Source organism: Melopsittacus undulatus, chromosome 3 (genome assembly GCF_012275295.1).
Source record: "Melopsittacus undulatus isolate bMelUnd1 chromosome 3, bMelUnd1.mat.Z, whole genome shotgun sequence".
Classification (NCBI taxonomy): Eukaryota; Metazoa; Chordata; class Aves; order Psittaciformes; family Psittaculidae; genus Melopsittacus; species Melopsittacus undulatus.
This window is the reverse complement of record NC_047529.1, coordinates 36,917,518-37,061,696: the sequence shown is the minus strand read 5'-3', so window position 1 is coordinate 37,061,696 and position 144,179 is coordinate 36,917,518. Positions and strand designations below refer to the sequence as shown.

At 36.7% G+C, this 144,179-nt stretch overlaps 2 protein-coding genes across 4 annotated transcripts; one reads left to right on the top strand and one right to left on the bottom strand.

Annotated features, from left to right (window-relative positions):
* The first annotated feature begins 44,564 nt into the window (after nucleotides 1-44,564).
* On the top strand, nucleotides 44,565-82,916 carry ANGPT2 (angiopoietin 2). Of its 3 annotated transcripts, XM_031052656.2 has the most exons (10): nucleotides 44,565-44,597; nucleotides 45,496-45,590; nucleotides 64,565-64,720; nucleotides 66,571-66,692; nucleotides 68,292-68,524; nucleotides 70,885-71,012; nucleotides 77,258-77,359; nucleotides 77,862-78,028; nucleotides 80,970-81,100; nucleotides 82,487-82,916. In XM_031052656.2, the coding sequence occupies exons 2-10, from the start codon at nucleotides 45,561-45,563 to the stop codon at nucleotides 82,645-82,647; spliced, it is 1,230 nt and encodes a 409-aa protein (XP_030908516.2). In that variant the 5' UTR covers nucleotides 44,565-44,597; nucleotides 45,496-45,560; the 3' UTR covers nucleotides 82,648-82,916. The 3 variants fall into 3 exon arrangements, with proteins under 3 accessions (XP_030908516.2, XP_005153265.2, XP_012985509.2); XM_005153208.3 differs by lacking the exon at nucleotides 44,565-44,597 and having other exon boundaries at nucleotides 44,915-45,590; XM_013130055.3 differs by lacking the exons at nucleotides 44,565-44,597; nucleotides 64,565-64,720 and having other exon boundaries at nucleotides 44,915-45,590.
* A 2,894-nt stretch (nucleotides 82,917-85,810) lies between these two features.
* MCPH1 (microcephalin 1) lies at nucleotides 85,811-140,055 on the bottom strand. Its single transcript, XM_034060429.1, has 13 exons — nucleotides 139,977-140,055; nucleotides 137,723-137,814; nucleotides 135,688-135,806; nucleotides 130,395-130,479; nucleotides 129,618-129,738; nucleotides 129,158-129,298; nucleotides 127,858-127,953; nucleotides 121,185-122,219; nucleotides 114,592-114,704; nucleotides 99,581-99,618; nucleotides 96,427-96,589; nucleotides 87,416-87,493; nucleotides 85,811-85,852 (listed from the first exon to the last, which is right to left on the bottom strand). The coding sequence occupies exons 1-13, from the start codon at nucleotides 139,993-139,995 to the stop codon at nucleotides 85,811-85,813; spliced, it is 2,142 nt and encodes a 713-aa protein (XP_033916320.1). The 5' UTR covers nucleotides 139,996-140,055.
* Nucleotides 140,056-144,179: the final 4,124 nt, after the last annotated feature.

Here is a 144,179-nt window from a genome sequence, read left to right as displayed (position 1 = left end):
AAGACAGAGAAATGTTTTATAGCAACATATTTAAAAAAAACTAGGATGGAAAATAAATAGCATCATTTGTCCACAAACCAGACCACCAGATTGTTTTACAGGAGCAGTGGACAGTCAGAACCTGTGCTGATCCAGTTGGTCTTTTCCCTTATTAAGGAGATCACAGGCAATGGTCAAGGATGCAGCACCTCTGACCCTCTGTGCAGCAGAAATAAAGTATCAAGGGAAGTCACCTCAGTAGTTTCTAGTGGAATTTTCTAACTTGTCAAATTTAGCCATCAATGTTTAGGTATTAAGTTACTTAATCATGGGCAGTGATAATGGGATATAAAACACTTGTGAAGAGGCAGATATTAGTACTTCCCTTACACAGGTCATACAAAGAAGCATAACCCTGCTAGTTAAAAAGAAACATTGCTTCTAGGTACCCATATTTATATTCTGAAGAATGAGTTCATTAAGTCTGTAAATATAGCTGTATTCAGTAGCTCATTGTACAAATTATCTCAATATCAAACACACAGCAAAGCAGTGTTTTACGTCACTGGCTACCAGTAATAGCAATGCAGAAGCAGAGGTGTTGAGTTTAAATGTCAGCCATGACCTGAAGCTCTTAGCATTTTCCCACACTCGATTTGCACTATCCAGTTTTCCTGAGAGACCCATGTATTTTTACTTTCCTTGTATAACTCAGGATCATACTTTTGTACACATTTTTCTCTGCATTGGAAGTTGAAAATCTGCTTTTGGAAGGTAGCTTAAGAATATTTGTTCTGTCCTACTGGAGAATGAAGTAGTAATCATCTTAGTGAATAGCTGGTTTTACAGAGTCCAGCTACTAAGATAGAACTGGAAAAAAGATAAGGCCACTGACGTGAGTAAAATATATTAGTTACAATAGAGCAGATTCCTGACTTGCAAAAAGCAAGGATTTTCTTACCTCAGTAACTGAAGCTAATTCTGTCAAAAATACAAAAGCAAAAAGTTATCAAGTTGAGATCAAGTGTGGCTTCACTTATTTATTGATAAATTCAAACACTTCTGCTGCCTAAAGATACCGGGAATATTATTCTTTGATTACTTGGAAAGGATACTGATGTTATTTTAGATATAAGAAGTAGTATTAATCAGTAGCTACCATTAGCTACTAAGAAAATGGCTCCAGGGAGAAAAAAAAGGTATAATTACTTCATGTACTGAATGATTCCTAACCAATACTAGGAATGTGTAAATAACCAACAAGCAATGTGGGCAGGAAGACTATTCTTTCCAAAGCTGATTCATCAGGGGTGCAGTACCATGATTTGTAGCACCGAATCTGAGCACTCAGCAGGAGAGGCTCAGCTACAAGGAAAAAACAGTTCCAGTCAACAGCAACAAGTTAAAAAAACACCCAATAGTGATTTCTCAGCCAGATGCTTCTTGGTTGTACTGCAGGACTGCACTGTGTCCGTTCTAATTGCTCCTTGAGCCAGTGTGCTATGGACTGGCTAACCCTATGGGTAACTTCAGGTAGCTCCTGTGAAAAGCTGTTTCTCAAACTAGCCACCACAAGGAACAGTATTTCAGAAGGTTCCATGGCACATCACTGCTAAGCCAGTCTGCTGTCTGCATCTCATCATGGTGAGAGCAGTATGTAAGTTTCAGGTTTCGCTGGAACAGCTGTAGCTAGCTGCAGCAGCAGCACAGATCCCTTTCTGACTACAGACACAGAGGTGGTTGGCAACTGTAGTGGGAGTCCTATAAGTGAGCAAGCTTTCTTACTCACTGCATGCCACAAGGAACAGCTCATGGTGTGTGTGCCAGGAGAGTTAAAATAGGCAGAGCTGACTACTTTGCTAGTCGTTTCCTGTGGTTATATACCACAGGAAACTAGTTCCTAGTCTCTGGTTCATGAAGGGTGTCAGGTTTGTGCTGCTGATATGGGAAGGCATGGTTTTCAGCAGTGTAGGAAGGACTCTAGAAAAAGGAAAGGCACCTCTTTCTTGGTGCAGTAATGATGGAACCACAAATGCAGATTGCAAGGATTATTTGGATGCTGACTTTCCCCTCCAGGGTTGGAAAGACAATGGTTAGATAGTATGGTATTCATAAGATTCAATCCACACCATATCGGAGTGACAGTCACAGTTTAGAAATTGCACACTTAGCTGTTATTAGCTTCCTTGAACTGTGCCCTTGCCACTGATGCATCTTATCTGCTGCCTTGACCAGATGTAATGGTTCATCAGGAAGGATGCTGTCTCTTTGCAGTATTGCAGACCATGGTAGATCATTGTATCCATCACTTCCAACTAGTTTTGCAAGATACATAATATCTTGTTTAACTGCTGTCTGGCAGCAAAAAGGCCAGAAAGCACCTGGAACTGGTCCCATCAAGATTGAAGGAGTCATCCTGTCATTCAGCAGAGTTGTCCAGCCTCCAACAGTTCCTAGCTCAGGAACTTCTTGAGCCAGGTTATTTTGTTTTGAATGTGATCAGTTGTTTCTAAATCCATATAAACTTTTAATACCCACTAAGTTCCATAGCTTGATTATATTTTGTGTGAAGAGCAACATCACCCTCACAGCCACCTCTTTTCCATTCAGGAGAATCCCAGAGACCACTCTGTAGGTTTGACTTTGTTGCCCTTCTCTAAGCCTTTTCAATATGTACTGTATATGTTTAGATACAGGGACATCAGAACTGCACACCTGCATGCTTGGAAATGCAAAGGAAGATGTTGCTAGTCTAGCAGGAAGTAAAGAACTTTTCTTGAATTCAATGGGCAGACACCTTTTGGGTTACTTGTACCTTTAGCTCTCTAACTTAGGCATGAGAGAAAGCTTTCAGAGATACACACCTCTCTTCATTAATGATATAATCTCCTGCAAAACTTTAGGTGGATGTTCAAACAACCTTTATTAGGAGTCTTCTTGCTTCTGCTGTCTTCATGCTTACCTAGACTTCTAACTTAAATGCTCTATATTGCAGGTTATATATCAAACTAGATGGTATGAGTAGCCCTCATAAAGACACCTAGAGAACTGAAGACTTGAGTACAAAGCCCCTGTTAGCCTGGACAGCTCCAAGCTCATTTCTCCCATGAGATTTCTGTAGCTTCATACTCTGCGTGTGGCTAATCACTGCTGTTCTACGTATACAAAAGATTTCAAATGGGAAGGCAGAAGAGATGTGATTTTGTGGCTAAGCGGCTGTGATACTGTTTAGGAGCGCGCTGTTTAGAGACTATGGGTCATACAACACTTTAAAAAATATAACAGACATGAAATACAACTACTAGCAATAGGGTTGAGGCAGGGAGAGAAGAAAATACAGAAAGAGAAAAGGCTGGATAAAGTCAGGGAAAAGTGAATCTCAAGTTGGATCACTCTACAATTCCATATTCTTTTATTTGCATCTTCTTGCCCTCTAATATCTTTTATATGGGTCATCAAAATATGCTCAACATCCCTGCACTTATGAAGGACATTCTTCTCTTCATCAAGTAGGATACTGAATGAAGCTGGGAATAAAATAACAGCGTTGATTCCCAGACTAGAGAACTCTGCTTTTAGCGTCAATTTTTTATTCAAGCTTGTGTTGCCTGGGCAATGTCAGGGAAAATATAAATTCTCTTCTGTAGGAGGAAATGCTCTGCTCCAAACTTCTAAAATGCTTATCTCTGTGTACAGCTGAAAAATGATGAAGCATGTGTCCAAAAAAGTGTATTCCCAAGTCAGCTTTTCAAGTGGGTGTGAATTTCAACTTATTCAGAAATACTCAGCTGGGGGGAGAAGGAGCACCAGATTTCCTTAAGTGCACATCAAATGTGGCACAGGGACCAGTTAGGCTCTTCACAGAGGTCAAGTATCTACAGGCTTGTAGTATTTTTCCAAGTGCCTTGATTTTCATATGAATTGACACATTAGGCACATCAGGACAGATCCGTATTTGTTCATTTCTTGAGCTAAAAACTTTACCCTCTCCACAGCTGTTAAAATCAACCCCCACGAGTTTGCTCAACTTAACATTTAAATAGTATAATGCAGAATTTTGGATGTTGATTTAGTTTAACCCACACATGTTGCACAGAATATTGAAGTCATGCTATCTTCTGTTCTTGGCTTTAGGCTTATCTCCAGATCCCAGGAACTACTTAGCAAAACTTCCCCTGACTGAACTTCTGGTTTGTGAGTGAATGAGCTGGAATGTTTCACTCTGGAGCAGAAAATCTGGAAAGTGCTTTTCCTTTACCTGTGCCTATACTTGCAGGCAAGTCAACAACTAAAAATGGTCTAAATTAAAAACAGTCTTACCTGAGTTGAAAGAAAGCCTGAAAAGTAATTTAAGGCTCAAGCATGTCATGTGCATTGCATACAGTTTGATTCTACACAGTCTTTCCAGGGTAACATGTTATAGTATTTACTGTCTATTTACTGCCTGTTGAAATAGGCATGGGGCTGTGCAAAGTACATATCCTGTGTCTTACTTTAATACAATTGGAATTTCTTCTGTTATGACTCTTCTTCCATTTCTATGGCAAGGTAGAGTCTGATTGCTCCAGGCACTTGTCCACTCACAAACATATCAATGTGTTGGAGAGCTTCCTTTGGGAACATGTAGAGGAGCCAGATGAACCAGAGGGCTGGAATGGATGGAACAGAATAATGTCATCTAAATACAACAGTAAATATATAGTTCTTTGCCCATCAGGAGCTCAGAGTATAACTTTCTACCAGCCTACCCTTAACCAGGTAGCTGAAGTGCACTACAGTGGTAAAGAAGTGGAGAGCTTTGAAGTAGGAAATAGGCTGAAGGACTGCACAATGGATTTGTCCAATAAATTGTAAAAGGGAAGCCTGAAAAAACAATATTGAAAAGGGTTATTAACCATCCCATCCCACTCTCTCCTCCCAAGATTTAATGCTTAATGAAACAAAAGTGAGAATCAAAAGTATGTACATGTCAGATCTGATAGGGAAGGTGGGACTACAGTGATGAGAGCTCAGAAGAGAAAAAAAGGTTTTGTTTGATGAACTGGAGGAATGAAACAAGTAGTGGCTAAAACAGGGAAGATGTCAAAGAACTGTACAAATAATCTTAGGAACAGGAGTTTAGTGGAGGAGAGGAACTGATATTACAAGTTTTGACTGAGGGAAAGATAACAGCAGTCAAGACAAAAACTGTAATTCTGGGTTTGGACAGCAGTTTTGGCAGAGAGAGAAAAATACATCTTGAAGTACTATGCCACAAATCAGCCTCTGAAGGATGCTGACTCCAGCAGTTCAATTAAACTTGCAGTGGTACATTACAGCTGGCTTCTACCTATCAACACCTCAGCCCTATGCAGGAGTATGAGCTGCTCCTGAGTGCTAAGAAGGTTGTTTCACGTTGGTATCAGCAGAAGAAAACCTCAGCTTTACTGGTTCCCAGCAAAAACTCTTAGCAGACACCTGTTCTGATAACCTCAGCACCAGCTGTTAGTTATTTATTACTGGCAATTTTAAGCCACCTTAGTGTCAGCTGCTGCATGATGCTGTAGTTAATAAAGGTGATGCTCTTTGAGAGCTCACTATATGGTCATATGCAAAGAGCGCATTCTGAAATACAGCAATAAAAAGAGATCAGAAATAAAACTCTATTTAATACAACAGGATTACAGCCATTTGGTTTTCTCTTATTAGATCTATCATTAAAGAAGACTCTTGGCACAGACTTTTTCATGCTTTTTCTGTTTTCAGTCTGAGCAAATATTCCATTTTTTCCATGGTTGTGTGTTGCTGTCGAGGGAAAAATAGTTTAATCAGCTTTCTAGACATTGTTCCTGACATACTTCCACTTTATGCTCTAGAAATGTTAGAAACACAGCTCCACGCAGCCACTCTTCCTGCTCAGAAATACTAATTTAAAGCACCTTTGCCTTATACTCCCTAAGCTGGTCATAGGTTTCACCAAAAAATGAAAGTGTGTGAGCAGGTTCCTAGTGTTGAATATGCTGATAATACCTTACCAGATAATGCAGTCATGCCTAAATTACATTCTATACAGATCAATTAAGATCACACAAGTTTAGTGTAGTGGAACTCTATACAGAAAATGAAGTGATGCAATAGTTTGTATTAGTTATTTTGATTAAAAAAGTAACAATCTGCACAAAGTTGCCTGTAGTTGAGTCAGGAAAATATCCATAAAGACAGCCCAATAAATCTGTAGTTTAGTAGTTCAATACCAGATGGCTCGTGTACTAGGATCACTGTGAATATTTAGAGGCTTTTACTCGCTATATACACACCCCCCCAATGCAGTTGCAATCTAAAACTGATTACAGAAGGAGAAAGGAGAAAGAAGCGATACATAATCCACCCCCCTTATGAGTTTCTGGCAGTCTTGCTTTCAAACATATCTTTAGCCAATCTGATATTATTAGTCACTATAAAGAAATTGCTTTAGATCCTAATTTAAGGATATACTGTTTGAAGAGGACACCAATTCTGCTGCCCTTCTGACACAGATTAAGCAGCACAATCTTCAAGGTTATGCCCATTTTTGTCCTCAATATTTCTGCATTTGTCAGTGTGACTCTCTAGTAAATTAATCAGTGTGGTAAAACCTCTTTTTGTCTCTGGAAGAGGAAGGAGGGGAAGGACATTGGCAGTCTGTGCATCCCAGTGGTATTTTACCACTAGGTAAAATGAGTTAAAGTAGGACCTGTTCTGGGAGTTAAAATACTTTTAAAAAAATAGCTCAGCTAATGTAAATCTCAGGAAGGAATAATATTTATTTTGGCTTTTTGATTTATTTTGGGTTAAACAGATTCCTAATAAAATTAGGCTAACTTAGAAAGATCCTTAAAGTTTCTAATGTGATTTGTTATACAGCCTCTAGCAGGGCTGCAGGAGCTTACTGAGAAGGATAGATGGCAGTTAAGCTGTCATTTTTACAAATGAACAGCAATAATCTTAATGCAGGAAAACAAAGGTAAGGTTAGGACAACCTTTCCTCCACAAAAAAAGATTCAAATAATAAAAATAAAACCCCTAGGTTCTTGTCCAGGTGAGCATGATACCATTATGTAGAAGTAAGAGTGAGTGTCTGTGCTGTCCTGAGGCAAAATATCCATTAAACACTCTACATTGCAAGGCTCTTAGCACTGATCAACTTGAAATTACCCATGAATCACTGATACTTCATGTTGCTGGGTGTTCTGCTGTATCTCTGTTACTGTCCTTAGGACCTCAGTATCAAGTACAAGTGTTGTTTCAGTTGGTGGATTTCTTCCAGCACATCAGTTGTTTGACAAGTTTTCAATGTAGGTTTATTGAGGGGATGACCAGAGCTGGCAACTTTTCCTGTTGAGGTCTTGGGTAGAAATGCACATTCCTTCCAGTGTTGGGGTGGCTGAGGACCCACACATGGGTACATAGGTCAGAAGTTGTTTGTGTGAAGGACTCCAGGATATAAACATGAAATAGTATTTCTTTTTTTATTGCCTGTACAACATGCTTGTCCTTGGATTTAATTCTAACCTCTCCCGTATTTGCTATGGACTACTATGAAGCAACAGGCAGTACAGATGGACAGCACTCCTATTGCCCATAATGCGAGACCAAAATGAGGTATTTAATTTCCTGCTGTCTATATTTACCTGTGTACTGCAGATTTTGCAAGAACAGCCGATAGACAGGGATTTCTATCAAACCATGTAAGTTAAGATGAAATTGTCTACATTGACAGATTTTTTTAATCTGAAATATTCTGATTTAGAAAAAAGTATTTCAGACTTTTAATTGTCACACATGTGACCAATAGAAAACAACAGCTGATCAAAGAATTTACAACTTAAATAGAATCATAGAATTGTAGAATGGTTTGGGTTGGAAGGGACCTTAAAGATCATCTAGTTCTAACCCATTTGCCATGGACAGGGACACCAAATAGCTGAGATTTATCTTAAGAGGATTTATGAGAAAGCTGAATTGGAATGTTATGTTACATAAATTAATAGTGACAGATTTTTATGGGTAGTACACTTAGGAAATGACTATAAAACACACTAGGAGGTCGTAATATTCAAAGTGATGCAATATAATTCAAACAAATTATACTGTTATTTACTGGAAACCATATGTTCACATGTCACAACCTATTTCAGTATTTATATTTTAGTCTATAGTACTTGGCAACCAGTTTCTTAATAATGGGGTTATAAGGCCAGTTGTGAAGAGTGATACCCTGATACCAGTGCTTTGCAGTAAATAGGTAAATAGTTTTGATTATAAGCAGTACAATTTGTAGATATGTAGGTTTCCAATTTTTGTATCAACCATATTTTCCCTAGATTCTGTAGAAAATGTGCGTATCAGAAAAGTAAGCAAGGAAAAGACCCCAGTAAATTACTTTTTCTAGTTCATATACTACACCCAGTTTTATAGCACTGAGATACTTGAAAACAGAATCTTAACCTTTTGAGCTACAGGTGCTCAATATTTCTGAAAATAAAGCCAGTTCAATTTTCCAAAGCCTAATAATGACTTGGAGATTTTCCATTAAGAAGGATGTTTAACATTTTACAGAGCAACGACACAAATGCGATTTGTACCGAAACCAGCCTTCCACACCGATACTGCTGAACTTGTTTTGAAAATAATAATTGTATAATCCTCAAGTTAACAGAACTTTTACATCCAAATCCCTTAAAAAGCCCAGGAAGTTACAACAATGCAGCAGAATGGCAACATTTATAAACCACTGTATCTTGATTGTTCCATAATATTAACTTGAAATCATAGAATCATAGAATCAACTAGGTTGGAAAAGACCTTTAAGATCATCAAGTCCAACTGTTACCTCAGGACTGCCAAGACCACCACTAAAGCACATCACTGAGGGCCTCATTTTTGAACACTTCCAGGGATGGTGATTCCACCACTTCCCTGGGAAACCTGTTCCAATGCCTGAGCACCTTCCCAGTGAAGAGATTTTTCCTAATATCCAATGTAAACCTCCCTTGGCACAGCTTGAGGCCGTTACCTCTTGTCCTATTGCTTGTTACTTGGGAGAAGACACCAACCCCCACCTCACTACAATCTCCTTTCAGGAAGCTGTAGAGAGGTCCCTCCTGAGCCTTCTCTTCTCCAGACTGAATGACTCCCTCAGCCGTTCCTCATCACACTTGTGCTCCAGACCCTTCATCAACTTTGTTGCCCTTCTCTGGACCTGCTCCAGCACCTCAATGTCTGTCTTGTAGAGAGGGGCCCAGAATCGGACAAAGGATTTGAGGTGTGTCCTCACCAGTGCCCAGTACCCGGGAATGATCACTGCCATGGCCCTGCTGGCCATGCTATTGCTGATACAGGCCAGGATGCCGCTGGCCTTCTTGGTTGCCTGGGCACAAGCTGGCTCATATTCAGTGGCCATCAGTCAGCACCTCCAGGTCCCTTTCTGCCAAGCAGCTTTCCAGCCACTCTTTCCCAAGCCTGTAGCACTGCATGGGGTTGTGGTGGCCCAAATGCAGGACCTGGAACTTCTCCTTGTTGAACCTCATACCCTTGGCCAGAGCCCATTGATCCAGCCTGTCCAGCTCCCTCTGCAGAGGTTTCCTATCCTTCAGTTGATCAGCTCTTCCACCCAGCTTGGTGTCGTCTGCAAATTTACTGAGGCATTTGGACCAGAGGAGCCTATAGGATCCATGCATCTGCACTGGTAGCACAGCTCCTGCTGACTACACCAGATCTAGTTCAGGCACACTCACCCACACTGAACACACATCTTTTAATTGCACTGTAACATGATCAACTTCACTGAGAGATTAGAAAATGTCTTTCCATGTCCTCCCAGTGAATTCAACTTTTAGGTCCCAGGATCTTCAACAAATAAATAAAAGCAAGGTCAATATAATTTTTATTAGTGAACAACTTTATTATGAAACTCCACAGATTTCACAAGATGAACACTCAGACACACACAAGTATTAAAAATGTAGAAAACATTTCCTTGTATTTATAAATACGTAATTTGCATTTTCTTAGAAATTTTATTCACAGCTGATTTTTTTGTTGTTGAATCCAAACTAGGCTTGTTTTCCTACAACCATATGGAAGCTCTTGAGTTAGCTCACAGCTGAAAAATGTAGTTTTCCATGGGACATATTGTATGCTGAGTGATTGAATCTAAAAGAAATAAAAAAGTGGGATTATTTAAGACAAAATACAAGATAAAGAGATTATAAAGAACAATGCACTTTAGAGCAACTTTTGGTATAAAACAGTCTGTGGAGCTGAGAACCCAGACAGAAAATAAATGCAGACAGTCAAATGATAATACTGAAAGCACTTACCATTTACTTTAGTTTAAAAAAGGTGCTGCATTATCCACCTATATGCTTTTTACTGTGGTCCACCTTGTCTGAATTAATTGGCAGCTGGTATTAAGAGCAGAAAGCAGATAGCCACAAACCAACTGGGTTGTACTGGTGAAGTGTCAAAGATTAGAAAGCACTTCAGATCTGATTTAGTTTATCAAGATGGCAGTTTAGAGGTGACATACTATCATGTAAACAGTTGCTGAGAAATGGACTGAGCTTCAGAGGCCTGTATCCTTCCTTTAAAGTATCATGTAGGAATCCCTTTTTTCTGAGTTTTGATATTTCACCATTTAAAATCCATTAGCTGGAGCTTGCACAACTGTGCCTCATGAACAGGACATAACGATTAGAAAAGGTACCATCAGAATGCAAGAAAGAACTGAGAAATTTGTAAAGCGCACAAAGCATTCAGAGGTCTTTTTTATTAGCAGCCAGATATGCAATTTCTTCTGATGGGCATGTCCAGGTGCAGATAGCTCATGAGATACTGGACCTGGGATGAGGCATAGCTCCATGGGACCACTAAAACAGTGGATGTGCCATGTGAACTGCAAGCCACTTTAGATCATTACTTTTGTCCATTTGGAATTTATGACTGGAGTACTACTATGTGAAACTTTTGTGTTTAATTTACTACATCATATTATTAGTCTTGCACAAATCTCTGGTTTCACTTGTTTTTTGGCCACACTTGCTCTCCAAGTCATCTTTGAAGCCAGAGAATGGCACAATAAACAATGACTTCTTCTTATGCCTCTCTCAAATTTTCACAATTTTATCTTATACTTTCTCATAGTATCAACATTCGCATTTAGATGAGTATTTTCCCCTTATGGTTCACCTTTCCTTTCCTATGTAGTGGTATTGTCTTTCAGGTTTTAAGTCATTATGATCTAATTGCATTAACAGTCAAGAGATTAGGACTTGCTTGGCTAGTCTCATATAGTGTCAATTCATGTTGTACAGTTATTGCTGGAGTCTGAGTGAGGCACTACTTATGGGAGTTTAACATAGTGCATGATGAAAATTTATTTGTTTATTTATTTATGTAACATGCAAAAGGTCCCTTTTTGGAAAATACCCTTTCCTTGCCTGAAAAAGTGTTGGACTGGAAGCTGTGAATCCTACCTAGATCATCAAAAGCTTTTACGTGAGGGTGAGGATATTGCAATTTTATATCTGATTTCCTGCAAACAGATAGCTTAGAACCGTGGTATCTCTACAGTAAAGTGATGGACTAACAACTCTTAGAAACTTAACAGCAGATCTTAAAAAGAAACTTTTTGCAAGTGAGAGACTGTAGAAAAATCGTCTTTCAGCAGATAATTCAGGATAAATTATCTAAGAGTGCCAATTCACATATTTCAGGAGTGCTGTGCCAGTTGATACCAGTTAAAAATCTTTCTTACTGCATCTAACATTGAAATACATGCCATTTAAAAAGCAGTTATCCTGGGGGGTTCTCCCCATAGTTTAGTTTGCCCTATATAAAACAATCATGCAAAAAGGAAGTCTGAAAATCTCTGGATGAAATTAGTTCTTGGTAAAATTACAACAGTGAGTACCAGGACCATCATAAACCCGTCTTAGTAGTAAGAGAAAGTCCTCACTGTGGAGACAGCCTCCCTAAAAACCTGACTGTAGCAGTCTGTTCCATTTTCTTCCCCCATAACCTCAGTTTAGTGAACTATTTGCAGTAAATTTTTGAATACATATTGCATAATATTTGATGAGAATAGAAATCCAATGGCTTACCTAATACCCATTTTTCTGATAAACATTTTATTTCCTGGTACTTCTTTCCTGTTTTTTTTCCTATACAGATTTTTGCCTGACGTAGGGTGTTACACACTTTCCCTCCTGACAGCTGTATAAGTTCAATTAGCTTTTCACAGGGTGGCTGACTGGTAGGAGATACAAACATGATGGGCTGGTTTGAAAAGAGATTCTGCTGGTATTTTCCTGTGGATAGGTGACGCTGAAGTCTGCAGACCTGGATTTGAGGAAACAAGGCAGTTAATTAACCAATGGATTGCATTTCCAGTCAAAGTAGAACTACTCCTTGTCTTCAGAAATAAACCCAGAATTATAGTATATGAGTATGACTTTTTCAGGTGTATCAGAAACTGCTGGGTAAAATATACAATGAATTTTCTGTACTTGATCAATTCTCAAAACAGAGTTTAGACTATTTTGTTACAGGTCAGACAGTTTACCATAAAACTTTTTAAAGCACTTAACGATATTATTTTTCACCCTAATCTTACATTCTTACATTTATAACACTAGCCATCAGACACAAATTTTAAAGGATATTATAAATCATTACAGTCTTGCAGCACAAATACCCACACTGACAGCCTTTGTGATATATAGTTCTCATCAGTTTGTATCACAGAGCTTCACAAACTTATCCAATTCAGAGTTTAAACTACTTTTTAGGACCCCTTTTCCTCTCCTGTGCTCCACAGATACCAACTGCCTTTTCTCCCAGATGTATGAAAGTGACACAAATGTATCAGAACTCAGAGTGAACTGTTTCATGTGAACTTTTTTGTCTCCACAAAACCAAGTAAAGAAGTCCTCCATGAATGCTGTGCAGTCTGTAACACTTGATCATTATAATAAACCATGTGAAACAAATTTCCTTCTCGGTATATACTGGGAAGGACAGCAGCTCAGCAATTAAAGTCATCTTTAGCTGTAATGTGCATAAAGGCAGTGCATACAACATGTATACACACCATGGCATGCAACATAAAGTTTTCACACTAAAATTAAAAAAACGCAAGCTTATATTTCTTAGAGGAGCGAGATTGCCTTTGAGCTGCCAAGTTATTGCATATAACGCATCTGTATCTCTTGTCAAAGTCTGGAAAATTTATAATGAGACTGGTGTTAAGGGTGAGATGAGAACAAAAATGCATGTTTCATATTATGCTATGCTTGGAATTTTTAATACAGATGATCATTACACAGAGGAAAGGTTGCTGTGTATGTCTGGTTTATATGGGATGTCTGAATGTGAAACTGTAGGCAGTGAGGAAGTTAACTGGAACAGCAGAAGAAATTACTTGAGTGGATTCCATCCTCCAGTCCTGCAGAAACCTGCTGTGAAATTATTAAAAATTAAACTGCAATTTTAATTCTTAATAATTAAGAATTAAACTTGAGAATTAAATGCAATAACATATGTGCTTGGCAGATGTGCAGCCAAAGTAAGAGTCTTCACCTGATTTACAAGGGTTTATAAAGCCAACTTAATGGTGTATTCACAGATCACTACATAAAAATCAGAGTGAATTGCCTTAGCACCTCTGATCGATAAGCTAGATGAAGCACTTAAAAAGCATGAAGCCCATGCTAACGTGAGATGTCATAGCTCAGTGGTTCTGTGCCACTGTCCTCTGCTATTCTTGGACAAGTCATTCCCAATCTGCATTTTGAGATCTCCATCAATAAATATTTCAACTTTTTCTGATTATTAATTCCTTGGCTGCTTTCCTGAATTCAGCAAGTTGTAAAGACAGTGACTGCCATGGATGAAGCAGGCCAAACAGACTCAAGCACAACCCAAAAAATACCCTTTATTTTCTATTCTCCTGTGAATTTAGGTTTATGAATGACACAACACATAATAATGAAAGTCAAACAGCTAATAATATTGTTGATCACAGTATCAAAGCAGAGTTATATTACACATTGTGGAGGAACCAACTCATGGAATATATCTGATGGCCCTTCCTGTACATAAGTTGGCACCTGATACTTAGCACTTCCATCTGGGAAGAATGGATTTCTATGAGGATCTGTCTGCTAGGCATCTTGATGTCATGTGAAACAGAAAACCAAATCATTGTACAGTTTTATTATACAGTGTCAGATTTGGCATTCACTAAAAGTACCACTTGCTTAGAGGCCACAATCAGTGTCTTAAAATGGGACCAGCTCAAGAACACAGAACACCTTGCAGTCACTGATGTACAGAGCAGTGCTGTGATCTGGGTATTACTAGGACTGCAGACATTTACTTTAATGAATTAAAAACCTGCATAACTGTGAAACTACAAAAGTGCTTGCAAGGTTAGCACATGAAAGGTTAGCAAATCAACAAATGCACTATAATGAAAAATAACAATCTCTTCAGATCAAGCTGATATTACCCTCACATCTTAGCTGATCTGACATGAACTCTCTGGAACTGGCACACATCACGGGCAACCAATAGAATAAAGAAAATTACCAATAGACTTTACTGCTGGTTTATCTAAAATAAATCAGATGTAACTGAAAAATTCAGAGGTTACACTCGAAGATTTTAAAGATGAAAACTAATAGTACTGAGAAGCCTTTATCTTCAAAATGCAATAAGACTTGTGTTAGATAGAAGACACCAAATATAAATCATTGCAATCTATTTCACATATTTTAGGTCACATTATTTACAAGGGCTAATTGTATACCCACTTCCTCAAATATCTCCCCTGAAAGGATTTATTTGCTGCAACTGTAATAAAAAACATTTCATATAGCCTTTTAATATGTACATCTTGCTATAGAAAGAACTTGTTTGATCAAATTACTATTAAAAGCAAATTTGTACACAGCTGATTATCAAATCAGGGAATCCAAATTTCAAGGACCCAACAGCACTCAGCTGATATCCACAAATACCATGCCTTATTCTTTACATTTATTATATATTAAGAGAACCCAGGAAAGTGAAATGCTGAGGATTTTATTGAACTGCCTTTAAAATTTCAGCTGTGTACATTATCAGTGCACTTGAGTGGATGGCAGGGTAAGAACACAGTACATCTTGGTGGTGTTGTCAAAGGAAAGATTCAGCATGAAATGTCAACTTTACATTTCCTTCATCTGATCACCACCACCAAGGCTTTTCTTACAGGCTGGCTTGGATTTGTTCAAGCATACTGGGTCCATGCACAGGTCTCAGAAATAGTGAACAATCACAGCATTTATGCTCAGAGAGTAGTCTGAAAGGTTAACTTTGCTTTCTGGCCCACTAACCTGAAAGAAATACCACTGGCCAGTTGCTGAAAAGGCAGCTAGCTGACCACACAGAGTTTTGGGGTGGGATGAGAGGGCACAGTCTAGCTCTTACCCCTGAATTGACTCAGCTGCCTTTGTAACATCAAAGCCTTTGCAGCACTCCAGGGGTGCTCCCAGTTCTTTGAAACCATACACATCTCACATACACTTTTACAAATAAATAAATAATTCCTCAGTAGAGACCAAGCCTGGGAAAAATATCAGACCCCAAAAGTGACTATTTCCACAAATTGTGTATGTGTCAGTCAGTAGTTACGGTTACAATTGTGTATTTGTATAACATTACATTACAACATTACAACGGACAGCACCGATTTTCCTTTCTCATTATATTCATTAGCAGATGGACAGAAAACCAAAATGTTATAAAAGCATCTATTTACTGTTTCTTGTAAGATCCTAAGTGTTAACTTCATTCTTTCACTAGCTGGATGAACAGCAGGAAGATGCCTCTTATATTTATGCATTCCTCATAATTTAGATGTTTGTTTGAACCTAAGTTTTGAAAGGGAAAAAAAAATCACTCTTACAAGAAGTAAACCTTAAGGGGAATGTATGATAAATAAATAGAGCCTCTCCTCATTAAAAAAAACCCCACAACCAAAACCAAACAATACAAAAACCACTTCACCAGCTATTGTCCCTCCTATGACTTATTTTCAATCCCCACAAGCCAAAAAAGTATATATTATAAAAAACCCCAAACTTTGCATTTTTTGCCTCGATCTTTATAAAAATAGCTCCTGCTGGGTGAGGTGTGGGAACAAACACAAACCTCCATAAAATTCAAATGGTGTGATCTTTTAACGAGACTCAGAAGATAGCCATCAAGTCCCACAAAGGTACTCTTATCTGAATGCATACCTGAATTCATGCAATAGAAAATGTTAGAAAACAATTATTCTGGATGTACTTGGAATTTTTTAAGCATTGAAACTGCTAATGTACTATATACAGCACACAGCTTTCAGTGCACTTCCAGGAAACAGGACATGAAGAAATCTCCCATCTGAAGTGCTATTAGAATAATAACACTTCACGAAAACTAAATGGACAATATAGTTATGATTTACTACAATTAATAGAAATTATATCTGTAGGCTAGAATAAAAAATGTGAAGTCCTAGCTTCAAAAATATATACAATGCAGCCATCCATAATAATTCTACATGTCTGAAAATTTGTGCATGCATTACACAACCAATGTATGCATTATGGTAAATATTTATCCTTAATTTCTATTATTCATCAGAGATGAATAAATCTACAAAAATAAACTTCAGATTTATTTTATCATTACTATTTGAGCATTTAATATAGAATTGGGAAACTCTATATGAACAGGCTATTTTTAATAAAGGATTTACTGAACTTATGGAAAGCTGTAATGCCTTCATTACTGTTACTTGCAAAAATAGTAAACACATTTTAGTAAATGCAGACAGCAGAAGATAAAATTGCAGGCATAAGTTTGAAGAGAAGAATGTATGTTTTATGGCTTATATCTATCCAAAGACCAAGTATTGCTTCATTTGAAGTTGCTCACTTTCACTGAAAAGGATCTGACTGTTGAGGTCTTACAGATTGGTTCACCCCTGTGCAACTACTAAATGACAGAAAGCCTTGGAGTTGCTAAACCAAAAAAATCAGACTTTATGGTTTGCTAATGTACAAATTTAGCAAAAAGAGACACATAAAATAGCCCATTAATTTAATATGTTGGGTGATGTTGCTGGCAAAATATTAAGCTCTAAGATATGAATATTCATACGATTTCAGTACGGACAAATATACTGGCCAAATAATGTTTATATTTTCATATATTGTAATTCTGCACAAAGACCATGTGAAGAACACACTCAAACCTACAACACTGTTAGGCAGTGTTACACTTGCATGGGTATCTGTGTTTTCAGACAGTCCGTCATTTAGGAAAAATTTAAAAGAAAAAGACGTATGTGGAACATCATGTACATGTGAAGATCAAGGGCTCAAACACATCCACACAAGTGGACCATCAGCCTGCTTCTGATAAAGAGGAGCACATTGCAGCATGCCAGCTTCTGAATGTACAGTTACCCTGCAGTGAGGAATTTGCAGAATCTGCAGGACCCTGCAGGGATCAAGGAAGTTTGTGTTAACAGTGCAGTACTCCTGCAGGACAAAGAAGAAATGCTCTCTTATTCATCTTTCTAAATATCAGGTTTAATAGAAGCAACAAACCAAACAGCAACTCTGTTTTTGTAGGAACAATGTGTGACATGTTTTCTACTTAAATGAGAAGGTAATAATTTTAGTTTGATTTCTCATAACTTATTTTAGCAGTTTGCTGATTTTTTTTAATACGTTAAGAATACTAAAATTGAAACAGTAATCTTTAAAAGGTTTAGAAATTACACTGAAATGCTGTAGTAGCTAAATAAATCGGTGCTCTCCAGTATAAACCAACATGCTAAGAGCTGGAAACAACTTCCTTCAGCAAGCTGTTTCACAAAGAAATAGATCCTCAGCTTTGAGCAATCTAACCTAAGTTAATGGAACATCCCACAGATAGGGGAGCCCAACTGGTTCAAGCCATACTACCATATAACAGCACCCAGAACATTATTCCACTTTTTGGCATGAAATGCATCTGTTATTGCTAGCAATGTTTTTCACTCTCAGAGCAAAAAATCAATCTGCAGCATTCATATACATTATTTACAAATATTGCATCCTTATTTCTGAATATTTATTGAAACAGTGCTTTTTCATAGGTTATCAATATCATTTGGCTAACATAAAAGCTACCTTTCTGTCAAATTAGAGAAGTATAACACTTCAGTCAGAAGTGAAAATGTACTTTTTGAATTCCTAATAAGGCTACATCAGTATCCCGGCACATGCACAGAAACAGAGATTACATACAGGAAAACTGGGTACACGTTTGTGTGGTAGATGATGACTGGTGCGATGAGCCAGGAGCCAGAAGCGGAGGGAGATAGAGTGGAAAATTTGGTCCAGAAAAAAAGAAACCTTCACTGCCTGGTCTTGAAAAGTAAAAAGGAAAGTAAAAAGAAGATATGGCATACAGTCAAGACTATATTAACTGGAAAATTCTTCAAAACACAGTTTCTTCCCCTCCTCTATACAGTCCTTCATGTAAGTGGTTCCTGGCCAAGATGAGGGCAAAGGGAAGAATGCCTGAATCCAGACAATTTAGCTGATATTGTTTCCACTGTGTGTTGGCAGACAACCTTTCTTCTCTCAAACCCCATAGACTGATAAGAAAAGTTAATTTCACCAATTTATTCTCTGAAAGACTGTGTCCCAGTGGGAATTTTGTATGAATTTTTTTGGCAAATAAATCTACTGGTTGGCGTATATTCAAAATTATACTGGAAGATGTTTGAACCATTTTTTCCGGCATAGCAAATTTTTGCAGGAAAAAAGATAACAAATTCACTTATTTTTAGTTTAATTTCCTTGTTTTCCAGAGGTAGAACTATTTTTAAATACTATGTAATATCAACACTATCAACTATAGATTAATGCTTAATAAAAAACAAATTAGGGTAAAACAATGTCTTTCCCCTTTTGAGGACAAATATGACTTCTAAATGAAGCAGCTGTATTTCCAATATACATTGCTCAAAACCACTCTGCTAAGGTTGTAATACATGTCCACTTTACTACAATTTTTTTGTTTATTTTTAAAAAGATTCTGAATTAAATATATTTGCATTTGGTTTCAACACAAACTAATTCTTTTTGAAATAAAAAAAAAAGAAAATCCTTTTGTATCAATTTAGCTGTAAAGGAAGGATCTTCCCGGATTAGAAATTTAAACCTTGTTTCAGAAATAGCTCAAGAACTTGTCCCTCCTTTCTTTCATCTTATTTCAAGAGAATTAAGTCACTACCAGGAAGTTCTAAGACTGCAAATTGCAATTACAAATTTATGTCAAAATTCTGGAAATAATTACCAATTATAACTGGGAGGTGTTTTCCTCTCCTGAATATCAACAAAGCAGCACCAAAGCAGTCTACAAGTGTGGCACATGCAACTGAGTCCCACATCACTGGCATACCATAAGGCTTACATATACTTTATGTGACAAGCTCACAAGAATCACAGTAAAATTCAAAGACAGAAATTCTTCACCTCCATGCACAGTCCAGTGTTTATCTTCTCTTGCAGTTAGAAAGCTTTGCTTAATAATATAACCTAAATTGCTTCTGCTGCATTTTCAGCCCATTATTTCTTGTCCTAGTGCCAAGGGACATGGAGAACAATTTCTTCTCTTCCTATTTGCAACAACCTTTTAAATATTTGAAGACAGTTATCATGTCTCCCCTCAGTCTTCCCTTCTCTAGACTAAACAAACAGTTCGTTCAGTCTTCGCTCATGGGTTATATTTTGTAGACCTCTAACAATTTTGTTATTCCTCCTGGATTCTCTCCAGTGGATCCACATCTTTCCTGAAGTGCAGTGCCCAAAGCTAGATCCAGTGTTGAAGCTCAGGCCCCACCATTGCTCTGCACAGTGCAAACAATTCATGTATCTTATGCATGGCATTCCTGTTAACACATCTTAGTATGTCTGCTTCTTTTATCGGGGTATGACATAGGTGACATATTGGTTTGGATCCTCTAAAATATTCAGTAGCTCTTCTGGACTGCATTGTCCATCTGCAGGTGATTATTTCTCCCTCCTTTACACTTGTTCTCAATGAACTCTCATCATACTTATTTCTGATCATTCCTTATATATCTTAAGGTCATTTTAGTTCCAATCTGTTGTGATTTAGCCCTGGTAAGCAGTTAAGCACCACACAGCCACTTGCTCCCCACTTCAGTGAGATGTGGAGGAAACTCAGAAGGGTGAAAGTGAGAAAACTCATGGGTTGAGAGATAAAACTGTTTGTTTAGTAATTAAAAAAACTACTGCTTAGGCCATGATTAATCAGATTTTCCAGCCTGGTAGCTTAGCAAAATCCTTGACAACAAATGCAGTATAAGGGTGGGATAGCTGTACATGTTATGCCAATAATTCCTACATATGCTGGTATGGTGGCCTTATTACATGTATGACAAAAGAGCTTATATGAGCATGTATAGATCCTCTGTGCAGCCAATCTAAGTAAGCCATGTTGAATCCACTATTTTCTGTCTGGCATTACTGGTAGGACTTTCCATCTAGCTCAGTTTTTAAATGCATACAAGTTTGTATGTCTAAAAAATGCAAAGGAAGTAAAGTAAAATCAGAAAGTCTTTTCCCATAACTCAGCTAGCTGACAGCTGAACAAATGAAGTTGAGCCAATGTACAAACCCAAAAAATCTGAGCCTCCAAATAATTAGGTTTAGACAACCAGCCATGACTTTAAAAGGTATGTAATAAATACATGGACATGTTTTTCCTCACAGCTGACAATTCTGGATATATCCTCACAAGACCTTCAGCATAAAATATACTTATATTCTTACTGGTTCAGTTCAGTGCACTTTTGAAACTAATCTCTTGGTTATTCCTACTGACTGTACTTTTGGTTCCCTCTGTGGAGCAGCCATCAGGGGCACAGACTGTAGTCCATTTGGATGAAATAAAGTCAGATGTGTTCAGTTGTGTTCAGTTCAGGGGAGTGGACTTGAATGAGCCCAGAGCCCTGAAGCATGTGTTGTTCACCAGGTGTCTTGGCTCTAGCTCATTCACTATGCAGATGCTTTTCAATTAATCTGTATTACTGGTTTATAGAGGGAGGCACAAGTGAGCATAGAGTCATAGAGTCTCTTCTGACAGATGTAATGAGGTAGTGAGGTAGGTATGCGATGCTTCTCTCAAACTGAATTATTACCTGCAGAAAAATAATGACTTCAACTGACTTTAGCCTAGTTTTTATAACAGTTGCAACTTGCCTTTATTGTTAACTCACAGTTCATTCTCTCATGGCATCAGGGAGGAGGAACATTAGTTGCATCTTGGCATTTATCCCCTCATATAGCAACTGCTCATCCATGTTATATATACTATCCTTTAGGATTACTGAACTCTCGCAAGCCACATAAGGCCAATTGTTTGGGCTTTTTTGTGTGTGTGTTTTTTTTTTTTATTTTTTTTTTAAACAGTCCAGTATTTATTTCATGAGACTCGTATGTAATCTATGAATAGGTCATGAATTTCAACAGAGTAGCTTAGGGAAAGAAGTATTAATGAAGTAAATGACAATGTTTAATCGTATGGGAGTAACATCTGGGGGGTTGGAACTAGATGTTCTTAAGGTCCTTTCCAACCGTAACAATTCTGTGATTCTATGATTTACACAGACTGAAATAATACACTTCCAGAAGGTATATTTCACCAATGAAAGGCTGCACTGAAACATAAATTCCATGAGCTAACAATGTGCTGCAGTTCATAGAAAACAACTTGATATTCCCTGTGGTTAAATACCACTTATAATGAGGATACAAGGCATGGAAGCCTAGTATTTGCATAAAATACATTAAAAATAATAAGCTCATTTCAACTACCTTAAGTTTGGGTGTTTTTTTTTTCAGATACTGAATCATTTTGGACAGTCCAACTTTCTTTTTAAAATCAACACAGGATATTGTGCAGTGAGCTTCAAGAACGACATTTGTTTTGCCGGCTGAGGGATGTGGGGAATCCTTCCATTTGCCTTTAACAGTAAATGATAAATCCAGTGCTGTCAACAGATTTGCTATACCTGGCAAAGTGCAGTTAAATAATGCTCTGATAAATAAAAAAGTTTTCTCTTCCAGTAATAACAAAGTGAATGATCTTGTTGAAAGGAAAAGCCTGGCAGAAGTGAAGGGTTACACAGATGCTCCCAAAAGGCTCGTTCCACAGAGTTGTACTAACTCACAATTAAAGTAATCTTAACATTATAAAATAATTCCTAGTTTTATCTTTAAAATGTGAATATGTGAGTCTTTTTGCTGTACCTCAACAGTCTGAAATGATTTAAGTGAAGGCAGAGTACATTCTTTTCTCTACTCTTCAGTTTTAGTTGAATGCCATTGCAACGCCCAGCAGTTACTCAGTGTGTGCCAAACATGAATATTTTTGAGCGTCATTTGAGTTTGAAAGGCTACAGTAAGTGATGGGAACACAATCGTCTTGGGAATCTACAAATAACTTTCAAAAAGCTCATAAATCTGGCTTTCATGGTTTGGTTTTCAACAGCTTTATGAAATATGTCAAAGCTTGAACACAGAGAGTTCATTTTCCTTCGAATTTCTTAGGATTGACTTTTCTCAATCTTTTTTCTGCTATGCTGTAGCGAGACAAATAAAATGGACTTGGCTTTAAAAACCAGGCATCAGCAAATTACTTTTTAAAAAAGTTGCTTTGTTCTTTAAATTTTCTTTCTTTCTTTATTTTTTGTATCAACAGAGGAAAAATGTTCCCTTTAAATAGGGCAGCCTAAAGTATTCCCTCATCAACAAAAAGATAAAATGGTTCTGTTCAGCACCCAATGTATAACAATGTATATGACAGACGACATATTAATGAAAAAGCGATGTATAATTGAAAGCTCTTTTTTTTCTGAAATTGTTTAAAAGAAGATGCATGGTAATGACTGAGCACAGCAGCAACTCAGAAGACAGTTGCATTCAGAAGTCACATGCAAACCTCTGAAATTACAGTGAAACACGTGTATTACAGTGATAATTAGCAGGCAATGCTTGTTTATTAAAGATGAACTAAAGAGTCAGTTCAAATTACACTAATGTTAACAGAGAAAAGTCTTTAAAACTCTCTGAAAATTACTGAAATAAACCCACTCAAAGAGATTACCTGGGCACCATTGCTGTGGACCGCTGCCAACTGCAATATTAGACCAGGTTCAGATTTGCTTCTGGTAGAGCTACTATCACCATCACCTGTGGTCTACAATTTTCCTGATTAGTATGCCTTGGCAGCCTCACTTCTTTATGTATAATGACTTCACTTCTTCACTTAATTTATGTTACAGAGTGGAAGAAAAGATCCCACAGGAAGTAAGGAAAACAAAGACATTTAATCCTCAGCACTAAGAGTAGTCAGTGGAGCTGCCAGCACACACAGCAAAAAACCTCTCAGGTGTTTAAATATTTGACCAGGTGCCTTTAACAATGTCATTTTTAACTTACAGTTGCTCATGAAAAGTTTATTTGAGAGCACGCCTTTCTTCACAGGTGCTGAACAAAGGACTTGATTAACATTTTCTATTTGAAGATTCTTCTCATGAACTCTTGTACTTTTCAGCATGACAATGGTATTAGAAAACAGAATAAAGAACTTTGACTATATTGTGACAGCAAGCTGGGATGGTCTTCTATATAGCTGAGGGAGAATGATTTATGTTGTGAATACCTAGTAATTTTAAAGCTATGGAAGCTGGTAGGGTAAAGGCAGAGTATCTGACACTAAATTTATTTTCTTTGCTCTTCTTGTTCTATTTTTTTTTTAAACCAGAGCATTTTTGAAGTTAATGGTAAGTATCTGAAAAGTATTTCTTTTAATAAAGTGAAAAACAGAATTCACAAACCACGGTGATAAGTTGTGCATGGTACCAAATGATGCCCTTCTAAAAATAGCTGATTCCAGTCTCTGTTTTGAAGAGTTGACACTTTTCAGCTTTTGAGCTAATACACCAGACACATTTGTAGCATAGTATCTCACTGTCACAGGAGGCAAAATAGGCGTGTGTCAGTAACCTTATCAAATGCTGGAGGGATAAAAGTCTAGCATTGGATTTCAATTGTTGCTGTGAATAAGAAGCCAGTTTAGAACATCAGTCTTACTTAGAATATAATCTTACTTCTGATTAAGATTCCAAATGCATTCGGGATTTCAACACGTGATAACTTTTCCACTTTTTTCTTTTCCAGCACTTATTTCTAATTTATTTTTTTTTGTGACAAAGATAACGGAACAATATTCATTTGGCTTATCTGATATTTTTATTTGGTCTTGCAGGATCAATCTTAATGGAGATAAAGTAAAAGTGTGACTCTACACAAGTGGAAATCTAAAGTGGCAGGGAGATTCACTGAAAAGTGAATCACTAATACACAGAAAAATCCATTTCTGTTTACTGCAAATAGTGTTCCTTTTAAAAACTTTTTAAATAAGAAATATTGCTATAAATTCCATATGGAATTTGGTTTTGTTTTGAATTTGAGCTCACCAGCTATGACATGGTTAAATAGGAAGAACTAGGCAGACTTATGGTAGTGGACTTTCAGTGACTTCTCATGCTAGCTGGACAAAGTTTGTAAGGTCAAACTGCTAACCCTGTCATCCTTACTGAGTTTCTTTCCTATATTCCTACCTCTCTTCATCTTTAGAATGATGCAAGACAGAGAGATGCTACTTTTTAGTCTATCTGGATTTTAACTGAAGAGCTTTAGTGAAAACAGAAAGCCTTTGCAAGAGGCTATCGCTGCATAAGCAAGCAGTTGCAGTTTGAAAACCAAAGGATACTCAGCAAGTACTGTATATAAAAGATGATCAACTGGGTATTTGAGCTTAGATACAGGATAAATACTCTGAAGCACAGAAACAGTTGTAGTCTTCAAGCAACACTACCAGTTATTTTCTAGTCAAACAACTGGTTAGCTTAGATAAATTACAAGTGCTCAGTAACTTCTCTCCTGCATACTAATTTTTTAGTAAAAGTCTGTAAAAAAATATTTACCATCTCTGGCTCTGACCCAACCCAGAATTCCCATTAAAATCAGCAGGAATAAGGTACATGTATCAGGAGTACAGCTTTAGCCCTGTAACAACCCAAACTACCATGATGTAATGGGAGGTACTGTTTGTATGCATATGTACTATTCCACAGTATATACACTATGAGGATGATGAGGAAAAGGAATCTAAACTAGCAAGCCCTGCATAAGGGCAAAGATTTAAAAATGTCCTGTACACTCACTGCATCATGTGTCTAATTTTTTTTTTAAAATTATATTAACTTTAAAATTTAGGATCTGAGATGATCGTTGTAATGCTACCCATGGAATTTTTCCTTAAAATGGCATTACTGATGAAAGTGTTACTGCATTTATTCTTTGGACCAGTACTGAGAGAGCTACAAAGCCATCATTGCTCAGAGTGTTGGTGGAAGAAAGGAGAACTGACTGCACAACACTGGAGTACTCCTGGGGTTAAATGGAGGAACAGTAATGATGGGATTTGGAGGGAGTTCAATAAAATCATTCTCATTCAAATAAGGCCAGTGTCACACAGACCTTGAAGGAAAAGCTGTCTTCTACAGAGAAGATAAACACCTAAAGTCTGAAGTGTCTTTTAAAGATTTCACAGCTAAACAAAACTATATGGTATTGTCACATTCATCTCTGCTGTATAACAGGCCTCTTATTACAAACACACACAACAATTAAAAAATACATAATCCTATACTAAACATAAACCAGTAGATTTATCAGTATCACCTTCTGCAGTTTGCGGTAATGCTGTGATCAGGTATGAGATGACTAGAAGGAAAAATCAGAATTATTTTGATTAAGAAAGTTTTACATTATTTCCTAAATGAAATAAATACATTGTTTTGGTTTTTTTTATGCTCATTAAATGCTGAATATATTTACTCAGACACAGTCCAGTTGCACCAGCGTGATATAGTCACAAAGAATGCACATGAGGCTGACAGCTAAAAAGCAACAGAGAGCTTTGCACATAATCTAAAACTAAATCTGTATGTAATTTCCTTCCCTTTGTTAATTGAAGATTAAAACTAAATCAAGGGGAAGCCTTCTATGAGACTACTTCCAACAACAGATGACTCAACTAGCACCTGAGAATTTGTTGTGCTTGTGTGTACTGAGGTTCTGAACTTCCTGTTTCAATAAAATACCAAACAAGTTGTGTTTCCTTTACAAATAAGCTATTACATCAAGCCCTGTTCCTATAATTTCAGTTTTTGTCTGCATTCCAACATTTTCTTTGGCAAATGTAGAAACATTCTAATTAAAGAGAAGCGAAAAACAAGCATCATTCATCATGGTAAGAATGAATGCTCAAGAGAACATCCTTACGGGTTACTTCGTTCATTCAGTTTAATTTGGCTTTTGAAGTGCACTTAATTATGGCACGCTGTTCTCTGAGGTGAAACACAAGTAAGAGGGTTTTCACTAATGGTGTCTCATGAAAGCTATTAAAGGTTATAATCAATTCCACTAATGCCATACAAACGTAATACCATCTGTGGGAAGTGATTCAAAACCAGTTTTAGAACACCAGAATACTTCTGCAGAGCAAAATCCACCTATTATTATAACTTGCTAAATCCTTTGACATATTACATTATTTTTTTTTAATGGAAATGATCCTGAGTTTTCCTCAGCATGATGAGATACCAGAATAATAAGAATCCTTTAAAATGCCCTCTTTCCTTAATTCCCACAGTTTTTGTCAATATTTAGATTCCAGATGAAAGACCTCTGTCTACTTCATTTGCAATTAGCATGAGAAAGACAACTTCCCATGAAAAGCTAAACACCAGACCTGTAAAAACAATATAATGTAATTGTCTGGTTAAGCCTATATATTACAACATTATGTGGTTTCTTTCCTAAAATTATTTAACCACAGAACTGGAAGTGCTGATTCACCAAGGCAGAATTTCAGACTGAAAAAGGCACTGTAACAGGAGTTATAATTAATCAGAAAAATGCTATTTTGGATAATTAAAGTAACTATTGCTAAATAGTTATAATAGTTATTGCTCTCTCTTTGTGGAGAGCACTGCTACTTTTGCTTACCAACCAAAGGTAATTTTTCAGGAAAATACAGTTAAAACCCCGTTTGCTGCTCAGGGTTGTGTTCTAGACAAATCTGGAATGCAGTAGAAGAAATATTCACTGAAGATGGTTGAAGCCAGTAGAGGATGCTGATGACTTCTGATAATAAAAATAGCTACTACTGTGTCTGCAATATCCTCCAAAGACAGCATGAAAATAGAAATAGTCCAGTTAATCCTGAAAAAATCCTTAATTTGGGGAATTATCCAACCTCCAGAAAAAAAGACAGAAAAACCTCAAGAAAAAACATTGTTAATTGCATGTCAGATGAACTAGTGTATCGCCTTCAGGCATCCCCTATGTAAGTAAGCAGCAACCAGCCCAAGCCACACAGCACAGGGCATGACAGGATCACACTATGCTACAGTTTCAGGAAGGCACATCTTCTGTTTCATAAGCATGTGCTGAGCCATACAAAACCTCAATGGGATGGGACAAACTGAGCTTTCAATTATTTATGCTGTTCCTATATTACAGTTTTCTAAGTCACAATGAACTCAGCTAGGTAACTTCACATGACAAAGGTTTGTGCAAAGCTTCTTAATCAACATCATCGCTTACACCTTTAATGTTAGACTAACCCCAGAATTTCCGTGACACTCAATAAAATCTGACTCAATAAGTCTGACCTTGCTTTATGCTGAAACTGCAGCTCTTCCAAACTTACTTGTCCTACTAAGTCCAAACTTACCTTGATTCAGGCAGGAATCTCTGAAGCTAGGCAAGACCTAGCAAGGAACCTTTTAAGCTAATTCTTAAATGTTTATTTCCTTTGAATCTAGGGAGCTAGTATTAAACAGATTTTTTACACTGTTTTATCCAAAATGTATTAGTTTAAAACACACTACTTAACACTTGCTATTAAAACAGCCAAGAGACACCCGTAAAACTCCCCTACCTTACGTGAACATAAATCCTGTTAAACTTCCTTCTCTACAATAGCTTTAAAAATAGTTATGTCATGCAGCAAAGATCAGCGGAATCAGGCTTCCTAGAATCAGCTCCACAGGTAAAAGTCCCTCATGTCAACTATTGCAAGAGTCTTCTGCTTGAAATGAAGGTGATAAAGGCATCTGGGCCACAAGTAAACCTGATAAAACAGAATCTGAGTAAAGTGTGACCTTTCAGCCAGATCAGGAAAAAAAGGATGGAAATATTTTTTCTGGAGATCAAAAGGCCCCTGAGCAGATACTATCTTTTGTTTTGGATTTGTACAATGTGTTAAGATGCGAAGTCCGGTTTTGTCTTCAGAGGAAAATAACGAAGAAATGCTACCTTTATAATAGTAATAAACTGACTAGTGAAGTTAGGCCCTCTTTTGATTGCAGCCCCTGGGACCAGCTTTAGGCAAATATTAAATGGCAGTGTTTAAAAAATATCAATTTAGATGATATTTTAAATAGTTCTGATAAATAACTTCCACACACAAGACATAAATCATTGTAAGATAAACATGACAATGGAAGTTCTTGTCTTTGAAAAAGCCCCCAAGGTCTACAACAGAATCTCATCAACACGTAATAAATCACGAAGTAGTAAGAACAAGAACAGAAGTATGTCTATATAGAACTACATACACTCACAAGCAGAATAAATCAAAAACAATGCAAAATAAATCAGCTGAAGTTGGAATTTGGTTCTACAACTACCTCAAGAATAAAATTTAAAATTGATGTTTTTGTGTGAGTGGTTGGAGCAAAGGTATGGCAGTTAGGAATCAAAGGAGCCTATTACAACTTCTATGTCAGTGAAACTAAGAGAAAGAGGACAGAATCTGGCACAGGTTCATGGAGTATTTTCTTTGTATTAGCTGTGACTTAGTTCAGCCTTGATTTTGGAGTATTGAATGCAGCAGTTAAGACCATACCTTATATGTACTTATGAAAGAGTCTGAGAAGAGGAACTGTATCAGCTGAAATGTATATTCTAATGCTCTCAGGAGATGAGTTAAACTCTGTAACTGAGAATTACATTCAGAAAAATATGCCTGTAGACCATGATCTTGCCCTGTGATGCAGTCCTTGTGATGGACTTCAGTGTCATGTGCTCTTGCAAGAACATGATTTGAGTTGCAATACAACCTTTTGCTTATGACTAAATGAAGAAGCAGAGCAAGGAATTTGTTAAAAATAAGGGAACTTCAATTAAATGACCAAGATACATTTTTTTCTGGAACCATTGCATGACACTGTGTTTTGAGGGAGTCAGATTCATAAGTAATTTTATTGCCTGGATATAGTGTACTTACAGTCATGATAAACAAGAGTGTCTCAACAGCTGTCTCCACTAAAACTGCTAGACTAGAAATTTTCCTTTTCCAACGTAAAGTGTCCCCACAAAGTTCCACCATATTGTGGCTTCTTCAGCTATTACATCTAGAACTACTGTTAAATATATTTTAGCCTTGGTACTAGAAACCCCATGAAATGTATCTGTGTTATATTATAATGATAAGAGCATGTAATTCAACACATTTTTCCTCTTATAAAATGATGTTACTTGATAAACACATTTTACTTCACTACATAGAAGTAGTTCTTTACAATTTCACCATCTAAATAAATGGAATGTATTTTGGACTGACAGCATTTTACCCATTACAGACAAACACTGCATATAAGCTTGATTTACTGTTATGCAATAAAATGTACATAAACAATTTCCTGCTACAAGTGTGGGGATCAAGTGAGACAAAGCAGGATTTCTGAAGCTTTAGCTATATAGTCCATGAGGGGCTCTAATAGCTTAACCAACAAGAAATCATTCATATGCAGGAGCCACAAGGTTTCCTAGCATATACTGGTCTCAGGAAACACTTATTCTTCCCCTTTGTTCCTATAAGGAAGATGGACAACTAATTCTTCTGTTACAATCATCCATACACGCAATCTAACTTTCACTCATGAAATGCTGAACATGTACAGAGAAACCTTTTTACTGAAGGATAAAAGTATTTAGATGGGAGTGACTGAAAACAACCACGATTTTCTAGGCATTAGGATAACATACATTGCTTACCCTAGAAAAAAAAAATAAAAGCTAAAAGCTGATTATTATTAGCATCAAGCACTCTTGCAAAGTGTACGTGACCATCTGCCAGCAAGCTTGTAATGAATCATACAGGCAAACACAATCACAGTGTAACATCACCAGAAGAGAAAAAAAAAAAAAAACAAAAAGACAAAAAGCACAGAACTTAACTTAGGCTTTTGCTACTGTGGAAAAAGGACCAGAATAAAGCTTTGATTGTGTTTTTATATGATAAAACAGCTTCCCCAAATGCTGGTTTTCTAGAAGTGTGGAGTTACAGTTCAGACAGTAATATAAGAGTAGAATGTGTTACAGCTGCAGCAAGCCAGAAATCTACCAATGCTACATCAAAAGAACAATATAGGCCTCTATTTCTTCCTAGCAATTAGTACTGGCTGCAAAGATGGCTGGGCCTTCTCTGTTTTTCTTAATATCTATACAGTAATTTCAGCTTCCATACTACAGGTTTTGCTTGCTCTTCTGGTGTTTTGTTATCACAGTATTTCCCATATAAGTTTCTGGAAATATATCCTAGTGTTTCTTCTCATATAAAGATTATCTCTTCTCAAGAAACTTGGACCAAAACCCAAAAGCAAACAAACAAAAACTGCAGTTTTGGTTTATGAAATGTATTCTATGTTTATATGCAGAGAGAATTCTGGGCTGGAATCAGCCATCCTGTCAACACTTAGCGCGTTCGTTTAGCAAAAAATTTACATTCACTCATTTTTCATTTCCATATTTGTCCAAACCAGTTGAATGCAAAGAAGAAACTGGTGGCATACATTAAAATTACGAGCAAAGTAACCAATTAGAAGTTTTTATGAATGAAGTGTAGCAAGGCATCAGTATCTTATTAGTGAAATCTATGAGTCTACCATGCTGTAAGCAAGGACTACAAAGTCATAAAAAGGAATTTCAGACACTGACTCTTATTCTGGAAAATTAGCTATTGTAGCTAAACCAGAGCTTTTGTACTGCGCCTAGTTGGGGTATCACAAACCATTTGCAAATCATTACAGGACATGATCATGTGCTCATGTGCATAAATCATGTACATCAGCTAGAAAAGCCACACACGCAGGTGGGCATCCTTCCCAGAATGGGCTTTTGAGCAATAATCATATGCATCCATAAACTCCAACAGGTTTCTGCAACTGTTTCATCTTGGCTGTTTTGTCTGAATATGCTACGTATAACTTAAAAAACATCTTTTGGATAAAATTGGCCTTTTGACTCAGAATGCCTTTGTAAACTAACATTTAAAGGACAGAGTCCACAAAAAACTACGCTGTCTTCCTCCTTCCAGTCTGAGCCAATTTCCCTGGTATGGAAGCAGGATGTACTTCAAGTTCTCATGTCTTCATTGGTAATAAAGGATAAAATTAGTGCCAGGCTCAACAATCTGTCTTTATTAAATAAAAATAGTCATTTGCATTCTCATCCTGAATATGTAAAAGTTCCTTTCTTGTCTATAGCAATGTATCAAATTAACATAGGGATTATTCCAAGTTTCACAGATGTAAACCAGACAAACTAATACCAGTAGAGTATTGGACAGAGAAGCAGCATATGACCTGCAAAAAGCAATGGCCTGGTAGGTGGTTTCTGCCATCATGAAAACATGATAAATGAAGGTAGATATTCTCAGGATTCCTCCTGATAGACTGAGAGTTGAAGTGCATTAGCCTGTACATTATAAAATTTCCACCTGCAGCCATTACAGCAAGTTTTAGTAAGTGAAAACTGTATGCAACCGTGGATTGCATTGTGCTCCTGCAGGCAGGACACTCAGTTCCAGTTTAATTTGATGGTTCAATAGTATCAAAGGCACTGAGAGGATTGCTTCTCACTAGGTATAATAAATACACACATGCCAATAAAGAGAGGCTGAACAGTATTAGATGTATAAATAGATCAAGGAAAAAGTCTCAAAAGCAGTGTCAAATCTGTAGAATTCTATCAGTTTTAACTCTCACATTTTTGAAATGGGAAAAAAGGCCTTATAAGACTTTCAGTGGAATTTACATGTCCAAGACTGTTAACTGAACTATCCAAAAGTCTGGTTTCCAAAATCATGCTCAGAACAAAATTATGTTTATTTATTTGCTATCTCCCATTGCCTTTTGCAGAATAACATTTTCAGGCTTCTGCAAACATTTCCCCTAAATTTAACTTTACATTCTTTCTTAATCTAATTAGTTCAGTTGAGTATGTAACAGACCAAAAAGGCTGAGTAACATAAGCACTGGCAACACAACAAGGTAACATGCCCCAAAACAAGGTAACATTTGCTTTTTGCCCCAAAACTGTTGAGAAAATTTGTAACAGCTGCACTTCAGCTTTCTAATGTAACCTAAAGTATTCACAGAATCACAGAATCCCAAGGGTTGGAAGGGACCTCGAAAGATCATCTAGTCCAACCCCCCTGCAAGAGCAGGGAAACCTAGAGTACATCACACAGGAATAACATTAACAGGCTCTTATAATTTTCCATGTTTACGGATCAGAGACACATGGTTACCTAAAGATGCAAAGGTACTAGGATTTTTGAAGCCTCAAAGCCTGTATTGAGCATTACTTTTGAAAATATCATTCACTTGTGAACATTAAACTTTTCAAAGTTTTAAACATGAGGTATTAGTCTAGAAAGTACACAGTACATGACTGTTGCATCTCAGATATTGTTAAAAGTGGACTATAACAGCTGAGACCAGAGCAGAATACAGATATTAAAAACAGAATAAAGATTTAGTAATCATTTATTCCTCTGGTTTTGTTCTCTTGCCTGTATCTTTTCTTTCTGCTGGACTTGGCAGACATCCCACATAACAGGGGATGTCCTGTATTACACAGTCAAGTGTTGTGTCTCATATGAAAAGCATATGGGACATGGCTTTCCACATATTTTCGTAGAAACCTGGCTGTTTTCAGATGCCTAGTAAACTGGAAAAATGACAGTGTGTACATGGGCAAAACCTGCACAGACAGTCAGCGTCCTATCAACTACAGTGTATCTGATGTCGATGTGCAGAGCTGTTAGACAGTCCCAAACTGTCCTGAATTTCAGCATTTACACAACTCTACTTTTATAAAAGAAGATTAACTAAAGGAAGAAAAACAAAAACCAAATCAACAAAGAAAACCACTCAAAAGACAAGATCCTTTCTCCCTTATTTCTAATGCTGAATACCTTAATTTCTGTCTTTGGTTTATTATTTTATTCCTGCAGCTGTAATATGGGGCAATACTTAACAACCCATCTTCCACTTCATTCTTTGGAAATAGATGCCTTATTCTGACATGGAAGAGCCAGCAAAGATATGGAATTCAATGAATGAGTATTTAATGAATTTACAAACATTGAGAAACCAATGAGGGGAATCCAGGTTTCACTTACTGTAAACCCTGATTCTTATTTGGACTGGCTGCAAAAGTCAATATTTCAGCTAGTGGTGACACCTCTTGGAAAAACTTCCAGTTGTTTAACTTGTCCAGTGAATGTTTGGTGAGAAATCTGTATCTTTAGAAAAAATCCTCGCTGTGTAAAGTTAATACAAATGGCAACTGGTTGAGGATTCACACGTTCTGGCTTACTTTTAAAATACACTTGTATTTCAAATAAAGACGATTCTTGGCCACTGTTCATGTCATTAACAGCTTTAAAAGCCTTGGGCCACCATCCTCTGTGAGCAGACACAGGGTATCTGCAAATTAAAATAATGGAGAACAGACCCACATTTTGTTTACTTCAGCAGCTTCTGACCACTGTGCATGCTTAGACATGGCAGAAAAAGCTTCTGATTGATACTTGAAAAGCCTTCTAAGTGAGAGGCCCACAGTTTACCCTTAAAGCATCACTTTTTTTCTTAGTCCTCCAGGCTATCAGTTTACTGAAATTGCTGTCCTAAAAGTGTCTGTTATTTTTCTTTATTAGGTGTACTGTAATCTAAAATTGTGGGCCAGCAGTTAGGTTAGACATAGGTAAGTACAGATTTTCTCCACCCTATTGCAGAACCAGCAAGTTACAATACATGAATACAAAGGAGCCTGCTTCAGATAGAATAAATGAGCCAAAATAGAGGTTTTAAGAGTCAGAAACAAATCTGTCTCAGGTTAATAAAAACAAAGAGCAGCCTGATTTTGATGTAGATTTTAGAGCTTGTTATGTTCGTGGTGTATACGGAATGTGTTTTAAAAGTTATTAATTTTAAGTGTTTCAATAAGTATTATTTTAAAAAAAATAGGAAAACAAAAGTAGCAATTAAGCAACTGATATTTGAGGATAATTTGTCTGGTTGCAAACATCTGTTAGCCAAGCAGTTTTCCATGTGGGCAATAACAGTCTATGAAGCACAGTCTCTGATGCTTTTAGTAAATCGATTAACTGTATTCTTTTGCATGTTACTAGTAGAATTAATAATATAAAATTAAGTTGTTCCAATACTGCAATGTAATCTTAGCCCATAATAATTTTGAATATTATAGCCTCTGCTTCATCATATTGCAATGATTGTATTTAGCAGTTTGCAGGCATTAACATTAGCTTGTGGCTGACAAGTTTAATTTCATGGCTATGAGAAAATACAAGAATTATTTCAAATATATGAATTGCATTTTTCATAATCTGAAGAGAGATATTTTTTCTATAAGTACTTTTCACATGAGATCCAACATAAACATTTTTCTTTCTTTCAGCAAGTGATGAGTTTTAAAGAGAGAAATCAAGAGATGAAAAAGCTTACTAGGTCTCTTAATTCTTACTGCTGCCAGTACAGGATTTTCCTTTACATATTTCTATGTTTTGCCCATCTATATTGAATTACTCATGCAACAGGGATTCCACTGCTTCTCATGAGAGGCTTTTCCACAGCCTCATAGATCTTAGCCTCAGAAAATATTTTTTTTAGATTTGGTATGAAATGAAAACAGACTCCTAACCATCTCCCTGCCTGCTGTACTCTTGCCTGGAGTACTTCACAGCTGGCTAAAAACCCAGTCCATTGCTAGCCCATATTTCCTTACCATGAGCTGCAATGGAGTTCTTCAAACAAGCACTGCTTCAGCATTTCAACTAAGATTCACCAGAGGTTTAGTGCTTTTAACATTGAAAAATGTGCCTACAGCATAAAATAACTATCTTTCCAGAGTGAATAATATTTTGTGATACAATTTCTTGGTGGACTGTTTTTTAATCAATTCAAGTAAATCCATTACTGAAAGAGGTAAGAGTCGAAACAGTAAAGTTTGGATGTAAGAATATAGAAATTGCAATTAAATGAAATGATACTGGTAATATACTAACAACAGCACTTTGAGGCAATGAAACACGCCTGAAATGTGGGGCAGCTATCACTTCTTTCCATAAGTCAAACAAGAATTTTTATCAAAAGACAAGAAATCGTGTGGTTTTATCCTTAGTCATCACCTTTTGCAGAAAAGTGGTTTGGAAAAGGCTCCTGGCTTTCCCATGCAGTTTACAGCAGTAAGGTTTTTATAACAAGAATAGAGACAGCATTTGTACTGTCTAGTGAACTTCATGACATTCATTTTGCCAGCCTTCAGGTGCTTTCATCTGAGCTTGTTACTCAACAGTCCCATTCTGATCAACAGGGAGAAATCTCTCTGACTCTCCAAGGAAACCTTGGGTGACCTGATCTTTCTATTTCATTAAAGGCCACCTGGACACTCTATGCAAGGATTCAATCTTCAGTAATGGAAAAGGAAAATATTCTAGGCTGGCCAAGTTAGGACATATTCTTCCAACTGTCATGGCATCTTCTAGTAAATATTTTGACTTTAACGTATGTAGGTTTGTTCTTAAAATTGATACTTGTGTGGAAAAACAGGCAAAGAAAGGCAGAAATTAGTAGAATAACATTAGCTGATCATTAATTTGGTGAATTAGATATAAAATTATTTATGTTCAAGAAAAATGTCATTCATTGGGCATTGCTGTTGATAACACCACACAGGCTGCAGATGAAGCAGTAACAACTGATAATATATAATTTAACTCTAAAAGTGAAGTCTTATTAGATACTCAAAATAGAGTTCAATCACAGATTTGTCTGAAGATACTAGCGTAAAAACCAAGTGAGAGCATACAACTACAAGCAAGACCTTCTACAATCAAGTTTAAACTGAAGCTAGTAAGATATGCTTGAACTCTTTGACAGGATTTGTAAGTATAGGTCAGTTTGGATGTGGATAGCCTGAATGGGGATTAACATTCAAACAATATGGAAAATAACAGTTCCCAGATTTCCTGTACATGTATTTACAGTGGGGCAAAATAAAGATTTTCAAAGACTTCAATTTCCTCTGTGTAGTGAAACTACACAAGGAATAATTCAGATTTAGATAAAGCGAAAGACCAACAAGAGAGATTTCAAATTGTTTTGTGTTGGGAAAAAAATATACTATTTTAATGATACGATACTCATAAGAGATTTGATCTTCTGTACACATTCTGCTGGAGATGGAGGATTATCTTTCCAGCAAATGATTTATTTGGAGAGATAAAGAACAGACTGTTATGCAGCCAATGAGGTACTTATGTTAATATTTACACAGCAGTAGGAGTTTTGCTAGATGGTCGTGTGGAGGCAAGGAGTCCAAACTCAAAGGAGCCGTACCCTTAGTATCAGTGTGCAGGTCATCTTTCTCCTGTCCCATCACAGGTCCTGATGCTTCGCTAACCAGGAAAAAAATACTTCAGTTCCTTCCTTTGCTCGTACAGCAGTAAGACCAACAATAAAAAGAATGCTCCGTTTTTGTGGCAGAATCAGCAAGAGGGCAGGAACTGTTTTTGAGAACAATTACTGAACTATGCATATTAGTACTGAAAAAAGTAAAGATTTATCTTTATGGAGTACAGAAATAGTTTACAGTTGCTCTGTCCTCTTCAAATTACACACCCATATTCAACAAATATGAACATATGAAAATATGCTGCGAATATTTTTCTTGCACTCTCCATAAAAAGGTTAGCGTATGCACTGTATTTTTTTCTTGAGGGAAACAGATGTCAGGAACTAGGTACCTTACTGTTGCCATAAATGTCCGCTCTCTCTCTGAAAGCCTTGTTTATTCCTCTTACACAGTTTCTCACTTCCTTTTCATTCTCTCTTTGACATCAGTTTATCTTTGAATTCAGATTCTTAACTTGAACATGCTCTTCGGAAGTATGACATGCTGTTATTATCAAGTAAGTGCGCTATTACCAGATGAGAGAACCTTCCGCTAACCTGAATGACTGCTTACAAGAGGAAGGGTTTAAATCACAGGGACTGGAGTGATTTGTAAGGCTAGATTACCATCAACTGCTTAAAAATACATTCCTTTAAACAAACGGCATATGCATTTTTCTTTAAGATGTCAGTAAGGCAGATTTCTCATTTTCCAAAAGCCTTCTGGATTCTTTCAGTCTGCTGCCTTTTCGCATCAACATAATATAACATTCACATAACACTACAGAAGTCAATACCTTAAGTAAAGATTTTGGGTTTAAGTTGTCCAAGTGCACAGAGCTAATTAAAAAGACATTTTTCAAAGAGCACATAAGCAGCATATGAGCATGTAGAGTAAGAATGCATATTAATGTTTTCAACTATAATTTGATAATGAAGAGTAAATATGCATATACTATGGAAACAATTTTTTAAAATGGGTTTTAAAGGCCTCACTAGAGCTAGTTGCTACACATTAGCACACAAGTTATTTCATTCTGTTTCAAAGCAATGATAACCTGTTTTAACAAGTGCTGTATTATGTTTTCCCCAGTATGGGAGAGAGACAGGGCACAGCACTTGACACTAACAAAGATACTCAGCAGTCCAATTGTAAGATCCTTAACATTAGCTGTAATTTCCATGTTAATTTTTAACTCATGCTATTTGAGTTTAAGATGTAATTGCACTTGTTACCGGCTGAAGTTAGCTGTCATCATGTAACTCTGAAGAGAATGAGCATAGCCTTTGGGCACTTTAGACAAACAATATAAAAATGTTAAGGAGGAAGGACACACAGCAACTATTCTTCATAATCCTGGAACTCACTTCCTACTTCTTACGTAGATGATTGCTAAGATTAAAGTAATAGTCATTATTAAAAAATGCTCACAGTGAAAGAAACTTTGACCTTGACAGGCTTGAGAGACATGCCAGTGCAAACCTCATAAAGTTCAACACAGTCAAGTGCAAGGTCCTATATCTGTGTTGGGGCAATTCCAGCACAGGCTGGTCAGAGAAGTTATTCAGAGCAGCCCTGTGGAGAAGGACTTAGGTGATTCTATGAAATGCCTGCAAAAGTGTAATCTATACAAATAATTTATGTGGATATCTAAGAAGCTTCTCACAGTGGGTGAATGAAGCTCTTATTTGTAGGACAGATGGTAGTTTAGAATCATAGAATCATGAATGGTTAGGTTTGGAAAGGACCTTATGATCATTTAGTTCTAATCCCGTTGCCATGGGCAGGGATGCCTCCCACTAGACCAGATTGCTCAAAACCCCGTTCAGCTGTATTCTACTTTAGATGTCCCTTGAAACTTTGAATTGATAAAGGAAATCACTATAAAGTAACAAAACAGTAAAAAACTAAGGCACATTTTAATTTAAGAAGCTTATGAAATATAGAAGGGATAATGACTGGAGTTTCAAAAGACATTCATTCATGTTATCCTTACTGCTCAAGATGTGATATCTTAAACTTCCAATCTAAATTAACATTATATTTTATGTACAGTGGCATCTACAACATACTAAGCACATATATACATATAAAGACGTATATATATACATATATATAAAATATGTATATAAAAATAATATATAACTTCTTTTACTGTTAGTATAACCTCCGTGAAAAAGCATTGAGTAGATAACAAAATTAGGATTCAAAATAAGCATGTAAGTGGAAAATATGGTCATGTTGTCAGACTAACTGAGAAAAGGCATCCCAAGTTTAACTAAAATAGTCCAAGAAAGCAAATCCAGTCAGTGCCTACAAAGTAAGCAATGAAACTGACATATTTGGTAGGAGAGTTTCCAAAAATGAAAACAGATTAGAAACAAGTAAATAGTCTACTTGTCTTAGGCAGAGCTAATATAATAAGCTTCATAAGCAAGTAACATTTCAGATGTTATGGAGGAGCCTGACAGAACACGTTACAAACTTCAATGTGTTGATGATGAGGATCAACGGAGGAATTCTAGAGATGTTACTGAAAGTATTGCATCAATATAAACCACCAAAGAAATAAAGGGATTAAACATAATCTGCAGATTATAGATTTAAATGCATTGAAGGATGGTGGCAGTATCAACTGTGAAAGACAGAAAGGGGCTAGCATGCAAGCATTTCCATGGAATATAAGTAATCTGGTTTTGGCTGCATTATGCTCCCACTAATGGCCTGACATCTAGGAAAAATACCGTGTACTGAAATGATGGATTGGATGTTACAAGGCAAGATGGGAACAAACAGACTGAGTCACCAAGACAGAGTGGTAACTGAAATTTTCAGTGAATCAGATTATTGACCTCTTGTCCCTTCAGCAGAAGTACAATATGAGAATTACTGGGTAAATGCCCTCCCTGGAAAGGAAGGGCACTGAAAGGAGACGTGAAGGAATGTCAGAGATCGAACATACAGATGACTATGAATTCACAAGATGTTACACCAGATGTTTTGAGCTATTAGAAATAAGCAGCAACTGAGAAAGTGAGCGGAATCCTGATGTTTTGTTAAAGAAGTCATGAGAGACTGGTTGGAGAAGTTTAGAATGAATAAAAAGGATAATAGGCAAATGGTGGGGAAAGGAGGAACAATTGGTAATATATTACCACTAATTTTAGAAGTGCTAAAGAACTGAACTATGGGTCTTGATGAAAAAACATGTTTTGTCTTATTGGAAAACATAATAATCTGGCACTCCTCTCTTTCAAAGAGAGTGTAAGATCACAAAACTGGTAAGATTTTCAGCAGACTAGAAATCTAGTAGGTTCCAAAATACTGTTCCCTGCTTTTATGAGTTCATGAGTCTTGTCCTTGTTGACATTTGTTCCTCAGAAACAGGCTAAAATAGTCTCAGTGAAAGAAAATATTTTGAAGCCAGAAAATGAAACTAATATTAAAGTACCAGGAACCAAAGGTGGGGACTTAACACTGAAAATGTGACGAATGTAAATAGCAGAATATATTAAATATTTCATTAATTCTGTTTCAGCTAAATTTTCATCTCAGCTTTGATTTTGAAGTTCCATATTCTCATATGGAATTTTCATTTATATATGTAGATCAAATATCCCTATAAGAATGCAGCACCAAAACCTACTTGTTTACATTGTTCTGCCTTTATTTTGCACATATTTTATTACATATTTTCCCCTTGCTAAAACAAGAAAACTGCTGAAACAAGAACTTGCTTATCTACTAAATCAACATCTTGAAAGTTTTAGGTGGCAAGGTCTGCGGATAGCAGACTGAAGCCAAGACAACATTTTCTTACATTACCTCAAAACTTTTATACTTCCTTTTCTATCAGAGATCTTACAAGATCTCTGTATTTTCCTGTCAAACAGAAGCTATGCAGCTGTAAGTAAAATGATAATTGGAAAGATAATGTTAGTAGTATTCAGGCATCTCTCTCAAAGCAGTTTAGTCATATGCTGTATGGAATAAAACAGGATTGGCTGAGTAAGGGAATTTACTGTTTCCCAGGAAAGGAAATTGCCTGCAACACATCTGGCAAAACGTTCTCAATGTTTAGTTTTGACAAAATATATATTTCAGCTCTTCTTATAAGGTGAGTGCTGTACAGTGGGTATCTTCTTTCTGAAAAGGGAAAGATCCAATTTGTACTTTAAATATACCAAGCCACTATTTGCTGTTTTATGTCAAATACTATATACTAAGCTAAGAAGCAAGCAGGAGACCACAGGCTAAGCAGTGATATTTGAGTTTGCAGAATGAATGTATCATGAATGCAAACATAACACTCCATATAGACAGCAGAAATAAAAGATGAAGAGAACCAAGAACATGAAAAAAAACACCGAAAGGAAGCAAGTGGGCTGAATTGTAAGTTTTTACTCAATTTCGTACTGGCATGTATAAGATTCCATGCCAAATTATTTAAATTCCTTCCTATTTCAACACATCTAACAATGAGATGTTCCTTCTCATAACTGATGTGAGACACATCTCTGTCATTCAGCTTTTCTACAATAAGCCCTGCCCTGCAAGCAGACTTATTATGCCTCTGAGGCTCAGTAAAAAGATTGTATTCAGGCATCTTCCTTCCTCCTCCTCAGTTTTCAAGGACAAAAAAGTATTTAACTTGCCTTACTTTTCACACCAGATTTCTAAATTTAGACATTACTACTTTCTTTCCCCCTGAACTCTGACTGGCTTTGACTCCCTGGGGAGGCAGAGAAGACCACTTCCTCCTCCACAGCTGGGAAAGCTGCTCCCAGAGGGATAGAAAGGGTGAAGGATCTCAATCAAATGCTCAAAAAGATGCACCAAATACAGCACTGTCCTGTAGTGAAGGGTTAAAGAGATGTGTATTTATTTTGTTGGCAAGGTGAACATTTACTGTCTTTCCTGGGCAGTGGGAAAGAGCACTTCACTAAGGCAATATGAATCCATTGGACCCAGATGGGGAAACAGCATAACCCTCTCTCAGTTACGTGTATGTGTGTGTGTTGGAGGTTGATTTCCAGTTATTGCCCTTACCGCCTGGAACTATTGAGGAAAAGCTGGGGAAAACATTACCATGGTGCACCTCGAGGTGTTACTACAAGGGCTAGATGAGAAGTATGGCTGTGCAGCTAACCTGTGGTGCCTGCTGTGCTGGTGAAGGTCTTAGGTTAGTTATTTGTTGTCACTTCTCAGAATTATACCTGCATTTTCCATACCTTTTACCCGAAGAGTGGACAGCTGCCACAGCAACTGGCCGTTCATTCATTCATTCATTCAAAGAGAAAAAAACAACACAAAACAACAAAACAAACCCAACACAAAAAACCAAACCCAGCCAAAAAAACAGTAAAAGGTGAACTAGTTTCTCTTTCCAGTATTCATACAGCCACAGTTCTCCCTAGTGGAGGTCCAAGATACAGCAAGCCTTGCTTAGGCAGCCTCCAAGTTCAGTCTTGTTGCTGGCTCCATTATGACTCAAGGGCCTCCCGGGGTCATGTATTGGCCTTTCCTAAAGGAAAACAGACTCCAGTTCAAACCTTTAGAGACACTTGTCTCCCTCAAAAACCCAGCAGAACTGAGCTGCCAGATTATGTTGGTGATCTGACTCACTGGTGTGGCATACAGATGGCAAGCTTCATAGTAATTCAGAAACTATTAATTTAGTCAAGCCTTTCATGGATAGTCTGTCTAATGAATTCTCAGCATCCTTTAAATCTTTTATTTATGTACAGTCCCTTGAGTAGAAGGGGTAGAAGTCTAATAATTAAAAAGAAAACTGCACTGGTGAGTCTCAACTTTAATATCTAACAAAAGGATTAAAAAACCCCATTAAAATATAGTCAGAAAAAAATAAGATTACACTCTAGTTCTTCCTCATTAGGAGACAGATACTTTCAGGGCTAGAGCAGTCTTATTTTCAGCACTACTCTATTGAGGGCTCTTATTATTTTTTGGGCTAGCAGTAAGAGAAAAGAAAGCAGGGACCAGACCAATTTAAGAAGTACAAGTTGCAATAGGAAATTCTCATTTAAGTTATCAAATTAATGAAAAATACTCAGAGAGCAGAAAAAATGAATTTGAATGTCTAGTTAGATTCCCAGAAATACACAATCTGGTGTATAAACCTAATCCTACACGCTCTCTTCATTGGATAATAGCACGTTTCTCAAGTACCTTGCAAAAGACTGTTATTCACATGGATTTAGACATTCTTTCAAAGACTTCAATACATTGGAAAGGAGAAAAGCTTTTGAAACTTCATTAACAATGCAGGTAGCTGTCACATTGATTTGTTTTGCTATTGCAGTACAAAGTTGAAGGGATGGAGAATGCATAATTTATACGCCAAACATATAAATTTTGTAGAAAATAATCTTGACTGTATCCAAGTTCCAAACATATTCCTCAATTTCCTCTGCTGGAAGGATGAACAATGGCAGATGAATAGTCCACAGGAAAAAAATCTGACAAATTGGTTCTACAGGTCACAGTCCAAGTATAATTAGAAAGAACCTTTCTGGAAGTCTCCAAAATTGTAGAGATTTTCCTTTCCAGAGGTAACTACACAAAGAAACCCCAACAGCTTCCAACACTGTAACGCATGCATTTTAGCTGCTATAAGCATTTTTGACAACCTCTGAACACAACTCCCATGATTCAAAAGGAAGAGCCACATTGATACACTGTACGAAATATAGTAAGTTGTGTAAGAAAGTCTGTCATAAAAGAGGCATGCTGAGGCAGGCTGGGATTCTCCTCATATAAGAGAAACTTTGGTCTGTAATTCATGCTAGCTTGACTAGCATGGCATTCCCTTTGTTTGTTTTAATTAAGAAAAATCTATAGCTTCCAGATCCAGACCTAGGAAAGCTCTCAGGCAGTTTGTCTTCAGGAGTCAGTATCCTATTGTGCTAGTTTCAGAAGACATTTTCTAAAGCAGAGAAGTAAACTTTTCCAGAATTTCAGTGGAAACAACTCTTTCCCAGGGTTTGGTAAATGGGTTAGTAATTTTCCGCTTTTCCAAGACCACTCATAGAGAACATGGGAGTAGCATGGAGGGGAGGAAGCTTCCTTTTACTTTTACACATCCATTTTAAACACCTACTTTATTGGAGTTTCCCTCACCTTTTACAGGCATTTCCCACTTGCAAGAGCACAGAACCGGACTTAGCAAGAGCTGGCAGCATAACTGCTGCTCACCCATGCCACCTCCTGAGGCAGGCCTTGCAGCCACAGCCTCTGGATAGTTCTTCCCTCTTCCAGTCCCAGCTGCCTTGCCATTTGTATGTCTTGTTAACTCTAGCACTTCCAAAGTTAGCAACTTAATACAGACAAAAAAAAAAGCCTTAAAAAAAAGAAGGCTTGAGAATGCTTAACTCCTGAAAGACATGACTAAAAGAGAGTATTCATCTCAGAGACTGAGTAAAACACAAAGTCTGTGCTTAACTGAAACTTTTTAATTACCCCCCCGTGTTGTTCTCTTTGAAACGACATGCCCAAGCCTGCTTTTGTATACTCGGGACAGTGCCTTTCTCTCCAATTACACAATGCATTAAACACAAATGAAATTACGCCTTAGTTCAGTACAAGTAAAATACAATCTTTAAGAAGCACAGACAAGACCAGGTAAATTTTTTTAACTTTTTTTTGGGGGGGGGGGTGGGGTTGGGGGGGGTGTCTTAGAGCGTGTTTAAAGATGGTTAGCCCTCACAAATAATTTACAAGCATAGTTGGAGGCTATCGGGACTGATTGCTCTGTCTAGGAAATTCCTAATTGGAGCCGTGCTGCAGGAATTCGCAGGGGTCCTGTCGCTGCCGGCTCCTCCCTGGGGTTTCCTTTCGCCCCGCGCCGCTCCGCGCACCCCCCGCGCCCCAGCGCGCTCCCTGCAGTTCGCAGTGCCAGTGCTCCCCCCCCACACCCGGTAGGAAGGCCCCGGAGAAGGCGGGAGGAGGAGCAGCTCCGCTCCACATGTCTGCCTGCTCTTATCAACTTATCCTATAAGGGAAGGGAAGCGATTGATTCGGGCACCGAGATCGTGACATCCTGGCACGGGCGAGGAGGAGCCAGGCTCACGGCTGGCGAGCCCGGCGGCCGGATCCCCCAGCAGCGAGGGGAGGAGGGGGCGGCGAAGACTTTTGCTTTCCGCATCTGACAGCTCGGGGCACGGCGGCCGGGAGCAGACGGGACGTTTCCAGCTCGGAGGGTAGAAAAGCCCAGCCCTCCTCCTGACGGCACATGGCAGCAGAGCGCTCGGTTTCAGCGCAGGTTAACTAGGTCCGTGCTCCCGTAGCGCCCCGCAGCACTAGGTTTGCTGGGCTACCGCAGGGATTAAAATGCAGCTGGCTGCTTACTTCTTTTGGGGCTGCAGTATTTTCTTAGCTTCAGGATACAACTCCTTTAGTAAGAGCATGGAGACGATGGGCAAGAAGCAGTACCAGGTCCAGCATGGGTCATGCAGCTATACCTTCCTTTTGCCCGAGACGGACAACTGCCGATCTTCGACTTCTTATGTGTCCAATGCAGTGCAAAGGGATGCACCTTTAGACTATGATGATTCAGTTCAAAGACTGCAACTACTTGAAAACATCATGGAAAACAACACTCAGTGGCTAATGAAGGTAGGATAACTATTTTTATTCTAAAAATCTTTTTTTACAGCATCCTGTTATCTATTTCATTGTGGATTGGTTTTTTCTGTTTCTACATTCACAAAATTCATTAGCTAAAATAAACTTCTGAACGACCCCAGTCAGAAAGTTTGAGAACATAATTTTACTGACTAGAAAGGAAAAGAGGACTGCACTGTTCTGCAGAGCCTGTGCTTTAAAGTTTCTCATTACATTTGGGTTGCTTGGACAAATAGTAATTCCACAGGCAGACTGCGAGCACGTCTGACATTTCTGACATGAAAGAACCAGCTACTAATTTATAATTAACCGATAAGGGCTATTTTATCTCTCTTTAAAGAAGACAATGCACCTTTATCCGAGGCATGTTTGAAGAATGTTATTTGAAACACGATTTCTAAAGTGGTACGCAGAAATCAACATATTGGGTCCCATGGATAAAGAACTGTAATTCTAACTAAAGACTGCAAGTCTGACTTGCAGTGAAGTGAGCCCAGTAAAGTGATAGAATTTCAAGAAAGTTCATTAGCGGATATCCTTTGCATCCTGTAACATTTCCACTCAAACACACAATATTGAAGGGAAAAATATTCTGGAAAAGGTGTTACAGATGCCACATAGCTTCCTTTAATGCAATGCTATTGCAGCTAAGGGAAAATGACATGTTTATTGCCAAAGTGGAAACGTTTGTAAAACTATGTCTGAAACAGCAGAAAAAAATGTATACTGCATACATTCTTAATATTACTGGAGAATAAACCTGATCACTATTCCGCACTTTATAGAAGGTACTTTGATTCTAAATGCTATATGCTTCAATAGGTTTTAAGAAACCTTTATTTCACTGATACCTGAGAAGACATGAAAATATAGTTTAATGGCATAGTAAATTTATGAGTGTTTATGTTTCATATGCCTATCTTCTAAGCAATAACTATTTTGAGGACTTAACTGGGTGGTTGACATAGTACCTCCAAATAAGTGCTCCAGTGATGTCAAAAGGGCTTTTTCATAAAGAAAGATAAATTTGTTGCTAATGGAGAGAATTTGCAATTCTCTGGAACTAGTAGCCACTTCTTACATGACTATAAAATGATTTTGCCATTAGGGTTCACCTCTCTCATGAGTTACAAAGTTACAGAATTAGCAAGATATAACCAAAGAAACCTGCTGGTGAATTTGTGTAAGAAACAGAAGTCACACTGTAAAGCAGAAAGCATAGGGTTTTCATCCACCTGAAGATGAATCTTGAAGCTTAAATCCAAACTGCATACACTTGAAGGCTGCAGTGTGACCTATCTTTATGGGTTTAGGATGCTTAATTTAGACACCCAAATCATGACAGATCAGTGGCTTTTGGTTTTTTAATCTCACAGGCAAACATACTTCCCTCCACATACCTACTTACCTTTCTACTTATCAATTTACAATGCTCACTATTGTAATGTTAAGACCAACATTAACAGATGTGTAACGCAAGATGAAAACCACACAAAGTAAATCAGTCTAATCTACACAGCTGCTAAGCAATTTCCTAATATAAATAATGAAATCACACACAAGACTCCAGTGTTTAATGACTCTTAAGTAGACAAACACAGTATCATAAGTGGCATCAGGTAAACAGAAACCAGTAAGCAAATTCCAGCATCCTTATTTAGTAAAAGCTATGCCTTTTCCTGTCAGTCCCTGGGAAATCAGTCACAAGAGGAACAGGATAACTATATCTAATTCATTCTTTGGGCAGTCAAAAGCATGATTCTGTTTTACTAGATAGAGAAATGTTTCTTTTATTTGAGCAGTTTTCCAATGAAGATGTTTTAGAATAGCCTGGGTATTTTTTCCCCTTGCTGTCCCACAGCTAAACATCCTGTAAAATAACTGCTGTTTGCCTTTTTCACTATTTTAACACCTGCTCTTTATGTCATCTGTTTTGTTCACAAAGAGACTCCAACAAAAGTAGCTTTTCCTCAGATTTGCTTTGCTAGAGACACCTGGTCTGCAAATGAAGATGAAAAGCAAACAATAACCTTTAAAGTGGCTTACAGAGTTTACTTGCTGTTTTTTTAAGGTCACTAATACACATTCCTAGGTTTGTATTTCAGCTATAATGCTAGGTTAGTCAAGGCAGAGCAAGGAAGTCTGTTTGCTTAGTTTTTATACTGTATTGAAAGTGTAATATAAGTTTGATTTTAAAAATAACCTGACATTAATTTCTCAGCAACTGCACAAAAACCTGCTTTAGGTTTTACTTCTTTTAAAGGTTAGTTTTTGCTGATTTGAGAGGCAGCACCTGTTTTCTTTTGAAATTGTGCAAAAAAAAATATATTACGTACTTTTAGTGTAAATTAACCTTGGAAAGTTGTTCCTGAAGTACTGCATATCCCCAAACATTTTTACACTCCTCCCCCTCTCCTGCCTTTAATCCGTCAACTGGAGGAAACATTCTGTTTCTGAATGAACCCTAGGCTGTATGAATGGAACAGCATGGGAAGTGTGCACTTCAGCTGGTTAACAGGCAAACACAATGGGAAGAGAATGAGTTACGCAGGTCCAGGTTCTCTTCTCTGCTCCTGTACAGAGAGCAGAGGACTGTTCTATTGCCACAACATGCTGCTTCATGAAAACACATTTTTTTGTCTGAACTGTATTAATGCCTTATGCCACTACTGTACGTACCACACCTAAAACTGGAGAATGACTTTTCAAAAGTAGATGATGTATAGAGGCATTCAGTCTAAATACTAGAACAAACCACTATTCCACCTAATTCAGTGTTTAGCAGTAAGCCAATGATGGTGTAGAGCAAAAGCCAAAACCCTTTATCAAGTGTGCAGCAATATACCTGAAATTAACCTGAAATTCTTTGACTTTCCCTAGCTTGGGATTAATCTGTATACTGAATTGTAAGTTTTTTTTTCTCTAATGTGTGTCTGTGCATGAAGAATAAGCCTCTCAATAATAAAATTTTCAATTATTTTGAGAGGATAGCAGATTCATATACAGCTAAGATACAAGACTGGAAATTTTAAATGTAGATGGATGTTGGCTATCATACTTTGGATTTCTTTTTTTTTCAACATCAGGTTTTCAGATACTCCCAGAAGACAGGCAAGTCCCTTAAGTTCCACAATTAAACAAATCTCTATCTGAATTAATGGCAGCTTTACCATTTGGATCATGGCAGTTCTGCTCAAGGAACTGCATTTTGTCAGGTATTAAGACATTGAAATAACTGACTGCTGACTTGAATTTACTTCTTAGTACATGAACTAGATTCTGACTCAGGAAATATGACTCTGTCCAAAGCAATAGTGTAAAATAAAGAGGTCATATTTTCTTCATCTTTCCTGTTACAAACAGCTGAAAACAATGTGTGATTCAAACTGATTATAGCATATGGAATATAGGTAATTTATTTGTAGTTTATCAGCAGATCAAAAGACTAGAAAATAAAAGTCTGCCAGGGCTCAACATTTAAACCTGAGAACTTAATCCTGAAAGCAGACTAGGAGAGGGGATAATTTGCTGGTAGGGATGCAGTATGTTTGGACACTCTCAGAATTGAGACTTGTTTTTCCTTGTCATGATTTCCTGGAAGCTAAGAACCCTTTATCACTTTGAAATGTGTTTCTTCTCTAAGCACAACAAAATCACATATTTTAAGATGTATGGGAATGAATGCTTATAATTTTTGATAAGCAATTACCAGTGAAAGCTTATAATTATTGTCATACTTGTACTGAACTTCGTATCTCAAATATGAAAAGATATTCTGACATGCTGTCATCCAAAAACATCTCCACACAATGGGCAAGGACAAATATATTGTACAGTGCTGGATTTTGAAGTATGCAAGAGATGATTCTGACTCGAGCTGCATTCCTTTCTTAAGTAATGCATCTGTTTTTACTTATTGTGAAAAGTGCTTGTTTCTGTCTATCAATCAACTATGTATTTGCTAAGCAAAAGAGTACTGGCAGAGTAAAAAACAAAATACTTTATTACTTTGAGATTAGTACATGTTACTGGATAAAGTTTCCACAGTATTTTAAATGATATAACTATGCAGTTTATTGTTATATCTCCTGTAGGTAAATTTCTGTGAAAGGATTTGAACTGACACTTCTGCATGTGTTTAAAAACTATGTTGTAAAGACTATTTCTGCATCATTCCACAAATACCAGATTGGTGATACAGGTATGAAATTGTGCAGAAACAACAAAGAAGACTAGAGATTTTCTTGTACAGACCTACAAGACAAAATCGAAATTGAGAGCTCACCATCTTCAAGATGTTATCAGTAAAAAATGTGATAAACAGAGGCTTGTTTTACTGAACCAGTCTCTTACCAGCATTCAAGATACATTTTCATGTGCTTTGTTTGTTATTAATATGATCATAATCTTATCATCTTTGATTGGTTCAAACAGAAAATTGGGAGACTTTCTCCATTTATTATTGCCATCAAGTGCTTTATTTTCTTCTTTTTTCCCTTTCTTCAAGTGCACATATAGGAAATGAGTCTGTAGATGCTTGAATTGACAATTTCCAGTCCTCTTTATTTACATGCCCACTTACTATATAAAAGTAAACCACATAACCTTTAGAATGTCTTAGAAGATTTTGCAGAGACTGGGGCTCGGAATGGTGTTTCTTTTATACACAATTCTCTTATTACTGTTCTTTTTTTTTTTTTGGTTAATTATGAAAACATTCAATAAAATGCATCTCCCTGCAATTTAGCATGGAAACAGCTGATACCATTTTCTTGATTCCTAATCACAAGAAAGATGTGACCACATATGTATTGCTTAGAATAGAACTTTGCCTGGAAGACATAGATACCAAATTCTTCCTTTCAAAATGTGCTATCCAGTATCTCCAGTGACTGAATTGTACTGTCCCTTTCATACTACCATATTTGTGTTTCTGAACACAATACATGATTTGATTTACAATACTTCTTGCAGTAAGTTAAGGCAGCTTAGTAGGCCACTATTTATTTCAGAACCTTTTACATACTTTAATGCAAGAATTTTCAGTTGCAGTGGTTGTTACATGGAATTTTACATGGCTTTGGCTGAAAGCCAGGATGGGGGCAAAGTAAAACTGTCTTTCTCAACCACTGCCATTCTTATAGGGCTAGACATGCAAGATGTACTCAACTGATTATGAAGACATAGTGTCAGATTATAGATTAGGATCTACCACAGAAGGTGCCATTCATGGATCCCTCTCTGGAGCTTAGCAAACCCAGAGTTTCATCAGATAACGGAGTCTATCTTAGCTCTCTAGAGGAAGTTCAGTCTGTCTCTTCAGCCTGGAAGAGAGAGACAGAGAAATGGAATACAAAATAAAACCCCCTTGAAGAGGCAGATTTCTCAGCACTGCCGAAAAAGTTGCAAAACATGCTGTTTGCAATAAAATAACATGCTGCATGGCCCTCACCCTGGAATTCTGCTTTGGCACTAAAGCTTGTAAACCTCAGAATCAAGAGACAATAGGCAGAAAGTAAAAATGTGGACTAGGCTGAAAATATAATACAAATAGAAAGATAAACATTATGCCTTCCGCTTCTTAAAAGAGGTACAAGAGGCAAAACAGGACTGATGACCTTTCCTTAGAGTTTGGTGTCCCTGCGTTCCCAATTCCTGACAAAATAATAGACTCACAGAATGGCTGGGGTTATAAGGAACTTCCAAAGATCATCAAGTCCAGCTCCATGCTGTGGGCATGGACATCTTCCACTAGACCAGGTTGTTCAAAGCCTCATCAAACCTGACATTGAACACTGCCAGGGATGGGGCATCCACAACTTCTCCGGACATCCCGTGCCAGTGCCTCACCACCCTTATGTGAAAAAAATATATAAAAATCTTCCTGGAACAGAAGATGGAAGTTGTACTTCAGAGGAAAAAAAGGCTTTGGTGTCTAGTTACCAATATGATACTGATGGGAGCCTTAAGGATACCTGTAAGGACTGTAGAAGGGAAAATGAGAGCAGATGGCTCTCGAATAAAAACATATTTCATGTATGTACTAGAATGTGAAACAAGTGTGTCAGACAGAGAAAATATTTTGGTAGTCCGAATGAACTCTAGGAAATCTCTCACTGGTAATAACAGGTAAACCACTGAGAAAACAATCTATCAGTGGACCATAAGCATCAATAGAACCTTCAAGAAAAGGAGAATTTCTATGGCACTGAATAAGAAGTTTCAGAAACAAGGACAGATAATTTTGTCTGCCATTTTATTATTGAAATTTCTCACACTAGCTAAATGTAAATTACAGGTGAAAAAATAACAGCATTGGAAAATTTCACAGGGCAAAGCATCTGGGAAAGAAGAGGTATGGCACAGTAATTTAATACTCAGAAATGCCTTAGAGATATAGCACATTCCGCAGTGTTAAACCAAATAACCTCACAAACACACAAAGCATTAGAAAGTGCTTTACAACTGGAAATACTGTGATAATTTCATTTCATTTAAAGACACATTTCTTGGAAATGAGAGAGTCAAAAAGAATTGTATTTACTATCTAGTGAGAATAAATGAAATACTGTTTGGTGAACTTCATGCGAAGTAAACCAAGCTTAGAGGAAATGGTAAAGAATTCTTCAGGTTACAAAATCCAGATCCATGTTTTGTATAAAAAAAATCCCACACCTAAGTAGTTCTGCAAACACTCACTGTGTCAGATTTCAAGCTGCCTAGGAAAATACATTACTACTCCTTAAGTGTCTTTGGAAGAAAAAAAAGCTTACTACATTCCAAATAACTACTGAAAATCCTATTAGTTTTTATCTGTTTGTGGAACAGGTTAGCCCTAAAATTGAGATGTTGTTTATAAAGCTCAGCAAACGTATCCTGCAATTTGTATGATTTGGAGATATCTATCTGTTCTCATTCCAACTTACAGGATGTTATGGCTTAGTCTGGACACAGAGGGAAGCTACAGGAACATTTCTCCTGTCTTTATATTGCCTATATGAAACTTTATCAGTTTATCTAATAATCTTTCAGGAGCCTACTAAGGTCATAACAAGGTCTTACTGCTAAAAAGAGAAGGCTGATAGAATATGCAACCTTTGCTCCGTTAACTTCTCTGTTAGTAGAACCATGTATGGATATCTGGTATTCTTCACAGAGTTACTGTATTCACAGAAGCTGTAAGGAGTGAAACATTTCCCTCTCTAGGTGAGCAAATACTTTAGAATTCTTAGATGACAGTAAGTTTCTTTTCAATTCAGCTGTCTCTGGAGATTTCCTGCTAAACCTAAGTGCCATATAATGTCATAACTTTGAGCAAACTCCCTTTAATACTGTAGGGAAAAAAAATATCTTTTCAGTTTTGTATTTATATTCACATCTCAAGAATCGTGATAGAGCTTAAAATGCAGGAAACAATGTAGGGTTCCTCTGCCCTCTGGGGAACAGCATATCAACTTTCTAACATTGATTTTGGTCAGGGATTAAAATCAGTATGTTGTGGTAACTCAGCTAAGAGCCTAACAGAATATTTTATTAAACAGCTAGCTACAACATCTTATCACTTAAGTTTCCAGAAGGGGGAAAATAAGCCTTGCTTGATATGTAACAGCTCTCTCAATGTTAGCAACTGAATTCTCCACTGTCAAAACTACATGAAAACTCACTAGGCAAACATTTGATCCCTAGTTATCACTTCACTACAGTTTTTTTTTTTTTTTTGACAGGGAGAAAAACTAAAAGTTCTCATTTCTGGAGAAAGAAAAAATTGTATCCGTTTAAAAACAGTAGGAATGTATTCAAACCTCTAGAATAAAAATGACTGAGTAGTGTATTGAGCTCTGTCCAAACAACAGCTCTGAAGACCTGTTCATTTTCATGCTGAAAATTAAGAGTCATTCACCTCTTGCACTCACGGTATCAGCTTCATCACTATGCTTGCTTTTTGGTTCAGGCCTGCACCTGACACACGTGATCCTGGAAGGAAAAAGTCTCTTTTGTTCCATTCTGTCAGGGTGTGGGAATGGGGAGACACCCAGCTCAGTGGAAAGGACATTTCCTGGGCAATAGCCATAGCCCTTACCCCACCAGCAGCTTTCTATGTATGATGTGACATCAGAGTACTAGGGGCTTGCTGTTCGTCATATGACCTGATGTATAGTCACAAACTGAAAAAATACTGGGGTAAGCTGAGAGGTTTAATTTTGATGCTGGCAACTAAAAATCACTTTAGTTTTGTCTTCCTCCACAGAAGTTGCAGACATCATACTGAGACACTTCATATAATTCCTTTAGGGCCTTTCCTTTGAACTACAGTATATACTTGCAGCAGTTCCCCCCCCCCCCCCCCCCCTATTTTCCATTTACAAGGTATAACCACCTGCAAGATACTACTTCAAACCCACAGGTTCAAAGTAAAATATAAACCATCCGCTTAAGGAGAATGTGCCAACCAGTCATGAGGCAGTAGCATCACTTTTCCATGGTATCAGCTGTCAGCTGACAACCTCTGCTCTGCAAAAAGTCAACATTCAAACATGAAAATCTGCAGATCAAGACCGAAATATATAGGTAGCAATGGAAAACACACTTGCCATAGTTTCCTACTGCATTAACAAATATCCTGTCCATTCAGACAGTTCAAGAAAATTCCCCGGTCAAGACTTAATGGAACAATTTCCACGTTTTTGCTTTCTTTTCAGAAAGCTTTTCTATTAAACAGGGTAATTCAGCTATTCAAAGGCAATAGCAACATCCAGTTTCTTAATACAACTTTTAAAAAATAAAGTAGGCAAAAGACAGCCTAACTGAATAAGTAAACCCAGACAAAATCTTGTATTTTTCTGCTTCTAAGGAATTGACTTAAATTAAACTAAGCTTCCTCGAGTGAGGTCTGAACTTTGACCATGTTAACTATCCTTATGTTTTCACTTATGTTAAACTCGCATCCTGATGCCAGATTTTCTGTCAGATATAGTGATTGCTTATAAAGTAATAGTAAATTAAAAAACTCCATTGTAACTGCTACTGGAGCCTTACCAGGAATGTTTTCTGAAAACTGCTCTGACATGATGAAAGCAAGTTCAAATAACTAGAAGGTAAACTCCAAGACTAATAACCAAACCCTTAGAAAGAGTCTAAACTGTAACAAATATAAACAATCTGATCCTGTTGAAATCTTACCATGTACAAACAAGGATCCTGACAACTACAGTTTACCAGCTATGGAAGAAAGTTTAAATATAGTTAATAATACCCTATTTATTTTTTCCCGTGACACAAAAGTTTATTTGATTTGCATCTAGAGAAAACTTATCCATGTCTTGATTTCAGCTTCTTTGTTATGGTAAATCATATTATTTTAAAAGGCTGTGAGGACAGCATACAAAACTCTAGCTCCTCTCGTCCCACTGACTTCTTAGGGAAACTAAGATTTCATCTGATGTATCTAAAAAATTTACTCAACTTTTTTTTGTTAAACACTATTTGAAATGAATAATGGAGTAAACCAGTAAATCAGACATGTGGTTTAAGGCTTATTTACTTACTTACTTCGTGTAGTTACTTAACGTGGAATACCTCTAACCAGTAAGGATGCTATTGGAACAGAAAAAAGAACGATCATTTTAATCACAAGGAAGTGCACATTTTCCTTTTCTTGTCCCTCTCAAGTCCATGTGGGAGTAACAGTTCCCAAGAGTCTCATCCAGTCAAGTCCTTCGCACTCACAATTTTCCTCAGTGAATTTCCTTCCAAAATCATGACGTTTTTTAACCTTCAGTCCAACCAGATAATTCTTTCTTTCAGATGGCTTTAAGCTCATTGGCTTTACGAATTCCTATCCCTGACACATCCATTATAAAAATTCTGCTCACATAGACAACCTGAGCTCCCTTTTCCTCACATCCCTTGTCGTTCAGGATTCTCAGTTCTGTATTCTTTTGTCCTCATTCTTAAATTTCTTTTTAACCCTCAACCACATGGGTTTAAAGACAGATGATAGCTTTTTTTTCTTGCTAGCTGCATCCAGGATTAATGACATAGTACTTTCTCCTTTGCTACATACGGTTATTCATCTTGAGAGCAGTTTTGCACCCAAGAAAGTCCTTGTTAAGTGCATTTTAGTCTTCTTCAGTGGCCCATCCCATCAGATCTTGACAGATAAAGTCAGTTTCCTCCCATAAAGTACCCATCCTATAGTGCATGGCTTTGGTTCCCAGCCAGTTTTGCTGAGAGTTCCTCCTCTTCTATTATAATCAGCACCAAGAGCATCATTTGTTTTGTGAGGATCTAGCTCCAGTTTCTGGTCTTCATAGAAGGGCACCAATTGGCAGCTGCCTCACTTCAGGAGCAGTGAATGGAGCTTAGCTCCAGAGGTGACTTTGCACCTCTGCTCAGTGGTGCACCAGAAACAATGAGGAACTTTTGGAAGCAATGGATAGAGAAAGACTTTCCTTCTTGGTTCTGTCCCAACAAACTGAATTGCCTGCTTGTAGATGGATAATCCTAGCTATTGAAGCAAAACTGTGTTCAGGATTACATATTTATTTATTTTTTTCATACATCACACAGTAAGTTTTGTTTCTGCAATAAGCTGCCTGTATGTGCTGATCTTATTTCCAAATATTTGTGTTTGTCCACTCTTAACACAGTAGCTTCCTGTTTTATCTTTCAAGTTTTTATCTTCATAATAAAGGATAATGTTTTTATTTTCTATTTATCAGAAGCTTTTGCCTCGAAAACTCTTACCTGTGCTAATGTAAGAGCAAAGGAAAATAAATACTATTTGACAAGAACATATAATCAGTTTTTTACCTAAGCACAGGGGAATACGTTTCCCTTATTTAAGGCAGCCGTTACCACTTTGCATAGTCACAGTCAAGTCCATTTTGATTCTGGGGTCCTGTTTCCCCACCCAGGGTTTTGGAAACCTCAGGGAAGTTCTCTGACAGGTCTGGTCTGGCAAGCAAGGAATTTTCAGAGAGTTCATGAATATGTAGGAGCTTTCCAGACACAATCTCTCCTATGCATCTAGCATATTAGCAGTGGAGAGGAAGATGCAGCATGTCTTAAGAAAAGAACTGCAGCACTTAAAAATTATTTATTTTTTCCCCTCCCAGATGTACAGGAATATCAGTGCATGAGTTCTTAGTAAAGAAGTTCAGTTCTTCAAAACCAAAATCAGCAGCTGACATGTACTGTCTCAAAGACTTGAGCAGCCAAAAATTGGCAGGTCTTCAGCTCAGATGACCGGTTCTCTGTTGATAACATCATCATTGAGGCCTCTTCTTCAAAAAAAATCTTACAAAAGCTCCATAAGCTATATTTAGAAGCCAGTATGTTGCAAAGTTTAAGAACTACTCAAAATGCTTTCAATTTCCTTTATCTGTGAAATGTTTTTTTAAACTAATGATTTTTCATGCTGAAAGATGCTCTGTGATCACAGCTTTTAAACAGGAGACACCCAGTTTTATAGCTTACAAAAGGGACTAATTGTGTTCCACAGCTTCCTAACTAGTTTGATCCTTGAACTCCGAATCATTCTTCCGTCTGGTTGGAAGTGGAATGCAAGATGACTGCTTCCCTAGAAAGCAATGCTGAGAATGAACTGTGAATGCCTAGCTCCTTTTCACTTCCCCAGTAAAATATTTGAAATGAGGAATTTCTTTCATATTTCCTCAAAAAAATTGCCCCTCCCCATCATGAGCCAGTCTCTAAATCAGGCTCTCCTGTTGAAAGAGGAATTAATAAAAAATACTTGTAAGTTGAGATAAAAGAGAGAAATAGTTTTATATTAAGAAAAAACTGTGACAGGTACAAATTCTCTAAGAATTTTGTAAAGTTTATAAGGCTATATAGCCAGTGTCTTTCATGAAAAATGTCCTAAGTACCACCACCAGCTTATGTGATGGTAAGTTTGTTTCAGCTGCCTATTGCTCAGCTGAATGGAAAAAAAAATACACAAATGGGAAAGGATTACTGTAGATCTGGGATAGCAAATGTGGGCTTTTAAGGGCAGAATCTCATCTTTATAGGAGTCTGGTAAAGTCCTGATTCCCTGATGGTAGCATGCAAGTACAAAATATATCTGAAAACATGCAGGCATTTCTCCAAAAAGTTTGAATGTTCAATTTGTGAAATTACAGACCAATGCTATAACCTAGTATTTAAAAATTAAATACTGATTGGCAGTATTTCTTACACTGTTCATAAAGAAGGAATCCTAGTTTTGAATGTTGGTGGCTTGTTGCACATAATAAGTAATATTTATATTCATTTCAGTGAATGGCAGAAGCATCACTGGCTTCTTGTCTTCCTGGCTTCAGTGCTACTGAACTTCGGCAAAATGCCATTCATGACTCACACTATTTATTTATTTATTCTTTATTTTTAGACTAATGGGAACTTTATGAATTCCTTCCCTGATTTCTAAGAGAAATACCACTTAGCTGTGATCCTGAAAAACAGTGATTCAGAATCTTCGATTACTACCTTAATGAACATCCTTAACTCTTAATGAGAATGGTTAATCACCAAATAATTGAGTTCTGAAGATACTGTTACTAAATTTTTATTTCAAATTTTTCCCTTGCCCATACTATTCACACTATTCAAAGGTTTGTCAAGTTGACTATTAAGTTTCAATTAAGAATTTTTTTGAAATTTCAATATTTTTCATTTGCAATTTTATTTAAATCTCAAAAAAGCACCATATAAAGCATATGCATTACATATAGTATAAAGAACCTATATCATCCTTCAAGTGACAAATCATGTGAAAACGCATGCTTTAGGAAGGCAGTAGCGTGATGCCACACGTATGAAACAAGCTCAGTGTCTGGAATGGTGGGAGCTCAACTCTTAAGATAGCCTTTGGGATAGTTTCAGCTCTTAATGTCTCTTGCCTTTTGTTACACACTCGTTTGCTTTTTCTAGGTCACCATTTTGATTATAACTTTTGTAGATCAAAATATACAGTAGAAAGTATAATCATGCTGTAATAACTTTTAGTATTAGGTACAACATACTTCCAGGCAAGAGCACAGAGTGAAAGACATTCTTCATAAATATTTGTGCAGACAATGAAGGCATTTCATGCACTTAGTTTCATGTTATATTAATGAAACATTTGGTTTTTATTCAGTTAGATTATTTCCAATGAAGGGGGGAATTTTTTACTTCTGCTAGAAGCATAAATTATAAAAGCATAACATACAGCTTCCTCTAAATGAGATGTAGTCAGACATGAGAATGAATTGGTAAGCTTTTATTTAGTACACAAATGGCATTAACTGAACCATCCCCTGCATATAATTTACTTTAAAGTCTGTATTTACTATTTTAAGAGTTAGCATTTAAACCTTTCGTATTTTATTACACAATTTTAGCTTGAATATTTTCCAATAAATCACAGCTCACTCTCAGCTAGGAATCATTTATGATGTTACTTTCACCTTTTGTTTGCTGACAGGAAAATAAGATAAGAGAAAAATCTTAGCTGGAGGTCTGGACAGGCAGATATGCTTGATGGGGCATGTAAGAAGCTAATAGGGTAGAGACATCTCAAGCATTCCCATATACATTCCCAAAAGGGTTTTCCCCTCCCTTGAGAGACAACACATAGTCCAGTGGGACTTCCTGCCTCAGGAAAAGAAGAAAAAAAGCCAATTTAAAATGTCTTTTTTCTTCTGCAGAGTACTAATTTTTTCCAAAAGTTACAAGCTACTAAAACTGATAACTGACTTTCAGAAAACATAGAGAAATGCATTATTTTATTAAAAGCTAATTTAAAATAGCTTAAGATCTGATTGCTTGGGATTGATGCAATGCCCTGAGAATGTGTTCCCTGTCAAGATAAATGGATCTTGGACGGGATAGTGATTCTTGCATTTTTATTCTAACTTTAAGCAGTAGCAACATTGATAGACTGTGAAAAGAAGCGTGAAAACCTGTTTTAAAAGGAACAAAATTGTCTGCAGATTTGAAATTTTTACAGTATTCCGTCTTCATAACATGAATACATTGCAGTGATGGCAAAATACAAATATAAGCACACATGGAAAGCTGGGCAGTGATACGATGCTCCATTCATTACATACATGCACATTAAGCAGCATGGCATATATATGTAGGTAAAATACTTCATATTGCATATGTGAACTGCTGTGATGAAATTGTAACAGTGTTTTCTTCTTTTTAAAAAGACTACATTACATTTCACTACTATCCATGTTCAGTAGGATCCAGAAAGTCAGGCTCACCCCAGGAAACCCAACCTTCAATAATACTACAAAAAAATAGTTTACATATTTAGTATTTTAATTGCAAGTGAAGTCTGTTTAAATAGTCCTTGACAAAACTGCATTTTCTGTCTTTATATACAAAAATATATCTGTGAATAAGAAATGTAAGGATTCTGTGGCATATACGAATGACCTTCTACAATGACACCATAGCACATTGGTGCAAGTTTCAAATGATGAGCTAAATTCTACTGCAGGTAGAATTCAACCTGTTCAATACTTCTGCAAGTTCTTTTGAACTACTTTGTTAACTAATTACTAGGCACAATCAAAGTCTGTATAGAGACAGCTGTTTCTCATGGAAACCTAATGCATATTCTTTGGGTTTCCCCATTCAAACTATGAAGAAAGCTTGTTTTAGTTAAATTATTCCATACTTATCAGACAGCCAATGCCAAGAATATCAAGGGCCTAAAACTTCAAATTAATGGCAGGAGAACAATCAGTTGTCAGTGCAATCAGAGGAAGACAATAACCCTTATATACACTAATATCCTTAGGCAAATATTGGGCAAAGTCTGTATTTAAAACTCTAGCATATAATTTTAAATCATGTTACTTCTTACAGTAACTTTTCTACGCCACTGACAGCCACAGTTATCTTAGTAACAGCTTTGACATCTAGGACAGATTCACAATCCACAAACTTGACAGGACATTGCCCTTTCTTTTCTTTGAAGTAAGTGCCTCCAGGCTTAGTCAAAAGTCCCAAAATATTGTGAAAGCTGGTGCAAGGAGGAGAGCAGGAACACATGGCTGGAGCACGAAGGTGTATGACCTTCCATTTATCCAGCAATCAGCTGTTAGAATGAACAACCTAAATGCAGCTGAGCTTCATACAGTATATCACACACAGCAGTTGCTGCGTTTATGGGGCTAATGACATTTTTTTTGCAATTAATCTGCTGATCTAAATACAGGGCTATAGAGATATGACTGCAGATAATTTCTGACCTCTTTGCTACTTCTATCTATTTTAGAATGGATGCTTTGTTGTAAGAATAAAGATTATCTTCAGATTTCATTTGACAAGAAAAAGTCTAAAAACTGCTTTTGGAATTTTCTCAAACTTACAGATAATGTCCTTGAAAGTGATGAATTGCTTAGTTTAGCAATCCATATTTGATTAAAGGAAAAAAGATCTTGATAGATTCTGATGATCTTAGGAGCTGTATGGTGAATCCTTGGATACAAAGGATCATGCAGCTCCAGCCACCTTCCTACTTCTACTAAGGGACACAGCACTCTGTAGAAACTCAGGATTAACATACTGCTCTCTGAAAAGAAATGATACAGTTGAAAGAATCAGTAATATAAACATTAAGAAAATCACCAAAATTTATTAGGAAAGGCTGCTCCAATAAATGACAAATTTGATAAAATGAAACTAGCAGCCAGTATATTTGTACCATTTATACAAGGCAGCATTTGGCAAAGAAGGGATGTATGTATTTGTATAGTTATAAATGCTGCCAGGAACACGACTCTTTAATTAGTACTAGCCCATTTGGCAACAAAGAACAAAAGCAAGACCTGATTTATAACTTTAAATGAAGGAATGATAATGTGGCTCCAAAATGCACAATTAAGTTATTGATTTTTTTGGAAAATTGTTCTGTAGTATGGAAACTATACAATAGCAGTCAGGAAGGCTCTTCATTTAGATAAGTACTGGCAACCTTTCATAACGGATTAATACTATCTCTGCCAATGGTTAGAAAACAAATTTCTTCTAACGCATACTCCACATGTTGTCTTTTCTTTCTTGCCAATTTAAAGCTTACTTAAAAAAAGACAATCTTGGCTATAAGAGTGATGTTTTGGAATGTGCTCCAATATGACTGATCTGTCCTAGTTCTTTTGGTAATGTCACTAAAGTGTTTTCATCAAATTTTATGATTTTGTATGATTTGAAGTAATAAAGCATGACAGCCCCAAACTGATGACCTTAGAGATTTTTTCTCTAAAAATGCATTACCATAGCTATATTACGAATCTTAATGGTGAAATTTTTTTTTTCAATTTTCCCAGCTGTTTTTGTTATTTAAATATACTTTGAGACAAGTTTTTTCCCCATCTGTTTTCATTTTTATATTTACTTTCTTAAAGAATACATGCCAGCCAGTCTTACACAAAAAATAGAATGCTTCATGAAAAGAATCCCATGAAGACTTACTGAAATGCTATTAACTATCTCTTTCTTCTTTCAAATCTGAATATATTAATGCCTCTTTACCTCTTCCTTGCAATTTCCTTTAAGATAGGATTGTCTTACTCCCTCAAAAGCAGAATTTCTGAAAGATGCATCACTAATAGTCTGCTTTTTGACTATTTTTGACAATTACTTTGTCCACAATAACCATCATATAATCTGGATTGACATATTATCAACAAAAGTCTTATATGCCAGCTATTAATCAAATTAAAAAGAGATTAAAAGTTGACTTTCCATAACTAACCATGTGGCTAGGAGAAATATGGCAAATAATCCCTGCTGCACCTTCCAAATTTGAGCAAAATATGGGAGAAGACAGACATGCCATTCAGACCAAGCTGTCAAGCTTCAGAACCCATAGATTGGAACTGAAGCATTTTATTCCTGTGCCATTCCCTCCAAATGATCCAAGGTATTCTCTCCCTTGCAGAAATTCTGAGTGTGCTACTTCTTACAAAGGAAGTAGGCTCCTTGGTAGGAGCTGATAAATAGTATTCTACAAAGAAATATGACGCAAAGAACTGAAACCTTTCAAAATGTTTCAAAGTGTTGTTGATGAAATTTAGCCTTAGTTGTCTTAACTGGAGCCTGTATTGAAAAGGTTCTTCCACCTCCCTCTCAGGGAAGCCCAAGGGTCTTCCTTTCTGAGAGTATGCAATGGGAACACGTTCTGCTCTTGCTAAGGTCAGTGGGAGATAATGGGTATTTTGGATTAAAATAATTTATTTGTCTTTGAAGAAAGATTAAAGTAAGAACCTGCCCCTAAAAATTATATGTAATGGTACAAAGGCCTACTTTCTACAGTTTTCCCCTGTATGATGAAGAGGGAGGAAACTAAAAGCAAAGAGGGATGAGTGTGTATCTTGATTCAGGTCAGGAAAAGAGATTTTACGATGTGTACATGAGAGATTGCACAAAAGTGGGAGAGGATTAGTGAACATGAAGGAAAAAACAGAAGGGATTTATGTAATCATGGTCTGTAGGGTTTTTTTTTTTTTGGAGAAAAAAAGCCTTGAGAAGCTCCGAAGTCACTTTACAGGTCAGTATCATTTTGATGCTGCATGTTGCTCTAAATTGGAATAAATGAGCCAGATCATAAAACTGGCTTTAAGTCTTAAAATAAATCCCTTTTGATGTTCATATTTCATGCTTTCAAGTACACACAAATACCATATTCCCTAAGTTACTTACTTAATATTTTTAAGTTTAGAAACAGATGTGATGACAAATTGTGAAACTAAAGTCAAGAGTGATTTAGAATACATCATATGAATGAGATAACATTTGAAAGAGGTTAGATATTTGGAGATAGGCTTATACTCACAGATATTCAAATAAGATACATTATAAAAATGCAGATCCGTGTGCCCAAACAAAACTGCTTTTGAAGGTTGCAAGCAGTGACAAGGGGTGTAAAAATCTGGCAACCAGAACTACCAGATGCCTTAAATTGTAATCACAGGTTTTGTGTACTGTAATCAGAGCAACATTACAGCTGTGTGTTTTAACTGGGCAATTGCCTGAGCCTACCATAAAATGTTTACCTTACCTTTAAGCCCAGAATTAACTTATTTTCTAGTGGTGTGTTTTGGAATAAGTCAGTGATAACATTTTCAAAGAAGTCATGGAGTTCTGTAATCGTATTTGCAGAGATGGCTTTGCTCAGATTACCATTTTGATCTCTCTCTTGTTAATAAGGAACCAACCTTGAAGAATAAAGTTTAATATCCACAGTTATTTACACAGCAGTATAGTAGGTGTGGGTCAAAACTTGTGCCAGATATGTGCCAGATATGAATCTCAAAGCAGTGTACTCTGTTATGACTACCAAAAAAGCCGTATTAGTTTAGACATAGAAATGACTTCAGAATCAAGTATTTAAACCAGTTTTTGCATTCCTAAATATTAAGCGTTTAGAAGTACTGAAGGTTTTTCTATTGTTTCTTTATTTAAAATTCTCTCTGATAAAAATGCACACAGAACAGTGTTAAATGACATCTGATCTCTTCTCTGACTTCTAGTCATATGATGAAAAATGCTTTTGAAAATATTTAAGTCTAGATACAGGAAGATGACTAAACTCCTAAGCTTTTGTCTTCTAAAACATTCCCATCTCTGCCAAAGCTGGTGAAGCTCCTCTGATGGTTACAGTGGTAGGAGCACTAAGGCAGGAAAGCTTCCAAATGCCTTCAAGCATTTTCACCACTGCACCTTCTATCTATCTCCTACAAAACTCTATTCCTGCCTTTAGAAAATGTTTGGCCGCACACTCCTTTGTCATATTTGCCCTTCCTGTCAGAGCCTAACATGAGGAAACTTCACATAAATGTATAACAGACAAGGAACAAATTTGTTTAGCAAGGCAGCCAGCAGCCTTACTGTACTACCCCCCCCCCCTCCAACATTTAAAGAATGCAACTATCTTCTTCTCTCTTTCCTTTCCCATGTAGCTTGAGAATTACATCCAAGACAGTATGAAGAAAGAAATGGTAGAGATCCAGCAAACTGCAGTGCAGAACCAGACTGCAGTAATGATTGAAATAGGCACAAACTTACTAAATCAAACAGCTGAACAGACTCGCAAATTAACAGATGTTGAAGCACAAGTAAGTAATGAATTTCAAACTAAAAATGCTTCTGCTTCCCAGACACCCACAACTATACATTTAACACAGCTTAGTGTTACACTATGCAGTTCAACAATTAGAAGTCAATCATTATAATCAACAGCTCTATCCAGCTTAAAGAAACATTAGTAATTGGTAATACATAGCTCCATATCAAGCCCACTGTTGTCACTTGAAAAACTTCCATTACAGGAGGATTTGAAGTGTGTCTAGCAAGACAATTGTTCCATTCATCTTTAAGGATAATGTACTTAAAACTACTATACTACATCCAAGCATCAGTTGGGTACTAATGTGCTTTTATACAACCCCCATTCTATATCTTTGTTGATAATTCACCTTTCACAATTGGAAAAAAAGAGAGTTCCCTCAGCCTGCCTTTCTTCCATTTATCAGGTTTTTTTTTTTCAGTTTTCTTTGTGTGTTTTTTTTAAATGAATGTTTTCACATACACTGTAAGTGGGATAACAGTTAATTTCCAGCACAATGCACTGTATTATTGCCATTTAACAGAGGGATACGTAAAAAAATCAGAGGTGAATCAAGAAAAAGGAATTAGGAGTCTACTAGAAAAGTGAGAGATGAGCAAATTCACACAGAAATAAACTTGCCTACTGTACATATTAGTCTCTAAATTATTTAAAACAAACAAAAAAGGATTTTTCTTTCCTTGTTAGACATTTTACTGTCCGTAGAACTCATCCAATTAATTAAGTTATACATTTTAACCTAAACCAAGCCTTTCTGAACTCCTTGATAAGCGGATAGTTCATAGCTGACAGGCGTACTGAATTAAACTTTCTGACTGCATTAGTCAGGAGCCCATTATTTTGCAGATGTTAGGAGAATGTACTTACTCATTGACAGTAATGTCTTTATGGAAATTACTCAATTATTTTCTGCTTAGAGGAAGAAAATCATCACTGTAACTTTCCTTCTCTGCTTGAAATTATTGGTGACTGGGTTAAGGGCTTAATTAGCAACATAAGGAAATTAGCCAAACAATTGCTCTCTCAAGGACACTTGCTTTTGGCAATAGTTTTCAATTACACTTAAGTGTGAAATCATGTCCTGAATGACTGTTTAACATGAAGGACATGAGTAACCAATTCTTCCTGCCAAGGAAAGCCAAATTCTGCTGAATTAAAAAAAGCTGTTCTAAAACAATGAGAAAATATTTCTAGAAAACATGCCTCAAAGTAATGCAATCTGATACAAACCAAAAAGTATCTTCCATGTTTTCTAATATCTGCATTTCTCCATTTAAAAATAGTTACTTTCATTAATCCCAAATTATATTTTAAAATGTTAATGACGTAAAACACACTTTGGTTATTTCGCTCCTTGAATTTTAATGTTAACTTTTCTCTACATGCATTGTTTACTAAGAGTGAACTATCTAGTGATTTCAGGACTGGGCCAAGATTTCAACCAGTGAAAAATAAGCAAGTTACTTACTTTCTACACCAGACTGACAAACTTATTCCCTGAACAGCCACCATAATAGTTCCAGTAATGAAATAAGAGTGTCAGAGGGTAAAGCATGACAAGAAAACTAAAGTACATAGCAAGTTTCAGCCATTGATTAGAAACACAGTGTACTACTGAAATATTCCCAATGATACATGGTAGTGTAACAACAAAATCAGTGCAACTGTGTATTCTTCTTTATTCCATTTCTATGGGCATTTGTTCCCAAATTAGGTCTTAATTTTTTTTAAATTATTTTTTATTTACAGGCTTAAGTAGAGATTTCACAACACAAAGAAATTACAATTTATTTTTTAAAAGTATCTTAATTTTCAAATATTTTTATACATTTTATTTAGGTGTTAAACCAGACAACCAGACTTGAACTTCAGCTTTTGGAACACTCTCTTTCAACAAACAAGCTAGAAAGACAAATTTCAGATCAGACCAATGAGATAACTAAATTACAAGAAAAGAACAGGTAAGTTTGCCTATCAACTCAATAAAATGGCATTCCCTGACGTGTCCTAATAGTTTTAAAAATAGATGTACTCATAAAGGAAAATAAGGCCTTATATAGAAGCTCCCAACACCCAAGTATGCCCATTATAAAAGTCATATATTATTTAAGGCCTAGAGAATCATGCAGGTTTATTCTTCTTGTTTTCTGTTTATATATAATACTTCACTATCTAAAGTTTTCCTCTGTATGTGGAACTTAAGGTTAAAACTGAAACACTTCTCAGTACTTCAGTTCTAGCCAATTTATGTTCTTCTTTAGACTTACGGATTATATAAAACTAATCCAGTGCAACCACATCTTTAAAATTTATTTCCACGTAGTACACAGCTATCTGAATACACAATCAGGTCTTTGCCAGAATTTTTTTCTAAGCTGGTAAGTAAAGTCAAATGCTACTCATATTCAATATTCCATAATAGACAATCTTTTGAAATTCAGACCTATATTCAACTATTACTCTGATAAGTTTCTGTACTTGGCTGTTGTCCAAAGGCTCATACCTTTTTTCAGCTGGTGTCATTTTCATATCACCAGGGTCCTATTTTACTTTTGGCAGTAAATAGTTTACAGAGAAATCTAAAAGCAGCAATAACAGTAGGTTTTCTCCTTCAAAGCCATGTTTTTCAATGAGAACCATATGTGCAAAGTGCTTTTTATTTTGAAAGAATTAGTTTAAAAAACCCAGGAGACATGTTTTGACATTTTAGTTCACTACTCTACAACATTTATGTATGCTCCCTAAAAGTTTTATATACCAGCTTCATAAAAACAAGCATCCTTATCAAATGGAAAGCAAAGTAAATACTGAATTTTAAAGTGCCACTTTTTCTTTTGTGTTGAACTCTGCAGACTTTAGACTACCCTTGTAAAACCCACATAAAGACAAAAGCATTATTTCTCACCTAACAAAAGACAATCTAATATTGAGCTAATCTGCTTGAAGCATAAGGTTCAGGATTTTTGTTAACAGCAGTGGATTTTAGGTAAACTTATCCCTTCTGGTCATGCATCTTTTCACCTCAGCTTTCTCAGAGCCTGCATCAGAACAATTACCAATGAAATAATATTCCAGCCAGTCACGTACTCATACCAGCTCCAGAACAGGAGATGGATTACACATATTCAAGCAACTATTTGTTTCCCTGTCTTAACACCATAACGTTTATTTAAGTTTAAATTTTTACTATAATTACAGGATGTTCAGAAAGTTTATAGGTTTATTTTTAAATAAGTTCTATCTTTTAATAGGGTAAAAATAATTAAATCTTCCACTCTATCTTTTCTTTCAAAATGTTGAATTATCAAACACCCAATTATTACACTTTAAAAGCCTGCTATACAGACTATAGTAGATATTGCTTATGAATGTACTAATATAATAAATTAAAGCACATGTATCAAACTAAACTCACCTTTTCTTTAGCTTTCTATTGCATTCATGGCATTAGAGAATGAAGTTGAGTACTTAAGAAGAAAGAAACTTCTGCAACAGGCTTGATTCTCTTTACATCATATCAGAATTGTTTCTCTGGAGCCTAACTGTAATCCTTTATTTAGCTTTCTAGAAAAAAGAGTTCTTGAGATGGAAGACAAGCACACTCTTCAGCTGAAGTCAATAAAAGATGAAAAAGACCAGCTTCAAGTCCTAGTAGCCAGACAGAATTCTATTATAGAAGAACTAGAAAAACAGTTAGTTACAGCTACAGTAAACAACTCAGTTTTGCAAAAACAGCAACATGATCTGATGGAGACTGTTCACAACTTGCTTACTATGATATCTACACCAAACTGTAAGTAGAAGCAGACATGCTTATATCATTTGAGTGACATTCCCTAAATTGTGTACATTATTAACTGAAGTTATAAGTCTGAAAGTCTGAAAGTCTGAAAAACCAGTTTTACCACACTTCTGCTTCTCAAAAATTACATAATTTTCCTTAAATTTTGCATCTGAGTTAATGAACCTATTTTTTAGGGGAGGTGGTGGTGGTGGGGAAACAGCTGGAACATCTATATGTTTTCTTTTCAACATTTTGTTCATCTTCTGTGGTTTATATTGGTTTGCCTGGAGACTTCTTCAGTAGTTCTACTGAATCTACACTTACAAAAATAAAGTTTACAATTTACAGAGATGCCAAGTATCATTCATTTCACATGGCATCCATTCATGTATATATTGACCATATATTTAGGTTAGACTGCATGATGTAGGGCTGTAGCTTTTCTTCCTGGCTCCCAAGGTTTGGTTCTGCCACTTCTCATTGCTCTGTGTGCACAGAGTTGATCAAAGAAAGGACAAATTACAGTGTCTATAAAAGGTAAAGGAATCGGTACTGGCTCAGTTTTTAGCACCTATGTATGCCCCAAACAACAAAAGCCCCATCCCAGGGCAGCAAGTACTCCCAGAAGTCCTTGGTCTTTCACTGAAGCTTCCCTGTTCGTTATAGAAATCCCTCAACCTAGTGAATTTTGTAGGCAATAATCTCACCCTTAGGTGCTTGAAAGCCCTGCAACAAATTATAGTCACTGAGCACAGCTTCTGAATTTAGGCAGATTCACATGCTCCATTAAAAAAGTCCACACAAACCATAAACTGCAAGTTATGGCTAAACAGGATTTAAACAAATGAATGAATTCCTTACTTTGAATTTCATGTCTGATATGGAACTTTGCCAAATTAATAAGGTATAGCTGTTATACATAAAACAGTAAAGAATTTGGCATATTTGCCTGTAAAATTCTCAGGGCTCAAGACACAGATGCATATATAACCTCTAAAAAAAGATTTTAAATTAAATACTAGAAAAAAATTAAAATAGCTGTCATTGCAACTTAGAAAACAGTATAGATGGGCTGTGCTTTATTACTGTAAGTTGAATCACAAAAAAGGAAAAGGGTGTTCAGGAGTCCTTGCTTTCAGTGGCATCCTAAATTATATGATGTAGGTTTTTCTAAACAAAGTAAACCTCAAGATTTTTGTCTTAATTATTGATACTATCCCCTTAAATACCATTACCAAGGCTGTACATGTTCCTGCTGATATTATCTGCTATGCTAGTGCACAAATAAGTAAACAAGTCAAAGTCATGTTGGCTACAACACTGTTAAACCCAGAGTGGAAAAAATAATGAATGCTTGCCAAAAAGACAAAATTAGCAGGGAAAGCTTCTAAGACAGTATACAAACAATAGAGTGTGGAAAAGCTATTAAAACACTGAATGTGTTATTTTTATGTTTAAGGCAAAGCATGTAAACAGGTAAATAATGAATAAGCAAGTTCTTTTTTGAGAACATAATAAGCAACTGTAATATAAGCATGTATTTATCTAGCACCTAAAACTTTGTACTAATAAGCTGTGCCTGTTAGATTAAGTTAAAAGGGAAAATACACAGAACCAACCCCAAAAGGGTAAAATATGAAATATCATTCAGCAGGCAAAGTGCCAGGAAATTCCAACCTCCATAGTTAATAAAGAACTGAACAAAAAGATGAGCCTTAGACTGTTCTGTAAAATAAGAAGGCTTAGGCATATTAAAATACATTTTTTACACAAATGAATTCCAGAAGGGATATCTCCTTTGTGGGTTGGGCTGCGCTGCCAAGTTTCAGCTTGGTACATACAAAGTTGTGTCTGCTCAGTACAGGGTCAAAACCACTAGCAAAAACTGTGTAAGTGAAGTTATTCCAGTCATCTGTACGAGAAAAGATTTCATAACTCTTATGTTAGATTTCACAACACTAGAGTACTGGCCAAAGATCATTATTAATATAATCAGTTGCTAGTTAGATATGTTTGTAATAGTAGTTACTGCATGCAGACATTGTAATGCATGTAGGAGTCCCAGCAAAGGCAATGAATGGAAACAGAAACTGTTCAACTGAATGAGAAACTATATCCTAAATTCTGTTATTCCACATATTAAGAAATACTAGCACTTTTTAACCTATCAAGCAACCACACTCATATCAAAATAATGTCTCTAAATAATATATAGTAACAGCACATGTAATTTTACCTTCATTTCTTTTGGGAACAGGCGTATTTTTCAGAACTGCAAACTTTTAAGCTGATTACATCATTAATTGCTTCTTAGTAATGTCTGTTCATCTTCTCTTAATGCCTTCAATTTCTATTGTATTTTTTAACAGCTAAGAACAACTTCATAGCTAAAGAGGAGCAAATCAGCTTCAAAGACTGTGCTGAGGCTTTCAAGTCTGGACTGACAACAAGTGGAATCTACACTTTAACAGTTCCAAACACTGTACAAGAAAAGAAGGTAGGATGCCTATAAAGTGCTACCTAGGCATACTGTGTATTAAAAAGTTATTAGATCTGGTAAATATGCTATTTTAAAAGCTAATTAATAGTGAAGTTTATTACTTATCATGTTTTTTTTTTATGAGCATGTCATCACTTATAGATCTGACTGTCTCACAGGAAGTCCTTCAGGTGAAAACTTGGCTTAGTCGAAATGAACAAGCATTTTGTTGTTCATTTCAACATGCCAGAATTTCATTCTTTGTTTCCCCATAATTAACACAGTTAAAGAAATATAGTACTATAATTTCTTTATGAAATCTCTAACTCCAACACAATTGCTGTGCACGATCAGCAATCTCCTGTCTCCTCTAACTTCCTAGTTCATATGCCCAAGTCCTTTCAGGTGGCAAAAGAAAGTAAAATCAGGAGCAAGGAAGAGTACTCATGGATGTGTACTCATGTAAGCAATCTCCTAGTACTGGATTCAGTACTGGGTTCCAGTTCTTTGTTATGCAGAGTTTTAAGGGCATTTGTGTAACAATTAGATAGCAATTACATCAGCACAACTGACACTGGGTAACAGAGAGGACTTTCCTGGAAAATACCACTCTGATTTAAATAGAAGATGAGTTTGTGGTGTTTTCACTGTATCAGTTTAAATTAATTCCTCTGCGGATATCTTGTCTCCCTATGTGTTTAACTGAAATGAACTCCAGTGTCAATTTAGTTTAAAGCAACATAGTACACCTCTATAGAAGAAATCTTGAAATAAAAATGGCATTCGGGATGAAATAGCAGATGCCTGACAGAGATTCTCCATCTACTGAAGTAAATAAAATGATAAAGGTTCAGGTGGTATAATTCAGTTGAAACAGTCAATAAAATCTGAAAGGGAGAAAAGTGTCAGGTGGACTGTGTGGCTATAAGCATTCCGAGGAGTGAAAAGCAAATGATGAATGTTTATTTCCAATTTTCAGCAGGCTGAGGAGGCCACTAGGCCAAGGGACATTTGAATATAAACAAAAATGCTTACTATATTTCTTAGACAAACACTAAGTAATTTTCTACAGTTTTTATAATCTCATAAAGTAGACATTTCCTTACAAAAAAAAAAAAAAGAAAAAAAAAAGAAGTGTTTTAGGGAGTGCTTAAGGCTCTACTTTATTATATCAGAAATACTGGGGGGGAAAAAGCCAACAGAAAATGTACAAAAGCAGAGAAAAATGAGGGCACATGTGGAAAAGCAATTGGTAAAACTCTGACAGAGAAAAAGTGAGAGAATCAAATTTTGATAGCAAAGGTTTAGAAACTTAAGTTCACTAGTGACTAGTCTTTGAAGTGCCAGAACTTCATCTAACCCAAGTCAGACTTTGTGATCTTTACCCTTACAAAGCTCTCAACTAAAGGAAATAAGCAATATGTTTGGATAAGTTCTATAAAATACAATACATAAAATCTACAATTTCTGCAGATACCATCTAGAGAAATTATGCAGTTTGCTTCCTTTGGGAAAGAAAAAAAAAACAAACAAAAAAGACTAGTTTTCCTTTGGAGTAGTCTAGTCTATATTCAATACATCTGTTTCACAAGAAAGTTACATAAGATGCAATAAAGTGATTTATTACACATGAAGTAGAATGGTATTTAAATAGCATATTTATCTACAATCACAGTTTTAAAAGCTAAATGAGATGCAAGCTACTGCATCTCTAAAGTAACAGATTGCAGCAGTCTTTGTGAGACATCTCAGGAATGATTACATTCCTTGATTCTGTTAATATTACTTCTCTCAGGCTTTTACCTTTGGTTTTAATTTTACTATAAAAAATAATATACATAGCGTTCAGATTTTCTAAAAGCAGACACAAGTGCATGCCATATTACAGAATGAAAATTTCATAAACTTTAACATTGCATTTTCAAAGCCATCATTGTTTAGGCAATTTATATGATCTGGATTATGCACATTTCTACAAAACTAAAACCTACCAAAATATTCTATCCCTGAAACACAAGTACAATCAAAAATTTTCTAAAATATAAAACATTGAAATAGACTTTAAACATTTGATCATATCAGATTAAACATTTGAACATGGAGGCTTAAAACACTTAAAAATACCTATTCTGGTAATTGACTAGGTTAAGAAGGTAGTTAAAATGTAATAATTTAATGAAATTAGTAATTAATTTAGTAACATCAGAGATTTTATTTTTATTCTGCCTCCTTCAGATAGAATGAAAAAGACACTTAAAAAGACAGCAAAGGTTTACTTACTATATGGCATGGAAAATAGAAGACTAAAAAGTTTTAACCTGAAGCAGATTTTTTATATAAATACAAATATGGAAAAGGAGTTGTCAAGGGAAGTGAAGATTTAGGGATAATCAACACTTTACACCATTTTCAAATGTTTATGATGTGGATGTCCACTTAGACCAGGAAACAGAATGACCTTTTTTATGTGCAGAAGCACTGCGCTGCTGTTTATGTTTTTGTCTTTTCCTCTTGTAACACCTTCTGACCTCCCAACAGGCTTACAAACAACTCCTATGTCATCTGTAATGGATCACACTTTACTAGTTTGTCTCCCATCATAATCCAGAACTAAAGAACTGCATACAAGAGCTGAGAGGAAAACAATTATTTCATTCCATTAATATTTTCAAGCTTTCAAGCTTTCCTGTTCTACACCAGGACAAGAGCTTAGTCCTTTTAAAAACACTGAGGAAAAACAGCAAAAGACTGCTGACACAAGATAAAATGGCAGAGGCAAATCATGGAAAGTCAATTGCTTCATGTTTACAGCAGGCACCTTAACATATTAACCTTCTGATTAATTAATCTGGTTAATTCTGGCCTAGATGACCCTAATGCATTAGCTCAACCTTTATGCAACTATTGCAACCACATTACCCCAGATCTTAAAATAGGAGCAGAAGCAATGGCTAAGCTCTTTCCCATTTCCACCCGTGTTGATCTGAATTTTTTGACTGACACACATTCCAAGCCAAGGCTTTTTTAACCAAAACTTTCTTGCAGACAGTGATTTGGGCCAGTTCAAATTTATCAACAAAATGGTTCTGTGTAACTTTCCTAAAAAGTTATTATCTGGACAACTAGGTAGTCATTTCAAAAGGAGCCAATGCCATGGACCTTACATCTAAAATAAACATACAGAGATTGTTTCCAATTTTAATTCCATTAAAAAAGAGCATGTGTGTAGCTTCTGTGATATAGGAAGAAGTCAGATGAAAGTTGTTTGGTTTGTTTTTTTGTGAATTTTAGAAGTTTCATCATAACTTTTTCACTGGTAACTGGTATTAGGTTAAATTACATTATAAACCACACATTCAGGTTGTTTGGTTTGGGTTTTTTTTCCCAGAAAAGAGAAACTAAGACCACAATTCTTATCTAGTCACATCTCTGAAAGCTAGAGATAGCAGAATACAAAATCATTAACCATCATGACTCAGAAATGTTCAGACAACAGCCAAAAGTGATATGAATGGACTCTGCACAGACATGGCCACCAGAAGTGCTTTGGTATAAAAATTGCAGTAGTTCTTCAGCCTTACCATTCAGAAAGTAGGTCTGAAAACTCTTATGCCCCAAATATCCTAATGTACAAGAATAAAGAAGAAAAATTACATATACTGAAAGTCAACTTCCTAGACAGTTAAGACATCAAACTGTCATCAAACTGCTCATAGCTTACACACTTTCCATCTTTGGAAAGGGGAGTAGTCCTGGGTGACATGTACATTACAGCATTTTCAAAAATACAGCACTGATGCTAGCTGAAGGTGAAAAACATAAACAGCTGACCTTAGCTCTCACAGTACTACAGCTGCTAGAACTGTAAAACTGAAGCAGTTCACAAGATAAATCAAATATTCCCCCTGCCAATTCGTTGTAATTTGAGAGGCTAATATCTTTATTCTTTTTGGCATCTGCTTGAAGACTCCTGCTGCCTGCCTAATCTTGGTATCTATTTGTACTAGTAATATGAAATGTTACATTTCTTCCTTTTGAATATAAAACCTAGGCTAGGCTGAAAGGTCAGAAGAGCTCTGTTCTAGTAATGAGTGCTAGAGAAAGCCTCACATGCATATCATTTTACTAGAGAATGAAGATTTTTTTTTTTAAAAAAAGAAGTTATAGTCCAAATAAATGCTTCATCTCCCTTCACCTTTCACATATATCATGAAGAAATTGTTCCCTCTGCAGACTGACAAAGTAATTTATTGTTTAAACTAAGTGAATCCTTTCCTTAATCTTCATTTTACTGAATAGCATATCTCCATCCTCAAAATTACTTAGGAATATGTATCATTCACTTAACTATATGTAGTAAAAAGTAATAAACATAGATCAACTTATTTAATTAATTTTTCCTTAATTTTTACTGCCATTTTTCTTTATAGAGTTTATTTTTTCCCAAATTAAAAATCAAGTGTATATGCAAATTTGAAGTTCCTAGTGTTACAGTAAGTATTTTCATCTTGTTTATTCAGAGAATTGATTTCTAGGGAAATTATCTGGAAAGCAAAGGAATGATTTCATAAGCAAAGCTGCATATGTGAGAGTTTGAAAGACAGTGTTCTGGATTGCCAGTCAAGCCTGAAAGCTAAGTATTTCACTTACTTAATAGGTGATAAAAAGAATTTTCACTTTTTAGCTAGTTCAAGGGAGCAAGTGTGCAACCACAAAGTACTTTGAGGTGCAAGAACTGCATCTTCAGTACAAATTAAAGTTGTCACTTTCAATTAAATTCCATTCACATGACACACTTTAACAAATCCCTAATCCACCTCTTTTTCTTATTTTTTATTTTTCGTAAAAGTCTCCAGTTGAATGTCTCACAGTTCTCTGATTTTGAACAGAGTCTAGATATAACCTTAAAATATAGTATCTGCTTTGGATGTCCAATGTGTTACAGCCTCTTGAAACATGAATACATTTAATATTTGCAGCTTTAAGGGCTTTCCCTTCAGAAGTCTGATGCCTTTGAACAGTGTATATGCTTGCACTGTAAATTCCCTGTTAGTTTTACATAAATGTGCGTATATAAATATGTAGAACATATACACCCTAAAAAAGCCAACTATATTGAAAACTGAGCCCACTTTTACTTCCTAAGATGACACACAAAACAATGCGTCGGAACAGAAGCTTCTTTGAAGTCACACTTTTTCAGCGAATTTCCAGGATGACTAACAGTTCAAAGAACTCAAATCTGCTAACACTGATAAGACAGCCCTCCCATAGAAGAGGATGAAAAAGACATACAGCATCTGTCATTCAGTCACAATTTGGGACATTTATAGGCACACTTACTACAGCTGTGACAAGCAGCTGTAGTAAGTGTCCCCAGTATATTTGCACCTTCAGTAATACCTTTTATCTCTGATACTGCAGTGAATATACACATGAATTTTATTTAAGGCAGTCACTTTCTATTTTAGTCTAGAAGAAGGCTAACTGAACATATCACTTATTGACTTGAATTCTACTGCATGAGGGATGCATTTATTAAGTATTCTAAAACTGAATTCACTGAACTGCTTATTGTGTGTCAATCCTCTCAGATGTTTAGCAATAACATGGTAAAATCAAAGATGATTTATGAACAACTGGACATATGGGTTTTTTTTATTCTAGAATATAAGATGTTAATTACAGGCTGTATATTAACATGGCTACAAGATTTAACTTTCAGATAATAATTGTTCTATACTTAGATTTAACTTTGGGGGCAGACCATCTGCAAAGGCACTGAACAATGACAATGGAAATAAAAACATATTTCAGCTTGCTCACTGCCTGAATTTAATAGTATGTTAACATCTGTTAATGTTAATCTGACAAGCCATGGAAATCCGAATGGATCTCTCACAAAAAGAGATGGAGAAGTGAAAACATCTTTCAGGATAGATACTTCATCAGGAAACTCACAAAAATATCAGTGCAAGAGGGCAGTACAGAATCAGAAGCTACATTCATTTTTTAATTCCTTCAACACCAGCTATCAGACATTTTTAGGGCATAATTTTTATTCTGTTAAGCATCATATATACTGAGAAATCATATTTCTTTGTGGGCAACCACAGCTGATTTGTATGAAGGCTATGATAACCAGCATTTTTAGGTTAATACACGTTTTGCATTTGTGCACTTTAAAACTTTGCACAAATGCTTTGTATTTTTGTTTTGCCATGATTGCATGCACTTATGTTGTTACATGCTTACTCCGGTAGGCCTACTGTGACATGGAAACTGGTGGAGGAGGCTGGACAGTTATTCAGAGACGTGAAGATGGCAGTGTGGACTTTCACCGGACATGGAAGGAGTACAAGATGGTAAACAATGTTTTCTGAAGCCTCAGTGTTATTATCTGAAATCTAATATAATAAAGTTGCATTAACGACATCCTTAGAATGCAAGCAGGCATTAAAAATTATCTTTGTCCTTAGATATACTACTTTAACATTTTCTAAATGAACAAGTTGTTTGTCTAAGCAGACTTGCAAGTGTGATGTTTGTTTTTTTAAAGAGAAACTCCACTTTTCTTCAGTCAACTGTTTCGTATGTCCACATTTTTTGAGTTGTTTATATTTGTGTTTCTACTGGCAACAGTAGAAACTGCTCCAAACCTACTAAGTAATATTGATTCACTATTTCACATTCCTGAGTTTGTCTTCACTGAAATTAACTTTTTGAAATATGACAGATCTATGACCCCCATAAACAGTAAATTCTTAGTTGACAGACTGAAAAACTATTAAAAACTGATAAAGTGATAATTTCAAACTCAAAGAAAAAACAAAACAAAGCTATTTAAATATACTGTTTGAATTACAGGGATTTGGTGATCCTGCTGGGGAGTACTGGCTGGGAAATGAGTTTGTTTCTCAACTGACTAATCAGAAGCGCTATGTTCTTAAAATACACCTGAAAGACTGGGAAGGGAATGAGGCATATTCATTGTATGACCACTTCTCTCTAGCAAGTGAAGAACAAAAATACAGGTAAGCAGAAAAAAATCAGATCTTAATTTAAAAAAAAAACAACTAATAATAATTCTAGACTGCAATGCAAGATTGTATTTCATATGAAATATGATTTTTCAGTTCACTCAGAAAATGCTTGCTCCATTTTTCACCTATTGCCTAAAGCAAATTTTTCAATGGAGAGAATGTGTGTTTTTCTAGTGCACACTGGGTGAATGTAACATGCAATATGTACAAAGATGATGAGATGGCATGGTATAAGACAGGATACATGTGCCAAAATAATGGATGGCAGTGCAGAGTCTTCAGGGCAACAGGAACCTGTCTGCAAGTGCTATCATATTCTGGTTCCCTGCAGTAAATTGTTTTCTGGAAGGTGGATGACTAAAATGGATAATACTGCAAGGAGATTTTCCACTTAAGTCCATGACTAGTAGGAGCTGTTCAGTTGTCATGAACAGCATACAGAGGTACCTTCTACTTCCATGACCCACTGTCTTGAATTGCCAAAGAATAACTCTCCTACCTGTGAAGATTAAGCTAACAGTAAATGTATAGTTTCACCCCTCAACAAACTTGTTAATTTAAGCACCAGATTTTAATGGACCTATTATATATGCTCCTGTAATTCTGTAAAACATGAAGCTTCTCAATTTCCTCTCACATATTTTGTTAAAATAGGACATCATACTAACTTCAAATAAATATATATAAATAAATATTATGACAGCATTATACATTTTAAATAGTATCAACCACAGCTGAAATATATGGGCAGTTTATACTTCATTCTCCAGGCTCTCTGTAAATGTAGTAGATACTGTTTGATTGCTTATAGAAGAAACTAGAGACTCCACACTGTAACAGATACTTTCTTATGACATGGCCCATAAAATGTTTCTTTATAAGAATCTTAGGTTCTTGGAGCTTTAGGTGACTGTACAGAAAAACTATCTGAACTCAGATAATTTCTCCAAAATTTCTAGCAACTATTTGTTGTAAGAAAAGTCAATCTGACACCTAAGAAAATTGATGCTGTTATTTCAACTCAAGTTTATGTACAAAGCAATCCAAAACTGTCAGCATCCCCCCTCCTCTGCCAGATTGTTAGGTCTAATGCCTTAGTAGTATACAGTTGTCTCAATTCCAAAACAAATATTTTTTTTTTCATCTGGAAACAGTCAGATTCTACAGAAGAGATTTTTTTAAAGCAAGGCTTTACAATACTTATAAAGGCAACCTTTGCAAAATCAGTTATTACCCCATCTATTTACAATATTAAAAAACAATTACTGAAAACTAAGATGGTAATCTGAAAAATGATACTTTATTTTAGCATGCAGCCAAACATGGAATGTATCATAAAATGTAGTAGATTAAAAAAGATATTTAACATTATGAAAAAAACCCAACAAAAACTCCTAGGAAAGTATTCAATTAAGAGCATTAATACATTCTGAATGCTGGAAAGATTATGAGTTGGGCCATGAAACTGGAGTTTCATAGATTCATTGAACATTTGAGATCAAAATGGACTTTGAATCAAAATTTCTAATCTCAAAGATATGAGATCAGACCAGGTTGCTCAGGGCTTTATCCAGTTGGCTCTTCATAACCTCAAAAGGTGGAGACTGCACAGTCTGTTTCACTGCTTTCTGTCATCATTGTGAAAAAGGTTTTCCAGATATCCAGCCAGACCCTCTCATTTCAATTTACATCTGCTGCTTCTCATCTTCTTGTTATACTAAGCAGTACTTTTAAAAATGGAGTAAAAATAAATGAATAGTGCCTTTCTTACATTAGACTTGATATTTGAGAATCAAGTCTAAACCATACATTATACTTGGAATCTTTAATACCACTGATGTTAGAAACTGTCTTACAGAATTTTGACCTTACCTGAAGAAAAAACAGGATATTTGACTTCTGAAAGAGGTTTCTGAGAAAATCTGTAATGAGTCAATCTTTTGAAATATAAATGAATAAACCCTCATTTATTCTTAATATCTTCAAATAGAAAATATAGGTAAAAATAATCTGTTAAACCACCAAAACCAACTTCTATCATAAGCAGAAAATTACATGCAAGACAAATACTGATGAGGGGACAGATTAATTCTCAGTCAGATCTCCTCCTTAAGCAAACAGAATATGCCGCGAAGGATGAGCTGTTTGACACAGAAATACAGTCATCAAAGAGATACTGTGGGAGAAGAGGGTTCAAGTCCTCGTAATTCAAGGTAGCACAGTAATTGCCTCCCCAGTTCTGTGCCATGTGTCCCTCCCCACTGAGACTGCATCTGCACCTTATAAGCAGATCCAAACAGTAGCAGCCTCACTGAAAGCTTACCTTGCCAGGGAACTGAAGGAAACTTAGATACCTGTGAGGATTTAACATTAAATAAATCTATGAAGGATACGAAAAAGAAGAGTAATTAGGAAAGTGAAAAGCAAAATAACTGAGGAACTCTTAAAATACCAGTTACTAGTTGGTAATTAACAGTCCAGGTAATGCTATTATCTCCTGCACATGCAAATTTGTAATGCTAAATTGCCATGTTTTGCTAACAGCAAAGTAAGAATAAAAATGTTTTGGCCTAAACTCTTGAAGTTGATTAAAAAGAATAATTGCACAATGTACTTAGAGTGTTAAAAAATGCATGATCTGTATGAAAAGTTCCAGGAGTTAGTATCTACTTGCTCTCATTTTCATCTAATATGACATGAACAAAACAGTCATTTCTACAGATGTGGAGGCTGTTCATTAGAGTATTGTGCTGACCATTCCTGCTCATGTGAAAACATTATGCTGCAAAACAGCTTAAAACAGAACATTGGCCAGAAGTGAACTCAACTATTTGAACAAGATATTTATTGCAAACTATTCCATCATTATGTTGCAGATCAACTACCATTAACTTCCACATAATAATTGTTTTTCCATTCCTCATTTCTACAGGATCTACCTTAAAGGACTTACTGGGACAGCGGGCAAAATAAGTAGTATAAGCCAGCCAGGAAATGATTTTAGCACAAAGGATGCAGACAATGACAAATGTATTTGCAAATGTTCACAAATGCTAACAGGAGGTAGGAATGTTTTTTTGTTTCTTGGTCTTCCTATTTTTATTGGCACTGAAATTGTCTATGAGATAAATAGTGATAATCTGGATATAGTAAATTGTAACTGTTGAAGAAGCCCAAAATCGCTGATAGAAATGCTGGTACCGTGGCTCCAAATGAAATATTTTATCATTCGACAAAAGTTAGTTAAAGCAAAACAAGAGAAGTTAAAACTGAATGGGAAAAAAAGTCTCTACAGCTGGGGTACAAGAAAGTCTGTAATTGTGGAACTGATCAAAGGAACAGCATTCTTCTTCCAAGGAATGAGATAACATTCAGAGATCAAAATATTTAAGTCCCGTCCATGTCTCCTTCCTCACCCTGCATTTTAGAGGTTCACAGTTCATCAGTGAAATGGCTCCTAATTTTTTAGGCACAAACACTTTCCCTAAATATCAAGAGGAGAAGAAACCCCTGAAAAGTTGCTGTATATTGTATATAAAACAGAAGGGTAGAAGTATTTAATTCAATTTTTCAAGATTTTCAAGATAATTATGAAATCACAAGGTGTACTTCATCTACTTTTTTTCTAATGCTTGTTCATCAGTTATTGGAGTTTTAGGTGGTATTTTTATCTTGAACCATAGAAGCTTCTATAATTTATCAACCTAGAATTCTACATTCTGAAATGTAAACAACTGCTTTGTAAAGCTGACTTCTCTTCCTGTTATCTCTTAAGCAATGGCTCGTTTCCCTATAGCACATGTTGTAAGACAAAAGACAGCTCAGTTTATCCAAAAGGCTAATTGGATTACTGCCCTGCAAAACAGAATACACACATTATCGCCATCATAACAAAAGTATAAAAATATTATCTTATTCATAAAAATAAATTTTCCTTATGAACCACTAACAGGTCAGGGCCATAAGAATACAAAATAAGTTTGGGCAGCTTTTTTCTCTCTTTCCTTCTTACCAAGTTTCAGCAGAAAGGTTTTTAAATGATCTACCCAGAGAACTGAAACAGATAACTGAATTAATCCTCCAAAATAATTAAGAATGAGTTCAAATCGGTGAAGAACAGGAACTTACCAAAGAGCAGATAAAAACCAGACAACTCAGTATCATTATAGTTTGAGTTCTGCCCTCAGACTCAACAATAATATTTGATATATATAACAAATTAAACTTGATTGAACACCTGCCCTTCTCAATTTTAAACTAGTGTATTACATAAGCTTCAAGAATATGTCATCAATACATCTGAGTCTAAGGCAAGATTTTATATTGACACTTCCAAACCGTAAGAATGAAAAAACTGCATTTAGATGTCTTCCTCATTTCAGGACAACAAAGTGTCCTTATTTTGAAAATTACCTCTCCTGATGTTTTAATTTGTTTTCTACCTTGTAGGGTGGTGGTTTGATGCATGTGGACCTTCTAACCTCAACGGAATGTATTATCCATTACGACAGAACAACAACAAGTTCAATGGTATCAAATGGTACTACTGGAAAGGCTCGGGATACTCTCTCAAAGCCACAACTATGATGATTCGACCAGCAGATTTCTAAATGCTTTTGTATTATGTGAATTATGTATTGTATAGCCTTCAAAGACTTCATTTGCCAAGCATATAAACACACATCTGCAACTTGTCTCATTTTCAAGCACAGAAAACATGAGCTAGTGTTCTGAAGGGATCGGTTCAGTACAATTCCTGAATTGCAATAGCCTTGATCAGCTAAAGCTCATATTATTCAACCAGACACAAAGTCTAAAGTGTCAACCTGATATAACAGTGATTTGGCCAAACAACTGAATTAAAAGATCATCCAAGAAATCGTCAGATAACTTAAGAACTCTATTTTACTCGTCATTTATGTTGCGTATGTGTTTGTTAGTAAATAACTGGAACTGTGAAAAATACCTAAAATAGTTTTAGAAATATGCATTTTGGCTCATCACTGAACTTTAAACATTACTCTAATATAAAACACTTAACTAGATCTAGAACTATTTATCTCTCTGTGTCATGTTTGCCTTTTATGTACATAAAAACCCCACTGTCTTGTAATTAGATGAATACTGTACTTAAAGAATACATTCTTTCTCCCCATAGCCCCCTAAACAATTTATACTTATTCAGGGCTTTTTCAAATAGCCTGTATTACTTTATTTAACAGAGGACAAGTAGCATTTAATTACTTTGCATTTATTCTTGGGAAATACTCTGTACAAAAATCACTATTTTTTTTCAATTTGTACTCATTACAGTCACTATTTTAGATACAAAAATCCCTGCAAATTACAGCATCTTATGCATACCTTTATATTTTTATGAAGATTGCACTTTTTGCTTCCTTTGTCATTTAACTGTAAAATAACTTATCAGTATTTTATAAACCAATACAATGGCATTAACATCAGATGTCCGATTGTGTATGACAATCAGTTATCACCTGGTGCTGTAGTACATCTATACATTTTGTAATAATAACCTAACTGAAAAACATATGCATGTTCTTTGATACAATTAAATTTATGCTCATGACTTAAGAAACAAATTACATTTTTAAAACAGGACAAAAAACACCCTGAAATTTATCTAAGGTCATAGTCTTGTTTGTTTTTCAGTAACGTTAGGACTTCTCCCTAAGAGTTCTCCATAGGTAGGCCCTCAATGCATGCCACAATGTGAATAAATTACTCTACTGGGTGGTTTTTCACTTTTTTTTTCTTTACTATTACAATATGCTTTATAATTGTGTTCTGTACACTGCAGTTCAGAAGATATTTCTTTATATTTCCCTAATTTTGTGGAGATTTTTCCCAAAGTAGGTTTTAATTCTCATGCTTAGTCTTTGCCTTATAATAATATTTTGATAAATTTTAATTTCAGCAGGTGACTGAATTAGTTACAAGTTTAGAACCAGATCACAGAATCATAGAATAGTCACACCAAAACAAGATCCCTAGCCACAAGATTTCTGGAGGCTTACTTAACAAAAGGCATTGTACCTTAAAAGCAGTAAATGATTTTGGGAAAGACGGAAGAAAACTCTCCATTTTATACCAACAGTCATTAAAGCTGCTGTCAGAGCAATCCACCACTCACACTACCACCATTCTGCTTCACTGAATATATGTGTCAGCACTGCTGAAGGGTAGCAGAAGCAGAATACTTCTAATACACTTCGTGATCTGATTTTAAATGAGCCTAACAAAATGTAAATTAACAGTCATCATATAAAAGGTGCATAAAATAATCTCAGTGTATTTAAAATTAATATTTTATTGTTTCTCCTAGCAAACTTGTAAGGATATATGTATCCCAAACTAAAAAAAATAAAACAACACCCAAACAACAAAAAAAAACCCAAAACAACAAAAACTGTAACAAAATTGCTTTCATGAATCTCTAAGACATAACTGAAAGACCAAGTCTGGCAGATGGCCACCAAGCTAGTAAAGGAGCTAGACATATGATGAAACACAACACACCAAGACAGGCCAAGAGACTTGGCCTTTTTCAGCCTGGAAAAGAGAAGGGGAAACCTTACTACTGTATACAACTGCCTGATCAAGGACGCAGAGAAGACAGAGCCAGACCCTTCTTGGAGGTGCACAGCAATGGAACAACAGACAGCAAAACCAAGTTGGAATTGGGGAAATCGGATTTTCTTTTTAGTTTACTGATTTACTGCTATGAGGGTGGACTGGACAAGTCTCTTGGAGCAAAGCATTGAACTATACAATCTTCATAGTTCCCTTGCAGTCTAAAATATTTGATTTTTCTATGAGATTTCATAGAAATGCTGAGTCTAAATTATTGCATTTCCTGCTTCACTGCATTTAATCAGACTATTAAAGAAAATACTTCCAGTGTTTGAGATAGTAAGCATATCCAGCTCAATAATCAAAACAAAACAAACAAACACATGATGGAATCTGTCATGGTATGAATGCTCAACCTGGCAAAGGAAAATAGTGCTAAAACTGGTTGACATTACCCTTCATTATTTTAGTAGGAAAACATAGTATGACAAGAATAGCTAGTTTCAATTTGCTGGAAAAAAGTCTTTGCAAAGGTTAAGGCTTTTTGATAACTATTTTGGGAAGGTTATTGAAGACACTGATGTAGACACTGAATTGATCAATTGTTTAATGAGACATTTTCATTTTTTGGGGGGGAAAATGAAGTAGTTTATCAAGCCTAAATGTAAAAAATGTAAAAATTTGGAGTGAACATTTTAAAATGACATTTTGTCTAAATGATATTGCATGGCTTAAGCTGCAAACACCAAAGTAAAGTGGGGACTCTTCAGAATCATAGAATCATCGTAGAATAGTTAGGATTGGAAAGGACCTTAAGATCATCTAGTTCCAACCCCCCTGCCATGGGCAGGGACACCTCACACTAAACCATATCACTCAAGGCTTCATCCAACCTGGTCTTGAACACTGCCACAGATGGAGCATTCACTACCTCCCTGGGCAACCCATTCCAGTGCCTCACCACCCTTACAGTAAAGAATTTCTTCCTTATATCCAGTCTAAACCTCTGCTGTTTAAGTTTCAACCCGTTACCCCTTGTCCTATCACTACAGTCCCTAATGAATGGTCCCTCCCCAGCATCCCTGTAGGCCCCCTTCAGATACTGGAAGGCTGCCTTCTCTTCTCCATGCAGTAATAGGAGAAAGAAGCCTGCAACTGCTTTGGACTTGGTACAAGCCATTAAAACACAACAACAAGATAACCCTTTCCTTTAATTCCTTCCTGTAAACAAATAAACAGTATATAAAACAAAAATGCACTTCCATTTTTTTGTGATACTTCTTAGGAAGCAGAAAAATACTTATAAAGAATAGCAGAATAGAAAACAGAAATGGAATATGAACACCATCCATGCTCAAATAATTGTATCTTTAAAAATAAGACATCTGTTAGAGTAAGAAACCAGAATGACTCAAGAAGGGAATGATTAAAAAAAGTGGTGGAAATACCACCTTGGGCACAGACTTTGTTCCTCTGGAAGAGGAGCACACTGCAAACAAAAGTGATTCAGGTTCTCAGCATAACCATAACCTCCCTCAATTTTATCTTCTCACCATCTGCCAAGCCCTCCTTACTTCTGCTTTATGAATAAAACCTGTAACAAAAAGAAACAACCCCAGCACCAATCACTTCTCAAGAATGCTATGTACAATGTTACTGATAATATACTTGGTTATTAACAACGTAGTCTGAGAAGAAACAGAAAACTCAAAACAGTGCCATCTCAAGTATTGTGTCCTTTTTCCACATGATTACGGAAAGGGGGGGGAAAGAACATGCTCATTTATTTTTCATATTCTTAATGTATTTGGTATATTAAAAGAAATCTCCTTTTACAAAAAATGCTACATTAGAATTAATTCCTTTGTGCTTACTTCAGAATAATTTATAGTTTCCCTACACTTTGAGAACATACAACATAAATCATGACATAATGTATTCATCTCAAACATGTAAATTTACATAAATAACAGATTTAGAAAGAAAAATAAATTCTTAACAGTCAATACAATTTATAATAAAATATAGTTCAAATATAGTAAAAATAAAGTTCAAACCCCATTAAATGTTCTTTCTTCAAAGCCCATATGAAATGTCAAGAAACAAGTAGATGATAAAATATTCAGCTGCTGCTATAATAGAAGAGAAATTGTGAAACCTGACTGACTAGTAGTCTGCTAGAATTTTAGTTGGTTTATAACCAAAATAAAATTACCATTTAATCAAATACAACACATGGAGTGCAGATACACTCAGGTCTGCACATACATACTTTTGTACTGGTTCACAATTCAGTACTTGAGAATAATCACTAAAGGCAGGAAAAATGCTTCATTTTACCTGCAAAGTAATTTTAGAAGCCTGCAGCAACTTTGCATTGCCAAAGTAATTTCTGAACTGAAAATACCGAGTCCGTGACATGAATAATCTTTCTGTAAGGTGATAACATACCTCTCCAGTTTATATAGAAGCACAGATATAAATAAAATATACCACAAATATATTACAGAACATTTATACTAAAATAAGAACCCACTTATTCAGATGTTAATTGGTAAATAAATTAATTGGTAGATAATTTTTTTGCATTTTGCATGCCTACCAAAGTTTCTGTATGCATTTCAAAAAGTAGTGAACGAAGGAGAAACAAACTCCTTACAGTATTTGCCTTAAAAAAAACACTTTTTTAATAGGCCTTCTTGTTCACAAAGCCTGTTCAGACGGCTAATCTTTTTCCAGATACACAAAAGAAAGTTCACAAGCTTAAAGGACCATTAAACTTACGGGAGCTGCAGGAAAGCTGGATGAAAGCTCATATGGTTCCTCTGAGATCCAATGGCCCAATTCCAAAGACCACAGAACCTAAAATAAATCAAGCAGTAAGTCGACATCTTCTAATTTCTAAAACAGCAAACTCTTTGAGGGTGTATTTAGACATAACAGTGTTATTGCAATAGTCTGATATTTCATTTACCTAAATCAAATGATTTGCTCAAAAATCAAGCAATCAGAAAGATGCCCATTTTACAACTGAAACCATTAAAATTGTAGAATTATAGAACAGTTAGGGTTGGTAAGGACCTTAAGATCATCTAGTTCCAACCCCCCTGCCATGGGCAGGGACACCTCACACTAAAGCATGCCACACAAGTCCTACTTCTATGTATAGGTATATTAAACTTTAAAACCCTATTATTATTTTTAATAATATTTCCCAAAACTACTCCATCCAGCATTTTTCCTGGGTTGATTTTCTAAACCATTCTTCAAAACAATTTATCATTCTAAGTTGCACCTGGTAGACTATAATATTAAAAACCACACAAAGCGTGGCTTCTACCACCTTTCAAATGGTAGAAATGTTGTCTTTATGGGAAAATGGAAGAAGACTGAAGTACTTACCACGGCTCTGCCCTTGAATCATATAAAAGGCATTTCGTTACTAGTTTCTAGATTGTCTAAATTCTGAAGCACATTCTGATGGAAGAGGAGTTATTGGCCTTATTGGCCTCCATCAGTGTGAGCTAAGCTGTAAAGCTTCTCATGCAGGTAAAAGACTGGTAAGTTCCTTGCCAAATTTGTCCACTGTCACACAGTTCTACAACCTTCTCCTCTTACAGAAACTTGAGCTTTGCAACATCCTTCCTGTAGCTGCCATTTGGCATGCCTTTAAATATGAGTCAAAAAAAGCATTGTCACCCTCTAATGAGAGACAAAACATTTCATACGTTCAACCTTAAAAACCACGGCAACCCACCAATACCTTGCTACTCCTACAGCACTGGCTAGTATTAAGTGAATAAGAAATGTACATATACAGTGCCAAAATGGGATATAGAAAATTTGTTAGAAAGTAAATGCCTGTGTTTTCGATAATTCTGCCTCTGGCAGTCAAATGGTTCTTCGGCCATATCAAAAGATGATGTCTTTTTCTCACTGTTAGCACAGCCATGCGTCATTAAGCTGTTATCATTACTCACCTTAGATTAAGCTGAGTTTAATCAGTACACGAAATTATTTCTATGCTTGATTCACAATTAACTGAATGTATTCTAGGGTTTTTTTTTTAATTATTTCAGAAGACGCATAAAAATCCATATATATATGTACAGTTTTAATTTAAATTATACAACTTTTCCTCATAAATTTGGCAAGCAGTATAAGTTCTCCTTAGACAAAAATTGGACTAATAGACATAGAATCATAGAATACTTAGGGTTGGAAAGGACCTTAAGATCATCTAGTTCCAAAACACTGCCATGGGCAGGGACACCGCACACAAGACCGTATCACCCAAGGCTCTGCCCAACCTGGTCTTGAACACTGCCATGGACGGAGTATTCACAACTACCTCAGGCTACCCATTCCATTGCCTCACCAACCTCACAGTAAAGAACTTCCCCCTTATATCCAATCAAAACTTCCCCTGTTTAAGTTTGAACCTGTTACCTCTTGTCCTATCACTACAGTCCCTAATGAATAGTCCCTACCCAGCATCCTTAGAGGCCCCCTTCAGATACTGGAAGGCTGCTATGAGGTCTCCACACAGCCTTCTCTTCTCCAGGCTGAACAGCACCAACTTTCTCTGCCTGTCTTCATACAGAAAGTGCTCCAGTCCCCTGATCATCCTTGTGGCCCTCCTCTGGACTTGTTCTAACAGTACCATGTCCTTTCTATGTTGAGAACACCAGAACTGCACACAGTATTCCAAGTGAGGTCTCAGGAGAGCAGAGTAGAGGGGCAGGATCACCTCCTTCGACCTGCTGGTCACGCTTCTTTTGATGCAGCCCAGGATACGGTTGGCTTTCTGGGCTGTAAGCACACACTGCTGGCTCATGTTCATTTTCTCATTGACCAACACCCCCAAGTCCTTCTCCACAGGGCTGCTCTGGATCTCTTTTCTGCCCAACCTGTAGCTGTGCCTGGGATAGCTCTGAACCACGTGTAGGACCTTGCACTTGGCATGGTTAAACTTCATGAGGTTGGCATCAGCCCACCTCACAAGTGTGTCAAGGTCCCTCTGAATGGCATTCCTTCTCTCCAGAGTATCAACCAAACCACACAGCTTGGTGTCATCAGCAAACTTGCTGAGGGCACACTCAATCCCATTGTCCATGTCAGCTACAGAGATGTTGAACAAGACCGGTCCCAACACCGATGCCTGAGGGACACCACTCATTACTGGTCTCCAGCTGGACACTGAACCGTTGACCACAACTCTTTTTGTTTGACCATCCAGCCACTTCTTATCCACCGAGTGGTCCACCTATCAAATTGATGTCACTCCAATTTAGAGACAAGGATGCCGTGGGGACAGTGTAGAATGCTTTGCACAAGTCCTGGTAGATGATGTCAACTGCTCCACCCCTGTCCATCACTTTTGTAGCCCCGTCATAGAAGGCCACCAAATTGGTCAGGCAGGAGTTTCCCCTAGTGGAGCCATGCTGGCTGTCACTAAGCACCTGGTTGTTTTTCATGTGCCTTAGCATGCCTTCCAGGAGAATCTGTTCCCAGATTTTGCTAGGCCCAGAGGTGAGACTGACTGGTCTGTAATTCCCTGGGTCATCCAATTTCCCCTTCTTGAAAATGGGGGTTATATTTCCCTTTTTCCAGTCATCGGGAACTTCACCTGATTGCCATGATTTTTCAAATATGATGGCCAGTGGCTTTGCAACTTCATTTGCCAGCTCCTTCAGGACCCACGGATGGATTTTGTCAGGTCCCATGGACCTGTGTACATTCAGGTTTTTAAAATGGTCTCAAACAGAGCATTAGAACAGGTTACCCAGGGGGATTGTGGAGCCTCCTAGGTTGAAGATATTCAAGGCCTGCCTGGACAAGTTTCTGTGTGATGTACTCTAGGTTACCCTGCTCTTGCAGGGGGGTTGGACTAGATGATCTTTTGAGGTCCCTTCCAACTCTTGGGATTCTGTGAACCAGATCCTCTCCTACAGTGGGCCTAGGATCATCATTCTCACAGTCCCTGTGTCTGCCTCTCAAGACTTGTGTGGTGTGTTCAGAGCCTTTGCCAGTGAAGACCAAGGCAAAGAAGTGATTCAGAACCTCTTCCTTCTCCGAATCCAGGGTAGCCAGTTCTCCCGATATCTTCCGGAGGGTGCCTACGTTGTCCCTAGTCTGTCTATTATTTGCTATATATATATATATATATATATATATATATATATATATATATATATATAATCCCTTCCTGTTATCCTTAACATCCCTAGCCAAGATTAATTCTGACTGGGTCTTAGCTTTCCTAACATGATCCCTAGCTTCTCAGCTGACATCCCTGTATTCTTCCCAGGCCGCATGTCCTTGCTTACACCTTTTATAAGCCTATTTATTCCTCTAAATTTTCCTCAGCAGCTCCTTATCCATCCAAGCCCTCCTGGCCCTCCCACTGCACTTCCTTCTAGTTGGGATGCAACACTCCTGAGCTTGTAGTAGGTGATCCTTGAATATCAACCACCATGAAGCATGATAAAATTATCCTTTACAATGGTATAGCTGACTAACAAAACAAGATTCTAAGATGAACAGCCTGATTATAAACTAGTAATGTAAATCTTAGAAATTAGCCTAATTATAAGTAGGAAAAGAACTTTCTGCCAAGAGTCCTTTGTCCCCATAGCTGTTGCTACAAGTGGTGAATTGCAAACCGAATTTAGAAAGTATTTCTGTTATCAAAACCAAGTTCTACAGCCTTTAGTCCAAAGCAGTTCATGTCTGATGACTCTCAGAGAGAACCAGCAATCTTCAATATGAACTGCTACAAAAGCTGGTGCTTTGTGTGATGTGTCAAGTGTGGCTTTATTTGGGAGGGGAGGTGTCCAGTTTTGCAGGATATTGGAAGTGAACACTGATTTTTTTTGTTGATAATGAAAAGCAACACACCTTCAAACTTCTTGAACTTCATTACAAAAATCCAAAGAGTATTTTGTTTACCTTAGAAAATGTGCAACCAAATATTTGAAAACGCAACAGCTGTACAAAAAAAGGAAATAATTTTTGGAGTTGTTATATCATACCAAACCTAAAAATAAGAGTTAAGCACATTAATAAAACAATGACCTTTAAAAAATATTCAAACTTAATAGTGCATTAGCCAAGAAAAGTACAGAAACTTCTTAAAAACATACAGTTAAGACTGTAACTTTGGATTTTCAGTTATAAATTTTAAGGTGATACCTACGTATATTTTTTAGAATTACTTTTTGCAATTTGCAATGAGAATATTGTAATTATATTACAATAATTATTTATAAAAATAAGAACATTGTTAGCTTCATACTTATAGCTGTATATATTGCAAATAAAAGAATTGTGATCCAAGCCATTTGCCTTTTAATCACAGCATAAATCAACTTTAACTGAATCAAGAAAATTGTAACTTCTAACGCAATTCTTAGAAACATGCTACATGGAAATAATTTCTTTGTAAATAATCTTGAGCAGGAACAGATGTACCATGCTGTGCACATGGTGTCCTTATAGTAACAAAATGATGTTTGTACCAAGAGTAACTTGCAAACAACCCAAACAGATTAAAACATAAGCCCAAAAGATTGGTTATGATTAAGTAATCCCATTTAATTTTCTAAGCCAATTTAACGATAACAACTTCTATCAATCCTTTTATAATAATTTACAGAATTTTGTTTAGAAACTAATTTTGTTTATCTTAACAAAAGATGAATTAATGCTTGTCTATCATAGTTCTGGAACTGAGTTCAAAGGCTTCGTATATACTTTCTTACATGAAAAGAAAATTAGATACAGAGTTCATGAGCAGGTCCTACAGTAAATAATTAGGTCATCACTCACTAGAACATTCAGTTTTCATGAATGTATAGGCAAGAGTTTGCCATTCTAAGTCACTGAAATTTTGCTTCTGACTTTGGCAAATTTTCAACCAGTAAATTTTCATAGCAACACTAAAAAAATGCTTCGGATTCATGTAGGACAAATCAAAGTTATGATTTGCAATATTACTGTTAAGAAAACTACTTATTTTTGCTAAGTCTTCTGTATCTTCTTATTCCGTAGAATGTGGAAAAAGACTAAGAAAAGCTGAAATACTTCTGAATATAAGTGTTCATATTGAGAATAAAGCTATCTAGAAGTTTTCAAGTCTGCAGTTACAAGAGATTTAGTTTAAAATATAATGATAAAGCAGTACAGTATGAATCAAGTTGGATATAGGTGTATCAGAAGTTAATAAAATACAGCTCATAACATTGCAATATTAAGAAAGTATCAGATTCTAGTAGAACGTAGTCTTTTTGGTCATGGAGGCCCCAAAAAAGCAGGAAATAAGGAGGGAAGAGAAGAGTAGGAAAAACATAGTTTGTGGGATTTTTATAACCTTGAAGTATGAAAACCCTAAAGTTTTCCTTTGGCTTGGGACTCTAGAGATCAATCTTCTGTTACTTCATACTCAAGCATGCATGATTTTATCTAATTCAGTAGCTATCAACCTCTATGGCATGAAGCTCCAACAAATGTCCTGCGGGTTATAAAGCTGTAAGGTTAACCTTGATGCAGAACTCTCCTTTCCATACCCCTATCAGCTATGTATTTTTATTCACACCATACAGGAAAATTTGTCAAATATAAAGTTCTCCAGGGTCAGAAAACACATTGTTTGACTAGCCTTTATTTAAGGCCTCTTACCCATCCAGCTAGAACACTGAATGATCATATGGTATTTTTGCTTGAATAACTGATCTTAAAATATATAACTGGAGTGCTATGAAGATTAAAAGTTTTACAGTAAATTTGATATTCCTCCAACATCCATCTCTGAAAATATAATTTTAAGTTTTTCTCACAGGAAGAAAGAAACATTGCAGCCTAATTATCTCTCCAAGTTACCAATGAAAAGATAAATGATATTTCAGCTTCTTAAAATGTTGACAAACATCTTCCACAATACAATCAACACTGCTCAAAATTAATACCTTGATTAAAAGGTACTACAGTTTTCTCCAGTCTGATGGATTATTTGGATTATTTTAATTATCCAATTAGAAGTATTTTACGAATGAAAGTACTTACGGTAGGATTGACTACCATGCAGAAAGGCATTTAAAGAATTCATATTGCAGCATTAATGAAAGAATATTTTGCTTAATTTAAATTCTTGTGACTAATTTTCTACAGGATTCATCACAATGGTTAAGTATTTTCTTTAGTTAAAGTATTTGGTTAAGGAATTTGGGTAAAAAGATGGCAAAATTGTACTAGTGACACAATTAGAAATAAGGCAATAATGCTCTTACAGGATAAGATGCATCGATCTAACCAGATTTAAGAAATAATTTTTGAAAAGTTCAAAGCAATATTTTCTTTCAGTGAAATAAATGACTTAATTATTTGAGGGATTAGACATGTATGGACAAAGTTTTACCCAGTCTCAGTGAAAGATGCAATCACAGTTTTAAAAGAAAAAACAGTCAAAACCAGTATTTCACAGATAAGCAGACAGCGTAAAACTGAACAAACCTGTGATATGGAAAACTGATTTCTGATTTTTTTCCTCTAGTTCATTCTCATGTGGCTCTCCTAGTAACGTCAGAACTTTGTCGAATAGCAACTCAGTAAAATGGATAATATTTACAGGAGCAAATTCATCCTTGGAACAATTCTATTTAGCTTTTGGTATTATATGTGGACTGTAGATAACTCTGTGATGATTCTAAAAGGTAGACCTTAAGAGAGCAGGAAAAAATTTGGCATTGCTACTAGCCAATGGGACTATGAAGAGCATATGTTGATATTTTCACCATGGATTGGTTCACAGAAGTGCAGTGCATAAAATAGGCAATGAAATTACCAGAGAGAAACTACCTGAATACGAATTTCCAAATAATGCCTTATATACAAAGATAGAAAACTATCTTTCTGTATTTTTGTGGTAGTTACCTACATCTTTAGCTCTCTTAGTAGTTATTAGATGCTTTTTCTCAAGGTTATATACAGATTTTATGTTTGACTACCCTGTAATAAGAAAATAACTTAAAGCAAATATGTTGTTACTTAAAACTCCATACAAACCTAAGTGTGGGACAGATATTTCAATATGTTTCATTCATAGACACACAGAGTAGTTCAGGTTGCAATGCACCTGTAGAGACTGTTCAAATGCCCTGCTGAAGTATATTCCTCTTAATGCAACTGAGGATGCTATTGGGTTTTTTGCTACAAAGGCACATTACTCAATTGTTAAGGTGGCCAAAGATGCAAACTCCTTTATTCCAAGGGAAATTAATCACCAAGAACTTCTGAAAACCCCAAAGTATACTTCTTCAGATAACTACATGTATATCATGAAGGACATGCTTCACACTGGTAAGTGCCAGACATCCTGAAAACAAAAATGTAGCAGGAGTTTTTTTTCAGCTCATCAGCTAATTTTTAAAGCATTTATAAGAAAAAGGAAACAAACAAATTTAAAGTATAAGATGTGTAAGATGAAGAGCTATTTCCATATAAATTCCAAGACCTAAGTTTTGTAGCTCTGAAAAGATAAGGAAAGCTGAAAAACTATCATCTGCAATATCAGATTGAATGGTTAATCACTATTACTACAGTGGGCAATTGTGGCTTAACCCTGGACTAACAGGTAAGATTTCCACTCTGACGCTACTCCTCACCCCAGCAGGATATGGAGAACTGGATGGGCAAAAGTAAGAAAAAAAAATCCCAAACCCAAACAACTTATGGGTTAAGATTAAGATAGTTAATACTTGAAGGGGAAGGAAAAAAAGAAGTTAAAAATCCAAGTAATGCAAAAGTTATCATTCCCACCAGCAGCTTGAATCCCATCTAGGCTATGAGCTACAGCTGCTTTGGAAAAAACCCTCCCAGTTTTATAGCTGAGCATGATGTCAGATAGTATGGAAAAATCTCTTCGGTCAGCTGGGGTCAGCTGTCCCAGGTGAGTCCCCTCCCAAATTCCTGTGTACCCACAGCCTTCTCAAAGGGGTGGCTCATGGAAAACCGAGAACACCTTGATGCTGTGTATGTACTGCTGAACAACAGCTAAAATACTGGTGGGTTAGCATCATCATTTTGGTCACTAGTCTAAACCCACACATCATACAGGCTAAGATGAAGAAAATTAACTCAATCACAGCTGGACCCAGTACAGAAATTCATAATTATCTTAACAGTGACAGTCTAGTAACTTTATGTGGTAGTCTGCAAGAAATTTTGAGGATATACAGTGATTATTTGATTTGGCGGTCTGGGAAACATTTCTTTAAACTACAGAGTCCAAACTGCTCATCTACAAATAGCTTTCCTTATTTTTTTTAGTTTTCAGTTTCCCTACTATGCAGCAAAATATCTAACAATTCCCCTTCATTTATACCAATGCTGAACACAATTATATTTTCAGAGCACAACAGATACGTTAAATAATATATAAAAGTTTTCAAATTGAATAATGTGGACTTATCTAACATTGAGCAGAAATTATTTGTTTAGTGTTTAATTCGTAGAAAAAAAGTGCATGTGACATGAGTTTCTCATCCATGAGATAAGAGTTCGGGCATTTCTAAAACACATGTACAATACAGGAATACTTTGATAATACTAAGTACTGGAAGACTGTCACAGCAACAGAGCTTCACACAGAGGAACTTCCTCTTACTGAACTATCCTGAAATATCTAAACGTGCCATTGTACGTAGCATGGAACAAACTTGGCTATATGGTTGATATTTTAGCAATGCAAAATATGTTTAATTTACTGAGTAATGAAATTAAAAGAAAATATTTCTTACCCATTCATAAGAAACAATCCAACACCCACGAGCAATTCCCAGCATAACATTCAAGGTACGACGAGGACTCCCTGTAACTACATGACTTGTTGTTTCACAAACATCATCTGAGAACAAAAAGTCTCCGAGTTTATTCACCACTTGAATTACTGTATTTTGCTTCCTACAAGAAGGGAAAAAAACATACAATATTGTATGGATATGCAGGATTATAAAGTCTATACACACAACACAAATTAACTCACTCTCACTTCATTTATTTTCTCACTAATCATTTCTTATCCTTTTCTCACTGAGCCTCTACCCACTTGCTAGCCCTAAATTCATTAGCCTTCCCAGAATCCAAACAGACCCTTTTATGTCATGACACAATCATATCTGCTTGCACATCAAAGCTTTTTTATCCCCCATATCTATCTTCTCTGTTTAAATATAAGCTTTAGAGTCTGGAATTATCTAACATATTGTGTACAATGCCTAGTACAACAGAGACTCATTCTTGGTTGCTTTTGTAGTACTACCAAAAAAGTATTACCAGGAAATGTAAACATTTAGACACAGCAGGCCTAAGAAGCTTTCATTAGGAAATACGAGATTTTCAGCATCTGAGGAAAATACTGTCTAAATTTAGAGAAAAATCCTAAAGTCCTAGCCATACATCTGAGCCAATGTTTCAATTCAAAAATCACTTATCTTTAAATGCAATTATAAATAAATATATAAAATGAAATATAAAATCCAGAATGGCCACCCATAACTGGAATTCTAACTTGAATTCTCTACACTGGAGAACATAAATATGTCATTGTGAAAAGAGTGAGGTCTTGGTATATCTAGAGAAAAGCTGCTACATAAGAACAACTTACTGTTCTTACTGATATTTTTTTTATAACTCTTGATTATAAATGATCATTAAAGATCTATAATTGAAAGCCCTGTTCCAATGCCTCCTCTGCTCCCGCTGTCTCACTTGGAAATGTCCGCAGCATGCTATACAAGATATAACAACTAAGCACAGCATTGAAGTCATATCTATGACAGTGGTGATCTTCTTGGGCAAAGCAATTTAATCACTGATATAATGCGGTGTGCTCAGAGCACCTCCAGAAGTCTCTGGGGTTACTTCATTCTCACTATATTTCCCTCCAAAGAAAGTAACTCAGTTAAAATTCCCCAAATATCCCAGCTAAAACAAACACTACTTAGCAGAACCACAATAAAACTGGAAAAACAAAAAATCCTTACAAAGCTTCAGAAATCTATTTTAAAGATGTTTCAAACAAATAAACGAATAGTAAAAACAGTGTAGCAAATTAACTTCACACTCAAATCAAAAGATAGTATTGTATGTAGAGACAACAAAAAAAATGAAACCACTGAGCCTCATTCCAGTGTGAATTCTGGCCTTGATGATATTGCTTTGAATGTTACTCGAATATTTACTTTTCTCTTCCCGTTTTATGAGCTATAATTTGACATAGCCTTGCAAGTGAGTCTTTTTGCAACACTGCAACCCATGGCCCTGCTTAAACTACATACTCAGGAGATGGATTTCCACGCTATACCTGGACTTAGTTCTTTCCTGTGTCTACACAAAATTCCTCACAATGAGAGGAAAAAGACGTGTAGTACAAGAACTGAATCTAAGATAGCTTACAAATTGCAGTGAAAACTTACCAGTTTATACTTCCTTCAGCTGCAAAAACTAATGGATACAGATTTACAGCAAAATTTCTCTGAATTTGTGATTCCGAAAAATGGGTAGTTGCCAGCTGTAAATCAGTGAGCAGCATTTAATATGATCTCAAAACCCGAGGCCATGAAACCACAAAAATCATGCATCTTAAAATTTAAATTCTAATGAACTACTTTTGAGGCTGTAGCTACTGGTATGGTAGCAGAACTGGCTTTTGGCCATTGGGTTGTATTTTGGAAGACTATTTTCTATTCTGTAGTTCCTTCAGAAGTAGTCCTTTTCCCTTCACGTATTTACAAGTTGATGAATGCCTACAATTGTAGACAGCCAAAAGCACAATCTTGATGAAGAAGTTTTGAAGAAAAGCAACTGTTATTACCAGACATTTTTATTTGATGAAATAGTAATTGGATAGTGGGAAAAAATCAACATATAAGCAACATAAAAGAATATATTAATGACCTCTTTCAACAAAAGAACTTTTTCTCTGCCTCTACCATGATTTCTTCTCTTTTAGGAAGATCACAGCCTCTGTTTTCCACTACTCCAATCTGCACTATTATCTTTATCTCCCCCACAGCAATCTCAAATTACATGCCTTGTAAAGTCACATTAAATACAGGAAAAGTATTCATTCCATTTCATGTTTTTGACATATATTAGTATATTCGTTAATAACTATTGACAACCATTTACAAAAAACTTCTAAAAGGATAGTCACTAAGTGCTGTTTCTGATCACTTATATCTATGTAACTGTCGAGATACAATTATTTCAGACCCAAAACAGATCTGTGGGTAGTAGAAATATCTTGAGTTTTGAAAAAGAATTTGAAAAACTGTAAGCAAGTGTAGTATAAAATATGGAATTGTGTTTTTGTTGGATGTTCTTTTCTCTGTAAGACTTTTAAGAGAATGATAAGGGCATGCCAGAAAATTATTAACTCTCCCCCAAAATATGCAGTGGCAGCTGCTTCTAATGTTTTGAAACTAAGTGGCTAAAAAGCCTACAACTGATATTTATTCAGCAACTATTTGTATGAAAGAAAACATTTTAACTAATGTTTCAGATTATGACTTTTTTTTAAAGAGAAATAATTAATATTTGTGGGGGAAAAGCTAAGTCTTGGTCTGGAAGTCTGAACTCTTTAGTACATAAAACAATTCCTTCAGAAAAATTAATAGCTTGCTTTTAGTTTTATTGCTCTGAAGCCCTGTGGAGCTCACCTAAGGGACAACTACTTCAGGCTGCACCATAGCAACACAGACATACACATACAGTATAAATAGCAATGACATATACACGTATGTACATGTTCCTAGCTAGACTACATAATGAAATAAAATATTTTAACACACAGCCCTGAAAAATAAATCTTATTTTGTATAGGCATAAAAAGATAATGAACATCAAGTTTAAATGGTGTGCTGACTAAGAGCCAAAATGTTGAATACTTACTCAGAAGACATACTTGTCATAACTAGTGTCCTTGTTGGCTAGAGATAGAGAAAGAGACAACAAAACATCAAAAATCCGTAAAGTTTTCCCCTTTGAAAAAAGCATTAAATTAGAAACTGTTCCATTAAAAGGGTGAAGCTACTTCACAGTTACAGTATCACCTCAGGAAGGAGCTTTACTAATTAACACGTATACTAGAAATCATTGAACTTTGAGGACAGTGAACGAAACAAACCCCTTCATCACATCTGGTATTAAAGCATCCAATATATCAGAAAACAGGAACATTAAATCTTCATTAGCAAAAAGAAAAAGGATTTCCAATCTGCAGTGCCATAGAAATGTTATTTGTCCTTGGCCTTTTCCTTTAGACTAGGTGGAAATGAAAAAGGCAGGTTACCTTGAACAAAGAAAAATTGTAATCTAAAATTTTTCCAGTTTCTTCCAAAAGGCAGAAACTGGCTGAGATGCTGCAGAAACAAGAGTATATCTGTTGTAAATTATAATTTTATTTTTATAGTTTTGGGGTTTTTTTTGACACAACTTCAGTATTTTAAGTCCAGGTTTTTAAGTAAACATTCTTCCACTCTTAAATCCTGTCTTAGTGAATAACAATCCTTAAACCAGTAATTCTGAGACACCTTAAAAATTACCCCTTCCCTCTCCTGCAATACCCTTTATAGCTCATGTGCAAAGTAGGAGTGTTTGTCCCAGACTTCAAATAAGCTTTCTAGAATTAGTATTAAAGGAAGAAGAGAAAGCAGTATCCTTTGTTCGTTAGAAATGACAAGGAAAGCCTCCAGCATGCATAAAGGTAGGACAGAACATGAATTTTAGCAGTATCAGAGAAAGATGTAACTGAACATAACATGGTCGTCAAAAAGTATATGTAAAAAGAGGTTTTGAAAAGCTGAGCTAAGAATTACTTGTAGCTACATAAACATGCATCAGTACATACACATTTTAATTTTGTAGAAAAAGTAGATCAACCAACTTTTATAAAATTATTTCAAACATCTCCTAATTTTCAAAATCAATATATGAATTTCAAATTATTTCTCTAGATAGCTACTGCTCCATAAGAAATAATCATTCCCATTTCTGCACCCTCTCCTATATATTACCACAACCGTAAGTGGTAAGCTTCCAAACTCTCTGCTAAAATTCAGTTTCCTTTGAGTAATATACTGAGCTGAGACCACAAAAATATTTGAATTGGATTACAGCTGGTAGCACAGACCAAAAAAGACTCGAGGGCAACTCATTTTACCCAGTAATGAATCACGGAACAGAAGAAAAAGCATACTCTAATGCAACTCCATCCATCCTCTCTCACCAGTACAGAGCTGTTCTCCATTAAGTGCTTAAGCAATTCGTCACATTTAAAAAGGGAGTTCCTTGGCATTACCTCTGTAGACTATTAGACTAATAGACTGTAGACTAATAGTGTGTACCATGAATGTTCATTATATGAACAACCTTTGCATACAGAAAACATCATTTGTGCATTGATAACTTAGATATTAAAGATAATATAAGTAGAAGTCTTTTCAACATACACATGATAATTTCATTCTCTGGTTAGGTATATTTGAAAACCATAAACACCAGATACTACTTAAATCTTCAGAAGCAACATAAGGTAGCATACTCAATTTTTTAAATTTTTGATAAACATACACTCAGACAACATTACGTAAGCTATACAACAAATTCAGAAGTGAAAATATATACTGTAAAAATGTAAAAACCAGTAACGTGGAATGAAACTTCCAATGAAGAAAGGATGAAACTTTTATATTGAAATATTTCTTTGAGAGAAATTCTTTGCAGTATTTTTGGAAATGTTGCTTCCAAATTCTGACTTGTTGCCAACAGTACTTACTGATGATGCTTTAGCCTACTGCTAGCCTGACAGTTGAAGAGAGGATAATATGCACTGTAATCAAAATTTGTTATAATCTTAGCCAAGAGACTTTCAAATGCCTTACTTCCAACTCCAAATAGGCAGTCACATTTAATTGCTCTCGGAAGTTCAAATAAACTCACAGCTTTGATTCCACATCTGAATTTTATACACAAAGAGTTTGAGCAAAAATAATAAAAAAAGCAACAATATAAATATATCTATCATAACATTAATATTAAATACGAATATAAACTCAGAATTTGAGTATATACGTTTAAATAGACATCCAATAAGACAGAGTAAGGGTTGTTGTGCCAGAAGGACTGCAATATTAGACACCTTACTTCACAGGTTTGGTCATATGATTGAAATTGGACATGGGGTCACATTATACAATAATGAGGCCATACCTCATACCGTCTTAATACATGTTGTTGGATTTGCACAAACTCCTGGGCATTAAAGGATCCTGGGAAGTGGTAGCATGGGAAATGCACAAAACACGGATGAAAAGCAAGGTTTTAATCTTCTCTGTTCAATCTTTCTGGGCATAAAACCTCATCTATGTCAAATCTGTATGCTTAAGCATGGTCATGCTGTTCTCTTTCAGTATTTGAAGCCAAGCATCACCGCCATCAGAGTGATGCTCCTTGGCTAGATGTGTAGAGTTAAATCCACACAAAAGAAGTGCACTACGTTCTTGGGGTCCTTGTATAGTACTAGCTCCAAAGCCAGATCCTCATGTGCCAGTTCAGAATGTGCAGACAAGCACCATTCCTCACAATTTTTAAAAATTAAATGTCATGGAAATATTACTAATCAGACCACTACTTCTGCCAAACTTTAGTAAAACAAAAAAAAGCACTACTATAAACCATGGGCCAGAGCAGCTTGAGGTCCTGCAGCTACTTCTTCAGTTTCTGAGCAGAAATGTTAACAGTTCCTTTAGACATTATCTAGAGGGAAGTGAAAATACTGGATGCATACAAAATGGGAAACCTGCAGTCTGTCCTGGTATTACCCTGCAGTCAGGTTTTGAATTGTAGCTTTTATGCTACAACACATAGCATAGAAGACGGTACAGTGAGTATTCTGGGGTAATTTTCTGTCAGTGCGCTCCAAAGTGATACAAAGACACAGGAATGCAGAAAGATGCATACAAAAGGTAGAAAATTTAATAAATTACATTTCTCCCAAATTATTATTTCATCTGCATTCAGAACTGCATATTTTTGCAAGTTAGAGGTTATTTGCTAAGCAGACAATATTTTATTTTATTGCTTTAGTAAGACAAGCAGCCCTCTTTAATTACAGTCACTAAGCAGAAAACTTCACCAAACTATGTTTTAATTTTCAGTTGTACATTTTAATTGCTTTACCCCTTTGCTATGCAATTTTTCTTCAGTGCTCTTTGTGTCTGTTTCATTTTACATGTTGACTTCATTGCAAGAAAAAAATTTTGAGTTAGCATTTACTTTTCTGGCCAGCAAAAATACATCTGGTGAGCATCATTATGAGTTCAAATGCATATCTTTAGCAGGGTTATTACTATTTATAAAACACTGGAAAAGGTAGTATTAAGGTAACTGTTCCTTTTATTTATCACTAATCTCCAAATCCTGAAGAGTTGCATATCTGTGCCCTAAATCACAACACACTTCCTTCTGAAATATTTTTTAGATCTGGAATACAAGCTGTTAGAAATTACATGCTTCAGCTTTCCTTTATATCTTTTGCTTCTGCTTTCCTTTATATATTTCTTAGGAGCACAGTTGCACTAAGTATTTCTTTAGAGTCTGCCAACAAGATTTTTCTAAGTCATCTGAAATATGAAACATGCATTTCAGTAGCTCAAAGGAAAAAGTATTTGTAATTCTTCCCAGTACTTTAAAGACAATGTGATACTTCCTGTATGTTAACTGGCCTTTACCACAAAAGAGTAATTCAACCTCAAAACATATTCTTTCTCTCTTGTAAGTTTTAGCAGGTGTTTCTTGGAGGTGAAGGACAATAAAAGTCCTGGCATGTACAACCTGCTTTTCAAGATAGTGAACTCAAATTTTGTTTCCTTAAGAGTGTGGTAAGTTCTCTTTCATAAGTGACAAATGAATTAAAATGTGACCATAAAATACGTTTTTCAGGCCATTTCTCAAGATACAGTGCATTCATACTAAGAATTGACTTCATAGGAACAGTTTCACATTTGTGACTAGTTACATTCCAGACTATGTATACTAGATCACATTTTGTCTTTGGTTCAAGAACTCAGGCCTCAGATATTTTTCAAGAAAGTATTTCAACCAATAAATACCACTTTTGAACTGTATATTATTTAGCCCAAGTGATATATACCTTATATACCATAAAGTTGAATGAAGTTCTCTGAAATAAGTTTCAGTGTAGTCTCAAACTCAGAAATATGCTACAATGGAGTAGAAAAAGACCTTCACCTTCAGGACTCAACAAGATAATTATACTATGTGGTTTGGCCAATACGTCACAGATAAAGGACTTTTTTGGGGGTTGGAAGGAGGCAGGGGAAAGCAGTGCATGCATATGCAAATAAAGTGTAAGCAAGAGTACAAGATTATTAAGCTATCTGTTTTGTACTCTTCCAGTCCTTTTATTCTCTGGCTGTTGTAGCCCCATCAGATGGCCCTAAAATTGATTCAGAACACATACACTTGCTTTTGATCTTTACAGCTGTATTTCGGGAGTAACAATTTTCAGCCCTACTAGTACATAAGCCAAAACTCCAGAACCATGTGTAGCATGACAATATTAAAGAATCACGTTAATTTCGCTCTGCTTTTATCTAGGAAGGTTGTAATGAGGATCCGAAACTTTAAGGCAGTTTTTTAAAACAATCTCTAAATTGTGCTACATCAGTTTATTCTACTCAAGTAATTGTGGTTCATAGCTGAAAATAATTGGTAATTGTAACAAATGATTACTATTCAGTAGTTTTAGACAGCAGTTATGCAGAGATGTAATTTACTTTCTGACTGGCCTTTCTCCTCTTATCAGGCCTTTAATACTGATATTTTTCTGGTTTCCTCTGGCTGCAAACTCAAATTTTGACTATAATTTCCTGACCAAATATAGGACCTCTGTTCTGGTCTTAGAAGGATGTGAAAAATGCACCCATCCTAACTAAATCAACACACCTGGGGAAAGATGAAGAAACAAAGAAGGCTATAAGAAGATAGAAAAATTAGATTATATAACAGATGCCTGAGCATGAGCTTACTTTCACTGACAAAGATGAGAAAAAATCCTATAATCACAGACACAGGAACCCCCAGAAATTCTGTTGGCAATAATATGAATGAGGAAGGATGATGAAACTTATCATGACCCAGCAATGTGCGCTTGCAGCCTAGGAATCCAACTGTATGCTGGGCTGCATCAAAAGGAGGCGTGACCAGCAGGTAGAGGAAGGGGATTCTCCCCTTCTACTCTGCATTTGTGAGACACCACCTGGAGTACTGTACCCAGCTCTGGAGCTCCCAGCATAAAGAAGGAGAAGGATCTGTTGGAGCATATCCAGAGAATGGACATGAAGATGATAAGAATGCTGGCACAACTCTCCTATGCAGACAGGCTGAGAGAGCTGGGGTTGTCCAGCATTCCAGTACTTAAAAAAATCTGGAGAGGAACTTCTTATAAGGGCATGTAGTGGTAGGAAAAGCAGGAATGGCTTTATACCAAAAAATGGCAGATATAGATTGGTTATCAGGAAGTAATCCTTCACTATCAAGGTGGTGAGATACTGGAACAGGCTGTCCAGAGAAGTTGTGGATGCCCTACCCCTGAAAGTGCTCAAGGCTGAGCTGTACAGGACTTTGAGCAACCTGGTCTAGTGGAAGGTGTTAACGCCCATAGCACGGTTTTACACCAGTGATGATGATGATGATGAACAATCATAGAACAGTTAGGGTTGGAAAGGACCTCAAAAGATCATCAAGTCCAACCCCCCTGCCATGGGCAGGGACACCTCACACTAAACCATATCACCCAAGGCTTCATCCAACCTGGTCTTGAACACTGCCACAGATGGAGCATTCACAACCTCCCTGGGCAACCCATTCCAGTGCCTCAACACCCTTACAGTAAAGAATTTCTTCCTTATATCCAGTCTAAACCTCTGCTGTTTAACTTTCAACCCGTTACTCCTTGTCCTATCCCTACAGTCCCTAATGAATAGTCCCTCCCCAGCATCCCTGTAGGCCCCCCTCAGATACCGGAAGGCTGCTATGAGGTCTCCATGCAGCCTTCTCTTCTGCAGGCTGAACAGCCCCAACTTTCTCAGCCTGTCTTCATATGAGAGGTGCTCCAGTCCCCTGATCATCCTCATGGCCCTCCTATGGACTTGTTCTAACAGTTCCATGTCCTTTTTATGTTGAGGACACCAGAACGGCATACAATACTCCAAGTGAGGTCTCACAAGAGCAGAGTAGAGGGGCAGGATCACCTGCTTCGACCTGCTGGTCACACTTCTGTTGATGCAGCCCAGGATACGGTTGGCTTCCTGGGCTGTAAGCGCACACTGAAGCTGGCTCATGTTCATTTTCTCATTGACCAACACCCCCAAGTCCTTCTCCACAGGGCTGCTCTGGATCTCTTTTCTGCCCAACCTGTAGCTGTGCCTGGGATTGTGCTGAACCACGTGTAGGACCTTGCACTTGGCATGGTTAAACTTCATGAAGTTGGCATCAGCCCACCTCACAGGAGCGTCAAGGTCCCTCTGAATGGCATTCCTTCCCTCCAGCTTATCAACCGAACGACAGAGCTTGGTGTCATCAGCAAACTTGCTGAGGGCGAACTCAATCCCACTGTCCATGCCACTGACAAAAATGTTGAACAAGACCGGTCCCAACACCAATCCCTGAGGGACACCACTCATTACTGGTCTCCAGCTGGACATTGAGCCGTTGACCACAAATCTTTGAGTGCAACCATCCAGCCAGTTCTTTATCCACTGAGTGGTCCACCTATCAAATTGATGCCTCTCCAATTCAGAGACAAGGATGTCGTGTGGGACCGTGTCTAATGCTTTGCACAAGTCCAGGTAGATGACGTCAACTGCTCTACCCCAAGCTGCAGTCCAGTGGGTTGTTTAGTGTTCTAGCATGAAGGCTATGACCTCAGTATTAAATTTAACACTGTACCCCAAGACTAGAAAGGAATTGTGATTTACCGGGAAGTAGATTTAAGTTCTACATACATCATTGCAGAAGATATGTATCTCAAGTACAGACTGCGTGCTATCACTTCACACAATATTTATGCCCTCATGCTCTGAATCAGAAAGAGTTGCATCCTTTTCTTGCACCTAAGCATCCTTTCCACCATCAAATCCAAGAATACCATAGACTTTTAAATGAAGTTCTTCAAATACCTTGGGGTTCTAGGATTTTGTTCTTAGTACTTATCCCTATTTACTGTTCACCATGATAGTTTTTGAGTGATTTTCTACTTGCCTAAAAGTAATAGTAAAAAGCATGTTCTGACTTCACATAAGATTTCATAAATACTCTCCAGACCAAAAATCACCATACCTGCCAATCTTCAGGGAGGGCTGGCGTGGAGGGTAGAAGCAGTGAACGTTTTTTCTGAAGTATATGAAGGCAAAAATCAAACCTCTCCATGTTCTTAAGCCAATATTTCTGAAACAAAGTTTTGAAAAAGAGCCAACATGCTAATCTGTTGACTGAACAGAAATCTAGTGCCAATTTTATATAAAAACTTGGGTGAATTCAGTTTCTAGATCTTAACTACCCTGCATGCTAAGATGACACAAAGTGACATATATAGTCAACCACCAAAGTTGCCATGTGTTTCCAGTGTTCCAAGCAGTAACCAATACAAGAGTGTGAACAGCAGCTGCAAGTGTCCCTGGGGATGAGAGGAAACACCCTAAACTTGAGGTGAAAGGAGGCTGTGCCTTTTGTCACAGAAAGGTACTATTTTTGAAAAGACACATCTAAACTTATTTAACAGACCATAGTACTTCAGAGGGTGGTCCAGAACAGCTAGCATGAAACCTATTGTAAAGAGAATGATTTCTAGGTACCCAAGGCATGAATCAGTGCACTAAGTTCATCTAGAGGAGATTTTCATGGCAGAAGTGGCAGCAACCCTAAGTGGTGATAACAAAACTTCTGGCACTAGGACATGACCCAAATTATGCACTGCAAGGTGCAGCAGAAGATTCCAAGAGTATGCCTTCTGTTCTGGAAGCCCTCAGAAAGATCTGGGAGAAGTATGGGGTACAGGTTCACTAGCTGAGAGGACCAGAATCAGAGCTATATTGCAAAGGTTGAGTGAAAATATTCATAAGATTAGACAGACAGGAAGACTTAAACTGTCTCGAATCATGGGATACATAGGCATCCTTTACAGTGCTATCCTCTGAACAGCCTGAGCATGACTTGTAAGTACTAAGTCAAAGGCAGTATTTTGACACTGCTTTTTAAATATTTACTAAGAATTGTTTTCAGTGATGTTAGCCATCTCATATTAACCTTGCTCATACTCATTTTAGTTTTTCTTATATATCACTCTTACAGCAATCAATATTTTTTTAATCCATTAGGCCAATATTGTAGTTCTTAGATTTTTTTTCCCACTGCTTAACTATATACCAAAAGAAAGGAGTATTTTATCAACTCCGTATCTGCATATTCCATGTATATGAAATTAATATTACTTATCAATATAACATTTTGTTCTCAAATGCTAGTATTACTACAAAACGAATCCTGGGCTACATCAAAAGGAGCGTGACCAGCAGGTCAAAGGAGGTGATCCTGCCCCTCTACTCTGCTCTTGTGAGACCTCACTTGGAGTATTGTGTGCAGTTCTGGTGTCCTCAACATAAAAAGGACATGGAACTGTTGAAACAAGTCCAGAGGAGGGCCACGATGATGATCAGGGGACTGGAGCACCTCTCATATGAAGACAGGCTGAGAAAGTTGGGGCTGTTAAACCTGGAGAAGAGAAGGCTGCGTGGAGACCTCCTAGCAGCCTTCCAGTATCTGAAGGGGGCCTATAAGGATTGTGGGGAGGGACTATTCACTAGGGACTGGAGTGATAGGGCAAGGGGTAATGGGTTCAAACTTAAAAAGGGGAAGTTTAGATTGGATGTAAGGAAGAAGTTCTTTCCTGTTAGGGTGGTGAGGCACTGGAATGGGTTGCACAGGGAGGTTGTGAATGCTCCATCCCTGGCGGTGTTCAAGACCAGGTTGGATGAAGCCTTGAGTGATATGGTTTAGTGTGAGGTGTCCCTGCCCATGGCAGGGGAGTTGGAACTAGGTGATCTTAAGGTCCTTTCCAACCCTAACTATTCTATGATTCTATAAAACCTGGATATTTGGAACAAATGACCACAGCTATAATGACCACAGGTATATTTGGATCTAGCAATAATACAAACTGTGTCTTGCCAGTAAAAATTAACTTTCTTATTGGATTTCAATGTCCCATTCAGTGGCATATTTCAGACACATAAGGGAAACAAATTTTCTCAAGTAATGTATAACATTAGATCTTTTTATCACTGACAGTTTCAAAGTTACTTGTTCCACAGTGTAGTCTACTTAAAAGCTTATTTAGAGCAGTTAAGTTTGGAAAGGACCTGAAGATCATCTAGTTCCAATCCATCTGCCATGGGCTGGGACACCTCACGCTAAACATGTCATCCAAAGCTTTGTCCAGCCTGGCCTTGAACACTGCCACAGATGGAGCATTCACAACTTCCTCGGGCAACCAATTCTAGTACCTCACCACCTTCGCAGTAAAGAACTTCCTCCTTATATCCAATCTAAACTTCCCCTGTTTAAGTTTGAACCTGTTACCTCTTGTCCTATCACTCCAGTCCCTAGTGAATAGTGCCTCCCCAGCAACCTTATAGGCCCCCTTCAGATACCAGAAGGCTGCTATGAGGTCTCCATGAAGCCTTATTTACCAGCAACTTTTTTTCTTCAACTTTATGTTGAGCCAACTAAATAACTACAGTTAAACAGTAATAAACCATTCAGTTGTCATCAGCTAGAGTTGGTCAGACACTTTCAGGATTACGTCATGTAAAATAAGACATCTTGTAAATAAGAAACATTCTAGGTTCAAATCAGAAATACATAAAACCACACCACCAGACACTGGTCAACACCCTAAGTTTCTCAATTGTAACATGTAAACACCGTTGTAATTTGTAGCTTCAGTCACTCATCTCATTGCTATATCCAGAAGAAATCAATTTGAATAATTTTCTGTGGCTACTTTCCACCTGCCCCATTACATCAGCTATTTTCTCCAGACTATAAAACCGTAGGTAGCTCCAGTTTCTATTATTAGCCATGAATGAGCTTGCATGCTTGTTGAATTCACACTAGTTTAATATTCATTTGTGGCTCAAATAACATTTTGAGTATCATTATTTAAGATACCTACTTATTCAAAGCAACTACTAAATAAAAATTGGAAGGAAAACATAACCAGATGCCATCCCCTAAACCAATACAATCTATTTTTGACAGTATACAAATACACATACCAAACATAGACATAAAGTTACTTTCCTGAATGTCTGGCAAGATGCTTCATGTTTTATAGTTACAGATTTTTCAGGACACTAAAATTTGTTTTGCCATGAATAAAATAGTTTCAAAAAGGATTTTGATCACAGGATGTAACAATGGCCTGCTTCAAACTAATTGTTCCTCAGCATGAGCTTAAATTTTTTGTAAAAATTTCTTCCTTCAAAAGTGTCTAAGTTCAGTGTTGATAACTTCACCCAAATCCAAGAGCTACAGGAATACAAGCCAAAATGAATCTGTTTAAAAACAAAATTGAAGGAATTTCAGTTAAGCCCATACTGCCTTATCTGTGAAAATATGGTTTTAATTATCCCTTATGATGTTTAACTGGGGGTTTGTTTTTTTTCCATATGGTTGAACAGCTTCTTCTATTCCTGCAGGTAGTATTTTAAGAGTGGGTTTAAGTGTAAAATTTATTCAGGTTGCATTTCTAGTGATACAATACTGTTAGATCCTTTAAAAGTTATCTACCACCCCTTATACCCCTCATAAAAACAGGAAACAACTTTTAGTTGAATAAAAATGGCAGTTAACTGGTTATTCATAGTAATTCTTTCTCTGATCTGTTTAAAGAACAAAATGTTTACATTTATGGCATACCGCAGGCATTGTGATAAATTAAAACTCTTTAGTGACATTAAGCAATGAATCTTCAATCCTCCTACCAACAGATAAACACCACTGTAACTAGCTTGTTTTAAAACAATTTTTGCTTTATCATTTTTAATTATTTCACTTTGTCCTCCCTATGCAAAGCAATAACGAACTATGTATTCCATTCTATGGAACAATTGAAAAATGCATCACAGTGCATAAAGGGTTTATTTTATCCCTGCAATTCAATACCACCTACTTACATTTCTAGACCAGGGAAGCCACCTGCTGACATTCACAGGCATTAATCTACAGTGTTTATCCTTACAAGCTCTTTATGGAGGAATCTGGAACTATCCTCCATTATGGGCTGTCATGTCCAAAACAAACAAGTTCAAATCTAAAGGACAGTTTTATAAATCTATCTTTATATGCTGCATTTGAATATGCCCAAACCACCAAAAATCCTGTTTTTTGGGGGGCAGTGGTGTGGTTTAGAATCGAAAAAGCTTGTTCCTGAAGCCATTAAAGATTCCTGAAAATCTTACTGCTTTCCTCAGCATACCTGCAGCTCCCATATAAACTGCTCTTTGTGGCTTCTGTTGACAGTACAATTCTAGATGACTGATTAGCAGTCTTCAATGTTTAGAGTACCATAAACACACCTATATAAATAGTATAGATGGAAAGGAAATATGAGTACTTGCAATCCCAAATTATGATATTAGAAGTACCTGAATAAAGTCATTCTTGATTTTAACTTCAGCTAAAACAAAATACAAGAAACTCAACCCAATCTGCATGAGGTTTTGAAGAAAACAAATGTATAACACAATAGCATAGCAGAGAAATAGAAACTCTAAACCTTGGTTTATATTAAACTAACTGCAAATGACAAGTTGAAATAACTACAGAAATAAACAATGTCAACACATCTGGTTATATTTCCAAAATATATTTTTATATGGCTTTTTTAATATCTACCATCACACAGTGGACTCCAAATGCCTACTGGCTTGAATTCACTGTAGTGAATGAGTTATAACTGAAGTACTCTAAAAGGTTTCAGTTCAGACATTGTCTACAAATTAAATTCAGAAAATCTCTAAAACGTTTTTAAAGAGGTACTAGATTTCAAACTCTTACTCTATGAAAAAACCCTGCCATTTACATTGCTTCTCAAATTAAGCGACTTGCAGCTAAGTAAAAAATTTAACAGATAAAAGAACAGATTCCTAGAACACCAGCAATATGAGCTGAAGCTTCACACTGGAACCGTGGAGTACAGAACCGCATATACTCTACAATTACTATAATTTAAAGGTTGTTTTTTTTTTAGTTTGGGGGGGTGTTGGTTTTTGTTTGTTTGTTTTTTGGGTTTTTTAAGATTATATATATATAATATTATATAAGATTATATATATATAATTCTCTGTTAGAATCTCATAGAATGATTACGGTTGGAAAGGACTTAAAGATCATCCGGTTCCAAACCCCCTGTCATGGGCAAGGATGCCTCATACTAGACCATGTTGTCCAAGGCTCTGCCCAGCCTGGCCTTGAATACTACCAGGGATGAAGCATTTACTACTTCTTTAGGAAACCTGTTCCAGTGCCTCACCACCCTCATAGTGCACTCTCATACACTTTTTACTCTGAGCAAAAAAACAAACTGAAGTTTCCTAATTTAACTCCACTTTCATATTGTCTAGCATTAGCAAAATGTTGCAATGTTTAAGCTGCAGCCATTGAGAAAAAGTGCTTGATAAAGTTTTTTTTAATAATGTTTCACTATTTTTAAAAAAAAATCAAGAATGTATTATGACTGGTACTAGAAAAGCTTTGCAACTTAATTATTTACAACAGTTCAGAGTCTAATTTTGTTCAAAACAACATCCTCTTAAAATTGCTTCACTAAGGATTTTCTAGGGATTTCCAACATTGGTTTTATAAATTTCGCATGTACGTATACATGGAAAATAGATCTTAAATAGACATACTTACAAGCATTTAATATATATTAACAGACAATTGCTTGAGGAAAACACAAAGTAAAACTTTTCAGTGCAACAGCCTAGTTGCCAGACTGTCTGGTTAAACCACATAAAATCTTTCTGTCTAGTTCTTTTTACTTTTCAATCAAAAAGACCCCAATGTTGTCTCAATATGCATTTGCACAGTGAAATTGCACCTGGAAACCCTTAAAATTATTAAAGAACTCCAACATTCATGACATGGAAGAAAGTATGTACTGCTATTTTCTGATACTTGAGTCAAATTGTATAGGTGGAAGAAAGAAGCAATCTCAAATTGCTGAATAGGAATTTTCTCCAGCTACTACTTAGCTTTTGCTAGTGTTAAACACCTCACAGTGAATGCTTTCCAAGCAGATACTGAGCAGAACCGTTCAAAGAAACCACCTTCAGCTGTGAGGCCAGATCTGAAAAAGGGTACCCATAAAAAAGAATTTCATATCTTTTGTTTCCCTTCAGTATGTAATAGTTACATTGGGATCTTTTTTCAAGATAAACAAATCAAAACTAGCACTACTTTATAAAGTTCTTGTAGCACAATTACACAGAAGGAGGAACCAGTGCCAACAAATCCGATAAACTTCCAAGCACCAATTCTGCAGATAGCCTGAGGAAGAGCCACTGAGTGTAGTTTGTGGATATATGTTTAGCAGCCTTAGTCAGATTTTTTTTATGGCAGGAAATCAAACTGCTCTGGATATATATTTTAGCCTAAAAAGCAGACCATCTTATGATGTTTCTATAGGACATGACTCTAGAATGCAGTTGATTTACATATTCTACATAACCCTTACAGTTATTAGTTATACAAATAATGTATATGTATATCCTTAGGAAAAGAAAGTGAAAAAAAAAAACTTAAGAAAACTAACAAGCAGTAAAATGAAGGCAAAAAGACAAAAAATAATTCTAATCCAGACTTGATCGTTGGTCCATGGAGATTAATATCCCACATTCAGAATGTTTAAAAGGTTGAACAGCCTAGTAACCGCTTCAGAACTTTTACATGAAAGAGGATCAAAATTTCTTTGAATCTCTTTGAAACTCTAGCAATAGCTACCAATGAAACACTTGTCTAGTTTATTTAATATAAGTAATTATCTCAGACATCTTTTAGTGCTCATTTTATTTGTATGACTTGCTACTTACTGATAAAAAGAACTGCTATCTATTTTCCTGACTGGTTTTATATTTAGTTGGACAAAACTTTAACAAGGCAAAACCACCTAAAACTGTTTCAGTGCTGACCCAATGCTCTCACTCTTTCCTTTTTTTTTTTTTTAACATCCAAACTGAGCTTAATACTAAGTTAAGAAATTTAGCTTTGCCTTAACGTAGAAAAAAAATATGCATAAAACTTTATCCTGCAGAAACATCCACTGGGGATGATCCATTATAAAGCTAACAAAAAACCTACCCCATTTGGTAACTTGTCCAAAAAAGACAGATATCTTTTCAGGTTACTTCACTAGCTTTCCAACAAAAACAGTTTGAGCTGGCGTACGAACCCCCTTTACAATGTCAGGTTGGCACAGACTCTACCACCACAAGTTGCCAGAAAGCTGGTTTCCATCATTGTATGTATTGTCTCTGAGTGTCATTTACAAAACATAGAATCACAAAATAGTTAGGGTTGGAAAGGACCGTAAGATCACCTAGTTCCAACCCTCTGCTGTACACAGGGATACAACACAGTAAACTATGTCACCCAAGACTCCATTCAACCTGGCCTTGAATGCCACCAGAACATTTCAAGGAAAATGAGATTCAGAATTCTTTTAAACTGATAGGGCATAGAGAATGTATATACAAAAGGACTCGGTGATTCTCCAAGAAAAAGAAAGCTTAACAAAGAATATGTCCAGTTAAACTGACCTTTTGGAGTCTTCTTTTTTTTCTTAATCCACCTTTGTTCTTATGCTTTTGTTCATTAAATCTTCTGCAAGAGCCACCAGTAGCATGACAATCTGAAAATTGATTTTCATCACCTAGAAACCAAATTTAGAAACTTAAAATGAAAAATGTAATCTTCTGAAATGAAACTGCCACCAACTATTTTTATCATAGCACACAGAGCTATGTACAATTAAGACACCTAAGTTAATATTATGTACCAGCTATTTTTCCATTGCATTTCAGTTACAGAAGAATAACATTCAAGCATCATTAATCTTACTATATTTGATCTTGTGAATAAACTAGTTGCAAAACTCCCTATTTCCATTATTTTGAAAATTATGTATTAACTACAAGTAAAGAATTGGCGAAATTGCTTTATAATTATAACAAAATTTGCAATTTCTCTGAATACAAAGATATTGAAGAGTTTGAAAACATGTTTCAGATAACACATTGTTTACTGAAAGCATCAACATTTCAATAAGAAAGGAAAAATCTAGCCACCAGTGCTTCAAACACTTTGCAAGTAAATCTAGCAACCTTTAGAATCATTTGAGAGATTAGCTTGCTTGCATGAGAAACTTCGCTGTCTTTTGATCAATGAAATTTTAATTACTGAAGACTTAAGTACATAGTTTCTCCAAAATTTAATTCAATGGAGTCTACTTTATCATTTCAAAGAAACATGAGACCAGTTAAAGAAAGTTTAATAATTAGTGATTAAAGTGGTTTAAATTCAGCTCCTCTCAAATAAGCTTCTTATGATTACTTTTGGAAAATACTGGAGGATACTATTCACATTTACTAGTGCAACTACATATATACCTAAGAATCGCCTCTTTTTCCTCTGCCAGCTACTTAGACTCTTAATCCCTGAGGTGAGAGAACAATAAATTACAACACAAAAAATTATGAGAACATTTTCCATTACTGATTACTTATTTTAAAATTATTAACTTTAAACTACTCAAAATGTAATCAGTTCTTCATACTAACGTTGCAAGTTTAATGTCAATTTACAGAGTATTACAGTGATTTTTGTGTAATACAAGTATCCTGGCTTTTGGTACAATCATTAATTTAAACACAGTATTTAAACACAAAAAGCCTTTTAACAAAGGGAGAGCTAAATACTTAATTTTATTTAGCATTGCACTGAGACTCATCATCTTCAATCACTGATGAGGACTGCTGGCAAGTAGAAAATATTTTGTTACACAATTAAAAAAAAAAAGCTAAGAATTTTAACTTCTTTTTACACAGAAAATGGGATTTTTTGAACATGTATTCTGAACTAAAAAAAGAAAAAATCCCAACCAAAAGACTCTGAAGTATGTCAGGGGATAATCTATGCCATTGTTTTACCCCAAGGAGATTAGGGTGAAGCAAGGTAGGCCTCTGTTCATTTCTAGTAATTTATTTCAGTTACTGTAGAAGGACAACCCACTGTTAGGTTATATTATAGTTGGGCAGCTTGGCTGGGGGGAGGCAGTGAGAAGTGGTGTAACATTCCTTTTGCCATTCTAGGCCTGAATTCTCGAGCTCTGCAGCTCTTGTCCCATTTGGGATTAAAGTCTCAAGACTTGTATGCTTGGATTTCTTCCTAGTTAGGGCTCATTCTCATAATTTTTTTTTCATATTTACAGCAAAGCAGGAAGAGGGGACCATGTCCATCATCTCTGATTATCAGCTTGGAGCTCTTAGGCATTACGTAAATAAGGCTTATTCTTCACAATCCAGTTCCTATTACTTCTCTCCTGACTATGAGGACTTCTCGAGCATTTACCAGCTTTTCCATCCTGCAGGTTTCAAGTTTCACTGTCTATTACATATTTTCCCACAATTGTTTCTTTTTAAAGCAGTTTCTCAGTTACAAGTAAGGAATTTTCATTTTTAGTAGCTTTTCCTAGGGTATTTCAGATAAAGTTGACAGAACTTACTGAAGCCATTCCATCCACTGTTAGTTACCCCTAAATTTAGTTCAAATTTGCAGGTAACTCTTTGCACTGCGGTCCATTGTATCCTGTAAATTCTCTTCTCAAACATGGCTCAATTACAGGTATCAAACTCAACAACTCTAATATGTTATAATACTCCATATGGCTATCAGAGTGACTTTACAATTTAAGCATCTGTTAATTCATGAACATTTATCACCAGTGAGATTTGAACCAGAATATTACCTTCAAAATTCCATTTCATATTTCAAGTCAAAAGACAAAGTAATGATTAGTTACTGAGCATGATTAGAACAGTGAGCTAGTTTTGTTCAAACCAAATCAATCATGCTTATCTAATCATAGTGTTCTACTTCAAGATAATGAAGTGTCACTGAAATGAAACTGTATCTTATCTACTATTTTATAATTATCCACAGTTATTTACCCCAACTATGAAGAAAGTAAATCTGAATTTGTTACCATAAGTAACATTTCAGTTACTAATAATTGACAGCTGCTGAACATGAGCCAGCTTGTGCCCAGGCAGCCAAGAAGGCCGAGAGCAGCCTGGGCTACATCAGAAAGAGCATAGCCAGCAGGGCCAGGAGAGTGATCATCTGCCTGTATTCAGCACTGGTAAGGCCACACTTCAAATCCTGTGTTCAGTTCTGCACCCATCACTACAAGAAAGGCATTGAGGTGCTGGCCTGGGCCCACAGAAGGGCAGCAAAGCTGGTGAAGGGTCTGGAGAACAAGTCTGATGAGGAACGGCTGAGGGAACTGGGGCTGTTTAGTCTGGAGAAGGCTCAGGAGGGACCTTATCTTTCTCTACAACTACCTGAAAGGAGACTGTAGTGAGGTGGGTGTCAGTCTCTTCTCCTGAGTAACAAGCAAAAGGACAAGAAGTAATAGCCTCAAGCTGTGCCAGTGGAGGTTTAGTTAATTTTGGTAAAAAATTTATTCACTGAGGGTGATCAGGCATTGGAACACGTTTCCCAGGGAAGCAGTGGAATCAGTGTCCCTGGAAGCATTCAAAAATCATGTGGATGAGGCACTCAGGGACATGGTTTAGTGGTGGTCATAGCAGTCCTGGGGTAGTGGTTGGACTTGACGATCTTAAACGTCTTTTCCAATCTAATTGATTCTATGATTCCAGTATTCATGGATAGAATGTTAATGACTTGTGTTAGTGTAGTCATTATTACAGCATGGGCAAATACTAAGTTCTGTGCTACTCACAACAAAAAAATCTTGAAGTCATTTGAAAGCATACGTGGCCACCAGGTCTTCAAAGAGAACCTGTTAATGGTTTAGAACAATTTATCTAGGTTATATGCTCTAGGACAACTGGCATCAAGCTTTGTAAATTTAACTACATCAGAACAATCCTCAACTTGTTCCTCTGTTAAAAAAGTATTTGTCCTTTTTTGTTTTAATAATCTCTCATGTTTCTTAAAAGGACATAATAGTGAGGTACCCCTGTCCACAGCACACGGGTTGGAAGCAGATGATCCTAAGGTCCTTTCCAACCCTAACTAGTCTATGATTCTATAATAAAACATCAATACAGGACACCATACAGTGTTTTTAGTAAGCTTGTCTCCTTCCAAAACTGAAGCAAAAACCCCAAAGGCACATCAAATCTAAGGAAGCTTTCACATGTATGTTTTTAAAGATACAAACATACAAAAATTTTTAGCAGCATCAAGCACCTAGTATTTAAAACCGGAGTTAAATAAAACTTGTTCATCTAAATTAAGCTTCAGTTAAATGTCATTATTTTTGCACCAAATAACAGAATTATATTCCAGATTCCCCCTCATTAATCGATCTACATTAATTACATAACACCTAATGGGTGCTAGGTTATGTTTTTTTGCCAACTAACATAATATTTTTCTCTCAAATTCACTGTAAATACCTAAAATTCACTGAGCTAAACCCCAAATTAATTTTTAAGATTGGAAATAATGCTAAGTCCAAGTTCAAATTTCTAAATTATTTTCAGATGATAAAAATTTAAGAGTATATTCCTGCATTCCTTGTGCAATATTATTTACTGTTGCAGCTTTCAGATGAAAGGCCATGTGAATTCATCAAACCTGAGCAAGTATCAGCATTCTATGCAGTTAAAGTGCCAAAGTAAAGCAATTTACATGAATGAAAAAGATGTTCTTAGACTCTTCTAGCAACACAGATAATTGACTTTTACAAAAGACTTTGCATTTCCATAAACTTGAAGTTTTCCTCACTTTGTAACTGCTAAAAATTTAGGCATTGATTCTATGACTGACACACAAACCCCAACTACACATCACTTATTGATTACAGAGCTCTGAAATTCATCAGGTATGACTGGTTTATTCAAAAGGATAGAAAATTTATTTTATCTCCAGAAACAAAACTGAGAAAGAAAAAGTGAATTTGAATAAGAAAGCATCTTTTAATATTCTGATAAAGCCTAATTAATTTCAGCTCTTGCATCTGTGACAGTTCTCTACTTGATTTATGACTTGAAGAAAGATAAAGTAGCTATGTTTATGCCTGTACTGTTCAGCAGAACAACTGGGCAGCCCTGAGCACACCCTACAAGGGAACATGAAGCCTGCATGTTACACTTCTATAAAATTAAGTGTTCTAAGTAGCCTGTACAAATAAAGCTTATCAAATCTTACTTGTCATTAAGGACACTGATCTAAAAATCACAAAAAAAAGGCAAGAAAAATGTTTGATCTTTAAAACATATACAGACATAATTATATGCAGGTATTTCATTATTCCTAACCATATATGAGTGAAAAGAGTTATTCAGCTTTTAAAAATATACTGTATTTACCAGGTTTCAAATCACAGTATTTAATAAAAATCAATTATTTCATTATACAGTGTCACAACAGTAAGTTTAAAACAACATTTTAATGTTCTTCCACAGAACTTACATTATTAGGGAAAATACAACTTATCTTTCAGTATTTATTATTGCATTTTAAGTGAGCTCATTTGAGCTGTCAAATTTGAGTTGAACCTTATTTGAGGTGGTACTTGACTACACAGCAAATGCACAAAATTAAAAACATTATACTTGGGAAAATGGCCATCACAGATAAATTACAACTACTATTAAAATCATTAGAAACACAAACTGACACAAAAGTTTATAAAAAAAAAGGACATAAAGTATAAATATTGGGTAAATTGCTGAATATGGATCCTTTTTCTTCTCCTCCAAAATCTGTTATCTTAAACAAGTTGTCCAGCAAGGAAATAAAAGCATAATATGCTAGAACACTGATCATAATTTATTCACTAGAATTTAAAAGTTAAACACTAAAATTAAATGGCACACCCAAGTTTAAAAGGAGAGAATATCTGCTCCTTCCCATTTGTTTTCATGATTGTTTAATCAAAACCAGACTGGGTCTGACATTAAGAAATACATAATTTAAGCATCATCCTCTAGTACATTGCCACATGATGAAAAAAACCCACATACAGCAGGGACATATATTTATGGGTGTACATTTATGCTTATATAACATACACCAGTATGAACTTTCCTTTTTTAAGAAAAAGCCTGTATTATAACAATGCACTCCAGGCACTAAAGTACAGGTGTAGTGAACCCAAAATTGCAGCTCACTTACTACCCAAAGATACAGGCAAGGTCACTTTTCAACATTTTCACTGGAGGATTTTCCAATACCAGGTTTGTTTAGTGTAATTATTAATCTTATATAATCACTTGATGCATTGGTGCAGAACTTCCTGTTGAAAACAACTAAATAAAAAAAGCAATTATAATTACAAATATTTAGCTCTATGTAAAGCTTAACAGAGTTCAAAATATCAGGATGTAAAAATGATTACTCCAATACAAGTTAAAAGAATTTTCCAGTGAAGTTCCCGAGATGAAATATTCCATTATACATTTAAAATGAATTAACTTAGTCTAAACCAACTTGAAAAGGCTGAAATATAAAAAAAATATTGTTATACTATCAAAATTGTTATAAACTGAGATCAGTATCATATAAATAAGCCATAATTGAAAAAGACACTTAAAATACAACTGTTGTTTATGCTCTCAAATGTCCTATTCCACCTTCATCACAGCACAAGCTAGAAATTGCTAACTCCACTATTTTTCCACTAGACATTTTATGATCTTAACTGCAATTAAGTAGCAACTTAAATGTGAAATAAAAATTATTTGAACAAGGGACCATGTTATTAATAAAAATTTACAAGAAAACCGTAACTTTTAAAACAGAAAGACTTTGATTTATTAAACAGATTTTGAATAGCAACAGAAAGCTCACAGAACTGCAAGCATTAGGGGAAAAGACGGCTCATATTACTTCTGTTACATTTTGTCAGCACACTTTCCTTATCTGTTGGTGACTTCTGTTTGTAGTGCACGTAAAAACAAATGGGTGTTCTTTTGGATTCTGTGCACTCATTTGTTTTATTGAAAAACCAAATCAAGTACTGCAGCACTTTCTTCTTTTGGTGTAATTCTGAAATATTCTTCCCTCGGCAGATAATTTTTGCAATTTAATTGCGTAAGTGTATCGATGCATGTATGCCATAAGGTATTTTTTCATTTACTAGCTATACGTAGTGACTTACCATTAGTGTAAGTACTATAATTCACATTGGTTCTGTAGGATTTTTCATGAGCATGCTGAGACAGGCTGTTCACATCATCAGAATCTACAGCTTCTGCAGTGTCATCTTTTTCACCATGTGACGTATAATTTAATGGCACACTTCCAAGATGCTCAGCTGGTTTTAAGTTTTCCTTTACTGAAAGATCATTTGCTGAAATAGACCCTCTCCCGCTTTCCTTGGAAGTACTACATGGCTTACAGAAACTCAAACCAAGAGAGTCCATGCTCGCAAAAGAGTCTTTGCAACAAACTTCAGGAGGATTCTGTGACTCCTTTGGTACTTGTAACTGTACTTCATTTTTATTCAAGTTAAATGATGAAAAGAAGTCTTCATAAGAATCCTCTTCATAAGAAGCCTCTTCAGAGACAAAAGACTTGCTACCTGTACTACCTGCTTGCCAGAAGTCTTTAAACCCTGATGCACCCAGTTCTGAGGTAGCCAGTTTCAAACTAGATAGTATTCCTGATTTCTTCCTCTTCTTGCCTTTAAGGATACAATTGTTTCCGTAAACAGGGAAGCTTCTATCCAGTGTACACTTCCTTAAGTTTCTGCTGCTCTTAGGCGCATTAGAGAGACCGTCAATCACTGCAGCAACATTACTTAACTTGGCCATTTTTTTGGAAGGAGAAAGATGACCCAAGCCCTTGATTTTGAGAAGAGAACTTGCATTTGCAACTGAAGTAGCCTTGCTATTTTCATCCTGATTTTTATTTGGGAACTTTTCTATATCTTCCTTTTCTAAAGACAATTTATCATCCAAAGTATGCTGAAAAAGCTGCTTTTTTCTTAAGCTGCTTCTGCTACGTTGTTTTGATGTTAAGCAAGTCTGCTCATAGCTTTGTGAAGGAGAATTCACTGAGACACTCATGGGTATAGGATTATCAGTCCAACTATCACAGGCAGGTTTTACTACCTCTGTTTTCTGGCTCTTTAATTTATCAGTTCCCCAAAAACAATCAAAACTTGAGTTCAAGCAGTCTTCCATTTGTTCTCCTGCAAAATACAGAAATTGGCAATATAAATTTACTTAACAAAACAGAAAGTGTACCAATTTCTTAGTAAAACACACATAAAATTACTGAAAGAATTAAAACAAGGACTTAGGCACTTCTGTGGATATTACATAGTAAGTCATCAAAAACCAAAGAGAAAATGGATTAGAACTAAATTACATTCTATACTGACAAGAAGCTACAATAGCTTTAGCTATCATACCTTCTTACATGGCAACAGGTAAACAACCTCTGCTCTACCATCTTGAAACAAAGCAGTAGAGGAACTCTTTCATTCTTGCATTTGTGGAAAAAATCCCAGCAATATATTAAACAAAAACCTACCTAGAGTAACACTGGACAGAGAGTAACTTTTTTTACTACGAGAGCAGTACTTAACACTTAGTAATTTTTGCAGGATGAAATCAAATTCAACATCATACTATCACACCATATACATCAACATAGTGTATTACGTATAATTACAACACAGAAAAAAAATGGACCATTTCTTACAGCTACTCTTATGAAGATTTCTGGGGAAGGTGAAACACAGAATCTATTAACAGAATCATAGAACAGTTAGGTTTGGAAAGGACTGTAAGATCATCTAGTTCCAAACCCCCTGCCATGGGAAGGGACACCTCACACTAAACCATGTCATCCAAAGCTTTGTCCAGCCTGGCCTTGAACACTGCCACAGATGGAGCATTCACAACCTCCCTGGGCAACCCATTCCAGTGCCTCACCACCCTAATGGGAAAGAACTTCTTCCTTACATCCAATCTAAACTTCCCCTGTTTAAGTTTGAACCCATTACCACTTGTCCTATCACTGCAGTCTGTAATGAAGAGTCCCTCCCCACCATCCTTATAGGCCCCCTTCAGACACTGGAAGGCTGCTATGAGGTCTCCAGGCTGAACAGAATCACAGAATCCCAAGGGTTGGAAGGGACCTCAAAAGATCATCAAGTCCAACCCCCTGCAAGAGCAGGGTAACCTAGAGTACATCACACAGGAACTTGTCCAGGCAGGCCTTGAATACCTCCAAAGCAGGAAACTCCACAACTGCCCTGTGCAACCTGTTCCAGTGCTCTAACAGCCCCAACTTTCTCAGCCTGACTTCATACGGGAGGTGCTCCAGTCCCCTGATCATCCTCATGGCCCTCCTCTGGACTTGTTCCAACAGTTCCATGTCCTTTTTATGTTGAGGACACCAGAACGGCATACAATACTCCAAGTGAGGTCTCACAAGAGCAGAGTAGAGGGGCAGGATCACCTCCTTTGACCTGCTGGTCACACTTCTGTTGATGCAGCCCAGAATACGGTTGGCTTTCTGGGCTGTAAGTGCACACTGCTGGCTCATGTTCATTTTCTCATTGACCAACACCCCCAAGTCCTTCTCCACAGGGCTGCTTTGAAACTCTTCTTTGCCCAACCTGTAGCTGTGCCTGGGATAGCTCTGAACCACGTGTAGGACCTTGCACTTGGCATGGTTAAACTTTATAAGGTTGGCATCTGCCCACCTCACAAGTGTGTCAAGGTCCCTCTGAATGGCATTCCTTCTCTCCAGCGTATCAACCAAACCACACAGCTTGGTGTCATCAGCAAACTTGCTGAGGGCACACTCAATCCCACTGTCCATGACACTGACAAAGATGTTGAACAAAACTGGTCCCAACACCGATGCCTGAGGGACACCACTCATTACTGGTCTCAGGCTGGACACTGAGCCATTGAACACAACTCTTTGCGTGCAGCCATCCAGTCAGTTCTTTTCCACTGAGTGGTCCACCCATCAAATTGATGTCTCTCCAATTTAGAGACAAGGATGTCATGTGGGACAGTGTTAAATGCTTTGCACAAGTCCAGGTAGATGATGTCAATTGCTCCACCCCTGTCCATCATTTCCCTAGCCCCATCATAAAAGGCCACCAAATTGGTCAGGCAGGATTTCCCCCTAGTGAAGCCATGCTGGCTGTCACCAAACACCTTGTTGTTTTTCATGTGCCCTAGCATGCCTTCCAGGAGAATCTGCTCCCAGATTTTGCCAGGCCCAGAGGTGAGACTGACTGGTCTGTAATTCCCTGGGTCATCCAATTTCTCCTTCTTGAACATGGGGGTTACATTTCCCTTTTTCCAGTTGTCAGGATTTTCACCTGACTGCCATGGTTTTTCATGTATCATGGCCAGTGGCTTAGGAACTTCATTCACTAGCTCCTTCAGGACCCACCTATGTATTTAATCAGTCCCACGGACTTGTACAGGTTCAGGTTCTTAAGATGGTCTCGAACCAGATCCTCTCCTAAAATGGGGCCAAGGTCTTCATTCTCACAGTCCCTGCATCTGCCTTCCAAGACTTGGCTGGTAGGGTTACAGCATTTGCCAGTGACGACTGAGGCAAAGAAGCCATTCAGGTGGTGTGTAACAGATCCCCACAGTAATGTCCCCCATAGCTGTTCTCCCTTTAACCCTAACCCACAAACTCTGTTAACTGATCCACCTGTCCCCAGACAGAGTTCCATACTCTCCAGACTATCCCTAACATAAATAGCACTCCCCCTCCCCATCTGCCGGGCCTGTCTCTTCTAAAGAGCCTGTAACCTTCCACTCCAGTCATAGGAGCCATCCCACCATGTTTCTGTGATACCTATTATATCATATTCCCATAGGTGTACATACATCTCTAATTCCTCTTGTTTGTTGCCTATACTACGGGTGTTTGTATAGAGACATCTGAGCTGAGCTCCAAATGAAGCCAGCTCACTGGCTGGAGCTGCTGAAATAGCTCTACATTGCTCCTAGCATTTATTACAGGTGCTGGCAATTGACTGAGTGCATTGGGATGGAATGATGCCCTCCTCCCCCAACAGATCTAGTTTAAAGCCTCCTTTGCCAGCCTGGCAAGTCTCCTACCAAAACTGCTCTTCCCCTTCATTGTCAGACCAGCTCCACCATGCTCCAGTAGACCTGGCCTCCCAAATCAAGTCCCATGTTCTAAATACCCAAAACCCTGACTATGACACCACTCTTCTAACCATTTATTAATCTGGCAAATCTACCCAGCCTTTTTAAGGTCCCTCCCTTTATCCCGGAGAATTGATGAAAAGACAAGCTGAGCTCCAGAGCCCCTAATCACCTCTCCCAGGGTTCTGTAGTCCTTCTTAATGTTCTCAGGGCTACTGCTATCTATCACTAGCACCCACATGGATGACTAGAAGAAGGTAATAGTCAGTGGGACTTACTATACCAGGCAGCCTCTCTGTAACATCCTTTATCAGAGCTCCTGGTAGGCAGCACACCCCCCTTGAGACTGGGTCAGGCCAACAGATGGGTGCCTCTGCTCCTTTCAAAGCAGAGTCCCCTACTACTATGACCTGCTGCTTTTTCCTGGCAGCACCAGTAGTGATCTTTACTAGTGCATCAGCCAGTTGTTCATGTTGCAAGGTGTGTGTTTCCTCATTAGCCCCCTGCAGAACTGCAAAGCAGTTCTGGATGGGGACATCAGATTTAGGAGGAAGCCCCTTGCTTTTAATTGTCCTCTTCCTCTTTTTTTTTTTTTTTTTTGTTACTAGTTCCCAGCTTCCTGAGTTAGTGGCCTCCTTCTTTCCGTCAGGAGCTACAATGGACCCTGAGGCCAGTTTTGCCCTGGAGCCAGCAGTTCTGCTTCCTCTCAGCTTCCCTGACAGTGCAGGCACTCTCTATACCAGAGCTCTGCACTGCAGCCTCCCCTCTCATTGGCTCTGTCTGGGTGCCTATGCTGGCCACCACCAGGACAGCCAGAGCAGAGCTTCCAGACGGGGCCCTGCTCATAGGGCAAGTGCTCACCATCCTGCTCACCTGCCCCAGCAAACTGCCACACAAACTGACTCACCTTGCTCCTGGTGCCTCACACTCCTGGGGGCATGATTTTAACCACTCAGGGCTGGTGCCGTCCCTCCTGAGCACCACCCCCTGTGAGTCAGCTGCTTGTATCAGCTGAGCTGCCAGCTCCTGGGCAAGTCCTGTCAAGGACTTGAGGCTCCTTTGGTGGCTCTTGCTGCTCTGAACTGAGGCTCCTGGATGCTGGTCTTCCCCCAGCTCAGGTGTTGAAGGCGGCCCCTCTCCAGCTACTCACCTCACCAATTAATAATAACTCTTATCTATAAACATATATATATATATATATATATACATATATAACTCTTATCAATAAATTCCTCTGAAACAGGCTACTATCTCTAATTATCCAGAATACATTTTTAAAAGTCCTGCTGATAATTGCAATAGATGGTTTTGTTTAAATACACATTGAGTGCAAAGTTTCAGCAATACTTATGTAAGTGCTCCTGTAGGTTTTAGGGAAAGTCTTGACATTATTTGCTTACTAAATACAAATAATATTTTTAAACATAGGGTGTAGCTAGATAAGTTAAGAAAAATAATATATAGAGATGAAAGAAGTTTCTCATGACATGATCAGACTCCCATATTGACAACAGAAAAAGTGTTAGCTTTGATCCTCAAACTGGATTATTTAACTTTTTTAACCACTATTAACCAACATACTCTCAAAAGTATTTTGCAAGCACAAGCAAAAGGGCCACTATCACACAGTACCAGAGTTTGAAGCTACACAGAATATTGTCATGGGATGTGGAGGTCTATTATTATGTAAAATCACATTGTGCCATTGCAATGCTGGAGGGACACATTCACGGTAAAGCTCCCAAAAAATCACATTTATCAACATCATCAGCACACAACTAATTCAGCAAAATAAAGTTTGTTGGCAGTATTAAGCTATTATTTCTCCCTAACATTGCATGAACACATAACAAGCTATCTCAGGCTGTAAGATAATGCCCATGCTCTCCTTACTCTTCTACTGATACCAAACACCAGCATCTGACTTCAGCTTTTTTGCTCATGTAACCAACAGAAGACATGAGGTCTGATGTACATATCTGCTGCATACAGGATTAATGTTGTTAAGATGCCCATTGAAGTAGTTCAACAGCCTTCACAATAATCTTTGCCCTTATATTCTGGTACTATGCCAAAACAGAGGCACAAATCCCTAACTTCATGAGAATAAGAACTTTGGTAACAAATTACTTGAATTCACTTGTAACCATAAAACATTTTAAAAGCAGATTTATTTTGTTTTTGTTAACTTCGTTAATCTCTGATGTATTAAGCTGGAAAATGTGTTAGGTTTTCTTTTAAACTCAAATTTTTCGATTGAATATTTGGAAGACAAGTAAATTCCTTGAGGTTTCTCCCTCATTCTCTTTTGCTTCCCAACATAACTGTTCAGTGCCCACTCTGTATTCTATACAAGATCACTGTAAGAGCAGAGAAGGCTGACGTCATGCCAGGTCAAGAAGCCATTAACAGCAAAGGGTGTGAAGAAAGAGGAAGTAACACAAGCATCACAGCTGTAGGCAGAGCATTACCCAAAATGATTCTTCATGCTCCATTTTTCTTGAATTCTTACTTCTACACACTTTGCCAGTTAAGAAAAACTAGAATAATTCAGCTTTAAATATAAATGATAGAGCAAACATACGGTTCCCATTTCAGTATACCATACTTTACAAAATAAACAGGCCCTGTATTATTTTTAATTTCTGTAATATAAGAAGTTGTATTAGTTACCTGGTAACAATGCATCTTCTGAATTAGTTAAGACATAAGTAGGCAGCAGACAGTCTCCTGGTGAACTACTTGGAAGTATCTGAGACATTTGTGAAGCTAGGAATTTGTAAATAAGAAATGGGTTAGACCTACTTGCAAAGATACAGATCTCCGCATCATCAATTCGTATTTCAAACCAGCTCAATTGTAAGACATAACTCATTGCTTTGCCAACTATAACCATATAAGTAATTAGACTGCTCAAGAGTATCCCAAATTTATATACTAAGAAAAAAAATTACTACATCTTCTACAATTTTAAGCAATTTTTTCTAGATAATCACATTTTTATGATACTAAAGAATGACAGCAAACCTTTTAGAAAATATAAAACCTTTCTAAGCTAATTGAGGCATTTCACTACATAACCTGTCAAATTCTGCAATTAGCAGCAAAGCACTGACATAACAGAAATGCATTTAAAAATGCTTGAAGGCATTATCTTTAAACTAGAAAACAAATAAAAGTCATGCCAAAATTAATTTCATTTTTCATCCATGTATCACTGATTCTTTACTTTCCTCCTGCAACTATTTCTGAAATTATAAATTGAGTCTAGTTGACATAGACTTCTTAAAACTTCAAATACTACTGATTCCTACCAGCTCAAAAGATGTTCCACATTTCAAGACTTTTTATATTAACTGGCAAAACATAATGGCTTAGACCTCAATGCTTTCACAGTAATGTAATGGAAACACTAAAAAAATTATTTGAAAACTGCAATCTAGATTTAATTCACCAGGATATGCATTTTGAAATAAATTAGATTTATCTGATTGGGTCTTTCAATTTATTTTTTAAAATCCTGCTCTTCAGTACCTGGACAGATGTCTCGTCAATTTTCAACTCCTTAATGAACTGTTGGCCTGGGACTATTAACATTACAATCTTTCTCAAGTACAGCACTCACATTAAAATTTAAAAGGAACTAAGAGTTTCACTGTACAGTTTAACCAAATTGTGGTAATATCAATTTACAAGTTTAGAAAGTCTAACTTAACTTTAGTCCTCTTGAGCAGTCTAACCATTAAGAAATTCCTTTTTGCAATCATTATCTTCCGCGATTTCTTGTGCCCTTTGATGGAAAGGGGCTAAAAGCTAAAGCATTCACAACTACTCGAAACCTGGGAAGCAGGGAGGACATTGCAATCAAGATAAGAAAAAAAGTTTGAAGGCCAGAGCAAGACAAAAGCACCAGAAATTCAGCAATAAAGATGGAAGCCATTGGTGCATGGATAGGTAAAATTTAACTCCTTACCAGTAGGAGAAATATTTTCTCTTTTTTCCTTCATCTCCTTTATTCTTCTTTCCATTGCACTGTATTGATCTTTCACCTTATTAACAGGGCTGTATACAAGTGAACCATTGTCTTCAAATAGTAGAACTGGTACATCAGTTTCTACACAAAGAAATTGCATTTGTACATTAGTATTTATGTACTATAACAATCTCAAATTTTTTTCCCCCCAAAACTTGAAAAAAATAGGTTCCTTTGGTTCCCTTAACATCACTTCAGATGGCTTAATACTGCAAATTGCAAAGAACTCTGTAAAAACTAAGTCAACTTTGTAAGTAAAAACATACTTATAAAAGCATAGAAGTAAACCCAAACAAACCCAAACCCAACCAACCAAACCAAACACACAAAACAAAACCCCATCAAGTACTTCAAGGAAATAACTGAAGATATTTGAATCTTAGTCTACAGTAGTTCTTACCAGCATTAACTGCTATCTTCTGTATGGCTAATTCTTTAGCCATCTGGTCCAATCTTTTCTGCAGTTTTCTATCATTTCCTGGAGTTTTTTCAACGAAGTCTTTTGGCTGCATACATTTGTGCTACAAGACACACAAACCTATCAATTATATCATAAAACTGCCAGAAGTAACTACACTTCTTATTTGCTTACCACTTTGCCACAGTATTTATCATCAGTGTCTAACTATGCTTCCTAGCACTTCCTCCAGAGTCACAGGTAATAGCAAAAGTTAAAGTTTACTTTGGAAAATGCTAATACAAAAGAAGAAAGAGCCTAACAGATTTTCTTTTCTTGTTAGATTTTATTAAAAAGCAGACTAAATAATCATCTTTTCCTTTTTGCTTGCAGCAAAGCTAAGGCTTGAAAGATTTTTTTTTCTAAATACCAGTATTTCAGCATTTGTGGATGCAACTCAGTGAAACATAAACCACATCAGTCATGTTTCAGTCATGTTTTTAATTACTCATGTCATTTTAGTTTAAACCTTAACTTCTTTATTCATCAATATAGAAACTCTTACTTTTATTATACTTTCTTCAGATTAGATATCACATCATCACAGCCATATCCTACCTTTAAAAACCTACTCAGACAGACACATAGAGCTTACAGAATGTCCTAATAATGAACAAATCAAATGCTTGAGGTCGGGAAGTCAAATTCAGACTTTAAAGTTTACTACTCTAGGCCTATGAAAAAAAAAAAACAAAAAACCACCCATACCCACATACTCACTTTTTTGAGTGGTTGTGGCAATTCTTCATTAGCAGCTACCACAGGAAATAAGGCTTCATCAACATGTACTCTAGTTTCTCGACACCTGTATAATAAATTAGAGCAGTTGTGTTTGTGTTTTTAAGAATGAGAAACTTTATTGCAAAAATAGTCATCTGAGCTCTGTAATAACAAAATACCAGTCCTTCCTCAATGTGTATCTTCAGCACAAATACTTCAATGGGGAGAAAAAAAAAATATCTATATATATGACACACCAAATATAGAACATACTTTTTTGTCCTAATGATGCTCTCTAAATTGTTGTTTGAAACTCAAAGATTCACACTCATATTTTATTTTCCACACATTCAAAAATCATTATATTAAGTCCTTTCGGCCAGATTGTCATGAAACTCAAATTTACCCAACTTGTGATGACTGTAGGCTTTAACTGTTCACTACCCAGCAACCATACCCTTAACTTGCCTCAAGCTGGTGATGTGATGACAGTAAACTTCCAACTATAATCTACAGAATGTCATGGGTAGAGGACCCTATTCAGGCAAATGAAAGAGTCATCATCTGATCATGCCTTTATATCTTAGCCATAAGTCTGTTTTCTGCCTCCTCTGTGTATACACAATGCTAAAACCAGCCCCTTATTGAAGGGTCATCTGTATTTATGCAAACTTTTTAATTACAAAACCAAAAATTCCAACTGACACCTTACCCTGTTTTTCCTGTCTTTTCATTTCAAAGACTGACTTCAGAATAGTGGGATTAATGTTACCTAATGAGAACACTAAGAACAATGTTGAGACAAGAATTTGGTTAATACATAAAAGTTCTTTTGATCAAAATAGATCAATACAGTTTTATTATCAAACAAACTAATTATGAGAAAGTACATAGAACATCAATAGACTACCCTAGTTTCCCCAGAAGTCATTCAAAACTGTGATTCTAGTGACACCTAGTGATCTAACCGCTATAAAGTTTGTAACTGCAGAATTATAATCCAATGCTTAGTTACTCAGTTCTGAATAAGAAGCCAAACCAATACATGTTTTGGTCAAACTAACTGAGTTAGAGTTTAGAATTCTCTGGAGCATCAGAGATGATACTCAACATTCTGAGCTTCAGAAGCTGTTATTTAATTCTGGATAATAATCAACATAGATGTAAACTGCATTAAAACTTACATTAATTCAGATATTTTGTTGATTCAGAGTAGCCAAACATGATAAATTTGACCACTAAACATGCTATGAGCATTTTTTAGTTTGCAGACAAATATGAATGTAAATGATTTATCTATCATGTTTGTGACATGAGTTACTTTACTAAGAACATATCGGTAAAGTTTCCCAGTTATGGGTTAGATTAAGTATTCTTAATTTGTACATAGATTATAGTAATTCTATTTTATGTAGGATTTTGTTGGGTTTTGATTTTTATTTTTTTTAGGTTGCTCATTGAAGTATTTGAATTAAAGCACTATTTTTTTTTCAGTGATTCAAAAGCTGTCACTCATTTTGAATTAAACTTATATTTGCATGACTCTTAAAGCAAGTCCATGATTATGTGAACTATCTTTAAAGTCAGACATATCTGCAATTCTTAGAAAACACAAAAGGGAAACAACACATTTAAAAATATTAAGAATGTATTTACTCTAGTTGTTTTTTTTTCAAGGAAATTCAATTGTCATCTTAAAAGAGTCTTCTTCCTAATCAAATGACTTCCTATTAAACTGTAGAACTGCATTCAGTTTAGATTCAAATATATGCTTGTACTGTGAAGCAGAAGTTTCCAGTAACAGTTCAACAAGGCAATGTTCACCAAATACTGTACAAACCATTATAATGTGTTCTGGCTTTTATGGAGAAAAGAGAGTACTGTATTTTCAGATCATGGGCATGTTCCTCTGAGAGGCTCAAGCACTGCTCAGGGGAAGATAACACTAGTGGGCAAGCATAACAGTTTGGAAGTAGCTGTTAATTAGGAGTATTTTGCTCAAACCAGAACCACCAGGAAATGCTGGACTAATTGCTTATGATTTGCTTCCTTGTCTGATGTTTTTAAAGCTCAAACATAAAAAACTAGCCTCCAGATTAAATACCATATACTGCAGCATCCTGTTTCCAATACCAAGATTCCCAGAAGTATGTAAAAACATGAAAACACAGCCAAGCATTCCCAGTTTACTTCGCTATGTTTCACAGATTTCTGGTTTAGAGATCATCAGGTTCAATACTGTACATGTTTTTTGATTTAAAAAAATGTTTAATTGCTTCAGCATTTTTTTTAACCAGTATAAATCCTTGCTGAATATGACTCTGCAACAAGGAGTTCTCCAGCCTAAACTGTGTTCTGCTAAAAATAATCATTTACTGTTTTCTGTACAGGTATAAGTTATTCCTGGGGAGATTCCAGTTAGATCCTAGAGGAAAATTTGTCACAACAGCCATTGGAATAATCGTCCAGGGAAGTGGTGGATTCCCCAGCATTGGACAGTTTTAAGATTCACCTGGACAGGGTGCTGGCCACCTTGTACAGACTGTGCTTTTGCCAGGAAAGGTTGGACCATGATTCTTGAGGCCCCTTCCAACCTGGTATTCTATGATTCTCTGAATCTCTCTCCAAATATATTCATGTGATGATTTCCAACATTTCTACTGAAAAAATACATATTAATTTCCCATTCAGCCTCCTCATATGAACCTTTATGTTTGCAAGTGTCTCTCCCCCTCCCACATTTTTTCCAGGCTGAAGCATTCTTGTCTTCCACTGTGTCTGATGAAACAACATTCCAAGTGTGCAACCATGATAAAAACCATGTCATTCCGCTACATGAGTTTTTATGTTCTATTTGATTTTTGACTACTGCTGAGGTGACGAACATATGAAAACATTTCCTGTGAGTCTCAAAATCTTAAATTTCCCCTTATACAATACAATCATCTTTCCAATATACTTAAGAGGATTTAAGATTTAAATAGTCTCCTTGATATCAGTAAGAACTTTATTCCTTTCCCTGTCTTAGTTTTGGTGTTACAGCATGAACACTGATAGCATAGCTGTGTCTATACTTACAAGGTTCTCTGAAATAATTTGAACAACCATCCACATGCCAATTAAGATCAAGCAACAACTAAAATATTTTGCTTTGCACTGTGCTCCAAGAGGAGTCATCCAATCCCCAGTCTACACTAAAGAGTCACTCTATTACATAGCCTAAAATTAAATTTCACAGCATTTCTGACCATTCTGAGAACATTACACATGCTATTGAATAGAACAGCTGGTCCATCAAGCCTTCTTTTTTTAGTAATGCTAAAACTTCAACTCATGCAATTTCTGCATTATTTGCTTACAGTTAGCAGGTTCAAACTAAGCTTCCATTAAAAAAAAATTTGCATGTATGCTAACAGACTCATTTTAATTTTGTATTGTCTATACCTCATTTGTGTAGCTCCATGACTAGTGAGACCATGCATTACTTTCTCTTATGTAAGCTTTTACCACTCCTGACCCATACTTTGCTTAAGAATATGATACTCTGTCATGGGTATACTCTTATGAATTCTACCAAGAGTATACATCAGTCTAAGTTTTATATTCTTGTGAACCTTTTTGTACTAACTTTAAACTAAAAGGTAGAAAAGAAAAATTACAGAGAAGTTCAATCAATCCACAGCTTGGGTCTTCCTCCATAATAATACACCTCTATTCCAGATGAATCCCCCTGTTCCAACAAACCCTTCTTCTAAGCCATATACCAAGACCTCACTTTGTCCAGTGTCAACTTCAGGAAAAACAAACAAACAAAAAAAAAAAACCAACAGAAAGACTCTAGCCTTCTCTTTCCTACAAAAGAGCTTAAGTCTTTTCCTTTGTTACTGATATACAGCAATAGTTACAGTTTCTTGAGGCTTTTACAACTCAAGGCTCCATACTGTCCCCTATGTTATCACATACCTAGCTGTCCATCTGAGCTTTCTATAGTGCTAATCCATTCGATAAGTGCCAGTATTGCAAAGGTTCCTCTTGTAGTGAAACTGCTGTAACAGTTAAAGCATTCCTGTATGTCACATCCTAGACCTTTCCCTGTAAAGCGCTCTCGTTCTTAATGCTGCAGATGCTACTCACCTGGATTTTTCTGGGATCCTTTTAGCACATCCAAGTCCTCAAACAGTTTATGATTCTTATGACTAAGGTTTCAAACTCCATATTTATACATTTAGCCATGTGAACAGCATTTTTCATTTTACAACCAAAGATTCCTACTGAAATGACCATTTTCCCCACGCTCAGTGGCACCAGGTCCAAGAAAGGTATATTCACACAGACAGAATTTTGCACCACCCTCATATTTGGGAACATAGGTATTTCTTCCTCAGTGTTAAAACTGGATGCTTCTGCAGAACTGTATGAATTTCTTTTTCTGATGTGTGTCAGAAATTTTATGGTCGCACTACATTTAAGTATCTGCAGAGCTCAGCTTTGCATCCCCGTTTTTTATTTTTACTTTTACACTTAGCAGACTTGTATCTTTCCATGAATATTACAATTGGTATAGGAGGGAGCCTCTTTACTTACATTCCAATTTCCATCATCACAGCAATTTACCAACTGGAGTGCTTAACACATGCATGCTCTTAAACAAGATGTTTTTATACTTCATCTGAAATCTAAGTTTGGCCTCACAACCATTTTGTAAACTCAGAGAAGCAGCTATGGACTAGCAAATTTTCTTGGAGTGGCTGCACAGCTAAATCTTTTTTTTTTTTTTAATTTAACTTTTTCCTGTATGGTAGTTGAGAATCTTCAAGCAGTGCTGTTCTGAATCTTCCAAATGTCTTAAAAACCAGACTACATGTGGTTCTTTTTATTTCTTGCTAGAAGATAATCTGTCTACAGAAGCTAAGTACAGAAACAGTACAATATCCCTGATGAACTGTGCTTTTTCAAACAAAAAAGAAAGAATTCTATTCAACATAAGCACCTAGTCTTCACTGCCTATGCATGTCAGCTAAGAGCAAAGGAGTGGAACACTGAATGGTTCTACCATGGAACTACCTCAACGCATTAATTTTTTAAGAATTAACATTTTATCTTTTTATACAAGTAATATGCTCTGTAATAAAAAAAAATGTCATAGGAAACTTATTTACCCACAGATTTATCACTATTTCAAATAAATAAAAAAAAGACAAAACAAAACAAGTTTTGTACTTCAGTTTTTAAATAAAACAATACTAGAATCCATTATCTCTGGAATATGTCATATATATTCACAAGCACTCACTTCTCCACCCAGAGTACAGAAACTACTTTTACGCTCATCTTCTGTGCTTTTCTCCACGTAGCCAAATGTCCATCTTTGAAGACTACATGGGTCACGTGCTTGTTCAAAGTTTTTGAAACCTGCAGAAGTACAAAGAGAGCTCATCTTAAGTCCAATAATCAGAAAATGCTAATGAAACATGCTAGAATAGTCCATTTTTAATGTATAAACCATTAGCATAAAAACTTATTCTAAACATTATGTCAAGGACTCTTGATCTTTCTTATCTCTGCAAGAAGGCTCAAGCAATCAAAACTCAAGTCTCATTAGCCAAGCCAATGCAATGCGTGCTAGAGAGCTACAGTAGCTTCCTTTTGCTCTCAAGCTTCTTTTTTCTAGGTTACCATTTTCATCTCCCTGCTTGCTTTACCTGTATCACTATCTTGCAACATTTTTATTCACATAGCCCAACATCATTTCTTGTGAAAGAACTAGCACAGAAAGTAGTGGAAAAACTAATTCAGAATTTTATTTCCTGACACAGTGAGCCAAGTCAGTTCACTATCACATGCTCAGCCCAATAAAAGGGAAGCAAGTGTCTGAAATAACAAAGGGGCAGGACTACCCCTTTTCAATCATGGGGATCTGCTAAATAGGCTCATCTGTAAAATCTGCCAGCACCTTCCACTCTATCTGGCTACTTTTTGATCAACTCAAAGAATTTTAAAGCCTTATGCTTTTGTCATTTTCTGTGAGAAAAATCTAGTACCAGAAGAGAATTACATAGGTCTAGTATCACAGCACAAAATAACAAGAAATATTTCTTGAATTATTCATTGAGAGTTGCATTTGCTTCTATAATAAAAAGTTATTCTTCTGTTCTGTCACTATCTCAGCTAAATTAACACAGAAAGAGAGGCTTTGGGGAGATCAGCACAATTTCACAAATTACAGTATGATACACCTACGCACACCCAATTGAAAAGCACTCGAAGTTCACCCAAGTGTTATTTAGAGCATGATGTGGGCTGTAAAGATCTCCATTAACTGGGGATAATGTGCAAGAAGGGAAAATACCAGATTGATTTTGGTCTCTGGTTGAAATTCTACAGCTGGCAATAGAACGTATTTTGCACCTACAATTCAACAATACTTGATATGGGAAAAAAAAAGCCATATACTAAGACTCTAAGATACATTTTTTTACTAGCACTTTCTGGAGCTGAACCACATTTGTGGGAGAGTAAATGAAAGAAGAAAATGTCATGGTACTCAGATTAGAAAGCATTTTAGTAACAATAGAGCAGCTGCCTACAAGTTAAAGAACACAAAACAACATAAGGTACATACTTGAAAACCACAGGTTTTAAACACTTTGATTTGATTTGCCCACAGTATGTGGCAAGCCCAACACTTCACAGCAAATGCATGCCATCATACTATACAAAGAGGTTTATAGATATACGGAGGCTTTAAATACATTTCCCATCTGTCACTAGTAGGAATTTTACAGTGCTTTCCTTTATTCTCAGGTCTGTGATTATCCTTCTTCTTGCACTTAAACTCATACCACAATGAAATACACCTAACAAGCAAAACAAGCAAGCTAATTTCTAATTAAAAGCCTTCCTGTTCTGTTTATTACAAAATAGAATCATATAATAGTTAGGGTTGGAAAGGACCTGAAGATCATCTAGTTCCAACCCCCCTGCCATGGGAAGGGACACCTCACACTAAACCATATCACCCAAGGCTTCATCCAACTTCGTCTTGAACACCGCCAGGGATGGAGCATTCACAACCTCCCTGGGCAACCCATTCCAGTACCTCACCACCATAACAGTAAAGAATTTCTTCCTTATATCGAGTCTAAACCTCTGCTGTTTAAGTTTCAACCCGTTACCCCTTGTCCTATCCCTACAGTCCCTAATGAATAGTCCCTCACCAGCATCCCTGTAGGCCCCCTTCAGATACTGGAAGGCTGCTATGAGGTCTCTATGCAGCCTTCTCCAGGTTGAACAGCCCCAACTTTCTCAGCCTGTAATGGTTTCCTTACTTTTGCTCCCATATCACGAAGTTGGTGTTCGAAGGTTTCTGAGTAATTTTCTGTTCTGTTAGATGACCAAACTTCTACAAATGCGGTAATACCTGTATCAGAAGAAAGAAAACAAAACAGCTAATTAAGTATACCCTATGATAAAATTGGTTAAACTGCCTTTCCAACAGAATTTTGCTTTCATATATGCTGCATTCAGTAGCAAATGTAGCTTTTAATAAACTGAGTGTCAGATGGTAGCAGCAGAATGTTCTTTTCAGAGAACTTCTGTCCCTTATAACAGTTGTAATGGGATAAATTTAGAAGTTTGACATTACTTAAACAACTTTTCATTTACTCTATTTAAAATACACTACCAGCTTAAACAAGAAATGCAGTGCCTCTACATGACTGCTTACTCTTATTAATCACTGCTCATCTTCAGGTTAATAAAAAAATTTAAGACAAGTTGATGTAACACAAATTACAGAACATAATGAAACAAACATAATGGAATTATTCCCTCTCCAAACCTGCAGAAAACTCTGCAAAAATATCACTTAGCATTTTACAGATTACTTCAAATTCCACCTTATTTATACTGAATTGCCACAAATTATGTACCTATGACAGGAGCCAATACAATTTCATTGCCAGCTGCATTATGTAACTTTTGTTATATCACATTTAAGTAGTTTCCTTTACCAACCAGAGTAATAATCTCTTCAAGGAATGAAAACAGCTTCAGTTGAGGTCTTTAAACAAACCATCCCAGAAGCACAGACATGGAAGGATAAGCAAACGAAACTCGTAACACTAATTTTACTTAGGATGTACACTAAAGTGACCTACAGCTCCATTAGCCATGCTAATTTCCCATTTTGAGTGATGAGTCAGTAAAGTTCCAGAACACTGGAAGAAGGCTCATTCACAACAAAAGCACTTCACACAAACTGCAGGCCAGACAACTCTCAGAACTCATGAATAAATATGTGTCCATTAAAAAAGGTCATCCTTGGCAAGCATTGCTTAATTATGCTGGTTACTATGTATGTCCTTCTGATTAATTAGATTTCTTCTGTTTTCTTTCTAAATGAAAATCTGAATAACACTCCAACATCAGAAGCACTTTCATAAAGATTAACATACTTTTGTAGTTTCTAGAAATACTTTTAACACACACGAAATACGGAACACAAACCACCTCCTTAGCCAAACTACATGGAAAAATCTTATAATAAGTACTATGACTTCAGATATATATGGGAACTTAACACAAGTTGACTCCAATTGTGCTCATTCTACTACTGGACCAAGACAGAGCTTTGCTTTTTGTCTTGACTGTTCTATTTTTCTTAAAAAAGGACTTGAATTTAAAAAACTAATACCTTATTCTTACATCAAATATTTTAGAACCTTCACATTTATAATTCTCCTAGAAAAGTGTTTTAAAGCATTTCAGTGAAGGTCGAAACTAGGAATTAGAGGAACATTACTTCAAGGCTGCATGCACCTGCAGTAGGATCAAAGCTGCATGTTACAGTAGTTAGCCAATTTTAGCTAATCAAATATACTCCAACAGAAGACAAGACACTTCGTAGTTTTTGTTCAGTTGATAAAAAAAAAATGAGAAATGGCTTGTAGCTTTTTCGAACTAGAAGAGCTCTGAGTACAGCTTTGTTCTTGTAAAGGCCAACTTACGCAGGAAGATCTCAGAGAAGATGGTGATAGCTGGGGAAAACAGACATCAGAGGGCAACCTAGCGGGGCCGAAACTTAACACGGAGAAGAAACGAGACAGGATCTAGCCATGGCTGACCTGGGCAGAAAGAAGACGGCAGGTTCCGACACCTGGCAGCAGTAGGGGCCGCGGCACCGGCCGGGAGCTGTCACCCCTACGCTCCCTGTTTGCAGGAAGCTCCCAGCACTTCCCGTCCCACCGCCTGCATAGCCCGGCCTAGCCTGCGGCTGGGCACAGCCCGCCGCCCTCTGGGGCATGCTGAGGCGCGGCCGCTCATTTTCAGGCGCGTTCGCGATTAGTCAGCGCAGCTCCGCAGAGAAACCCTTTTCCCATAGGAAAGCAACGCCAGGGGGTCAAGCTGGAGACTGACCCGCCTTGAGGGCCGGACTCCCCCAGATTAAAGACTGGGCGGGAAGGAGGCGAGTGACAGCCCAGCCGAGAACAACCGGGGGAAGGACCTCAGGGATCAGCAGGGTCCTGCCCGCTCCAGCCCGGCGGCTCCCCTCAGCCCCCCGTACAGCGTACGAGCCGATACCTTTCAGGACGGGCTCCATTCTCAGCGCCGCACAACACAAAACTCCGCAACCCGCCACAGTTTAAAACCACCTCCACACACAGAACCGGGCCTGCGCGCTGCATTAGACTCCATCAGCGCGCCTGCGCGCTGCACCAGGGTTCAGTCGCGCCTGCGTGCTGCTCACGGGTGCAGGGAGAGTGGTCTTAATGGTGCTTGTGTGGTCCCGGTTTGTGTGCGAGTCTGTGGTAGGGCTGTGTGTGTGAGGGGCGGCGATCGGGCGTCCTTGGTGCCGTGGTTGTAGAAATCGGGGACTCAAAGTAGTCCTGGTGGTCTGGAGTCTTCGAATCCTGTGTTCAGTTCTGGGGCCCTCAGTACAAGAGATGCTGGAGCAGGTCCAGAGAAGGGCAACAAAGCTGGTGAAGGGTCTGGAGAATGAGTCTTATGAGGAGCATCTGAGGGAACTGGAGTTGTTTAGTCTGGTGAAGAGAAAGCTCAAGGGGGACCTTACTGCTCCGTACAACTGCCTGAAAGGAGGTTGTAGTGAGGTGGGGGTTGGTCTCCCAAGTAATAAGTGATAGGACAAGAGGAAATGGCCTCAAGCTGTGCCAGGGGAGGTTTATATTAAATATTAATAAAAATTTGTTCACAAAGAGGGTGATCAAGCATTGGAAGAGGTTTCCCAGGGAAGTGGTGGAATCACTGTCCTTAGAAGTCTTCATAAACCGTGTAGATGAGACCCTTAGTGGTTTACTGGTGGATTTGGCAGCCCTGGGTTAATGGTTGGACTTTATGATCTTAAAGGTCTTTTCTAACCTGGTCAATTCTATGATTCTGGTTGTTTTTTGCAAATAGGTTTGCTCCATCCAGAGAGCTCCAGCCATGCCTAGCTTTGGGGGAACTTCAGGGTAGCCCAAACATAGCTGAAAATGTTTTGAAAAGCTAAACAGTAAGTGAGTTGTCTCTGTTCATCATCAGGAGTTCTCAGGAGGCTTCTAGTTTGTAGGAAGGTGTGTCAGCACCAATATCTTCTGAACTCTGTTGGCTCAAACTGCAGTGTTCAAGGGAAAAAAATAACAGAGAAAACCAAGCAAGCTGGGATTAGGGAATGGGCATGGCCAAGCAATATTTACAGAAGCATCCACAATTACTTGAAGGCAATTGTACCATTAACTGTAGTATGTTCACCCTTACATGAAATGGCTCTAGGGCTAGAAGGCTGGAGTGTAACAAATGCGCTTCTCAGGAAAAATTATATGATAAATAATAGTAAAATTGGTGAATATAAGGAGGTTTACAATCAGAAAGTGCATTTTTTTAAAGAAAAATGATGCTGCACAGCTTTATTATGCAACTCAGCTCAGAAGCACTAATATTGCTATAAGGTTGTATAAGTTGATGCTGTTCTGAAATCTTTGATGTGAAATACTTGTCTTTTCATCAGAAAAATAACGCAGTAGAAATGAAAAAAAACAGAGAGATACAAGCCAAGAGAAACAAAACAATGATTTCCATATGAGAAGTATCTATTTAGACGAAGACTCATAAGCTTGGAAAAGAAATGGTGAAAGGCGGATGTGCTAGAGGTCTCTAAAATTGTGAACACATGGAGGTGGACATGGAGCAGTGTGTTCTCAATGAGAATTGGCAGGCAGCAAATGAAATTAGAAGACAGGGTGTTCTTGGAAGAGATGTTTCCACATTGTGCCTCATCAGGCCGTGGAAGTGTGTTCAGGGTGCTGTCTGGGTTCTGGAAACAAATTTAGCAAATTAGTGAATTCCATCTTGGGTTTGTTAGAAGTGTACAAGACCACTTTTACCTCAGTAAAGCCCTGAATTGCAGATTGCTGAACTCTGAGAAGGTGTAACAAATGCTCTGGGATTTTCTTTTAATTATTTTTTCCATCACCTCCAACTGTAGTGTTGACATAGAAAGGATTTGGTGTGGTCCATTATTTGGTGTGGCCCATTCTTACATAGATGGACAGGCTCAAAACTTAAATCTTGAGCCCTAGGAATTTACCAAGCAGATGTCTATACCACTGCTATTTAAGGTATCTTTAGTACATTATATTTTAGCGTTGATATAGTTTATTTCATTTCCAGAGCATTAAATACAACACTAGGTCCATGGCATGTGTTGAGCACAAACTGTTTGATCCTCTGTCTTCTGAACCTGCAACAGACTTCCTTTCACTTATGTGTTCACTATGTGAATAAAGTAGCCAGTCAATCTATGTATATATGTTTGTGTATAGTTATCCTTTGTACTTCTTAAAGAGCTCTCTAATAAGCAATAATGAAATATTTTTACAAAGGTTCTCAATCACTGCTCAAGGAAAAGGGAGTCTAGTCTTCATGCAGTGTCTATGAACATTGGTCTGAAGGCAGTTCCAGAAGTGGAGGCAGGGAGATTCAAATGTGTGCTGTCAGAGAAATTCAGTTCTCAGTGCTGTTGGAGATAACCTCCTGCTCAGTGAGAGCTCTCTGGTGTGTGTGAATACAAAAATAACATAAAAGAGGCAGCATTTAACCTTTAAAACTCTGTCCCAACTTAAATTAGTGGAAGTCTTGTCACTGAGTTAGTACTTAGATTCAAAAGCATATCTAAATTAGTGAGTATGGGTAGAATAAGTAGCTGTGACTTCAGGGGAGTTTGGAAACCCATGTAATAAAACTGGGGTGTTCAGGAGATTAGCGAGCAGATCAAATTCTGCTAAGCATGTGTAAATAACATTGGTTCAAAATTGGGCACACCCACACAAGCTCTTTGGTTTGGTACAGGATAGGAAACTGTGTAATGTGAGATAGCTAAGGTAGTACCACAATAAGAAAACAGTGGTACTACCTTCACCATATCTATGAACAAGATGTTTTTCTGAATAGTTTCCAGCTGTGTCAGTGGAATAGTTCAACACAATCCACATGACCAAAGCTGACACAAACTACAGACTCCTACAGCCAGCAGTTTTAATGAAAGTAAAACATTGAGAGAATGAAATTTCAGAATAATTTAAATGCATTAACCTGTAGGTATGTGAACAGGCATACTACTTAATCTGGGATACGAGTCTGAAGACTTTCAGTAGAAGAAACACAGGCTGTGTAACACAGGCTGTGCTTGAGCTGTTTACTGAAAAGAAGTAGTGGGTTTTATAGACTCTAAAGGAAAGTACAAGGAAACGTACAATTATACCTGTGTGTTCTGATCTTACATGGGTAGAGACAGTGGAGAACAGTAGCTGCAAGAAGGTGGTACAACTCATTATTGGAGTAGACTAGACTAATAATGAGAACTCTTGAACTTGGGATACCCACCTTTTTTATTACAGAGACAGATATATACAATACCAAAAGTATCTCATTAATTTATCATTCTGACCTCACAGTTACTTCAAGTTTTACAAGAATTTCATTCTTGCATGGTGATAAAACTTCAGAATTCCTCTGGTAGTTAATAGCTGTCTGTTCTCATGCCAGTATTGTCTTGCTGTCGTTCCTCCTTAGTGTTTATCATCCTGTAGTACTTACAGAAAGCAGCAATATATTTTTACAGCTGCTATTTTACCAGTTTGAATACATCAGGCTGTTTTATCTTTTGTGACATAATGAAATCCTGAAAATGACAGCAAATGATGCGGAAGTAATGTAAGTGCCCTCTTAACAGGCTTGCTTGGCTTGATGATACACACTTTCATGGTGTCTCTAAAGCTAGGAACAGAGCATAAGCTCTATTAGATTGACATGGTTTCTGTACAGTGATTATTTGCTGGGATGTACAGGTTATAGAATGCTGCACTGGGAAGAAAGAGTTTTGCAGGTTACATTATGTTGAAAAAGGAAGGGCCATTGAAAGTTATATTTCAGTTGACCTCCTGATCAAAAAGAAGTAATAATTCCAAAGTAAAAGTTCTATAAACACCTGAATGTTTCCCAGGCATCCAAACAATCTTGAAAAACTGAAAAAAACCCACAACCCTACAACACAGTAATTTTCCAAAATTAAGTAAAATAAGAAGCTGTATTCTCAAGTATTTATTTGGTAATTCAAAAGTTTCCCTTTAACTGACTTACACAGATTTGAAGGGATCTTTGGGGTGGTATTTTGTGAGGCTGTAACACACAGACAAGGTTAATAATGCAGCAGAAATAGAAAAAAACAATATAATATTAATAATAATGGTAATAAAGCCTCTGTTCAGACCATCTGTAAATTTTATATGC

Excerpts from the sequence above, each read along its gene's own strand:
- ANGPT2 (XM_005153208.3), top strand. The coding sequence starts at position 45,306 with ATGCAGCTGGCTGCTTACTTCTTTTGGGGCTGCAGTATTTTCTTAGCT. Across the intron at positions 64,721-66,570 it reads TAACAGATGTTGAAGCACAA|GTGTTAAACCAGACAACCAG; the intron begins GTAAGTAATGAA and ends CATTTTATTTAG. Across the intron at positions 81,101-82,486 it reads TTCACAAATGCTAACAGGAG|GGTGGTGGTTTGATGCATGT; the intron begins GTAGGAATGTTT and ends TCTACCTTGTAG.
- MCPH1 (XM_034060429.1), bottom strand. Across the intron at positions 122,220-127,857 it reads AGAAGATGCATTGTTACCAG|GAGAACAAATGGAAGACTGC; the intron begins GTAACTAATACA and ends TGTATTTTGCAG. Across the intron at positions 96,590-99,580 it reads ATGACAAGTATGTCTTCTGA|GAAGCAAAATACAGTAATTC; the intron begins GTAAGTATTCAA and ends CCCTTCTTGTAG.